Source organism: Amphiprion ocellaris, chromosome 12 (genome assembly GCF_022539595.1).
Source record: "Amphiprion ocellaris isolate individual 3 ecotype Okinawa chromosome 12, ASM2253959v1, whole genome shotgun sequence".
In the NCBI taxonomy this organism is placed as follows: Eukaryota; Metazoa; Chordata; class Actinopteri; family Pomacentridae; genus Amphiprion; species Amphiprion ocellaris.
In genome coordinates, this window is record NC_072777.1 from 2,285,968 (window position 1) to 2,411,435 (window position 125,468).

Consider the following 125,468-nt stretch of genomic DNA (forward strand, 5'->3'; position numbering starts at 1 on the left):
AATGTAAAGGAGGCCGTGAAAAACACTCCAGAAAGGTTTTCTTTGAAAAAAAAATCAACATGAATTTTGGCGCAAAAAAAACACCTTACTATACTATGTCGAAAAAAAAATGCGATTTTTCAACATGTTGTAAAAACGTGCCATATGATAAAATAATGTAAAGGAGGCCGTGAAAAACACTCCAGAAAGGTTTTCTTTGAAAAAAAAATCATCATGAATTTTGGCGCAAAAAAATGCCACAGTATACTATGTCGAAAAAAAATCGAGATTTTTCAACATGTTGTAAAAACGTGCCATATGATGAAATAATGTAAAGGAGGCCGTGAAAAACACTCCAGAAAGGTTTTGTTTGAAAAAAAAAAATCATCATGAATTTTGGCGCAAAAAAAACGCCATAGTATACTATGTTGAAAAATGTCATTTTTCAACACTAAATCTTATTGACAAATATGCTTTACTTAAGTCCACCTGTTTCAGCCATCTCTACCCCTCATTAGGTACCACTCTAAGGTACATTACACAAAAAAAAATCCAGTAGATGTCACTGTGTTTTGAAATAGCATGCAGAGCAAGTTTGTCTGCTCACAAGAAGTGTGCACGAGCAAAATCACTCCTCACATGAGGCCTCTGTTTGCTGTGATTTTCAAAGGTAAAGTAATACTTTTGACATATTATGGTGCCTAAGGAGTTGCTGAACACAAATGTGTCATTTGAAATGTTAAAAAAAAAAAAAAAAATTTAAAAAGGTAAAATAATTTTTCTCAACCATTTGGTAGAGGTCAATGTTTTAAAAATTGCTGGGTCTCTTCATAAAAACACCATTGATTGTTGTTGTTAGTGCCCCAAAGAGATAAAAAAAATAAAGAAATAAATTTTTTCATTGCCTTTTTCTTGGTGAGGATGTTAAAAGGTTAACTTAACATCTATAAACAAAACAAAAATGTATCAACAAAGTTTTCTGTTAGTTTGTGTTCTTCTAAGTTTAACTCAAGATTTTAAACACTTTCATTTACTGCAAATGAATATCTACTCCAAATGTCTCCCTAATAATCATTATCAGCCTTAAAAACCCACAAAACACCCCTCTATACTCCACCACACTTAGTACAGTCCGGTTCCCCCTTCTATAAATCTGCTTGGAATCATCCACTTCCTGTTTGTCAAAGTGGCCTTCTACCTGGACAGGTTTTGTTGGAGCTCATGCAACAAACATTTTGGGTAACTGCACTTTCATATGGATGGATGACACTGAATTAGAGTCTGTTTTAATGAGACTGAGTTAAGATGTGTAGCTCTGTCATTAAATAGGAAATTATTTCTCAGAATTCACAGAGAAAAGTCTGAAATGTTTGCTAGGTTAGCGTCCCACATGTTCTTTGGCTCAGCTAAAGCTAACTCTCTCCAACTTGTGGATGTCTTGAGTTGCTTGTTGTTAAAATATCTTGCTAGAGGTGCTGAAGCTCAGAAAGTCTGAGATGTTTGTTCAAAATAAGAGACTCAGTCTCATTTATGTAGAGATGAAACTTCAGTGTCATTCATTGATGTTAAAGTGCAGTTTTTCAAATGTTTGTTGCACATGCTCCCGACCAAACCAGTCCAGGTGGAAGACGATGTGAAGACAAAGCTCCAGAGGATGAATATCACACATTTACGTTGGAAATAAATGTCCTTTAATTAGACATTGTCATGCAGAAGTTGGATTTCCCTTTAATGATGTTCAAATCTTTGTTGAGTGTTTTGTTGATCCTGGTTTCTAAATGTTTTCTGACACTCAGCCCCAAAGATTAAAACCTTTTACGGCTCACAAGCTGCAACAATTCACACATTATCAACTATATTTCTGACTAAACTAAGATAAAAAGTCAAAAACCACCTGATTCCTGCATCATGAATGTAAATCTTTTTGGTTTTTATGACAGTAAACTGAATATATTTGGGTTTGACATTTTATAAACCAAAACAAGAAATGAATTAGTGGAGAAAACAATTAACAGATTAATGGACAAAGAAAATGTGTTTTCCAACATATATGGCTGAATTACTCCAACTTTACAAGATACATACAATTTTAATAAAATTTTATTTATATAACACCAATTACAGGTTAAATTGTCTCAAGACGCTTTATTTTTTATATTTTTTTGTCATATTTAAAATATGACAAAGTAAGAAATTTAAACCTCTTGACTAATCCAATTTATTATTCTGTTTTTAAGAGACTAATGGACAATTAAAATAAGTTTCTCCACTAAAACTAATAAACATGAGGTCAAATAGAAGGAAGAGTTTTAAATACTGCAGTCCCACGATGACAAGAATAAAGTTTCTCAACAAAAACTAAATCTGCTGGTGGATTCCATTAAAGTCCTAATAAATGATAATAAAGTGTGATACTAAAGGTTTGTGGTGCTAAAAATGTCCAAGTAAAGATATGAAGCTGAACATGTGGATGGAGGGTGATAAAAGTTGACCTCCCTTCATTTCTCTGGAGCGACTCCATGGATTTTATGGACGGTGGTTAAAGACCTGCTCTTCTAGTCGTCTTCCTTCTAGTCGCTGTAAAAAGTCAGTCCATCCTGGCCGACTTCAACACCTCTTCATGACAACTTGTTCTGCCTCCGACCTGGTGGAAACTCCAGAAACTGGGGAAAACCTGTGGAGACTCGAAGAACTCGTGGAGACTCGAAAAACTCGTGGGGCGGGGGAAGGTGTGGTGGGTGGTGAGGGGGAGGTGGGGGAGTAGAGGGGGGAGGCCGCCACCCACCTCCCCGCCTACTCTCCGCCCTGACTCCACCCAGACTCCGCCTTGGTTCCGCCCATGTGGTCACTTGAGAAACTACGATGTCAAAGGGACGACGAAATTATGTCTTTGTATCTGATCTGTAGCTCAGTGAGTTAAGGATTTGCCTATGGAGCTGCAGGTCGCTGGTTCAAGACCAGACACTTCTTAAATTTTCTCAAAATCCTGACAAAGACAAAGAAAGAAAATTGCCAGTGGTGGGTCTTGAACCTGCGACCTTCCACTTGGTAGTCTGTCTTCTTATCCCCTGAGCTATTTGCTCAGATACTAATTCTTCTTTTTTTTGCGCATTTATCATCTATTTTTTGTCGTGTTCGAGTTTTTTTTTTAACTCGAGTCTCGACTCGACCGTTTTTCTCAGGAGGCTGGACTTCAGCCTTTGTGCTGGAGGGTGGAACCCTCAGTTCCAAGACTTTCCAAAGCCTCCACACCTCCCGAGTCCTCAGGACCTGAGCTTTCACACAGTCTGAGGGCTGAAATTTTCTCAGTCCCACAGTAGTTCTCTGTTAGATTGAACTTTCAGACAGTCTGAGGACTGATATCTTCTAAGTTCCTGAGTAGTTCTCTGTTAGTTTGAACCTTCAGACAGTCTGAAGACTGAAGTTTTAAAAGTTTCTCAGTACTTCTCTGTTAGTTTGAACTTTCTGGTTAACAGAAGCCTTAAAACTTGTGACCATGAGTCTTGATTTCACATTTAGACCATCCATCAGAGTTCTTCTCAGACCTTCACCTGTGGGTTTTTAGAAATCCTCAACAAACTTTGATTCTCTTCACTGAACAGTAAAGTTTGTGGAGATCAGAAGGTAACATTAGTTTGATAAATGCCTTCAACTACTAGTAGACTTTATCTGGAAAGCAGTTTTCTGAAATGAGTTCTTAGTAAATCTGTCCACAATCAAACCAAGAACACAGAAAGAGGAAATGTTTGAAGAAACAACTTGATGTTTTCATTTCAGACTAGAAAACGCCTGAAGACCTTTATCTGTTTTTGCTCTTTTTCATCGTTTTATTGTCTCTTCTGTTTAATTTGATCTTCTAAAGTTTAACTTCTATATTTTCAAATGTTTTGTCTTTAGTTTGATTCTTCTTAAATGTTTAGTTTTGCTCTTTTCTCACCTCTTATTCTTTTCTAATGTCTGATTTGATTTCCAAATGTTTTGTCTTTTTAATGTTTGTTTTTTCAAATGTTTAATGGGCTTGTTTGAAAAATTTCCTTTTCTTTCCCAATGTTTAATTTTTTGATTAAATCTTTGTTAAGGTTTTTCTTTTTAAATGTTTTAACGCCTTTGATGTTTAATTTTCTTTTTAATTGTTTCATTGTATTTTCTGCTTAATTCCTATTTAAAGTTTTATTGTCTTTAAGATTAAATTTTCTAATGAAACATTTAATTTTTGAATTAAATGTTTTGTAATTTTTTTAATGTTTAATATTCTTCTTGTTTAATTGTATTTTTTAAATGTTTGATTATCTAAAATATTTCACCTTTAATGTTTTAAAAAAATTGTTTAATATCATAATTACATGTTTTGTAGCTTCTGTTTAATTAGCTAATTAAATATTTTGTCTGTTTAATATAATTTAATTGTATTTAATGTTTAATTTTCTTTTTTAAAGTTTTGTGTATTAAATGTTTTTGTCCTTTGATTTAATTGCTTTTTTAAATGTAGTTTATTTCTTCAATGTTTTTTTTCTGTCAAGATTTTAACCCCAACCTTAAAAATGAAACAAACCCTTAAATCACAATGAAAATACTTCTGTTGTCACAATCATGAGTTAGTCAGTTATTCAGTTTATCAATTCAACTTTATTTGTTTAGCAGCTTTCACACAGATGAAAAAACTAAACAAGCAAAGAGAAAAAAGTATGCTAAGACTATGATTAAAACTCAGAAACAGATTTTAAAAAAGAAAAAGATTTAACATGGTAATAAAATATGTTGTGTTCAGGGGATGGAGGGAGTTTATTGAAGTCTTCTTGGGCTCACATGGGAAAGCATTTAAAATATAAACTTGATATTCAGTCTAAGGAAACTGGAAACTGCAGAGCGACAGAAGAAGCAACAATATCTCCTGTTTCCTCCTTTAATGAGTCGACTCTTCTTGTGCTTTCAGACCAAACAACTACAGACTCTTCACAACCTGCTCAAACTCTTGGTACAGGACCTCACCACACAGGTCAAGAAGGTTTCTGTCTCATTTCTACTCTGAAGCTCACCTTCTCCTGCTCAAACTACTGACAAATGTTTCTGCTGCTCTAAAGTCTGGTCTCCAGAACTTCCTAAAAACTCTCAAAGTCTCTTCTGCTGCAGGTTGCTTTGTAGAACTGTTCCAGAAAACCTCACTAAACCACATGGAGGGGCCTCAAGATAGTCGTCCAAATGAAACCGTACAAAAACCAAACTAGCACAACCTCAGAACCTCTGAGAACAGAGAATCAGGACAGGAACTCTTACCTTCTGGACAACCAACACTGATTCTCAAACAAGAATACAGAATGTGTCTGACCAAAAACCTCTAGAGACTCACTACAGCCAAGATAAAGACACAACTCAGCTGCAGCAAATCCACTAATCACTGCACACATTAACACCATGTGCTAACTGTGGCTAAAGAACCACATTTACCAAGACAACTATCCAGGACAAAGCCCTAAAACACACCAAGAAACACATTAAAGATGATTTTACTGCTGGAAGCTGCAAGCCGACGCCTAAAGAACAAACTAAATCAATGGAGCCAAACCCGGTTCAGTGGTGAAGGAAGCAGAGGAAATGTTTGTCTGCAGCTAAATAAAGCAGGAAGACACTGAGCTGCTCAGGTGTTCCTGATAACACCAAGCAGCCACCTGGACAGCCAATAGGAACACAGCTTACTGGAAGTCCAGAGGGCTGGCTTAGTGAAGGAAATTTAGTTTAAAGTTGAAGCAGAAAGTTAACAAAGAAAGTTGAAAACCACCTTCTGATCCCTGAAATCTCTGAGTTTTCACACAAAGAACACCTGAACATGTCAAACTGGTTCCATAGTAGAACCATCATTGTAAAAACGTCATAGTATGGTGTGTTGCTCAAAAAACATTAGGACCCGCTGTCTAGGGTCGCTGATGAGCAACACAAAAACAGGACAAACGTTGGTTTCCAGGGGGTTAGATGAGTATTTATTTGAAAGAGGAAGTTTACAACAACACAACATGTGAGCAGAAAAATCACAACGTCTGTCGTTAGTTCAGCTGAAAATATTAGTTTTTGTCTTTTTTATTGACCAAACTTTTCAGGAAGTAGATGAAGAATAATTAAAGCTCTCATGTAGAAGTCCAACTTATTTTGGATCCTTGTGGAGAGTTTAATCTTAGAATTTGTAAAGCTGTTGAGTTTTTAGAGTCACATGGATTGTTTTGACATTTAATAACAGAGTCCTGAAATAAAATTACAGTTGTGGATTTCTGTCATTTAGTCTGGACTAAACAAATAACAGCAGCATAAATCTCAAACATCATTATGAGGAGTCTGGATTGAGGTTTCTCACTTGATAATGATCAAAATATGAAATTTAGGTTGGTTTAAAGGAATATTCCACCTTAAATCTTTGAATGTTGACCTAAAAGGTTGGTTTCAGGAATTGTTCTACCTACAAGGTCCTCAAACATCCACCTTAAAGTGACATTCTACCAAAACTCCTTGGACATTCACCTAAAATGTTGCTTTAACCGAGTATTCCATCCAAAATCCTCAAAGAGACCTGAGGGGCTGGTTAAAAGGAATATTCCACCTAAAACCTCAAATATAGACCCCAAAGGGTGGTTTAGAAAAAAATCCTTCAATGTAGACCAAAAAAGTTAGTATGGAGGAATATTCCACCTGAAATGTAGACCTGAGAAGTTGGTTTGGAAGAATATACCATCCTAAACATCCTTAAATGTAGACTAAAAGACGGTTTGGAAGAAAATTCCATTTAAAATCCTCCAATGTAGACCTAAAAGGTGAGTTTAATGGTATATTCCACCTAAAATTCACTACTGTAGACCTTGGAGGTTGGTCTGATGGTATATTTGACCCAACATCCTTGAATATAAACTTAAAACGTTCGTTCAAAGAAATATTCCACCTAAAATCCTTCAATGTAGACCAGAAAATCTTGGTGTAAAGGAGTATTCCACCTTAAATGTAGACCTAAAGGATGGTTTGGAGTAATATTCTACTCTAAAATCTTCCAATGTAGACCTAAAAGGTTGATCTGATGGTATATTCTACCCAACATCCTGGAACATTTACCTAAAAGGTTGGTTTAATGGTATATTCCCAGAAGAACCCTTGAACATTGGGCTTAATGGTATATTCCACCCAAAATACTTGTACATATACCAAGAAGTCAGTGTAAAGGAAATGCAGACCTAATAGGATTGTTTAAAGGAATATTTAAATGATTATTTTCATTATTTAATAATCTGTTATCAGTCAGAATCCTGGTAAACTTATTTTCATCAGTTTCTTTAGTGGAAGTCACAAATAAAGGACCTCTTGGTTTTTCCCGACGTTACTGAGTCCAAAGCTGCTGTTTCAACACAGAACGTTCACATGGATCCACAAACCTCTCAGCACTAAAACACCCACAGACAGGCAGCCGGCTGGACCGAGGCTCGGCGGCGTCCTCAGACCCACGAGTCGGGGAGTCGCTGAACTTGTTGGTCCGGTTTGAAGGCCTCCGTGTGGTCCAGTAGAAGTCCACGTAGTTGGTGTTGGCTTTGAACCGCAGCGACTGGCCGCCATCAGGTGGACCGGCTCGTCCTCGTAGGACTCCTCCTGTAGCCTTGAGGGGACCACAGGAACATTCAGTAGCTGTTGGAGTTCTTCCTGTCAGGCTCGTGGTAGAACGGCTCTGAAGAATCTTGTACTTGTCTTATCTGGAACAATCTAACAGCCTAAACTGTTAACAGCAGTGTAAAGAAGCAAACACACAGGCATAGATTAGGACTCAAACTAGATTTATTTTAGAAAACAAATCAGCTTAGAGGCATTTGTTCACACATGTGGCCGAATAGGAGGCCGTCCAATCAGATTCCAGGTCTTCACTCTGTAGGCTGTTTGTTGGGTGAGACTCTTGGACCTCAATCAGCTGACGTGGATGTTTGATGGTCTTCCTCTCTAGTACCAGATGATTCATCCATGAATTCAGCAGCTACAGACTGAAATGAAGCTCATGCTGCAGTTATTGAATTCCTGTTGCAGATCAAATGTTCAGATCTCACCTTGAATGCAGCCGTCTGCTGTCTGATAGTTTTTCTCATTGTAGTCTTCAATAAAGTCTTTTTCCTCATGTCAGGATGTGGTGAGACTCTTTCTCAGTCTCTGCAGACGTCCCTCATTGTGCATCTCCAGAGAAGAAACAGAAAAACTGATCACTGCTTCAGCATCAAACGCTCTCCAGCATTGAGAGTGTTTTAGGAATTCATTCATTGTGTTGTGAACTTTGAAGGAGCAGAAACTTTACAGCTGCCAAAGATATGAGCTCCAATTCTGGATGTTTTAGGAAATGAAGTTCATCAAATGAACACTTGATTATTGCTGATAACTCTCATTAAATTACTGAAGAAATCTAACATAAAAAGCTGTAAACTCTCAGGCAGCTTTTGTTAAAGTTTGTCTATAATTCTATCATCATGTTCTGGAACCAGGACTCTGCAGAAGTTCCTTCAATCAGATACTTGTGTGTTTCTATTTAAGGCCTCAGGTTTGAACGTACAGCAGAGGATTAGAAAGGAGTGATTTTAATGTTTAAATCAGTCCAGTAAATGTTTGGAGTAAAAATGATTCAAATTTGGATTTAGATAGATTTGTGTCAAATAATATTGTAGAGTCTCACTTAAATATATCCAAATGAGTTCAGTGTATTTACATTTTATAGAATATTTGATTTCTTAATCTCAATACTGTAGAGTCTGACCCTAAATATTATAATAATGATGTCAATTTAAATAATATTTTAGTGCAGAGTCATAATCTTTAATCAGCTAAACTTACATAATAAATATCACTGTATAATCTTAACCTGAACATTCATATTATTGAGGTAAATTTACATAAATCCTGATATTCTAGAGTCTTAACTGGAATATTTGTAACATGAATCTTTTTGTATTGTGCTGATAAACAACAATAACCAGACTTAGATAATATTTATTGTCTGTGATTGTGAGACTAAATTCCTCCACATTCTGGAACTTTCCTGCAGCAGCTGTAGGAATAAATAAAAATAGAATCTGTTCATTTCCACATTATGCACATTTATTTATTCTTAATATCTCAGACTGAATGTAGCTGGCAGTAAAAACAAATTCATCTGCTGGACTGAATTTCCCAAAATGAAACATGGACAGAATTTAACACTCATGTATCCATGGCAACGCTAAAGTTTCTGCTTCTTACCAAAGTTCACAACACAAGTAAAGATTTTAATGTAAAACTTCAGGGATGACTGTTAACCATAAGTATTCTGATCAATACTTCATGCTCAATATCAGGACACATGTTACAAATCCAGCTGTTCCATTAGACTGCAGTTTTTCACAGAGAAATTAAAACATCACATTCCTCATGAAAACTAGATGGGACTTTTATTAAATAAAGTGTTGGTGAATAAACAGTGTAAAAAGTGCAAAGCAGCTCCATTAAATCAGGAGATGTGAGACTTCCACAGCATGGATCACCATCTGCTGTGTTGATTCATAGCTGAATGTCAGAATGAACTGAGATAGAAAAGCTGCTTTGAGCTGCAACATTACAGTCTGACAATCCAACACCATCACAGTTTTTATCTGGTTGTTTTGCTCCAACATGCTGTGAAGTTCAGTTTTTACCTGAATCAATACAGAGATTCTATTTCCAACCAAGACTGGAATAAAAATTAGAATGTTATGAGGTTATTAATGCAACTAAATCCTTTCAGATGGAAGGATTTACTTCTAAGTTCTAATTCAAGTTTCAGTTGGAGCTCATTGCATTCACAAAGAAAAACAGTGAAACCTTCATAGCAACATTTAATAAACCTAAAGCTTCCCTGTTGGCTCATTGGTGGAGTTTGTTACTGAGCATCTGAACCTTAAATCCAGTGAGACGACCATCTTCAGTCCAGGCCAGTCAGAGAACTTCAAGACCTTCCATCAGCTGGACCAGATGTGGCATCATCTCCCTCTGAACATCTGGATGACAGGAGAAAAGACAGAAATCAAACACAGATCACACAAATACTATTTATTCACTTTCATCATTTTATAAAAGTAGCATGAACTTTATTAAAACTTCACAACATCAGTAATGAAAGTAAATGTTTTTATCTCGTGTTGAAGCTAAATTTAAAGTGAATTTTAATGACAGTTTATCCTGAGAGGAGTGAGAATGGAGCTTTTCTTTCCTTTTTAGAATATTCACTCAAAATATTCTGTTTATTATTGGCTTTAGAAGCATTTTTCTTCACTTATTTATTTTTAGATACCTCAGTGTGTGTGAGTGAGTGAGTGAGTGAGTGAGTGAGTGAGTGAGTGAGTGAGTGAGTGAGTGAGTGAGTGAGTGAGTGAGTGAGTGAGTGAGAGTGAGTGAGTGAGTGAGTGAGTGAGTGAGTGAGTGAGTGAGTGAGTGAGTGAGTGAGTGAGTGTGTGAGTGAGTGAGTGAGTGAGTGAGTGAGTGAGTGAGTGAGTGAGTGTGTGTGTGTGTGTGTGAGTGAGTGAGTGAGTGAGTGAGTGAGTGAGTGAGTGAGTGAGTGAGTGTGTGTGTGTGTGTGTGTGTGTGTGTGTGTGTGTGTGTGTGTGTGTGTGTGTGTGTGTGTGTGTGTGTGTGTGTGTGCTGGGGTCTACAGCGGCTCTCTGGAGGACCTCGTTGTCTGGATTCTGTCCTATCAGCAGGCGACCATCTGCCCTCCTTGCAGTCCTCACACTCCTACAGGCGTCTTCTGCATTATTCATATTCCTGCACAAACACACACACACACACACACCCACACACACGCACACATGCAGACACACACACACATGCAGACACACACGGTAATCTCACCGGTTACCCTCTGGTGTGGTGTTTTTGTGCACGACGCTGTAAAAAAGCAGCCAAAGCCGTCACATATCACTCCTTTCTTCTGCTTTTATTCCTCAGAGCTCCAGCAGCAGCACAAAGAAAAGGCAGCAGCTGATCCTGGTCTGGTTGTCGTCTGGTTTAGGAGGGATTAGGAGGAGGAAGACTCACCTCCAGGTCCTCAGGTGGATCAGGTCTACCTGTAGACGTCCCTCTGGAACCTCAATTAAACATCAGACGAGTCAAAAAGACAGAAATCACTTTGGTTCTAGGTAGAACTGCAGAATCTCTAAACTAGCAGTTTGCATTTCCTGCACTGAAAATAAAAGCCCCACAGTGGAAACTCAGTGCTACAATCTTTAATCCTATGGTAGGTCCACCTTTATTTTTGGACCAAGGTATTAGGACCAATAGAAAGTTTGTATTTTGGACAAATCTGAAGTACTTTTGGATACTTTTCAATTCATATTGGACAATTTAGAGTAATTTTAGACAAACTTAGGCCTTTTTTGACAGTCTTTAATTAATTCTGGTGAGCTATTTTTAGTCTCTTCTGACATATTTTGAGTAATTCTCCATCTTGTGTTGGACAGGTTTTGGGTTTGATACATTTATAAGTCATTTTGGGCATTTTCTGGTGTTCACTCTTTTGTATAAACTCTGTGTGAATTTTTTCACTTCCTCTGTTTGGTTCTTTTCCATGAGGAGCCATGATGCAGACATAGATAGATCCAGTCCATAGGTCCACAACTGAGAAGGTTCTGCTGTTCACAGCTCAGTTTAGAACCAAGTTCAAACTGATTTTGAACACATTTTTACTCATTTTGAACCAGTTTTGATTTATTTTGGACAATTTTGAGTAAGTCTGGAGAAATTTTAGTAATCTGGGACAATTTTTCAACCCCATTTGACAAATTTCGAGTTGTTTTGCATCAATTTTGAGAAGTTCTTGGCATTTTTAGCTAGTGATAGACAGGTTTGGAGTCAGCTTTGACCAGTTTTAAGTTATTTTGGACATTCTGGTGTTCACTTTGTTCTTGTGTATAAACTCTCTGTGAGTTTCAACTTCTTCTGTTCACTTCTTTTCCATGGGGCTATGATGCAGACATAGATAGACACAGTTCAAAGGTCCAGAACTGAGAAAGTTCTGCAGTTCACAGCTCATTTTAGAACCATTTTCATGTAGTTAGACTCATCAATACAGCTTAGACATAAGAGAGGTGATGTGTCATTTGAGATTTTAGTGATTTTTCACAGAGGTTTCCTCACTTCTGTTGCACATCTCAACAGTAAACAAAGCAGACAATAACCGAAGCAGAGGAAAATATCACAGCTATATTTAATGAAATATTACCAGTAATCCATTGTCATACAGCCTTTTATTTCTAGTTATGATACATTCAGAAGATTCTTTTTTAAACCATTTTTTCTTTTAGGTCATAATTAATTTATTAACGGCTCTCTTATTTACAGTCCGATGAGTTTCCACAAGTGTTTCATCAAACACGACACCAAGAGACGATGGTTTCTACAGTCTACAAGCTGAAATCATGACGGGAAGGTGGAGACCAGGACCAAGACCTCCAACCTTCAGATGCCGAGGAACACTGAGACAGATGGCGGACGCCGATTGGGAAAAAAAGGACTTTTGCAGTTTTTTTTTTTGTCCTGCAATGTGTGAACTTTAAAGAGAGAAGTGACTCCGACCGTCAGCCGATCGGGTCAGTTTGGTATTTTAGCTTCAACTGAACATGAAGCACTGCAGAGGAATGGTTCCTTCCTCTTTGAGAAGAAGGCAGATTTTGCAGCAAAAAACACGACGATGACGGTATGATTTTCCAACATTTACCCCAAAACGTGGATGCACATGCAGTTACAGCGATGAAAACACGCACAAGTCTGAAGAGAATCTACAGTATTGCACCAATACACAGGTCAATAAATCAGTTCAGCCGTAGAGAACAAAAATGTAAACGTGAAGAAAAGTGCAAAACAATGAACGATATTTTCAGAATTCAAGCACATCAACCATTGAAATCAATAAATAAATGAATATATGTAAAAACAGAAGTCATCTGCTGGCACTGGTTCAAAGTAAACTGTTTCCATAAGGCTAAATCTGACCGTCGATGAGAGAAGGCAGAGAGCATGCAGGCGAGGGAGGTTAAGACACCAAACGTTCAGTTCGAGTTTTCACTTTAAAGGCTCCGTTCAGGCTTTTTTTCTTCCAGTCCAGCATGTTGATGATAATAATGTGTTAAGTAGGAGCCAAACTGACCAAAAAACATCATTAATTTGTCTTAAATTCATTAGCAAAGCCATCATCAAAGGCATCATCATGTCAGATTTTATAAACTTATTCTGCATCCTTTTTCTGCTACATGCTAATGCTACAGGTTTAGGTTCCACACATGTGCAGCGTCTTCACAAACAGAGCCAAACTGATGCATTTCTCAGACAAACGTTGACATTTCAAAGCATAAAATGTCCCAAAAACACCTTAAAGAAACATTTTTGATTTGATAATTTGGTTAAAGGGACATTTTACAATGAGAAAATAGTTGCCAGAGCTTGGGTTAGGTTTTGGGTTCGGCCCAGCACCCCGTAGGAATAGGGCTGGGGTAAGGGTTGGAATTAAGAGTTAGGGGAATGATCAAGAGTTAGGGTTGGGGTTAAGTGTTTGGGTTAGCATCACAAGTGTTGGCAAAGTCTAGATACTTTAGAAGTAATCTCCAACATATTTTTTGCATTTTTCTATGAAAGGTTCTTGTAACTTACTGGATGATATCCATTATATACACAGAACTAATAGTTGTTTAGGGCCTGGTCACACCAGTGTTTAAATGGTAAAACTTTGAGTCACTTTGGACAATTTTAAGTCATGTTGGATGACTTTCAAGTCATTTTAGACAATTATGAGTCAATCTGATCAAGTTTTTGGTCATTGTTAACAAACTTCAAGCCATTTGGATAAATTTAAGTCAATTTAGACTGATTTTATGTAATTTTGTGATTTTTTTTAGGGTATTTGGACCAATTTTAGGAAAATTTCCAGTAATTAGGGTTAGGGTTTTAGATGTGTTTTAGGTTATTTTTGACAGAGAACTAGTCATTTTAAGGAAGTTTTAACTTATTCTGGACAATTTTAGGTCATTTTGGTTGAGTTTTAGGGTTTTACTGACCATCTAAGCGTGAAACTCTCTACATGAGGTGTTTGAATATCTTAATCTGATCTGTAGCTCAGTGAGTTAAGGGCTTATTTTGGAGCTGCAGGTTGCTGGTTCAAGACCAGACCCTTCTTAAATTTAGGGGGCAGTGGTGGTGCAATGGTTAAGTTTCTGGACTACTGATCTGAAGGTCAGTATTTTATTCCTCTTTCTGGAATCATATAAATCTGAGTCAGTTCTTATCATTTCAATATAAACTAACCAGGTTAAAATGATTTAATATGCTTCTAATCTAGCTTTTTAGCTAATAAGACTAGCATGGAGACAATGCATTTAGTTCATCTACAGCTAACATGCAGATTTTTGTTTATGTTTTTAGTCCCTGTAGCTTTAGTTTTGTCATTTTGTCTCCAAACTTTTACGTAAAAACATGAGTGATCAGGCCTTTAAATAAATAATACTTCAGTTTAAATAATCAGTCTGACTCTGTAATATGATTTAACTGCACCACAAACAAGAAGCAGCATCGATAAAACCACCGTTTCCACCTGAACGCTGAAACCTCCGTCGGTATTTATGTGGGCGAAGCCTCGTTTAAACACAGAAACATAAATATTCTACTCATCAGCAGCCTGAACACACAAAACGTTGTCGGTTCGTGCATTTGCTGAGCGACAAACACACAAAGAACCTGCATCCTTCCATCATCAGCTGCTGCAGTGCAGCGTTAAAACCAGACAGAGTTGACCTGCTCTCTTATTGCTTTCACTAAAAAAAAACTAAAATCCTTCGTTAAACATCCACTGGCTACATCTTCCTGTTTGTCCAGAGGCACCGACAAACAAACAGGCAAGCTAAGAAACAACTTTATCTAAAGTGTAAAGGGACTTTTTTTTTTTTTAACGGGCACGTACCAGCCATGCACTAAATATCTGTTCAGTCTGTGATTGTTCGACTCGCTCTCAACGCTCGAATTAACGCAATTTGATCTCAAGCTACAAACACAGGAGCCTCATTACTCTAAGATGTGGGGAGTCTTTTTTAAATTTTTGGCAAAATAATCATCTCAATGAGACAAAAAGATAGTTTTAAAAGTGCTAGTATTTAAATTTCACTACCTAAATATGGGCAGCAGGCATTACTGTAACGTCCCCGTCGTGTAAACGGATGGTGGCGGATCATGGAGACTAATACATGGCAGACTGAATCCAACACCTACAGTATTTACACCGTATGACAAAGGAGATATACTTCCATTCTATCTATACTATTTATACTCGTATATTTATATGTAATCAAATATTCTATCTGCTAAATCTGAGAAATCAGATCGTATATTTACACCGAGTCGCATTCATGGATTGCATGAATCTTGCCAGGGCTTGAAACACACACTGGTGATGCGAGTCGCTACGACAGACAACGGAGGGGCGTGCACAAACGTGGTTGCCATGGCTACAGGTAGCGGGCACGGCAACAGGTAGAAGGTTGTGACTGCAGATGACGACGTGGAGGAGTTTCTCAGCCACGGCGTCATGTACTCCTGGAGTTTTTTCTGCAACTTTCTCGACTTTCCTCCACCGCAGTTTTCGGGTTTAAGCCTCTGAAACGCCACAAACCGGTTGGTTCCTGCTCTGAGAGGTAGGGGGCGCAATGTGCAGAAGGACGAGTCGCCCTCCGATGGTGTGTTTACCGACTACTAAGTGCGAGTGTGTCGTCAACACTTGAGCTGGTCTGAGTCAGAGCACTCCGTGTCCATGTCGGAGTCGTACAGCGAGTGGCCCGTCGGGTCGCTGTCGGGCGACGGCGGGTCTTGGGGCGTCGGCGAAGTGTGTGAGTGGGTGTCGTCATGGAAGGTGTCGGTCCGGGAGTACAGGCCCAGGTCGGGGAGTTTGGACGCCGAGTCGACGCTCTCCGTGGTGTCGGTGTAGCGGAAGTCCTCCAGGTCCACGAACCACTCGGGCCAGAACCGCCGGCGGATGCGCTCGCAGTACATGGCCAGGTTGATGAGCTCACCTGGGAGGGATGGAAACATGAGTATAGTCCCATAGTCCCATAAAAATATTCACTCAGTTTGGTAGTTTACACTTCAACTGTTTTTTTAACATTGAATCATAGCCAATGTAATTTAGATTTCTATCCCCACTGTGAAGCATGGTGGAGGCAGCATCATGATGTGAAGCATGGTGGTGGCAGCATCATGATGTGAAACACGGTGGTGGCAGCATCATGATGTGAAGCACGGTGGTGGCAGCATCATGATGTGAAGCACGGTGGTGGAAGCATCATGATGTGAAGCACGGTGGTGGCAGCATCATGATGTGAAGCACGGTGGAGGCAGCATCATGATGTGAAGCACGGTGGTGGCAGCATCATGATGTGAAGCACGGTGGTGGCAGCATCATGATGTGAAGCACGGTGGTGGCAGCATCATGACTTGAAGCATGGTGGTGGCAGCATCATGATGTGAAGCACGGTGGTGGCAGCATCATGATGTGAAGCACGGTGGTGGAAGCATCATGATGTGAAGCATGGTGGTGGCAGCATCATGATGTGAAGCACGGTGGTGGCAGCATCATGATGTGAAGCATGTTGGTGGCAGCATCATGATGTGAAGCATGGTGGAGGCAGCATCATGATGTGAAGGATGGTGGTGGTAGCATCATGATGTGAAGGATGGTGGTGGTAGCATCATGATGTGAAGGATGGTGGAGGCAGCATCATGATGTGAAGGATGGTGGTGGCAGCATCATGATGTGAAGCATGGTGGAGGCAGCATCATGATGTGAAGGATGGTGGTGGCAGCATCATGATGTGAAGCATGGAGGTGGTAGCATCATGATGTGAAGCATGGTGGAGGCAGCATCATGATGTGAAGGATGGTGGTGGTAGCATCATGATGTGAAGCATGGTGGTGGCAGCATCATGATGTGAAGCATGGTGGAGGCAGCATCATGATGTGAAGGATGGTGGTGGTAGCATCATGATGTGAAGCATGGAGGTGGTAGTATCATGATGTGAAGCATGGTGGTGGCAGCATCATGATGTGAAGCATGGCGGTGGTAGCATCATGATGTGAAGCATGGAGGTGGTAGTATCATGATGCGAAGCATGGTGGTGGCAGCATCATGATGTGAAGCATGGTGGTGGTAGCATCATGATGTGAAGCATGGAGGTGGTAGTATCATGATGTGAAGCACGGTGGTGGCAGCATCATGCAGGGAATCATGGTCAATCTAATTAGTCTTTTTCAGTGTAGACTGTTTCTAGATAACAATTAAAGTGACATAAATACTAAAAAGGGCAGAGAAAGTTCAGTTTCTCTGTGATTTAGGATGTTCAGGATTTTTCTCAGCAAAAATCTGAATCAGTTCTATTGCAAAGGATGATAATAATAATAGTCGTATTTATAAAGACAGTGTACTGATCAGACTATACAATAAAAGTAATGAGTCTGTATTACGTTATTTTGGAGAAATTTCTGCATTTTCCTGTAATTTCAGACCGTTTGACAAACAGAAACATCTGTAATGCTTCAGTAAATTAACCCCCAAATAACAAAACTGGTCAAAAAATGGAAATATTTTACTTTTATGGTATTTTTGGAGCTTTTGTTTTTCCTCTAGCGCTGGTTAAAACCCTCGATAGTGAAGCTTTCAGATGGCGTTTGAGGTAAACTGACCTTTGATGAGCTGCTCTGGTCGTGATCCCGGCAGCGTCCACATGGCTGGAGCCAGATGACTGAACACTGCAGCGTCCACCGTGGAAAGCTTCGAGCCCATCAGGTATTTTTTATCACCTTCAGCAGCAAACACAAGAAACAGAAACGTCAAATAAATCACAGAAAATCTCCTGCAGGACCCAGGTTGACCACTAGAGGTCAGTGTTCTTTTATTATTATTAAAACATGAAAATAACTAATAAACACTTGATTAAAGTATAGACATATAATAAAATGATGAAAAATAGACTAAAAAATTAAAAAGACAAAAAAGGAAAATACAATTGCAAAAACTAGATTAAAAAGATTAAAAATAAAAGAGACACAAGGATAAATGAATAAAAACTAGATAAAATTAAACTAAAAAAAACATAAGATTGAATTTTAAAAAACTACATAAAAAGGATTAATAATAATAAAATAAGAAAAATTAGATTAAAAATGTTTCATGGGGGGCAAATCAGAGAACAATTTTAAAAAATCAATAAAAAAGTAAAATATTAAAATATGAAAACAAAATTGAAAACATTGAATAAAACCATTAAAAAGACAAAACATGAGAATCAGTATAGAAAATTAGATAAAATAATAAAAAACAGAATTAAATCAAACACAGCAAATGAGTAAATTAATAACAACTATGACACGAGAGAATAAAACATAAAAAACTAGATTAATAAAATAATTAAAAAGGTTAGAATAAACCAGTGAGAAAACAGATAAAAAGGATTAAAAAGACTAAACATGAAAAATAAGAAGAGAGCAATTTTTTAAAAATCTATTAAAAAAGTTTTAAAAAAGACAAAATATGAAAACTAAATTAAAAAATTACATTAAAAACATTAAAATGACAAAACATGAAAAAAAATTCTTAAACAAAAAACATAATTAAATCAAAAATACAGCATAAAAATGGACTAGGATAAAAACTTAAAGAAAAAAGTGTAACAACATAAAAACTACAAAATAAATATTCTAAAACCTTCATATTATAATTATTATTACTAATAATCGTCAGATCACGTGATCACCCAGCAGTGTGGCCAGCATTCTCATGTTTATAATATTATTATTATTATTATTATTATTATTATTATTATTATTATTATTATTATTATTATTATTATTATTATTGTTGTTAATATTAATAATAATATAATTATTAATAATAATAATCCTCACCCAGCAGCGTGGCCAGCATTCTCATGTTCATATTATTATTATTATTATTATTATTATTATTATTATTATTATTAATATTATTATTATTATTATTATTAATATTATTATTAATATAATTATTAATAATAATAATCCTCACCCAGCAGCGTGGCCAGCGTTCTCATGTCTTTCTCCATCAGGGCGTAAACCTCGTCCTTAGAGAACCGTCCAATCCCGTGTCCGTACATTTCCCGCTTCACGATCCCGCCGGTCAGGTGACTCAGGATCCACCTGAGCAGGTCGCTCAGCGGTCCGCTCACCGACAGCATCTTCTGGGTTTCCTCCAGGTTGTCCACCCACTGGCAGTATGCCACCGTCCTTGAACACACCACCAGGGATTTACAGAGAAACGAACAGTAACGATGATTAACTAACCACTCAGAAGGAAGCTGCAATGATTAACCATTATTCACCAACTAGTTTTTATCATCAATTCATCAGTTTAGCTCATTTTTCTTTGGAAAAAAAGTCTAACTACTCAGATCTTCTATTTTCTGTCCATCTCTGACAGTAAACTGAATATTTTTATTGTTGTGGCCAAATAAAGACAGTTTATGGATATTTTCACCACACAGTGAAAAAAATGGGGTGATTTTAATGAAATACAATAAATCACAATAAGCCCACATTTTGGTTAATATTGTTCAGCGTGAGTTAAAAAAATCTGTCTGTTTTGACAGTTTCGTGCTGATACACTGTAGAATTTTGTAGATTTGAGTCGTGCTGCATTTATTTTGTGGAAACACTGCCTGCAGTTCAACCTGAAAACTTGTGTTTACTGAATCTGATGCAAACACGGTATTTTTGGAACTTTGTGGTAAAATAAAATGGTTCAAAAATGACAATTTTAAGCTCAGATATGGTTAATTTTCCAAACGTGATGCATTCAAAGACCACCTGAAAGTTGGAAATTTGACTATTCATTCTATTTTTGAAAGTGGAAAGAGTTTACAATTAAACAGAAAATAAAGCAGATATGGTGTAAACTGACTGACAAAACACATATTTAGGCATAAATGCAGCAGCAAACCTCTTTCTGTTTCGTTCTAGCACCGTCTCCATGCCCTCCTCCTACTCCAACATAAACCCAGTAAAACCAGCGCTCCTCACCAGTAGAAGTGCTCCTCCACCATCTTGGTGACGGCTCTGGACACGGCCTTCTCCTGCGGCGTCAGGCTCTTGTTGAGGCTCACGCCCAGACGCTCCTCCAGGAAGTCAATGATGAACTCGGAGCCAAACACCTGCTCCTGGTTGTACTCGATCCACGGCATCTTCCCCTGAGGCGACAGCTTCCCATCAAAGTAGTTCTGGAGGAGGAGGTGTGGAGGAGGAAGAGGAGGAGGAGGAGGAGGAGAGGAGGAAGAGGAGGAGGAGGAGGAGGAGGAGGAGGAGGAGGAGGAGGAGGGGGAGGAGGAGAGGAGGAAGAGGAGGAGGAGTAGAGGAGGAAGAGGAGGAGGAGGAGGAGGAGAGGAGGAAGAGGAGGAGGAGGAGGAGGAGGGGAGGAAGAGGAGGGGGAGGAAGAGGAGGAGGAGGAGGAGGGGGAGGAGGAGAGGAGGAAGAGGAGGAGGAGTAGAGGAGGAAGAGGAGGAGGAGGAGGAGGAGAGGAGGAAGAGGAGGAGGAGTAGAGGAGGAAGAGGAGGAGGAGGAGGAAGAGGAGGAGGAAGAGGAGGAAGAGGAGGAGGAGAGGAGGTATAGAGGAGGAAGAGGAGGAGGAGGAGGAGAGGAGGAAGAGGAGGAGGAGGAGGAAGAGGAGGAAGAGGAGGAGGAGGAGGAGGAAGAGGAGGAATAGGAGGTATAGAGGAGGAGGAGGAGGAGGAGGAGGAAGAGGAGGAGGAGGAGGAGGTGTAGGGGAGGAAGAGGAGGAGGAGGGGGAAGAGGAGGAGGAGGGGGAGGAGGAAGAAGAGGAGGAGGAGGGGGAGGGGGAGGAGGAGGAGAGGAGGAAGAGGAGGAGGAGGAGGAAGAGGAGGAAGAGGAGGAGGAGGAGGAGGAAGAGGAGGAATAGGAGGTATAGAGGAGGAGGAGGAGGAGGAGGAGGAAGAGGAGGAGGAGGAGGAGGTGTAGGGGAGGAAGAGGAGGAGGAGGGGGAAGAGGAGGAGGAGGGGGAGGAGGAAGAAGAGGAGGAGGAGGGGGAGGGGGAGGAGGAGGAGGAGGAGGAAGAGGAGGAGGAAGAGGAAGAACAGGAGGTGGAGGAGGAGGAAGAAGAGGAGGAGGAGGAAGAGGAGGAGGAGGAAGAAGAGGAGGAGGAGGAGGAGGAGGTGGTGTAGGGGAGGAAGAGGAGGTGTAGAGGAGGAGGAGGAGGAGAGGAGGTATAGAGGAGGTATAGAGGAGGAGGTGAAACCAGCAGCAGCTACAGGAGCTGACAAACCACCAGAGGAGGCGTCATCCTACCTGGTAGGGCAGGTCCACCATACGGAGGTAGGTCTCCATCTTAAGGCAGAACGGGGACAACGATGGAGCTCCAGATTTAGGTCTGGAGAACTGGTGGAGGATGATGGCGTCTTTAGAGTCCAGCTCTTCCTCCTTCCTGTGGAGCAAAGAGTCCCAATCAGAGAAATTCATGGAAAACCTACAACAATAAACATTTAGTTTTAGGTTTCTGGTTCAGTTTGGGCATCTCGTTTCCCCTGATTCACCTGCAGCGTGCAAAAATCTGTTAAATGCAAAAAACACAATGCCAGAATTTAAATTACAGCCCTCCTCCTCCTTCAAAATAAGAGTCAGCAAGCATTTGTGGCTTAACGGGATTCAAAGTCGACTTCCACTCAAGTGAAACGTTCCCACTGTTCCACCACATCCTGCCGTTAAAGACGACTTTGTTGCTCTTCACTGTCTTTTATTCAGTGAAACGCCTGTGATTTTCTACATAAAAATGATCAAAAAGACACAATACGAGAATAGAACCCTTAAAAAATATTGAATTTTTGACAAAAATAGAATAAAAAAATACAATCAAGTAATTAAATAGTTGTCTGAAATGATTCAAATGAGGAAACGTGAAAATGTGAGAAGAAAACAATAAAAACTGGATAAAAATAAATAACAAAAAAATACAATAAAATAATAAAACCTTGATAAAAAATATTAAAAGAGATAAACATAGAATAAAATGTAATTACATAAAAACTATAAAATGAACTGGACTTTGTTGTTCTTTAGTCTGTCTCATCTGACCAATAAAAAGTCCTGTGGCTGGCTAAAATCTTCCATCACAGGCTAAAATATGAGAATAAAGTAATAAAAATTAGATTTAAAAGATGATAAAAAGAAAACATGAAAATGAAATAATAAAAATATTATTCTAAAAAATGTATAAAGAGAAAACATGAAAATAAAATAATAAAATATTATTTAAAAAATATTATAGAGAAAACACGAAAATAAAATTCAAATATGATTAAAAGATTCTAAAGAGAAAACATGAGAATAAAGTAATAAAAGAGAAAACATGAGAAAAAGTAATAAAAGGGAAAACAAGAAAAAATAACAAAAATATATGATAAAAAGAAGAATGTAAGGAGAAAACATGAGAATAAAATAATCAAAATAATATTTAAAAAATATTCAAAAGAAAAAATATGAGAATAAAAATGACAAAAATATTATTTTACAAAGACTACAAAGAGAAAACATCAGAATAAAATAAATATATTGTTTAAAAAGACCATAAAGAAAAAGCATGAGAATAAAATAGTAAAAATATTATTTAAAAAGATTATAAAGCAAAAACATGAAAATAAAATAACAAAAATATGTTAAAAAAGATTATAAAGAGAAAATGTGAGAATAAAATAATAAAATATTATCTTAAAAATATGAGAATAAAATAAAAACTAGATTTTAAAATAAAAATATTATTTAAAAAAGATAATAAAGAGAAAATATGACAATAAAATGACAAAAATATTTAAAAATATGAGAATAAAATAAAAAAATAGATTTCAAAATAATAAAATTATTATTTAGAAAAACATTATAAAGAGAAAACATGACAATAAAACAATAATAATAATATTCTAAAAATATGTAGAGAAAACATGAGAATAAAATAATAAAAACATTATTTAACAAAGATTATAAAGAGAAAACATTATTTTAAAGATTTTCGAGGCACTTTTTCCACTATTTTCTGCAGCTTTCTGCACACATTTTGTCACTTCCTCCACTACATTTATGGTTGATTGTTGTTTAAGGAGCTAAAGCACCTTAAAAATCACAGAAATTAGCTTTAAAAGACCCAAAAGGCTCCATCTAAAGCTGACTGCTTCCTGTTTTGCTCTCAGAAGGAGGCCTGACTGCAGGTAACCCGACAGGACAGCAGACTGCTGCGAATCAGTAATCAATAATACTGATGAGTCGCATCTATCCGGCTGCAGGAGTAAATAATGTGCTGTTTTTCTGAGTGTTTGCATCAGCAGCTGTCCCCTCCACCTCCTCCATCCTGCAGCTAAACTCCTCTAAACTCAGCCTGACGTCCTTGAAGCAAAGTGACCTCCAGAGGTGGAGGGCAGCGGAGACGCAACAACCCCCGAGAAAAAGCCTCTGTAGCCGGGGAGACTGCTCATCTGCAGCCGCCCGGGTCACCCCTCCACCGGGATGGAGGTCTACGGAGGAGGGGGTTCCGTTACATCACTGCCACCCCCTCACGACTCCTCCGCCCCGCCCCGCCCCGCATTAAGTAACACCGACACATGCACATCCTCCGCGGCTCGTCCTGCCTCCCTGCCCCGGGGCCCGGAGGCCCGCCAACCGGCCTGGGGCCTCCTCCGGTACCTGATGGCCAGCAGTTCGTGCAGCAGATAGGCGGCGGCGGCCAGCAGAGCCCCCCCGGTCAGATACAGCGTCTTCCTCCACCAGGAGTCCGAGCCCAGGGCGGACATGACGCCGCCGCAGTCCTGCAGCGGACAGGCGACGATGCAGCCGAACAGAAGCCGCTCATCGGAGCCCGGCAGGCCGGAGGAGGAGCTCTGGTTCTGGCCGAGATCAACCGCACAGGACCGCAACCAGGCGAACCCGACGCGCCAGTACATGCTCTCTGTTTGCGGCCGCTGTCCGCCTCTCTCCGGCTGCTCGGGGCTTCATCAGCGGGGGCTTCATGGGTGCGGGACGCGGCGGCGGCAGCGGCGGCGGGGCGACTGGACCAGAACCGGCCGGCTGGACTCGAGCATCCCGCCCGGAGCTCCGTGTCCCCGCAGCGGGGTGGACATCCTCGGAAGCCCGCTGAGGCTCTGGGCTGGATCAGCGGCTTCTCTGTCAGAATGAATCAGTCCAGTTACTGCAGGAAACCAACGGGGCTTCCGCTCTGACCCTTCACAATAAAAGCACAGGTTGCACAACATTCCTGGTAAAAATAAAACTGCAAAGGAAAATACAAAGATAAATACTATAATTTCTTATTGCCTTGATGTCCTATTTATAAGTAGTATTTTTTAGTAAGTATTAATAAGTATTTTATTAATATATAAAAAAATCCAAAGAAACATAAAGAAACATATCCAATTTCTTTTAAACTTTAAAATAATCCAAATATTTAATAAATAAGCCAGCAGCTCAAGATTCCTTATTCATAATTTGTAATACATGTATAAAAAGCCAATTCTATGGAAAAAAAATGTGCAGAAAAAAAATTATTTGGTGGAGCCATTAATAACTCAGATCCATGCTGCTGTTTAGAAAAAATATCAGATTATATTTTAAAAAAGTCAAAAAGATATAGAAAATAGCAAAATAATTTTTTAAAATGCTAAATTATACAAACATTTTTTATTGATATATACAAATTTCAAAGAAACATAAGAGAGTTACCCAATTTCTTTTAAATTATCCAGGAATCCAAATATTTAATAAAGAAGCCAGGAAAAAAGCCAATTCTATGGTGAAAAAAAATGGGGTAAAAATCATTATTGGTGGAGTCATTAATAACTCAAATGTATCAACACACTGCTGTTTGGAGAAAAATTAATTATATATATATCAACAAAAACACTGTTTACAACAAAAAAGACAGAAAAACATCAAAAACATTTTTAAAAGTCATAAAACAATTGTATAAAATTTGTAAAAAAAACTACATAAGAAAATGATCTAATTTCTATTTAACTCTCAAACATCCCAAATATTTGATAAATAAACCACCAGCTGAAAACCGCTGATTTTCTATCAATTTTAAAGCTTCTTATATTTCCATTGTGTCACATCTGCATCCTAAAACCTCTCGTAAACATGTAGTAGGGTGGAAAATACAGTATTTCTTTCTTAAATGTAGTAGAGTGGAATTAAAAAGTAGCATGTAAATATTCCAGTAAATTACTAGTACCTTAATACTGCACTTCAGCCCAGTACTTCAGTAAGTACTGACCTGTATGTGTGCAGTTTTCTAACTGGGTGTTTTATTTTGAAGGAGACATTGAGCGGTGTGTCGTGTTCCTGCCTGTGAACTTCACTCACCTGCAGTGACGTCACTGTTACCGATTGTACCCCGATGCAAGGAACCTGTAAACACATCCTCATGAAGTTCAGTAAATAATTAAACTTTACTGACATCAAAGAGCAGATTTATTTAACAGCTCGTTACGGTAAACGGTGAAAAATTAATTCTGCTTGTTTGTTCCAGGAGGACAGGTGTGATGTAAACTGTCATGTATTCTGTAGAGTCACCACTAGGGGTCGTGCCAGAGCCCGGGGCTGACATTGGAAGTTAAATGTTAGGTGTTGAGTAACAGCCTGGAGACGCCGTGTTGTGCACACCGATCATTTTATTACCAGAACCCACCTTCAAGTAACGCTCAGAGTAAAGCATTAGCTGCAGCTCACCTGGATGGACGACGTGCTCCTAAACCAAGGGTTTCCTAGGCAACCGGCAGCGTTTCTGTTTCCGAGCACCTCTATTTGCACACACAGAATCACAACGTCACAGAAACACGGACACGTCTACGGGTGAACGGAAACAAACGACTCCAGAGAGGAGGCGGATCAAGAAGAAGAACCAAAGAAAAGTGGTGTTTCTCCATGATTTAAAAAAAAAAAAGTTTTAATACATTATTTTACAGGGGTGTCAAACATGCGGCTCGTGGGCCAAAAGCGGCCCTCCAGAGGGTCCAATCCGTCCCTCAAAGTGTAAAAATTCCAGAGAAGACATTAACTGCAGATTGTAAATTAGTAAAACTATAAATTTAAAATCATTTCTAGACCATGACAGTAAAATACTAGACTGCTCATTGTTCTGTCATTTTGTTTCTCATTTTTATCGTTTTGTGTCTTGTTTTTGTCGTGTTTCTTGTTTTTGTCATTTTGTCTCATTTTTGTCATTTTGTCTCCTTTTTTTGTTTGTGTGTCATTTTGTGTCTCGTTTCTGTTTTGTCTCGTTTTTGTCATTTTGTCTCGTTTTTGCTGTCTTGCCTTTTTTGTTGTTTGGCATCTCATTTTTGTCGTCTTGTCTCTTTTTTGTCGTCGTTTTTGTCATTTTGTGTCTCGTTTTTGACGTTTTGTCTCGTTTGTCATTTTGTGTCTCGTTTTTGTCATTTTGTGTCTTGTTTTTGTCATTTTGTCTTGTTTTTGTCATTTTGTATCTCATTTTTGTCTCATCATTTTGTTTCTCGTTTTTGTCGTTTTCTGTCCAACACAAAACTAAAACAAAGGCTGAACCTGGAGTTGTGGTTATTTATCGGCTATTATGCTGTGATTTTACTGGTCACTTAAGATTAAATTGGGCTGAATGTGAACTAAGATGAGTTTGACACCCCCGTTTTATGACTAGAGCAGAGTGAAAAAAGAAATGAAAACGCAGCAGCAGGCACGTGAAGCTAAACCAGCTCATGATTTCTAGTAAAGTTTCCATAATTACGCCAAAAACGAAAAAAAAGAAATAAAAAATAAGGCTATTTACAGTAAAGAAGGAGGAGACGTGAGGGAGGAGCCTCTCATCGCATCACAGCTGCTCATCCAATCAGATTTTGGATCCCTGAGGAATGAAAACCCGCCCGACAACAGACAAACATTCACACATATTCGACGCAAAAATGCACACAGTAACTGCAATCAAGTTTCCTCTGGTAAGTTCAAGGATGTCAGGATCATCGTCCGAAACGTTTCCCCCTCCGATCCCCTCCCCACAAAGTTTCTCAGTTTTTTAGCTTCAAGTCGGAGCCGAACGGAGACAACGCCGCCGGACTTTGTTGCCGCTTGGTCGGTAATCCACACGACACTCAGAGTCTGTCGCAGATGATCGGACGTCTCTGTGAAGCTGCAGAAAGAAGTCGTGTTGTTAAGAAGATCCGACGTCATGGAAATGCAGACGTGGTGCTAAGACTGACTGTAGGAGTTGCTTTGGTTCCCGTTGGAGCTCTGATCACTTTCACTGCAGACAAACAGACAAAATAGTGACGATACAGCAGTATTACGTAAGATTTAACCCTTAAAATGTAAATTACTTGAGAAAAATCACACCAGAAATGACATATTTACATTTGGTATCTTGCTTTCAAAGCACAAATCATATTACATAAGGTTTAGCTAGCAACGGGGCACCATGACAGAGACTACCATAGCCGTTAATGACCTCCAAGTCCGAGTTTTGTAGGAGCCAATATAGTGAAGATAAAGCAGTATTTCATGCAATTTTTAGTAAGATTTAATCCCTAAAATGTAAGTTATTTGAGTAAAATCATACCATAAATGACATATTTATGCCTGTTACGTTGTGTTTGTAGCACAAATCATATTTTTTACTTTTTTTGAAAAAATAAAATAAAAAATAATTTATCTTGCTATATTGCATGCTTAGGATCATATCCATTAGAATTTGCTTATTTTGATGTTTGTAACATTATTTTTGAAAGGTGCTCAGCTAATAAAGCTAATATTTTTAAGAATTATATACATACATGGAGATAAACTGCATTAATGCAGCACAAAATTCTTCATTAATGTGCCAAAATATTGGACTTCGCAAAGGTTTAGCTAGCAAAGGAGCACCATGACAGAGACTAGCGTAGGGGTTAATGACCTCCAGATAGTGTTGTCGTGCAGAAAACAAGTCCAGGTTTTGTGGAACACTTCTGAAGATAAGTGGCTAAAGAAGACAAGCCGATTTAACAGGTAACATCAAGTATCTGTGGTTAAAAATCACACGCAAAAATAACCATCGTACGTCATTCGCTTTAGCAATTAGCCGATCACCGATTGACAACTTTGCCAACTATTGGTCAAGAAAGTAGTTACAAGTTAAAATAATCACAATCTACTAAAAAAAACACCCATGTAGGGTTTACAGCTGGATAAAAGGTTGACGCACCTGTTGGGAGGTGGTTTGGGTTTTGGCATCTTGTTTAGAACAGCAGCGATCTCCTTTCTGTCGTCAAAGTTTTTCCACTGGTCGTAGAGCTTGAGAATGACACGAATAATCTCCAGGATCTTAATGAAACAAACAAAGAAGGACAAGTTAACATAACATGAAGCAGGAAAGTATAAAATAGACAATATAGTTTAAAAAAAGCAAAATAATTCTACTGTGTATATAATGTATTACAATCATAAAATGCATCTTTTTTCATGAGAAAATATTCACGTTTCGTTGTTTCATCGGAACTGGTTATGGGCGGGTCCTCGGCTTACTAACTCGTACATGCATGAAAGTTGTTGGTATTCATGACTTTTCTGAAGAACTGATCGATATTGTGATGCATGTAACGGTTTTGTTTACATTTTGACATCGCCACAGTTCCGATGTAAGTCGAGGACGCCCTTTGTGTGTCTGCCTGTGTGTTAGAGCCCTTAAATCTCAACTTAAATGACTATTTTGTTTATTCTTCATTTCTTTACAACCCCTCTGACAAACACAAATAAGCCAGACTGGTTGCTTCCAACACCCACTCCTTCAGCGTCTGTGGTGATTTTAATAATTATCTCAGCCTTATGCAGGATGATGTTTGAAAATAAATCAATATAACAGGCACTTTATACTAAACAAACATGACTAATATTCCATTTTGCTGCCATTAAAGAGCAAAAAACTGCCAAATGTAGCACAAAATAGGTGTTGTATCACATTAGGAGGACCAAAGAGCTGCTACTTGTTATTAGATATGCATGAATATGGGTGTCAGACTTAATAAATGTAGATTCTATAACAATGAGGTATTAAAAGTGATGTCTAACTTTGTCCATGTCCACGGAGAGCTCAGCAAACCACTGCCGGGCATCTTTCTGCTGCACCACACAGGCGACATGTAGACAAGCTGAGGGAGGAAATGAACTGATCAGGTTATCTGGAGTGGGTAACTCTATTATTGATCTGTAATTAGACATGCATGGGGCCAGTCTTACCCAGGGCGATCATGAAGGGAGGGTAGAGCAGACACAGATCTGTCCTGTATGTGTCGTTCACGATTCGCCTGCAGAAGACACACGACAGCGTTAAACTAATGATACTAAATATGTTTTTAGAGAAGCTAATGCAACAGGCGGCGTGGTACCAGGCCAGAGGCAGCAGCATGTCCTCCTGTCCCATATCCTGGACGTACTGCAGCAGGGGTCTGTAGGGGTGGTACACGATCAGGCAGCAGTCCTGGAACACACAACATCAACCACCAGTAACCAAGAAACTCACTGAAACAGACCAAATATGGTTAAAAAAAAAAAAAAAAGACATGTTTCTACTCACCATCAACTCCAGAAGGTAGAACTCACATTCTAGTATCTGTGACGACACGAAACAGACTCAGAATCAACCATTTGTACTAAAAGAAAACACACAACTGCTTCTTGCACGAGCCCGTATACACAAAACTTATGTGGCTTCATTTGTAGATCTAGGATTCACTTTGGCTAATAAGGCTGCAGGTAGAGAAAAGATAAAAATTGTCTTCAAAAGATTCGAAAATCACCACAAAAATGTATGAAATCACCAGAAAAACACATAAACACACCATGAAAAGTCACAAATCATCATGAAAACATCAAAAAGATATTAAATCACTACAAAAACATACAAACACACCTTAAGCCTTAGTTGCTGCAAAATCATCCAAAAATGTGCAAAATCAGCACGAAAAGACGTGAAATCACAAATATAACATGCAAAATCACCAAAAAAAGATGCACAATCACCACATAAAGGAGTGAAATCACCACAAAAACGTGTAAATACACTATAAAAAGCATAAATAGTTGTAAAATCACCACAAAAAGATACAAAATCACTACGAAAACATGCAAAATCACCATGAAGTCACAAAATCATCATTAAAACGAACAAAGAGATGGGATATCACAAAAAAACATGCAAACACACCATAAAGAGTTGCAAAATCACAAAAAAAGATGTGAAATCACTACAAAAAGATATGGTTTCACTACAAAAAACAGGCAAAATTACCAAAAAAAGACATGAAACCACCATAAAACACCATGAAAAGTCACAAAATTATCATAAAACAAACAAAAATACGTGATATCACAAGCTATTATTAGTAATAATATGACTATGTGCTGCTAATAATGTTAGCTTGTTATATTGATGTATTTAGTTGATCTACTGATAACATGCTTTATTTTATTTCCCCACAATCAATACATCATTAAAGCAACCAAGATTTTCTCTGTTTCATTCCAGCCTCACTTCTATAATGTAAAATTAGCATTACGTTACTTTTGGCCTCACTTTTAGACATTTGTGACCAAACTCATACGTTGTTTCCTCCTGCTAAAATCCCACTAACTGATGTTTCCCTCCATACGTTAAACTCTCTCCTGCTACTCCTGCTAGGCTGACATGAGTAAAGCCGTTTAGTCGTCGCAGCCCTCGCTGAACCCCTCCTGCCCGCTATAAATAATAGTTTTCACAGCTCTGAGGACAGGCGACGTGTCCGAACAGCCCCGCCGACGTCCCGGCAACAGCGGATAAATTAAACGCTGCCACTTCCCACCAGCACGGGAGATGCAGCGCTGCAGCTATCAGCTGAGTTTTACCACCACAGTGAGAACGCTAGCTGAGGAACGCTAACGTAGCGACACGGTGACACGCCGTAATTCAACACGGCCGTCATAAATAACTGCAGAGGAAGCAGGAAAACATTTATGTGTGACGTACGGATCGGCTCATCTGCAGGCAGGTGGGGGATGGATGGAGGGGTGGAAGCTGGACAACTGCAGCTATTCTTATTATTTCTCTTTGCTTTAGTGAATTATGTTTGAGTCTGAATCGTTTTATTGACCTCCAGCTTTCTTCTCAAGCGTAAATATTACTTGATTATGAGTTGGTTTCCTGTACATTTCTTAATAAAAACACACAACTGAACTCTAACCAGGCATATCTAACTTATTAGATTCTTACTGAAGGTTTCTTTATGTCGCTGCATTTACAGTGTGTTGAATGTTACATTTATTGCTAGTTTTTAGATAGTTTTTGGTTGAAATCACACTGGAGAAGAGCAATAAATGCTGTTTTACTCACATGATTCATTCTGTAGGGGAACTCCTTTGGAAAGGCGTAGGAAAATCGTGTTTTCACTGTTTAGGAGAAACAGAAAAACATGATTATTCAGCCTTTGCAGCACAAGAAACACAATTTTAAACAGTTGTAGCAATTTTAAGCTAAGGAAAGATGTCACTGAATTAGTCTACGGTTATTTTTCTTGATTAGTCAATTAGTTGTTTGGTCTATAAGTGTCAGAAAATGTTGGAAAATGGTAAAAGACAAAACAAAACACTCAATTAATGGTTGCAGCTGTACGATAAATGTGGCCACGTACACACAGATGTAGCTGCAGAGATCAGCCTGGTGTTGGACACGACTCCAAATTCCTGAAAGCACATAAATATTTAATCTTATGTCAGACAAACCAACGACAGATGAGGATGAAAAAGATGCTCAAATAAGAGAAAAACTGAGGCAAAGTGTTGATTTCTATTAGATTTCTGCCGTCTCACCTCAACTTTGGAAGCCAGAAAAACACAGGTAGGAGCCATGAGCACCGGATCAATACTTTTCAGAGAATATCTGCAAACAAGAAGAGACGAATATTTAGCAGATACTCAGCTTTACAGGAAGAAGCAGTGGAGATGAAAGCGATGAAACTAGAAACCTAAAAGGCTGGGTGCAATTAGAGAAAAAGAAAAGGTCTAAATTTGTAATGCTGATGATGTCAAATATCATGAAAACACTGCTCCCTAGAGGATATATTTTATTGACTTCTGTCAATGTGCCGGTTTAGCAAACGTCCCAGTTTGTCCCGGTGTTTAGGAGGATTCATTCTTTCCATAAAGGGTTATTCAAGTCATCTTTCATCCAAAGTTCCCGTGTTTTTTTTTTTCACGTCACTGAAGAACAAAATATCACAGATTTATTCCCCGATACCCTGCAGCCTTACTTCTGATATGACTTCACACAGCTCCTTACCTGGCATAGAAGCGTTTAAAGTAAACCGTCGCAGTGGCGATGACCTGCTGCCTCAGCTTCAGATGTTCACCCAAAGCCTGGATCACTGGAAGACAAAAAGACACAAAAAACATGCAAACACACCATGAAAAGCCACAAAATCATTCTAAAAACATCAAAAAGATTTATGAAATCACTATAAAAACATGCAAAGACATCATACATAGTTGAAAAATCATCAATAAAATACAAAAAATCACCACAAAAAGATGTGAAATCAGAGCAATGAATGACTGGTCTGTTTTATGATAAGTCTCTTGTAGTTTTCTTATTGGAATTATGTCATGTTTCATTATTATTGCATTATTTATTTAACGTAGCAAAGTCACAGCTTTTGTGGCACCTATTCTATCTGCATATTTGAAGCTATAGTGCTTAAATTTATTAGAGCATGTCATGACAATGACAAAACACAAAATCTGTCAAAAACACATGAAATCACTACAAAAACATATAAACACAACATAAATAGTTGCAAAACCATCCAACACAGATGTAAAATCACCACAAAAAGATGTGAAATCACTATAAAAACATGCAAAATCACAAAAACGATATAAAATCACCAAAAAAAGATGCAAACACACTATAAATAGCTGCAAAATCATCAAAAAATATGCAAAATAACAACTAAAAGATGCAAAATCACAAAAAAAGATGCAAAATTACCACAAAAAGACGTGGAATCAGAGCAATGAATGACTGGTCTGTTTCCAATAAATCTCCTGCAGTTTTCTTACTGGAATTATTATAATTTTAGGCAAATTTATTTTAAAGTTAGCATTATTATTAGGCAAATGACAAACCGGATGCAGCGGCAAAACACCTTAAACTGGGTGGTGGTCTAATCAACTTGTTAAGCACTGAATTTATACATTTAAGTTCCATTTAGCTGCTCATATCTTGAAGTTTCCATCTAATAAAGTACAAAAACTATGATTATATTGACGGTGTGTCATGTGGTAATCATCATATGATCACATGTTTTAGATCTTCACACAACAAATAATGAACTGAAACTTTAATGAATTTAATGCACAATGCAGTACTAGTTAGAAAAACCACAACTAGATATATTTCCACAAAACTCTCGACCCTAAAACCACTAATATATAAATAATGTGTATTTGTAGCTCTGATTTAATCTAACAAACAAACTGAATAAATACCGTTGGCGAAGAAGATCTGCAGCTTCCAGTACTCCTCCTCTGTGAGGAACTTCAGGTCCTTCTGTCGCTCTTTCATCAGATCCTGTTTGTCCAGAACCCACTGCAGACTTTAGCAGGAAAAATCACATAAAGTTAGTTAAACATCTGTCAAACAGCTGGCAGCAGGTTAGCGGTTAGCATCACAGAAACAACACACGGCTAGCTGCCTTAGCTGTTTATGGTAGACAAATATAAAAATAAAGCTCACACATAACACTTTTAACCTTCATGAGGTTTTCTTTCTGTCTTTTATTAATCAGATATTTTGCATCGCGGCAGTAGTTCAGGAGAAACTGTTAGCATCGATGCTAACAGACTGAGCTAGGCCTCAAAACAAAGACGGAGAATCCTGAAAAAAAGCCGCAACGAGTGGAAATGTTGGAGAAACTCACTAGTGAGAGCTCTGCCAGAAGTTCCCCGCCATGTCGAAGCACCTGAGGTAGAGAAGAACACTTTAAAGCGAGCTATTTTCTCCCACAAACAAGTGAAGACCGCAGGAAAGTAGTTATTCTAAGCTGAAGACGGAGTAACAGCAGAGGCGCTCCGGAGGGATCAGTAGAAAGGTTCCGGTATATTTGTTCCGCCTTCAAAACTTCAAAAAATAAGAGGATTCATCTCAGCAGACCAGAAATTAAATGTGATTAAATGGCCAGTTTGATATGAAATGAAAATAAACTGATCAAATATTATGAATGTTTAATATAAAAGTATAATTTTACTCCAGTAATTGGTAAAATCTGAATGCAGCAAGAAACATCCCAAGTGATCTAAATTAAATTATCTGCCAGTTTTCAGTCAGTTACGGCATTTCTTTTCATGCCTCTTTCTGTTTTTAGACCTTAAATTAATGATGTGCGAAATTAAACTACCCAACAGCTTACACAAGTACAGCTACAACAATATTCATCTTAAATATTTAAATAAAAAACAAATACTAAGTGCAGAAAAATGTAGCCTGTGATTGTTAAACTCTTATATGTAAATGATTAGATTATATTCATATTTTTACTATTTATTTATTTATTTATTTATTTATTTATTTTTCCTAGCTGATTTAAATGTATGAAAACAGTGTAAAGTGTAATTTTTATGTTCGCAAATTGAAAAAGAATTAATTGATATTAATAAAATTCAGACTTTTGATTTGGACATTGTTTTCAATGATTTTACTACACCATAAGTCATTGCAAAATTACCACAAAAAAACATGAAATCACCAGAAAAACATGTAAACACACTATAAATAGATGCAACATCACCACAAAAAAACAAGGAATCACCACAAAAACATGCAAAACCAAAAAAAAGACATGAAACCACTGCAAAAACATGGAAACACACCATAAATAGTTGCTAAATGACCAAAAAAAACATGAAATCACCAAAAAAACATGCAAAATCAACAAAGAACCAGAAACAGCCACAAAAAAATGCATTTGTACCAAAAGTCGTTGCAAATTCACCAAAAAAAAGCAAAATTCACCACAAAAAGACACAAAATCACCCCAAAAACATGCAAAGACACCATAAATAGCTGAAAAATCACCACAAAGATACAAAATCACCACAAAAACATGCAATCAATAAAAAAATGCAAAATCACCACATAAAATATGAAATCATCACAAAAACATGCAAACACACCGTAAGTCATTGCAAAATCAACAAAAAAGACATGAAATCACAAGAAAAATACACAAACACATCATGAAAAGTCACATAATCATCATAAAAACAAACAAAAAGACGTGACATCACAACAAAAATATGCAAAAATCCCCCAATAAGAGTAAATTTAAAACATTTACAGGTATAAAGTAATTATGAAAGTGATTTTTGTGGTATCAGTACTTCATCTAGTCGTGCTGCAGCACTACGAGCTCATAGGAGGTTAAATTAAAGTCTGCAGAGGATTCTGTCATCGCAGTAAAAGTTCCCTCAGCACCCTATAGAACTCATAAATTACTTGTCAGGACCTCGACAGATGTTTGTCTGGACGCTCACCTCTGGGTTGGGAGGTTTGACATTCCTGGAGGGTGTAGAGACCCTGGAGGTATAAAGACCTCCAGAAGGAGCCTCCAGGTCCAGTCTGCAGCAGAACCTTCAGAACCTTCATGATGAGCCGTAGTCCAGAGAGGATGTCTTCGTACCGCCGACACTTTGACGGATCTCTGGCGTTTGTTTCTGGATGTCAGGTCCGAGTGTCCAGCCCGTCTCCGACCCGCAGAGAGAACCGGCACCGGTCGGTCAGCTTCACCCGGGCCGGAGCCGGTACCGGTACCGGGCGTCGGACCTTCAGCTCCAAGTCCCGCATGACCAGGTAGGTTTCCTTTATATTGGTTTTTACAGAGAGATGTATTTTTATTACTTGACTCCCTAAAAATGTTTTTATAAGTAGCATAAATGTCAGTAAAAAATAATTATTAAAAATAATATTTATGTCACAGTTCATAAAGTAAGTTCAACTCAAAATAAAAAAATAAAATAAAATAATAAAAAATACTCGTGATAAAAGACAAGACAGTAAAATAAATACAATAAAATTAAAATCTAAAAATAATAGGGATAAATGAAAAGTTGTCAAAATAAATGAAATAAAATAAACATAAAAATAATTGTGGTAAAAGACAAGGCAGTAAAATTAATAATAAAATAGTAAAATATTAAAAATAATAGTAATAAGACATGAGACGGTAAAGTGAATACAATAAAATCAAAATATTTAAATAATACGGATGAAACACAAGACAGTGAATTTAATTAAATAAAATAACAGTGATAAAACAAGACAATAAAATAAATAAAATAAAATATAAAAATAATAGAGACAAAACACAAGATGTTAAAATAAATCAAATAAAATGAAAATAGAAAAATAATAGCGATTAAACACCAGGCAAAAAAATAAATAAAATAAAAATATAGAAAGTAATAATGATAAAACACTGAACAGTAAAATCAACAGCTCCAAATGCCTCATGACCAGGTAGGTCGCTTTAATTAATATTTTTATAGTTTAATTAAAGAAAAGTGACGGTGGTTCTGGATCTGCTTCTTCCTCCTGCAGCGCCGTCAGTTTGGGAACTCTGTGCTTCGGGATGTCGATGGGACTCGGACCCAAACTGGACCTGGAGGCGGCCGCAGCAGAGAACCAGGCCTTTATGTTGACCCGCAGCAAGGAGAGGCAGGAGATGGTGGCGCTGAATGACCGGCTGGCAGTTTATATCGAAAAGGTAACGCACAAATCCACCTTAAATATATAGAGACAGACACAAATCCACCTTAAATATACAGATACAGACACAAATCCACCTTAAATATATAGATACAGACACAAATCCACCTTAAATATATAGATACAGACACAAATCCACCTTAAATACACACAAAAACACACAAATCCACCTTAAATATATAGATACAGACATAAGTCCACCTTAAATACACACATACAGACATAAATCCACCTTAAATACACACAGACACAGAATTATAGAAAATATAAGAATATAAAAACTGTAATATTCTGGCAGCTTAGGCATCAAAAACTACAGTAAATTAACAGAAAATAGCCTTTTCATAAAAATACAGTAATTTTTCATGATTAAAATGCAGGTTTACATGAGAAAATGTAATTTTCTGGCTTTTTAATGTCTGATTATGAATATTACTATGAAATTACCAAAAATAAACAGATACATCATGATAAAAACTATATTTTAATTGTCATTTTCTATCTCTTTTTGTCTCAATTTTTGTCATTTTCAATCTCCTCTTGTTTTTTTTGTCATTTTCAATCTCTTTTTGTTATTTTTTGTAATTTTTTTTCATTGAGTTGCTGCCATGTGATTGGCTCATTAGCTATTTGTGTTAAGAAGCTATTGAACCAGTGTACCTAATAAAGTGGCCGCTGAGCGTCTATATAAAAGTCTGTTCATTTCTTGACTCCTGAACTTTTGCACCCAAAACTATCTGAACTAAACCTTCTAGCTGTTATTGAACGTGTTTTTTTACTCTCAGCTTGTAATTTTCGAGTCATTCTGTTAATTCTGAGTTTTTTTTTCCTGCAGGTTCGAACTCTGGAGTCCCAGAACAAGCTGCTGGAGTCGGAGATCGAGGCTGTGAAAAGTCGCCACGTCCGACCTTCAGGCCTCCGGCAGCTCTATGAGGCTCAGCTGAAGGAGCTGAGGAGGGAGGCTGAGCAGATGAAGAACCAGAGGGTGAGGAATTAACATTAAAACGTGTTTAGATGACAGAAGTTGGTCGAACCTGGCTTCCTCTGTGCAGGATGTGACTGTAGCAGCGAAGGAGGCGATGCTCGGCCAGCTGGAGCTGCTGAAGACCAAACATGAAGAAGCTGTGGAGGCCAGGAGGAAGACGGAGGAGGACATCGAGGCTCTACGTCCGGTGAGGCTCCGTTTAAACATCTGGAGAAGGTTTTTTCTGGAGCGTTTAGGCTTCATGAGTCTGTTTTCTGTCCCAGGAGGTGGATAAAGCCACGTCGGCCCGCATCGCTCTGGAGAAGCAGCTGGAGAACCTGGAGGCTGAGGTGGTTTTCCTGCAGAGAGTTCACAAGGAGGTGACTCAGTTCAGATGTTCTTCTAACCAGAGGAAGACCTGGAACATGACGGCTGTCCTCACAAGGAGATGAATGAATTTACCCTCCACATTTCAGCACAAACAATGATTTTATTTTTATTACTATATTGTTTATTTGTAAAATAATTTGTATTTTTTGTGAGTACAATGTGAGGCTACATCTGTAAAAAAAACAAACAAACAAAAAAACAACAACAAAAAGAAATGTCTTTGTGCGCCACAGTTTATTAGGTAAATGCAGCTCAAAACAGAATAAATAAAAAATGTATAAAAAATATTAAAATAATAGTAATAAAATGCAAGACAGCAAAATAAATAAAATAAATAAAAAATATTAAAATAATAACGATAACACAAGATGGTAAAATTAATAATAAATAAAAAATATAAAAATAATACCGATAAAACACAAGACAATTAAATAAAAATATTAAAATAGCTATAAAACACGAGACCGTGAAATGAATAAAATGAAATTAAAATATAAAATAACTCAAAATGAATAAAATAAAACAAAAACAAATATTAGTAATAAAACACAAGATAGTAAAATACAGAAAAAACTATGAAAACATAATAAAAGACAAGAGAGTAAAACTAAAAAAATAAAATAAAAATATAAAAAATAATAATTATGAGACGAAAATTAAATAAATAAAATAAAATTAAACTTTAAAAATAATAGTGATGAAACAGAAGAAGGTAAATTAAATAAAATAAAACAAAAAATAAAAAGAATGATGATAAAGACAAGATGGTAAAATAAATAAAATTAAAATATAAAAATAACAGTGATGAAACACAAGACAATACAATAAAGAAAATTAAATTCATATAATAATTAAATTATAATAAAATACAAGGAATTAAAATTAATAAAATTTAATTAAGCTATAAAAATAATAGTGATAAAACAGTAGAAGGTAAAATAATAAATAAAATAAAAATCTAAAAGAACTCAAAAGAGAATAAAACACGAACAAATAATAAAAATAACAGATAAAATACAGAAAGTAAAATTTTAAAATAAGATAAAAATGATAGTGATAAAACATAAGGTGGCAAAATAAACAAAATAAAAAGCTAAAACATAAAAATAATGGTGATAAAACAAGACAGTAAAATAAATAAGATAAAAATATAGAAAATAATAAAGTGAAAATAAAGTGAAGTAAAATGAAAATATAAGACAATAAAATAAATAGCACTTAATGAAAATATATAGATAATCATGATAAAACACAAGAAATCTATATAATATGGAGATATAGTAAAGAGTAAGTATATATAAATATATACATATAGAGAGAAGAGGCATTGTATCTAAATCTAAATTTCAGGTTTAACTATAATTTTGCACCAAAACAGAAGAACTAACATTACAACACACACATAACTAATAGCTGTTTTCCTGCTATATTATTATGTTGAAAAGCAGAACAAACCGTGTTTTATCCCCTGAAGGAAATCGAGGATCTGATGCAGCAGATCTTCTCTTCAGTCTCTAAAGTGGATCAAACCTTCGGCCTCCCAGATCTCTCCTCTGCTCTCAGACAGATCCAGACGCAGTACGACGGCATCGCTGCCAAAAACCTGCAGGTAAACCTCAACAAGGAGTACTTTACAGCATTACTCAAACATGCAAGAAAAATCCACTCTAGGTTTGATTGAACCCGTGTTCGTGTCTGTTCTGGTCCAGGAGATGGATTCCTGGTACAGATCAAAGTTCCAGAACCTGAACGACGCTTCAACCAAACATGTTCAGAGCGTCCGAAGCCTCCGAGAGGAAATCGCTGCTTATAAGAAGGACGTGAGTTTAATCTCTCTTCTTATCTTGACTTCGTAGGCGAAATAAAATGCTCTGAGCTCAGGTACATTTTCTACATTCATCCCCGCTAAATTCAACAAATTAGAGAAGAAAAAATCTTTCAAAACATCACTCATCTATTGTGTGTATAAAAATCTCATTTCCCTGCATCAACACTAGATCAGATAACTGGACCTCAAACTTCCCATTAACCACATTTAAAAGCATGTTATGTTGAATGTGAAATTTTAAAGTCTATTTATTATTTAATCAAGTGTGCAAATGATGAAAAGCATCAAAAACCCAAATATTAACGCACAAAAGTATCAAAAACTTGGATATTATTGTACAAAAGTGTCAAAACCTGGACACTGAGACAGAAAAGTTTCAAAAATTTGGATATTAAGTCATAAAAGAATTTAAAACCTGGATATTAATGCAGAAAAGTTTTAAAAACCTGCATATTATGCAAGAAAAGTATGAATAATCTGATAATTATTTCAGAAAAAAATATCAAAAACCTGGATATTAATGCAGAAAATAATCAAAAACCTGCATAATAATGCAGAAAAGTATAAATAATCTGAATATTAGTGCAGAAAACTATCAAAAATCTGGATATTAATGCAGAAAAGTATAAATAATCTGAATATTAGTGCAGAAAACTATCAAAAACCTGGATATTAATGTAGAAAAGAATCAAAAACTTGGATATTAATGCAGAAAAGTATAAATTATCTGAGTATTAGTGCAGAAAACTATCAACAACCTGGATATTATGCACAAAAGTATCAGCACCTGGGTACTGATGCAGAAAAGTATCAAAAACTTGGATATTAATGTACGAAATTATCAAAAACCTGGATAATAGTGCAGTAAAGTATCAAAAACCTGCAAATAAACATGGATGTTTATTCAAAGTGTGCATAAATACTTTCTTCTACATGTTTAGATCCTCAACAAGGAACGTGAACTTGACAGCTTGAAGACCAGGAACGAGTATCTGGAGGCTCAGATCCACGACGTTGTGCTGAAAAACAAGAAGGAGGAGGAGGACATTCAGGTAGCACTGATATCTTCTGACTATTTAGATGTTTCCTTTTCACATCATGACCCAAACCTGCTCTGAATCAAACCGTCCAAACAGGAGCGAATGGAGGCGATAAAACTGGACCTGAAGGTGACCAAGGAGAAGATCGCTCTGCTGCTGAGAGAATACCAGGACCTGCTGAACGTTAAGATGTCTCTGGAGATCGAGATCATCACCTACAGGTGAGCAGAGCAGCAGCAGGCTTCAGCAGCAAGACTTTAACCCTCCTGTTGTCTTCATTTACAGGCACCAAAAAATATTGTTTCCTTGTCTGGAAAAAAATCCAAAAATTCAGCAAAAAAGTTCCCCAAATTTCTGAAAATTTGCAAAACCTTCAGGAAGAAAAGTCCAATAATTCCTTAAAAGTTTCCCTTAAAAGTTTTATTTTAAAAAACAACCCAAATTTGGCAAGAAAATTCTTGTAAATATTTTCAAAAAATGAGTAAAAATCTTCCAAAAAAATCCTAAAAATATCTAAAGTGATTCCATATATATCAGTAAAACTTTTAATATTTTCTTTAAGAACATTCACAAAAAAATCTACCAAAATCTAGTGAAATTCGCTGGATTTTGGTTGATTTTTTTGTGAATGTTCTTAAGAAACATTTTTAACATTTCTTTTTTTCCACCAAAAAATGTTGAAAATGTGGACATCAGAAGTTTAACTGTGAAAACATTTTTTTTTTTTCCACATTTTCAAACTTTAAAACAGGTCAGTTTGACCTGCAGGACGACACGAGGGTTAAATCCAACAGAGTATTAGTTGTGTTTTGCGTATTCGTCAGGAAGCTGATCGAAGGAGAAGACAGCCGTCTGAGCAGCCTGGTCCATCAGCCTCCTCTGGCTGCAGGTCTGCGTCTGACCTCCAGCGTTACCACGACCTCAGCTCTGCTTTCAGCTTCAGACACCTCAGGTCCTTCAGAAGCTCCAAAGATGGATCCAGCTCCACGTGACCTCCCAAACTGTGTGGAGAAACCTCCTAATCGAGTGTCGACGGCTTCATCAGACACTCAGACTGACTTAGAGATGCAGGCGACGGAGAAAACTGAGAGGAAGACGCTCCTCATCAGGTAGACGGTGATGTTTTCACACAATATACGTACTTATATGACCTGTAATGTTGAAAAAACAAGACAAAAGAAGCTGATCTCCTCTTAATAAGACACAAACTTCCCTGAAAACATGATGTATGACATTTCTGGAGGTCAGTTAGCGCTTTTTTTGCTATGCATTTCTATTTTTATTTTTTCTTTATCATGGGTCATGTGTAAAATCAGTTTGTTGATGTATTATATTAACTTTAATAAACATACCCGTAGATCCAGTTAAATCTCTTTTAAAACAACACAATAATGTTTCGCCTTCGTCTGTTTTTCCTCCACTTTCTCCCAGAACAGTTAAGGCAGACGACGACACGTATGAGAGCGACACCCAGGAACGAACCTTCACCATTTCTGGAGCCGCCGCCGACACCGACGAAGAATAAAACCTTCACCGTACAGCTCTGGATTACTGCTGACTGTCTAACGAGGACATTAAATATTAAGCTAAGCTATGCTAATGCAGCGCTATCACTCACACTAGACGAGGTTTTTATGCATCAGCAGCACAGATATGGGAGAAAGAGCAATTTACATCACATCTAGGTGGGCAAACTGCATGGAAAACTAAAAATATGGATGGATAATGTTCAATATGCCAACAGGATCACATAGGAAATTAAGAATTACTGATATTTTCCAGCATTTTTTATCTGATTGCTGAACCATCTTCACACATCATATCTCTCCTGTGGTGAAATTAACACTAAAACTGCAACGATTAATCAATTATTAAATTAATTGCCAACTATTTATATAATAAATTAATCAGTTTGAGGATTTTTTTTAAAAAAAGAAAACAAGTCAAAATCCTGTGATTTCAGCTTCTTAAATGTGAATATTTTCTGTTTTTTTCCTCCTCTATGTCAGTAAACTGAAGATCTTTGGATTTTGGAAACACTGAGTCACAGTTATCACCATTTTTTGACATTTTGGAGACCAAACAGCTAATTTTGACAATTAATTAATCAGTTTGAGCCATTATTCAAGAAGAAAATGGTTGAAATTCTGAGATTTCAGCTTCTTAAATATGCATATTTTCATTTTTTTCCCCTCCTCTATGACAGTAAACTGAATATCTTTGGATTTTGGAAACACTGATCCACATTTACCATCATTTTCTGATATTTTAGAGATCAAACAACTAAAATAATCAACATATTATTTGATAAATAATTGCAGCCCATTGTTTTGAATGTATACATTCACTGTGCAAAAAATGCCTTCAACTTAGGTGTAAATAATGCCATGTTTCTTTTAACATTTCCATTTTACCTGCCTGCTAATGGACATTTTGGCCCAATACTAATATTAAATTTTAAGGCTTTTAAATTCTACAAGGTGAATTTAGGGGAAACTCAAACATCACGTGTCCATTTTGAGGACTATTGTCCATTGAGACTTGTGTTTCTGCTTGTTTAATCCTCTTGTGTGTCCAGAAAATACGCTTGAATGCAACTAAATAAACAGCAAACATAGTTGTGGTTTTTACTGTTTTTTACTTTTCCATTATTCATTTAGTTTTTTGAACAGACGTGTAAACTTTTGATTTCACCGTTTTGAAAGTAATTTTGTGTCTTGTTTTTGGCATTTCATGTCTTGTGTCATTTTGAGTCTTGTTTGTGTCTCGTTTCTGTCGTCTCATTTTTGTCATTTTGTGTCTTGTTTTTGTCATTTTATGTCTTGTTTTTGTCATTTTATGTCTTGTTTGTGTTGTTTCATGGCTTGTTTGTGTCATTTTGAGTCTCGTTTCTGTCGTTTTGTGTCTCTGTGTCGTTTTAGGTCTCGTTTTTGTCATTGACTGCAAACTTGTACTACAGCGACTACAACATTCTATTGGCATTAAAGGGACAGCACTGGACTGATTTAAATCCTATTTACAGATAGATAGACAGACAGACAGACAGACATGGATGGATGGATGGATGGATGGATGGATGGATGGATGGATGGATGGATGGATGGATGGATGGATGGATGGATGGATGGATGGATGGATGGATGGATGGATGGATGGATGGATGGATAGATAGATAGATAGATAGATAGATAGATAGATAGATAGATAGATAGATAGATAGATAGATAGATAGATAGATAGATAGATAGATAGATAGATAGACAGACAGACAGACAGACAGACAGACAGACAGACAGACAGACAGACAGACAGACAGACAGACAGACAGATAGACAGATAGACAGATAGACAGATAGATAGATAGATAGATGGACCTTTATTGTCCCTGAGGGGATATTCGTTGTCACAGGCAATGTCAGGTACATAAGAAATACACATATCATAAACAGTTAGACACAGGACAGTAGGACAACACACATGCTGGAGAGAGATGGGTGGGAAACATGCTACAGGTGATTAAGAGCAGCAATGGTGGAGGGAACAAAGCTTTTGCTGCACCTGTTTCCACCTCAGAGTCCTGTACCTCCAGCCAGAGGGCAGTAGGGAGAAGTGGGTGTGGAGGGGATGGTCCGAGTCCCTGCTGACTGTCCGAGTCATGCGTGTCACAGCTCTATTGTTGAGGTGGGAGAGGTCCGTGGTGGGCAGATGAATAATTTTGGATGCTATGTGTGTGATCTTAGTGAGTCTATTTCTGTTGGAGATGGAGAGCATGTTGAAGTAGCAGGGAGAGCAGTATAAGGATAAGGATGGGTTGTATGATGCTGGTGTACAATAGTAACAGGAGGTGAGGGGCGACAGAGAACAGGTGGACAGTAATGGTCCTAAGACAGAACCCTGAGGAACTCCATGATTAACCCTAGTATGCTCAGAAGAGTCATTGTTGACATGCACAAACTGGAACCTGTCTGATAATGGTGTGCGATGGTGTGCAAACATCAAAACCCACCGCACAATCTGCACTCCTGATGTAGAGCTGTTGACTGTGTCCCTACGGCCGTATTATCTTCCAAGGGAATTCCCATGTGTGGTGATCAGCTGTGTTTACATTTCCCCCAGTGCTAACACTCGGGCAGCGGTGGAGCTACTAGCCGAGAATGCTAGCTGTATGATGCTACATGCTTCCTTTAGGCAATATTATTAGGAAGCACTGTATTAATTTCCATTGTTACACTGACGACACTCACTTGTATTTATCTATGAAGCCAAATGAAACTAATCAGCTAGCTAGACTGCAAGATTGTCTTAAGGACATAAAGACCTGGATGACCTATAATTTCTTACTACTAAATTCAGACAAGACTGAAGTCATTGTATTTGGCCCCAAACATCTTAGAGAATTGCTTTCAAAGCATATAGTTACTCTGGATGGCATTACATTGGCCTCCAGTACTACTGTGAGGAACCTCGGTGTTATCTTTGACCAGGACATGTCCTTTAACTCGCACATAAAACAAATCTGTAGGACTTCCTTTTTCCACCTGAGAAATATTGTAAAAATCAGGAACATCCTGTCTCAGAGTGATGCAGAAAAACTAGTCCATGCATTTGTTACTTCTAGGCTTGACTACTGTAATTCCTTATTATCAGGTTGTCCCAATAGCTCTCTGAAACATCTACAGCTGATCCAAAATGCTGCAGCCAGAGTACTGACGGGAGTTAGCAAGAGAGATCATATTTCTCCTATGCTGGTTTCTCTTCATTGGCTTCCTGTTAAATCTAGAATAGAATTCAAAATCCTTCTTCTGACATATAAAGCTCTTAACAACCAATCTCCATCATATCTTAAAGACCTGATAGTACCATATTATCCTAGCAGAACTCTTCGCTCTCAGACTGCAGACTTACTTGTTGTTCCTAGAATCTCTAAAAGTAGAATGGGAGGCAGAGCCTTCAGTTATCAGGCACCTCTCCTGTGGAACCAGCTCCCAGTTTGGGTTCTGGAGGTGGACACCCTATTTTTAAGACCAGGCTTAAAACCTTCCTTTTTGACAAATCTTATAGTTAGGACTGACTGGGGGACCCTGAGGGGGTCAGCTGGAGTCTTCCTCTTGGACGTCCCTTAGTTCTGCCCCTAGTTCTGCTGTTACAGGCCTAGACTGCTGGAGGACCTCTCTGGATGCACTGAGTCCTTCTCTATCTACCATTATATTTAATATATATATACCATTATTGCATTACACTCACTCTGTTTCTCCCTGTGTCCTTTCTCCGAGTGTCCCTGGTCCCAGAGCTGGATGCTTCAGATCTGTGGTGGTTCTCCCACCAACTGGCCTAATCTCCATCTGTGGGATGCTGCTGCTGCTGACCTTCCTCCAGCCCACTGCTTCCAGCTGCCCATTTCCATCAATCTACTCTGCATCACCCTCACTATACTTGATATGTTCATCTACTTACTGTTTGAATGTTACTACCAGCTATATATGTAGTATATTTATGCTAGAGCCGCACACCATAGCAGTAAACTATAAATCAGTTTCAGTGTTAGCTTGTACTTTGTATCATCCAGCTTATCATACATGTATCCAACTGTGTTATATGTTTCTTGTTCCCCACCCCTCTATTCTGCCATCCCCCCACCTCTCTACCCCTCTACTTCTTCCCCTCTACCTCTATCTCTACCTTTCTACCTCTTCTGTCCCTCTCAACAGCAGCAGATGGTTCCCCCACATTAGAGCCGGGTTCTGCTCAAGGTTTTTTTCCCTGTTAAAAGGGTGTTTTCCTGCCACTGTCTCCTTAGGGCTGCTCTGGTTGTCAGGCATATGGGTTCTCTAAAGCGTCTCGAGCAAATTTGACTGTAATTGGCGCTATATAAATAAAATTGAATTTAATTGAACTGAATATTGTGTCTCGCTAGTGTCATTTTGTTTCTTACTTGTGTCATTTTCTGTCTGTTTTTGTCATTTTGTGTCTCGTTTTTGTCATTTTTTGTCTCATCTGTGTCATTTTGTGTCTCGTTTGTGTCATTTTGTCTGTCAGGCAAAAGCAATTACTTACAGTAACAGTTGAAAGAGGTTTGATTTAGTAGGAAGTTACAGTAAGACAAAGTGAATTAAATCCCTCATTAGTACCTCGTATCAATCAATACATCAGCTTAGAGTATTTCTACCATATACAAGTACAACAATGTCCCTTCATTGTGTCCCCGTTTGTAATCACAGTCACAGAGAAAAGAACTGGAGTGAATCATCAAGTGCAAATAGCATTATAAAGTATCCTGCTACCTCCCAGCTTGAGAAAATGAGCTGGGATGGTGGAAAAAAAGCACCGATTGTTTTGTTAAAGCAGCTGTTTTGGTTCGCCGCCGACTCCACCGGCGAGTCGATAAACCGCCAGGCTGACTTTATGAGCCAGATCATCTGCACTCTCCTGGAAAACAGAAAAACAACCAATCAGTAGCTGTTTCTGCACAGACATGACAGATGAGAGCAGACAAACAAGGTCTAGTCGGTTCAAAAGATATACTCGGCTCACTGAAGTGTAAAAATCATTCAATTCATTTAATTCATAGGCATTGAATCTCACTTATTACTATGCCTCTGGCTTATAGATTCTTCTTCATGATTGTTGGCACCTAACTCCATAAACCCAAACAAATTATATATCAAAACATGCAGATGACTTTTGCTGGTGATTCATTGTACAGTTTTACATAATTCGTAAGAAACTGTGTTAAAAATCCCCACTGAAATGAATGAAAAGTCCTCCAGACAACTGCCAAACCCCTGCAGCTCTGGCATATTTTACAGTAGGAACTTAATTCAGTGTTTAAACAAGTCACAAGGCTTTAAATCTTATTTGTTTAAACCTTTTGATATCTTTTGTGGTTTTTACGCAGTCACAGTTTAAGTTTTAGGATTTTTTTTTTAAAGTTCAGATTTTCCGTTCAGTTAGAGTGGATGACATCAATTGTTAACCTCGTATTGTTTTCACAATTTCTACTCTACATGAACAATTTGGATATGTAAATGTAGGTATTTTTATCCTCTTCCACCCAGTGTGAGTCTCATTACTGTTGGATGCAGTTTTTTTCATAAATCGCCTCAGAGAACAGTGTGTCGACCAAAACTCTCATTGACTCCCATTATATCGGAGCTCTAAAATGTCGTGTGAAAATCAGAAAAGGTGAGTCTTCTGTAACCTGCTACCAAATCTGTAGAAAATACAGAACGGACATGAAAATACATTAACTTGTTCAAAACAAGATTGTGTTTCAGATGGTGAAAGAATTTTGTCAATAAAACTTACAGTTTTTGAGCTTTGACCGTTTGTTGTTGAGGCTAATCCTTAGTTTGTGCCTCTCTCAACACCTAAACTCTCACTTCAAACATGTTACGAGTTTTCTGTACATATGATCATTTCTTCAGCATATTTTGTTGGACATAAAGGCTTCTTTTACATGAGTTTTAGGTGACATCTTGCTACTGAACAATTCTAATAAATGCAGGTTTGACGTTGATTTCACTCTACATAGCAGGTACCAATGTTGACAAATAAAAACCCTCCAGTTGTGGCCAACATCTGGTCTTATTCTACAGCTTCATTCCAGTTTTTTACTCTACAAAATCTTCCAAAGATTCCTCACCTGCGTCTCTGCCTCGGCGTAAACTCTCACCACATCCTCGGTGCCGGACGGCCTCACGAAAGACCGAGCTTTTCTGTATTTCTTCACCAAAGAGTCGATGGCGTCCTGCAGCCCTGCCGGACTCACCGCTCGTCTCTCTGCATCTGCTGTGTCGATAACCCGGCGGTCCGCCACCTTAAAACACAAAAAGATGAAGCTCGAAAACAGATATCTGCAACTATTTTTGCACAACATACACAAATCAGCCACAACAAAATCAACTGGTACAGGGGGCCCTCGACCAGAGTTCCATTCCTATGGTGCAACACAAGTCGATTTTCACCGTAAGTCAGAGCTACAGCGAAAATGCAAACAAAGCCCTTACGTGCATCATGATATCAATCAGTTCTTTGGAAAAGTCATGAATACCAACGACCAAAGCCGTCTTATAACGGCGCGTGACGACGTATTTGTCCGTTCCGCTTGCCAACTAGCTCCACAGAACCAGTTCCAAAGTAACAACACAACGCCATAAATCGAGGAACTGCCCGTAACCATTTCCAGTGTAACGCCGTACGTTGTAAACCGAGGAACTGCCCATAACCAGTTCTGATGTAACAACGAAACACTGTACGTTGTAAACTCAGGAACCATCGGTAACCAGTTCCGACATAATGACAAAATGCTGCACGTCATAAACCGAGGAAGTACCAGTATCCAGTTCCAACGTAACGCTGTACATCGTAAACCGAGGACCCGCCTGTAACTAGTTTAGACGTAACGCAGTAGGACAAAACCGAGGACCCCCTGTACTATGTTTTTTAATATAATACTGTGTGATGTTAGCAAAAGAACCTTTAAATCCTGTCTTTGTGAGTCTATTTCCTGCTTCCAGTTCACTGCTAGTTCTTCATTGGACTTCATTGGTGATGGTCTTTTGAAAAAGTTCATAGCTTGTGTGTGAAACTTAAAAAACTGTGAGCGACGCTAATGTGCTAGCCTGTCTATGGCATTTTCAATGTTAAGTTAGCATTAAGGTAATCGCAAGTTTTCTGTACTTCACTAATTGATGCTAATTTCAGCACATATTTGTGTGGTGTGTATAATAATTAATGACTCAAGATCTGCTGATGTGAAAGAAACAGTCAAACACTCTGAAACCTTTTATTTTTCTTATTTCTGTATTGCAGTTTCTCAGTGCCTATGACAGTAAACATCATAAATTTACCTGCTGACTCCGGCATGTTTACTGAAGGACCTGTTTAGCTATCTGCCAAGCTAGAAATCAGCTTGGCAGATGTTTGCACCAATCAATATCTGCAAAAAAACCCCTAAAAAGTCTGAGTGTTGAGACAACATATTTTAATGACTGACAAAACAGTCCTAAAATTCCATACAAACAGAGACGGAAAATGCGTACATGCAGTTCAAAATGTGAAACCCTGAACTTAAGATGAAGAGAATGGAACTGAATTATTATAGTGGGTACATTTTAAGCAGCTGTCCCTGGACCCTGAATGAAATCAGGAAATCCATCCATCCATTATCTATACACCACTTAATCCTCACTAGGGTCGCGGGGGGGGGCTGGAGTCTATCCCAGCTGACTCAGGTGAAGGCAGGGGACACCCTAGACAGGTCACCAGTCTGTCACAGGGCTACATACAGAGACAAACAATCACTCTCACATTCACACCTACGGGCAATTTAGAATAATGAATTAACCTCAGCATATTTTTGGACTGTGGGAGGAAGCCGGAGTACCTGGAGAAAACCCACGCATGCACAGGGAGAACATGCAAACTCCATGCAGAAAGATCCCGGGAAAGCCGGGACGCGAACCAGGGACCTTCTTGCTGCAAGGCGAAAGTGCTAACCACTATGCACTGTGCAGCCCCGAAATCAGGAAATATTAGTAAATATTTATTTATTACAAAAACATGTGTACCTTGACTTTGAGCTGCCTGTTGGGCAGGTCGCTGTAGATGGAGTCCCACTGCTGAATGGTCATCCCTTTGATGGCTAATATGGCCTCAATTAGCAGCATGTCAGCGATGGCGTCTCCAACAGTCTTTAAAGGAGTAATAAACATAAACGTTACTGAAGGCAGTTTAAATGTACATCTGTATGTATGTGTTTAATGATATCAGTTCTTTAGGCATGCCAGGACCTACTGAAGAACAGTCATTCAATCCAAGAGTGTCACATTACAGCATGTTCTCCTTTCTAAACAAAGCTCCCAATATATGCAGACAATTACATCTAATGACTCTGGTCTCCAAAGGAAAGTGGCTTTAATCAGTTTGTACATTTGTGCATAGCTGGAGTCTCCAAAACTTGCATTAACATACTTTATATGCCTATCAGTTGCCCTGTCCTTTGTGAATAAATGACCTCCCATCACTGTGTGATGATGACACTATTTTCTACGCTCATGGGAAGCATGCTAAACAGGTTGCTGACAGACCATCAGATGCAATGGCGAAAGTGACAAAATGGCTGAACAAATCATGTCACACAATAAATGTCAGAAAACCTATGTTTTTTCATAATAAACAAAAAAAATAGACTGTCCTAGTATAGCGCTTAATGGAGAAGCCATAAATAATGCCACATGTTAGAAATATCTCGGTGTCATATTAGACAAGAAAAAGCACATTAAACAGATGAGCTGGACACTGAAATATAATCTCTCTCCTATCAGAAGTATCAGAAACTCTCTTATTAACCTTTTTTATGCTGCCATTATGTCACATTTCACATATTGTATCTCATGCTGGTCACAAGCCAACAGAATAACTTTGAAATCTCTCGAATCCTTACATAAACGAGTCATTAAAACCCTGGATAAGAAGACACAACAGTGTCACCACTGTCGTACATTTGATAAGCATGGGATGTTAAATTTGGAAAACATGATTGTGTATGCAAATGAAAGATTGGTTTTCAAGGGTGGTCATAATTATGCACCCTCACCTTTCAAGTTCTATGTTCATTTCACTTTTGGTAATACTATCAGGACAAAAAGGGCTTCCTCTAGGTGACAGTGTCGCATCTCTTTAAGTAAAACTGCCTTTGGACAATCATCTTTTTCCTATGAAGCAACAACGAACTGGAATAAGCTCCCCTCTAAACTAAAGACTGTAACAGATTATCAAGACTTTTCTGTAGATTTATCTAAAAAATGGATCCGGAGAGACCAAGCCTGTCAGCACCGACAGTCCTTGCAATGACTGTTACTGTGTAAATGTGAGATCTTTTTAAATGTGATGTACTGCTGTATCTGCCTTTTCTGGTTTCTCTCTTGCCTACTCCAGGGACTGCAGATGGAAACTAGCGAGTATGCTGTAATCTGGTACAGAGCATCTCCACCTTGTGTTTAATGTTCTTCTGTACAAGATCCCTGTCAAATAAACTAATTTAAAAAAATAAAACAAACCATTTAGAAAGTGGTGTCCTTGGAAGTGGGGTGTTGAAATATGCATCCCTAGAAATGACTTAAGCGAGTATGTGTGTGTGACTCAGTGCACATATGTATCTGCGTGTGTGTATAGGTGTGTTTGTGTGTGTATTAATGGGTTTATGTGTGCGTGTACCTGGTTGATAACGTTTATGGTGTTCTGCAGCATTCGAGCTGCTCTTTTCCTCTCGTCGTTGATGTTGGCGTCCTCAGCGAGATGCTGGATTATCTCCTCAGCTGCTTTACTGAACAACACCTGAACACAACAAAAACACACAAATTACACCACTTTTACTATTAATTCACAACACCACAACATGGACATGAAAAGGAAAGCTTGATGTTACTGTAGTGCATGTCTACTCACAGTTCCGTGTCCGTTAGCCTCGAAGTAAACGCCGATATCAAACTCCTGAGCTGCGTGATGAAGATGCTTCACTCCAGTCTTCGTGCACCTCACTATAACCTGAGCCACATCAAAATCTGTGAGATCTACCTCCTCCACATGATTATAGAAACAACAGGAATGCTTTTTCTGTGTTTTCTCACCTGCATCGTGTCCTCCAGGTAGCGTGTCGAGCTTCCGTTAGCATAAGCAGTTTGCACTGCTCCCATCTTCAAGTCTACACCAGCCTGTGTGTGCAAAAAGAAATATTAAGTGTCCTGTATTTGTTGTTGACATGATTGTATTTTAGAGTACTAGAGAAGTCCCAGTCATGCAAACATTCAAGCAAAAAGTTCCAAAATGCAAGACAAAAAAACTTAACTGCAGGTAGGAAAAAATTCTGTGCACTTTCAGGCTCCAAATAAGGTTGAAAGGCATCTTGTTTTTTTTTCTAAATCATGCTAAAATTACACCATTTGTCAGAGTTAGAAATGATAAAAACAGAAAGAAACATGGGACCCTTAAACTAACCAAGCATAAGGAGCAGTTCAGTCAGGAAATTTAGCCAAAACTAAGCTTAAAATCGCAAAATTTTATTTAAAAAAACATGTTGTTCCGTGTGCCATATTTGAAAAATTCACCAAAAATAAAGTGTTTGGACAAATGTGATTCTGTAAAAAAATAAAATAAAATAAAATAAAAAATTCTGCGCAACTGGCAAGTCATGACCGATTCAGATGTGACCTAAAGTTGTTTTTTTTTTTATTGCTAAAATTACAGCATTGTCGGAGCCAGAAATTATAACCACAAAAGGAATCAGGGGATCTTTGAACTAAACATGTGTAAGAGGCAGTTTAATGAGAGAAATTAACTAACAAGGTACAAAATGAGGCACAAAATGACAAAAAGCAACAAAAACGAGTCACAAAACAGCAATGATAAGAGTGAATGTGAGGAAAATCAAAGCTACTGGTCAATAAATAAATGCAGCTCGGCTCAGACACGGTGAACAGAGGAGCAAGTTGGAGATCCATTCAGCATGGTGAAACATCTTTCTACAGCCGAGTAGTGAGAAAAAGTCTGGAGAGGCTGGAAACATGAAGATAGAATGACAATAAACAGACAAAACTGTCACAGAAAGACACAAAACAACAAAAACTAGGCACAAAATCACAAAAACAAGACAAAAAAATGGTAAAAAAGAAACACAAAACGTCAAAGTGAGACAAAATGACAAACAAGACAAAACACGGATGACGAGAGAGACTGGGAGGAAAATCAAAGCTACTGGATCAATAAAATAAATGCAGCATGGCTCAGAAACAGTGAACAGAGGAGCAAGTTGATGGAGATACATTCAGCATGGTGAAACATCTTTCCACAGATGATGAGCAGAGAGAAAAAGTTGGTAGAGGCTGGAAACATGGAGATAGTTAAATATCTACAGTATCTGGAGACAAAATGACCAGAAAGAGACACAAAATAGCAAAAATGATACACAAATTGACACCAACAAGACATAACACGATGAAAAAAAAGACATGAAATGGCATGAAGGAGATTGAAAATGACAAAAACGAGACACGAATGACACAAAATGCCACAAACGAGACTCAAAATGACAAAATTAGACTCAAACGAGACACAAAATAACAAAAACGACACACAAAATGACACAAATGAGACACAAAATGACACAAATGAGACTCAGTGAAGAAAAAAAGAAAGAAAATGAGACAAGACAAAATGACAAACGAGACACAAAATGACACAAAAAAGACTCGAAATGATAAAAACGACACAATATGAAGAAAAAAGACATACAATGAGACGAAATAGACACAAAATGGCAAAAACAAGACACAAAATGATGAAAAAAGACATGAAATGACACAAAGGAAAATCAAAATGACAAAAATGAGATACAAAATGACACAAACATCTACAGTATGTGGTGCCTCCGTTTTTTTACCAGGTGCTGTGTCTTTATTTGAGTGTACCTGTGTGAGCAGCTCTTTGAGGAAAGTGCTGATGAGCGTCGCTATCTTGTCTCCGTCCAGCAGGTGAAACTGTCCCTCGGAGTCGATGAAGTAATAAACTATCCGGTCAGCATCGCCGTCGAAGGAGCAGCAGCGTTCTCCTGGGTTCATCTCAACGCCTTCAGACAGGAAGACGGAGACGCAGGACGGAAATTAAACACAACATCTAATTTTCTCTCGCTCATATGGGACACGCTTCCTGTATAGACAACAATTCCAGCAACACTGAGGTCGCCTGGCTGCACCCCACGGTGGCTTCATCAGTCCAGATGCAAACTTCAGCAAAAGGCGTCGAATCCTGCCACTCAAAATATTACTCTTAATAAAAGCAGTTTGCTGATCAACACTCTCTGTCCTTGCTGTCAAACTTTTAAGGAAACAGTTTTTCTTTCAGCCAGCATTGCTGAATCTTTGCTCCACACCTCTGAGGAAGATCACAACCTTAACTTTTGCTATATATTATAACAACAAAGAAAGCTACCAAGTGCTTCACATAGCAAAAAAATGTGTGAAATATAACATCAAAACACATTAAAAGTAACAAACTGCTACACAAGCTACATTAAAATCAGAAACAGTAAAGCCCAAAGCATGCAAAAACACTATAACTGATATTTGATAAATTATTTTAATTCTACGTGTCATATTTAAAAATTCCCCAAATATAAAGCATTTACACTAACGCAACCGAAAAGTCGAGACTGACTCAGCTGTGACCAACAGACTTGTAGCATAAATTCAAAAAGTATATTCAAAATATAGACGTATTTGTACAGTACTTGTTAAAAGACAGCTAACAAATGCTTTACATGGCAAAGATCGTGTGAAATATAAGATCAAAACATACTAAAAGAGAACAAAGTGCTACACAAGCTACATTAAAATTAGAATTAGCAAAGCCAAAAGCATGAAAAAAAAACATAAAAACACAATAAAACCAAAACAAAGTACCAAACATGCCACAGTGAAACTAGAAATGATTCCCTGTGACTTCCTGTTCTTCCCCAAAATCAAATTCTAGTTGAGCCGTTGCTGTTTTCACGCAGTTTCAGTTAATCACTGATGGCGTTTACAGAACAGGACTTGCAGGGAGTGGTACAGGTGTTGCAGGAGCACTGGGAGCAGAGCATCACTGCACAAGGAAACTATTATTAAGGAAAATGGCAGGTAAATTCACTTATGTATAGCTTTTAACTGGCACCATGTCAAAGAAGTCGTCGTTTTGGCTGCGTTTTGTTCAAACTGATGGCTGCAGGAGCTCTGGGAGCAGAGCATCACTGCACAGGGAGACTACTTTGACTGGGATGGCAACCAAATTGGAATCTGTTTTTGTTCCCTATAGACAAATCTGAGACGTTTTCGATTGCAAATCATGTACTGCTTGGTAAGTAATCACAAGAACTTTAAAATCCATCTACACTGCTGGGGGTCAGAGGAAATGTGGTGTAAAGTGTTGAAACCTGTTTAATGCCTGAAAGCTAGCATGTCTAGAGAGCAGTCGCACCTGTTGGAGGTTTCTGCTGCACTTTGACGAAGTCAGCTCCACACTGGTGGTTCAGCTTTCCTTTGCTGCCGTCGTTGAAGAGGGAAATCTGCAGCTCCTTTTTCAGGTGAGCCTCCATCTCCCGAACCTTCAGGGCCCCGATGCCGTTAGCGCCGTCCACGCTCAGGTGCTTCTGGTCGTCAGTGCGGTTCAACACCTAAACACAGGAAAAGACGGAGGGTGAACGGATGTGTTCTCGTTGGCGTCATTTTGAGTCTCATTTTTGTCATTTTGTGCCTCTTTTTCGTCATTTTATGTCTAGTTTTTGTCATTTTGTGTCTCGTTCTTGCCATTCTGAGTCTCGTTTGTATCATTTTGAGTTTCCTTTTTTTCATTTATGTCTCGTTTTTGTCATTTTGTGTCTCATCTGTGTCATTTTGAGACTCGTTTGTCATATTGGGTCTCGTTAGTGTCATTTTGTCTCGTTCTTGTCATTTTGTGTCTCGTTTATGTCATTTCAAGTCTCATTTTCGTCATTTTGAGTCTCATTTTTGTCATTTTGTGTCTCTTTGTTGTCATTTTCTGTAATGTTTTTGCCATTTTGTGTCTCATTAGTGTCATTTTATGTCTAGTTTTTGTCCCTTTATGTCTTGTTTGTGTCATTTTATATCTACTTTTTGTCATATTGTGTCTCATTAGTGTCGTTTTAATGTGCTGCATGTAGAAACAACACAACACAGCACGCATTGTGTTTCCTTACACTCTTGGTGAGCTGAATGAAAGCTTGGTACAGTTTGCTGTAGTATCCCTCCACTGTGGCGTCTCCGTATTTACCCTTTGTGTTCTGACAGCAGACCATGTAGTGCAGCTGAGGGGTGGTAACCAAACCATAGTCTGGTGGAGAAAATAAAGGAAATTAAAAAACAATAAATGCTTTAAAACAAGGATGTAGTTTTTAATTAAACCTACCTTTGCTGTGACCACCGAGAGCAGAAACTCCATCCATCACTGCTTGTGAAAGACTGGCGCTGCTGCTCCTGCAGGCAGAGAACAGAATGACAACGAATGTGATCAAACAGCTTGTTGCTCATTTTTTACTGCAATATAAACTCCTGCACCTGTATGGAAACAACACAACCATTACTGGAAATATAGAGGACTCAGAAATGTCTTTTGTGTAGTATACCACGGTTATATCATAAATCAGAAAAAAGTAGAAAGATGAGTACAAAAACTGAAAAAAATGGAATCAAGATGTCCAACACTTTTCCAAACGTCTGCAGGTGTCACCAATACAGCAAAAAAAACAAAGAGGCTCCTTTGTGTCATTTGTGTCTCTTTTTCATCATTTTGTGTCAAATTTTTACCATTTTGTGTCTTGCTTTGTCATATTGTGTCTTGTTTGTGTCGTTTTGTATCTCATTTTCGTCATTTTGAGCCTCATTTGTGTCATTTTGAGTCTCCTTTGTGTCACTTTGAGTCTCCTTTGTGTCACTTTATGTCTTTTTTTCAGTCATATTATGTCTCATTAGTGTCATTTTGCCTTGTTTTTGCCATTTTGTGTCTCTTTTGTGTCAATTTTTGTCTAATTTTTTACAATTTTGTGTCTTGGATTGTCAACTTGTGTCTCATTTTTGGCATTTTGTGTCTCTTTCTGCTCATTTTGTGTCCACATACTGTAGATATGTTTCTATCTCCGTGTTTCATCATCAGTAGAAAGATGTTTCTCCATGCTGGATGTATCTCCAACAACTTGCTGCTCTGTTCACTGTTTCTGAGCCATGCTATTTATTTTATTTTCCTCCCAGTCTCTCTGTAGAAACACTGCCTGCAGTTCAACCTGAAAAACTCTGAATTTTTGTCACATGACTGTTGGTCACAGCAGGAGAATCAATTGTGTCTTAGAGCTCAGAATTTTTATTTTTTTACAGAATCAGATTAATGCAATCACTTTTTTTTCCCGGGGGAACTTCATGAATATGACATGTAGACTGAGTGATTTTCATAAAATAACACAATTTTACGCTTAGATGCGGTTAGTTTCCCTGATTTAACAGCCCCTCAAGCATGTTTAGTTCAAGGATCCCATGATTTAGACATGTAAAGTGTTTTTGACTAAATATCCAGATTGTTAGCTTAGATTTGTTCTTTTTTTCTGATATAGTCGCCCAGCACATATAACAAGGACGGGTAGAAAGTTGAAAATCCAACAATTGTGTGCAATGAATGGTGTCATTTTGCAGATTTTTAAAATATAACATGCCTTTCAATGGTGAGCGTTAAGATTCAGACCGTTCATTTAGTTCTGTATTAGTGTAAGTATCAGTTAGGACTACATACCTGGTGTCTTTACCCACAAACACGTCTGCCTCCTGGCTCATGTCTATGGCCTCCTTCTCTATGACGTCCTTCAGAGCTGTGAGCAAATCTTCCTGCTCAGCGTTGGCCAGCTGGGTGGCGTATCCCTCCCACGTCGGCGTCACCATCTCCCCCATCGGGTCGATCAGCTTCACGCCGTTGTCCTCCTACATGAGTAGAGACAGAAGAGACGAACAGGGGATGAATGAAGCACAGTCGTGTCGTCATATTGTGTCTCATTTGTGTCGTTTTGTGTCTCGTTTCTGTCATTTTGTATCTCTTTTGTGTAATTTTCTGTCTTTGTTAGTGTAGTTTTATGTCTCGTTTGTGTCATTTTATGTGTTGTTTCCGTCATTTTGAGTCTCTTGTCATTTTCTGTCTTTTTTGTCATATTGTGTCTCGTTTGTGTCATTTTGAGTCTCATTTGTGTCATTTTATGTCTTGTTTTTGTCATTCTATGTCTCGTTTGTGCCGTTTTATGCCTGTCATGTCATTTTCTGTCTTTTTTTGTCATTTTGTGTCTCGTTAGTGTCATTTTGTTTCTCATTTGTGTCGTTATGTGTCTCGTTTGTGTCGTTTTTTGCCTCGTTTGTGCCATTTTATGTCTTGTGTCATTTTCTGTCTTTCTTCCATCATATTGTGGCTCCTTAGTGTCATTTTGTTTCTGGTTTTTGTCATTTTGAATCTTGTGTCATTTTGTGTCTTGTTTGTGTCATTTTCCATCTTTTTTTGTCATTTGAGTCTTGTTTGTGTCATTTTATGTCTTGCATTTGCCATTTTGTGTCTCATTTGTCTCATTTTCAGTCTTTTTTTGTCATATTGTCTCAATAGTGCCATTTTGTTTATCATTTGTGTCGTTTTCTGTCTCATTTCTGCCATTTTGAGTCTCGTTTGTGTCATTTTGAGTCTTTTTTTGTCATTCTGTCTCTTGTTTTTGTCGCATTTGTGTCATTTTATATCTTGTTTGCGTTGTTTTATTTATTGATTATGCCATTTTGTGTCTCTTATGTGTCATTTTCTGTCTTTTTTCGCCATTTTCTGTCTTGTTAGTGTCATTTTGTTTCTTATTTGTGTCATTTTGACTCTTGTTTCTGTCATTTTGAGTCTTGTTTGTGTCAATTTTTGTGTTTTTTTGCCACTTCGTATCTCGTTTTTGTCATTTTTTGTGTCTCATTTTTGCAGTTTGGCGTCTCTTTCTGGTGTTATTTTCAAACAGACTGTTAAAGCCGAACCTCTGCCTCACCTCGGGGTTGTGCGACGCCGTCACCATGACTCCGATGGTCGCTTTGGTCTTTCTGGAGCGGAGCGTTGCCAGCAGACCCATCCTGAACATGATGTGGTCCAGCTTTTTGGCGTTGGTCCTGAAGCCAGCCGTGCCGTACTGTAAAACCAGACCTGCTGGTTTAGGATGCAGACCGGACTGCTTTAGCACCTCCTGGAACTGAGACATCACTGAAACACAGAATAAAATAAAAAAAAAACAGTCAGTGCTGGAGGAGGCAACATGTCTTCTACTCAAAAAAAATACAGAAACGCACAAAAGTGTAGAACAAAGTAAAATGACTATGAGACTATAAGGGCTGCAAACCTAAAATATCAGAAGTAAAAATTGATAATGCAGAGAAATGACCCCTGCCAACTGCATTATTTTCTATATTTATATATATAAAAAATACACATAATAATTGTTTTGAACTAAGCATTTGGAGTTTTGCAGAAATTTATGAAATAATCATGCTTTTTTTGTGCAAAATCTGCATCTGTAAAGTGACTAGTTCATGCAGCTGTATGCAGCAAAACGAGTAGCCATGACATACTGACATAAAATGTTTAGAAAAATACAGAAGTGCAGTGAAGTAGAGGATCTAAACATCCAGCACCATAACCATGAACACGGCTTATTCCAGCCCTCTTCACCATGGACTCTGCTCCCACCCACTCCTCCAACACCCTGATAAAGTTTGCCGTTGATGCCACGGTGGTAGACCTTATCAGGGACAACGAGACCTGGTCCAGGCAGGAGCTCCAACATCTGGTAGGGTGGTGTGCAGACAACGACCTGGTCCTCAACACCACAAAAACAAAGGAGGTCATCATAGACTTCAGGAGGACCAGGACCACTCCATATCAGCGGAGAAGAGGTGGAGAGGATGGACTCAGCCAGATTCCTTGGCATGACATGGACACTGAACACCTCCAAACTGGTGAAGAAAGCCCAGCAGAGGATGTTCTTCCTGAGGAAGCTGAAGCAGGCTGGTCAGAAACTTCTACAGAAGTATTTTAGTTTTAGCCCCACTGGCTTCCTGTCTACCTCAGGGTTGTTTTTAAGATTTTATTGCTTGTTTTTAAGGTGTTAAAAGCTCCAATAAATAAGAATGTGTCAACCCATTTAACTGTTCATGCTCCAGTTTCATCGTCGAAGTCGGCCAATCAGATGGTCCTTAAAGTTCCCAGATCCAGACTCAGAAACAGGCGACTGAGCCTTTTCTGTAGCTGCACTGGAATTACTTACCTGTTCAAATTAGAACCACTCGGTCTCTTGATACCTTCAAACGCCTACTGAAGACACACATGTTCTCTGTGGCTTTCAATTGCAGCTGAGTGCTGACACCTTGATATACGTCTTTGTTTATCTTGCTCCGTAGATTTCCTCACAGAATATGTTTTGTTTTCTATTTTGAACTGTAAAGCACATTCGTCAACCTTGGCTGTTTTTCAGATGTGCTAAATAAATGAAGTTGACTTGACTACCATTGAGAGCATCCTGTGCCGGGGCTGCCCAGCAAAAGACAGAAGATTTGTCCCGGGTGGTGAAGGTGGACGAGAATCGGGGACTCTGTGTTCGTTAAGCAGCCACTCAGGACGCTCCCTGGAGGTGCTACACCATCAAGACACAGACTAGCAGAGGAACAGCTTCTTCACCAGAGCTGTCGCCTCCATTACGCCACCTCCCTCCCTGCCCCCTGTCCACAAAGCTGGAACTCTTACCCCCACCTCCCCTACCCCTCCTACCCCCAAACAAAGACTCGCTGATGCACCATAAACATATTAATATGCAACAACCATCTCAACCTAAGCATTTTTTTACTCAGATACTTTAAAGCAGATGTTACACCTCATTGCACTGTTACACTTTTTCAAATGCTTGTTTTTATTTTTCAATACTTGCTTTTATACAGAGTTTCTGCAGAAATCAACCAGTCAAATTTACTGCTTTTTAATTCCATTTTAATGCTATACTGTAAAAATGTTAATGCCGTGACCATGAACTCAACAAACTACACAGGTTTGTTTTTCGTAAAAGATGATTTTTATATGAAAACTGTCCCTACATTTCACTATTTCTGAATCCAGAAACCACTCCTGACCACCCACGGGCTGCAGAATTCTCTGAATTCAACATTTTCTAGCCATTTTTGCTGGAATTTGCATTTCCCCATTTCCCAGCTCTCCTCCACTTTCCAAACATGCAGTTTTTGGCAATTGTACCCGACCGGCCGGAGCAATTATCACAATGCTTGGGCATGTTTATGCAGATGCACATATCTGACGAATCGCAAGAAAGAATTTTTAACGCCACTGAGAATCAAATTTAATGATTTTTATGCCATTTAAGGCTTTATTTTTCACAAAATCAATTTAACGACTATTAATGCTTTTTAATGCCCTGCAGAAACCCTGTTATAAAGCTGTTTGTTGTTGTTTGTTACACCGTGTTGTTTTTTTTCAGTGCCAACAAAGCTTCATTGTAGAAATGCAATGACATTAAATATCTTTGATCCTCTTCTTTCTTATTAAAAAAAATCTCTAAAGACACATTTTCTGTGGTTTTTCTGTTACTTGTCACTCAATATTTTATTACTTTACATGCATCTTACACTAGAAATTGATCTTACAAGTTGTAATCAAGTTCTGTTTAGTTCATTGGTGTCTACACCTGGATATACATCAAATTACTAGATACTAATTCTTTAAAATACATGTAGTGGAGCATAAAGTACAATATTTTACAATATTTGTCTCAAAAATGTAGTGAAGTGGAAGTAGAAAGAAGCACAACACGGAAATACTCCAATAAATGCATCACCTGTGGAGTTAAGTAGAGTAACTGAGCAAATGTACTCAATTATTTTCCTGTATTGGTGTTAAAAACGTGAAAAACAATCAACAAACAGCCGCTGAAAGCAGCACAATGACTGAACATGTTCGACAAATGTATAGGAGGGCAAAGTTTGCAGCTAACTGCAGCAGAAACGTGTCGACAACCGGTAAGATCAGATCACCAAAGTGAATCACAAACAAAGTGACAGAAGAACTTATTCAGAGCTTCTAATTGCGTTAAAACAGATTAAAATTCCAGCTTTAAACTAACGGTCGTTGCGTTCAAACCCAACTAAAAGCTGCTGCAGCATTAAATAGTCTTTATTCCACTTACTGTAGTGTTTCTTCTGCTCTGCTCAGGACTCATTCAGATGCTTCCTGCTTCTTACTGACGACGTGGCGACACTTCAGCCTACGTCACGTGACGCAAACACGAGGAGCACGTGGTTTATTCCTTCCCCTTCCGGATGATGCAGAGCTGCGCAAAAACACACTGAATCACCACGGGTTTGTTTTTTAAACATTTATCTTATTTAATATTTTTATATGCTTCAGGACTCGTTTTTAGACAAAAATATATCAAATAGAAAAATATTAAAAGGCATTTTTAGGCGCAAACATGAAGCATGTAATATTTTATTTTTATATATATATATATATATATATATATATATATAAAAAATTATTAATTAAATTAAAAATTAAATTTTATAATTATAATTATAATTATATATTATATAATTATAATTAATAATTAAAAATATCAAACTGCATTTTTAGGCACAAATATGAAGCATGTAATATATATATATATATATATATATATATATATATATATATATATATATATATATATATATATATATATATAAAAAATTTTAATTTTATTTTAAATTATATATTATCTTAATTGTTATTTAATCTATATACATAATTTTATTTTGTAAATTAGGTTATATACACCGTAAGAGTTGTCATTCATATTCTATTCTATTCTATTCTAATAAAATGCTGCAGCAGGTTACTGAGGGTTAATATATTAGAGTCCAGGATATGAGTTGTGCATGAGTGCATTTCAGAGACGCATGTTGTGCACAAATAAATAAATGTTTCACCTTCATCGTGAGCTGCGCAAAAAGCCACTGTCGCGCTCTTCCATTAACCCTTCTGGAGCATCTACCAGCCCGGTTAAGAGGTCCAGCAGCCCGCCGGGGGGAGGACGAATAAATAGCCAGCGACAGGAGGGGGGAGGAGGAAGAGGAGGAGGAAGAGAGGAAATTCCCTCCTGCTTGTTCCTGCTCCAGCATCGTACGCTGCGCAGTGTTGGCGACACCACCGGGGAGCGGTGCGCATTTTCCTGTCGGAGCGGAGGATCTGAAGCCGAAAAACGCGCAGAGGGGGGAGACAGAAACGCCGCAGTCTGACAGGACACTGCGGCTCCTCGCCTCGTCTTTTTTTGGACACATTTTTTATTTTCCGCACGGTGCCGATGCGCGCTCCGAGCGACCTCTGGAGGGTTTGCTGTGCGGCTTCTTCTGCATCCGTCGGCCTGTTCCTGTGACAGAACCGCGTCCAGCTGAGTGTTACATAACCGGGTGGCTTTAGCTGTCCGAGGTGCTGAACGGAGCGGAGCCTATAACGGGACGAGCTGTGGGGAATCCGCCACCTTGCGTAAGTCCACGCACATTATCAACGTGACCGCACGATTCGAGGCGCAAAACATATTTTATGTTATTTTTTTCTTCCGCCCACACAGAAGGTCACAGGAACCAGAACCAGGACCAAGATCAGGAGGTTTTTTTTTCTCCTCCCACACCGTCCCGTGCTGAGGTAAATTCCTGAAGAGTAGCTACAGGGTCGGATCCCAGCGAGAGAAAATGTCGGGGCAGACGCTCACGGACCGCATCGCCGCTGCGCAGTACCAGCTGACGGGCTCCGACATGGCCCGGGCGGTCTGCAAGGCCACGACGCACGAAGTGATGGCGCCCAAGAAGAAGCACCTGGACTGTGAGTGGGCATCAGCAGGCCGCAGCAGGCCTCACACACAACACACACACCTACACACACGCAGACACATATGTGCACATGGACACACGCATTCTCGCTTAAGTCATTTCTGGGAGCGCACATTGCAACACCCCGCTTTCTGCATGGTTTCAGAGGACATTCATGTCATTTTAGCCTTAGCTGGTTAGTTCCTTTAAATGGGTGTGGTGCCATATTGGATTGATGTTGCCATGGTGATGACCCCTCTGGTGACCCCCTCCAGTCACATTTTAGGGCCCCAAGTGCTGCATTTTCAGGTTGCAAAGTGGAAACTGTGCACAGAATTATAATTGAAATCACAATAAACAACCTGCTGGAGCCAAAGGAGAGCCCAGGTGGCTGATTTGCATGGTTTTATTCTTCTGTTTTACTATCATTTGGAGGCAAATCATGAACTAATACTGTAAAAAGACAGCAGAAACCTGGGAGCAAAGGTGGCAGAAAAAACATGTTAAAAAAGGTGGAATTCTGTAAGGTTGGAAAAGCACAAAATCGGTCCAAATGCCAGGAAATATCTGTAAAATAATGATAGTTTTTAACTGATGTAACCGTTTAATTTCACATTTAAATGTTGTAAAATACCATATTACCATTTTCCAGCCCTTAATATAGATCATTTTTCTTTCAAATGACAAATTATCCGTAAAGGAATGATGCTTGTGGTGTTTATGCTAAGCTATTTGTCAATTTTATTACCCTTTTCCTGTAATTTTGGTAGATGTTATCTGTAATTTAACAAAACAAGAAATGTATTTCTTACCTTTTAACCCTTAATATACATGATTTTTCTTTCAAATAATGGCAAATATCCACATTGAACTACAGCAAAAAAGTACAATTTTACATGCTGTAAAAGACCACATTACCATTTTCAGTCCTTTATATACATAATTTTTCTTTCAAATGACAAAATAACCATAAAATAAGTATGTTTGTGGTGTTTATGCTAAGCTAGTTTTGATCATTTTGCCTGTTTTATTACTATTTTACTGTAATTTTTTCTAGATATCTGTAATTTAACAAAAAAGGAAAATGTATAGTTTAAAAACGCATTTAGTACCTTTTAATCCTTAATATACATGATTTTTCTTTCAAATAATGGCAAATATCCACAAAATAATGATACTTGTAGTGTTTATGCGGAGCTTTTTTTGATAGTTTTGCCTGTTTCATTATTTTTCCCCCGGTAATTTTATTAGATCTTATCTTTAATTTAACAAAGCAAGGAAAGTTTGTCATTTAGAAACTTATTTATTACCTTTTCTTCCAAATAATGGCAAATATCCACAAAATAATGCCATTTTAAGTGATTTAATGTGAAACAGTATGCAGTCAAATGTCATAAAAGACATTTTCATTTTTTCAGTCCTTATTACAGATAATTTTCCTTCAAAATAACCACATTTCTATAAAATAATACCATTTATGCTGTTTATGCTTTAGCTATTTAGTTATCTGTATTTCAACAAAACAAGAAGAAAAGCAATTAAAATCTTGTTATTTTTCAACTCTTGATTTACATGATTCTTCTTTCAAATACTGGCAAATATCCATAAAATAACAATATTTATGCAGGTTATACTATGATACTTGTGATAGTCGGCCTGTTTTTCTAACTGGCAATATGTAAATAAATGATTTTTTTCTGGTAATTTTACTTGTTTTTCTATAATTTAACAAAGCAAGGAAAAGGTGTAGTTAAAAAACTTATTTATAACATTTTAACCCTAATATACAAAGTTTTTCTTTCAAATATTCATAAAATAATGATATTTATACTGTTTATACTAAAATATTTATTACATTTTTGTCCTGTTATTTTTATTTTTACAGTTAACGTATACATTAATATTTTTCTTGTGACGCCATTAGATTTTATCCATTTTCAACCCTTCATGTACATAATTAGTTTTTTTTTAAATAAGGCAAACACATGTTTGAAAATGGCTTTTTCTGATTTAAACACAGTAAAAACTGTATTTTATAGTCAGCATGTAAATAAACTCATTATCATTTATAAAATACAGATGTGAACAGTAAAACAAACAAAAAAAATCAACTTATTAATAAATTTGGCCAAATTTTTGGGTATTTTTCCATTTTTTAAAAATACAATAACATATTTTACCCTTGCTGCCAGATTTTTTCATTGTTTTGGTCAGACCTTTGTGCTTTTATAGTGTAGGGATGAGTATTTGTTCAAACTGATTTAAAACGACGCAATTAGCAAATTGCAAATGCTGCAATTTAGCATATATGTTATAAAGAGTTTTGATGATATCTCATGAGATAATGCACCATTACATGTGACACGATGAATATGGAACTGAGTTTGTCAAATCAAATCACAATATCTGTCAGAAAGAATACAGTTAAATGTTTTAGTAATGCACTTCTGATTAACTGGAAGGTTCACGCTGATTTTGCAGACGAGATCAAATAAACCGTCCAAAATGACTTGAATTGTGTTCAAAATGTGGTAAAAAAAGACTAAAATTACACAAAACTTGCCAAGAATTAAACTTTCTTCAAAATGGCTTAGAAACCTGTCCAAAAGGACTCAAAATCATCCAAAAGGACTCAAAATCTGTCCATAGTAAGCTATAACTATCCAGATTTCTACTAAAATACAGTCTTTGGTCGACATTTCACCAACTTTTGAGGCTCTAACATCAGTAGAATTTGCTCAAAAACTGCCAAAAATGCCTCAAAGTTGTCCACAAATCCATCAAATTTGTGTAAGATGACTTGAAAGTGTCTCATGTTGTGCAAAAGCAAATAAGAGTTAGCAACCAACAAAAAGATAAGTTGCTCTACGGGTAAAAGTAATTTTTACTGATAAATTAATAAAAATATCCATCTTTTCTACTGACATCCACACTCTTAGCTGTTAAATGCAATTACATGTTATCATGATTTTTACTAATATTCGGATTTTCTTCATTTATATGTTTTAAAAGGTGTAATAATCACTGCAAAGCTGTAAAATTCACCTGATCGATTATTTATTGCAACTTTATTTCCAATTACAGTGTGATTCAGCATCATTTAACTAGTGCTAAATATTTCTTACATGCAGTTTTCACACTTAATTTTGAGGAAATGTTGCATCTAAACAACATATTTATGTATTTTAAGATGAACAAATGAATTTTATTGACCTTTTAGGACATTTTCCTCATGAAAAAAGTCACTTTTTCTGATAGATTAACAAAAAAATCCATCTTTTCTACTGATATCCACACTCTTAATGGTTAAATGCAAGTAAATATTAGTGCTATTCTTTCTTATATTTTTAATTTCTTCATTTATGTGGCTGTAAAGCTGTGAAATGCAGGAATTCTTGTCAGTTTGGTTGATGAAAAACAAAACACAGAAGCAACTACTTGGATTTTTCTGGCTGATATTGAGATTTGAGGTTAATTTTTAAAGGTTTTGCATCAGTTTAGGTACTAACTGAGGCTAAATTTTCAACATTATGGAGCATAATTATGACTGTAATGAATTTACAGTTCAAACTCCTGCAGTTTTTTGCGGTTTGCATCCACAGACACCTAAACAGGATGATGAATTCACTGCTGAATGTAATTATCGGAGCTCACAGCTTCTCTGACAGCTTCTGAAACCACAAACAGTGAGTCGGAACGTCGGAGGCTCTGATTGGCTAAGAAGTCCTGCGTCTTCTGCTCGGACCTTCTATCTGGTGATCTGCTCGCCTCCTGAATAATTTAATAATCAGCCGACAACCGCTCTGCATTATTTACGCAGCCAAAGGTGAGGACGCTGAAGCCAGAAAGCAGCAGAGAGCTTCACTGTCTGTCTCTGGATTTAACTTTATCTGCAACTTAGGATTAGTTTCTGCTTTAATCGATCAGCTGCTTTGTCTCTGAAAGGAGAGAAAATGGTGAACAATGAAGATCAGTGTTTCCAAAATCCAAAGATATTCAGTTTACTGTCACAGAGGAGAAAAGAAACAAGATTTTCAAATTTAAGAAGCTGAAATCACAGAATTCAGACTATTTTCTTCTTGAAAAATGACTCAAACTAATTAATTAATCATCAAAATTAGTTGCTTTGTCTTTAAAATGTCAGAAAGTGGTGAAAATGTGGATCAGAGTTTCTTCAAATGTCTTCTTTTGTCCACAGATATTCAGTTTACTGTAACAGAGGTAGAGAGATACCAGGAAATATTCACATTTAAGAGGCAGAAATGACAGAATTTAGACTTTTTCTGTTAAAAAATGACTGAAACTGATTAATTAATCATTAAAATAGATGCAGATTAATCCAACTAATCGATCAATCGTTGCAGCTTTAATCTCCAACTACATGAAATTCCAATTACAATGTGATTTAGCAACATGCAACTAGTTCTAAATGTCGTAAATGTAGTTATTGCACTTAATTTTGAGGAAATATTGCATCTAAACAACATATTTATGAATTTTAAGATGAACAGATGAATGTTATTGACCTTTTTAGGACATTTTCTTCATGAAAACAGTAATTTTTGCTGATAAGTTAACAAAAAACACATCTATTCCACTGATATCTACACTCTTAACGGTTACATGCAATTCAATATTAGTGTTATTCTCCCTTATTTTTCAATTTTCTTCACTTAAATCAATCATATAAAGTGATATTATCTTGTAAAGCTGTAAAATGCAGGAAATCTAGTGAGTTTGGTTGATGTTTCTTGCAGATATCGTGATTTGTGTTTTCATTTTTAGCTTTCAGTTCAATATTTACAGCATAAAGAGGCCAAATTTTTAAACATGATTGAGCATTACTAGGGCTGCACAGTGGTGTAGTGGTTAGCACTTTCCCCTTGCAGCAAGAAGATCCCTGGTTCACGTCCCGGCTTTCCCGGGATCTTTCTGCATGGAGTTTGCATGTTCTCCCTGTGCATGCGTGGGTTCTCTCCGGGTACTCCGGCTTCCTCCCACAGTCCAAAAATATGCTGAGGTTAATTGATCATTCTAAATTGCCCGTAGGTGTGAATGTGAGAGTGATTGTTTGTCTCTGTATGTAGCCCTGTGACAGACTAGTGACCTGTCCAGGGTGTCCCCTGCCTTCACCTGAGTCAGCTGGGATAGACTCCAGCCCCCCCATGACCCTAGTGAGGATTAAGCGGTGTATAGATAATGGATGGATGGATGAGCATTACTACATGAAATAAAATCAAAATTGTGAATTTATGAAACCAGTGACAGTTTAAACTCTTGCAGCTCTTTATGATTTGCTAATTGCATCGTTTTGAGTAGTAATTTTGTTGTTAGAATCCCAGATTACCGGTTGATTCCTGCTCTCCTCCGCTGGGTTTTCCATCAATGAGGTTGTGTCGAGTCTATTTCTGGGGTGTCTGGTATGTAGGCCACTGTGCTGAAGGAAACTCCTCCAAACATTTCCACAAACCTCTGAAAAAAACAAAAAACTGAAAATTAAACAATTAAAGGCAGAAGATTAAAAAAAATAAGCAGCTAGGAGGATTTTTAATCATACATGCAGTTATCCACCTTTCTGCGCGTTTTAGTTGAAACATGTCAAAGCAGATGGCTGTTGTTGCTCGGTGACAGTTGCACGGTGACCCGATGGGATGGATGCTGGGTTTCCGTGGCAACAGACTGTCAGGCGCTGTAATGGCAGAGAGTCGACCGTGAGGAGGAAGAGGGCAAATGATGGTCCGGACATCTCTGGAGAGTAGAGGAGGTTCAGTTCTTCAACCAAAATGCTAAAAAAATTAAAAAAAAAACATCTGCTGGGTTAAGATGGAAAAAGCAGCTGATTCAACATTCAACTAGCTTCCTGTGATTTAACTCAGATGTCTGCGTTTAATGTAGTGTAAAACAAGGCCTCAGTACATGATTATCGTGTCCAAAACTGGTCCCGATGACAACTTTATTTTTAAATTAATGCAAAATTTGAAAAAGAGAAAGAAAAATAATGTTTTTAAGGGATTTTGTGCAGCAGTTGATCCACACATTGTGCTAATAGCTAATTAGCGATTGGTGAATGCATCTGGAGTTAAACTGCAATACTACTACCTACAATGTTCATCCTGATAGTTATCAGATCACGTATCATGTGTAAATATGAATGATTTAACTGTAAAATAAAAGCAGAAAATGTAGCATAAGCGTGCAGGACTTTCCTCTACAAGCAGCAGAACATTTCTCACATTGTAACTTCAACATCTGCATTTATTTTACTGAAAAATGAGGCCTTCAGTGCAAACATGAAGCACATTTATTAAAGATCAGACGGTCACTGAGATTGTTGTGTCCAAAAGACTCTCTGATAACAAATTTAATGCAATATCGGTGCAAATTTTGCAAAGAACAATAAAAAATGGCTTTTTTGGGTCCCTCTCTCACATATTTTCTCCTCTAGCATGGTTTTGTGCAGCAGTAGAGCCATGCTTTGTGCTAGTAGCTTGCTAGCTAACTGGAACTCACGTGATTTTTACTGCACAATTATTGTCTCCAATAACAACTTTATCATGATATTGATGCAGAATTTAAAAAGAAAAGGAAAAATTCTGCTTTTTGGGTCTCGCTCTCATCTGTCTTCTTTTCTGGTGTGATTTTGTGCAACAGTAGATCCACACTTTGTGCTAGTAGCTAACTAGCTAGTGAGTACATCCACTGTTAAGGTGCATCACTGCTACCTGATAGTTATCATATATTGTGTGTAAAGTTTAATCATTCAACTATAGTATAAAAGCAGCAAATGTTACATAAGTGTGCAGGACTTTCCTCTACATGCAGCTAAAATCTTCTTGTGTTTTAACTTTGCATTTAATTTAGTGTAAAACCAGGCCTTCAGTGCACGATTGTTGAGTCCAAAACAGTTCATGATAACAACTTTATCTTAATATTGATGCAAAATTTGAAAAAGAGAAAGAAAAATAACATTTTTATAGGATTTATGCAGCAGTAGATCCATATACTATGCTAATAGATAGCTAGCTAGTTGGTGAGAGGGTTTGCAATACTGCTACCTCCAATTTTCAACCAGATAGTTACTTATCATATCACATATTGTGTGTAAATGTTAATTATTTAACTATAAAATAAAAGTAGCAAAGGTTACAAAGTGTGCAAGTTTCCTCTTCATGAAGCAAAAATTTTCTCACATTTTAACTTAAATATCTCCATGTAATTTAGTGTAAAATGAGGCCTTCACTGCACAATTGTTGCTTCCAAAAACGCTCTTGATAACTTTATCATGACATTGATGCAAAATTTGAAAAGAAAAACAAAAATAATGTTTTGTTGGCATCACTTTCATCTGTCTTCTTCTCTGACATGATTTTTGCAGCAAAAATTTAGCATTTTAACTTATATGTCTGCATGTAATTTGGTGTAAAACGAGGCCAGCGGTGCAGGAATCGACTGTCACTGCATGATTTTAGTGTCCAAAAGAAAACCTGATAAAGAAATGATCACAATACTGATGCAAAATCTGAAAAGAGGAAGAAAAAAATGCTAGTTTAAGATGTTTTTGTCTTCTTCTCTGTCATGATTTTGAACTAGCTGGCTAGAAAATTCATGCAGTCTTAAGGTGCATCACAACCTAAAATAATAGTTTCTTATCATGCATGCATTAATAGCATGAAACCAGTATGTTGTTTTTAGAAATATCACCGTCATACTGGTGTATCACAACAGCCCTGTTATAGGCTGTAGGAGACACTGCATTGAATTTAATATTTCGGTTTATTTAGCCAGGCTTTAACTCAGAAGATGAAGTGAAACCGACTCTGCAGGGCTGATGTTAGAGATTCCTGCTGCTTCTGTTCACACAAGGTCAAGTGACAGATTGACTTTCAGCCTTCATACTGAAGGCAGAAAGTCTGAATTCATCTGAGGTCATGTTGAAAATATCTATACTGGGAGTTAAAATGAAGCTGATAACCGCTTCTACTATGAATGAATATGTTGTGGTTAATATTTATTTTACCATATGAAGCCTCTTTCTTCTGTCTGCACCACTAAATCTTATAAATATCCAGTTAGGTGAAGGATTATCAGGATATTTCTTGGTTGGATGGCGTCTTGTTGTCACCATGAGGTATAATTACTGAGCTTTAATGGCACTGTTTGGCGAATGAGCCATTTTTAAGATTAAAGGCGGTTTTAGTGCAACATGAACCTTTGACTGCAAGAACCGTCACTTTCAGGGCCGTTTTCAGGTAGAAAAAAGCACCAACTTCAAGTTTAATACCTCAAAAACCAACTCCGCTGCCACAAAATTACAGCTAAACTGCATTTCCAATAATGGCTTGAAGAAATCTGTTTTCAAATAAATGTAAATATACATACACATATATAATAATATGTATAGAATTGAGATTTTCTTTCAATAAAAAATGACTCAACCCAATTATTTGATTAGTTTTTTGGTGTCTAGCATCAGAAAATACTGAAGATCTTTGGACAAAACAAGACATTTGAAGAAACTCTGATCCACATATTTCATAATTTTATGACATTTTAGAGATCAAATGCAGTAATTAATATTTTTAACCATTTTTACATATTAGACACCAAGAAACGCTAAATTCACCTTGTGAAATACAAATATTTTCATTTTTTCCCATCCTCTATGATAGCAAACTGACATTTTTCACCATTTTCTGAGAAATTAAAGACAAAACAACTAATTTTGACAATTTTGTCTTTTTTCAAGAAGAAAACCATCTAAATTCTGTGATTTTAGCTTCTTAAATATCAATATTTTCTTCCTCTATGACAGTAAACTGAATATATTTACCACTAATTGACATTTTTCACCATTTTCGGACATTTTAGAGACAAAACAACCAATTTTGACAATTAATTAGTCAGTTTGTGTCATGTTTTAATTGGAGAAAGTGTCTATTCTGTGATTTTAGCTTCTTAAATGTGAATATTTTCATTTTATTTCCTCCTCTGTGACCGTAAACTGGATCTCTTTACCACTAATTGACATTTGCCACCGTTTTGCGACCTTTCCGAGCCCGGGCCTGTAATTGATTAATGGGTGATGGGTGATCTGGTGCAGCTTTGTCCTCAGGTGTGAGGTGTTTACGGCCTCCTGGACTCTCCTGGCCGCTAAGGGAGCGACTTGTTGTGTAAAAGTAAACACAATCAGAGCAGCTTCATTCTTAGAGCGCTCCTCTGGGCTGCGCTGGGATTACCGTAAGAGTCTTTATTTAGCTCGGCCAATCCGCATTACCCACACACACCGCTTTAAGAGCGTGGAAATGTGTGTGTCGGGTTATGATACTACAACAGGAAGCAGGATTACAGCCCATGATAGGACCCATATGGGAACACAATTAACACAACAACAACACACAGGAGATAATATATGAGTAAATATGAACCATGATCATGTTCTATAATCTCTCTGTGGCCAAACAAGACTTTTCAGGAAACAATGATACACATTTTTCAATATTTTCTGAGATTTTAAAGACAAAACAACTCATTTTAATCATTAATTAGTCAATTTGAGTCATTTGTCAAGAGAAAACAGTTTGAATTCTGTATTTGAAGCTTTTAAATGTGAATATTTTCTGATTTCTTTCTTTCTTTATGACAGTAAACTGAAGATCTTTGGGGCAAAACAAGACATTTGAGAAAACTCTGATCCACATTTTCACCATTCCACCAGTTTCAATCATTTTTCATGAAGAAAAAGTCTAAATTCTGTGATTTCAGCTTCGTAAATGTGAATATTTTCTGGTTTCTTTCCTGCTCTATGACAGTAAACTGAAGATCTTTACCACTAATTTACATTTTTTCAACAATTTTCTGACGTTAGGCACCAAAACTCTAATCAAATAACCGGTTTGAGTCATTTTTTGATTAAAGTCTAAATTCTGTGATTTTAACTTCTTAAAATTATACATTCTGTGTTTTTTTCCTGCAGAGGATTGTAGAGTTTGATCATTCTACGTGAGTCAGAAAAATGCTGTAAAATGAAATTTAGAATGGAAATACTGGAACTGCAGAGAGAAGAAGTGAATAAATTAAAGATGGAAACATCAACAGAGTTTCTGTCACCATCTGGTTCGATTAATTAGTTCCACAAAGATCACAAGAAGATCCCAGATTATTAAACACATTCACACAGATTGAACCGTTTTAATGCAATAAAGTGACACTGATCCCAAATACAACCTCAGTTCACTTCTCATTTACACATCCTGTCATTTTTGTGTATTCTGTAAATTTTTTTCTGTATCATACTTTCTGTATTTTCTAAAATCTTATTTCACTTTAATTTATTGTAATTTAATATATTTTTAAAATCTTATTTCACCTTGTTTTATTTTTTATTTGATTTAAATGTATTTTATTTTATTTTTACTTTTATTGTATTTCCTGAAATAAGATCTAATTTAATCTAGTTTAATTGAAAAAAAGAAATTAAAATTTTTTGAAAAAATGTTTAAAAAAAATATAAAAATAGAAAATAGAAAAAATATTAAAACTTTTATTCCTGTCTATATTGTGGAGGTTCTTACAGAGGAGTTTGTTCATATTTTCTTTATTTATTTTATTTATTTCATAAAAACATTGTAAAATCTCTGATTAATAAAGTAATAAAAAATACATTCAGCACGTCATCGGTACAAATCTTTAAGTCTAATTTATCAATAAAGTGAAAGAAGAATTTTAAAGCTGCATTTATTTAGTGTTCATGTTTCTTATTTTTTTATAGACAATACTTGATTTGCATATTTTAAACATAAAATTCTAATATAAAGATCAACTGGGGAAGTTTTATGGTGATATTTGTAAGTTAAAAATAGTTTTTACCAGATTTATTTGTAGTTTTTTGCTTTGTAAGTGCATTTGAGTGCCCAGTTCAGATGTTTTTGTTTTTTTTCTTTGCTTAAAATGACTTGAAAACTTTGAAAAATCTTATTTAAATCTCATTTGAGGCTCCTGAAATCACTTTAAACTAAAGTCTTGCTCATTTTTCTTCATATTTTATGCATGAAAAGATCAAATTCCTGTGCTGTTGATGTTCTGGAGTCCGTTTTGTGCTGATTATTACCGTTTGGTTAAATGTTTTCTGGTTTGTGGAGCAGCTTGTGTTTACGTGCAGAAACCAGAGCGGTGATTAGCAATAATCTGATTAAACCCCCAAACCTGAGACCCTCCGAGCCTCCGTCCGTCCAGCTCCTTCTGACCTTCAGCTGCTTCCTTTCTTCTCCTGATCTTCTCTCTGCTTTATTTCTGGTGTCTTTTCCATACGAGACCTTCTCCTGCTTCCATTAGCGGAGACGTTCTGTCGATATCTGCAGGATAAAATCATCTCAATGTCAGCAGGAAGGAGTGAAAAATACACTTACAGTAAACGTCACACTTCAGAGTTCAGATTTCTGTCAGGATTCTACTGCAAAATACATCCTTTATCATGTAAATCAGCAATTCTGTCTGTCAAAAATTAGTCAAAGTTAGTCCAAAACAACTCCAGAATGGTTAAAAATGAGATTAAATGTGTGAAAAATTACCCAAAGGCTGTTTTAAATCTAACGAAACAGTCCAAAATGATGCAAAATTGTCAAAAAGTAACTCTAAAGTAGTCCAAAATAACTTAAAACTTGCCCAAAAAGACAAAAAAATTGTTTAAAATGAATTAAAGTTTGTAATTCATAACATTAAAATGTGATTGTATCTATTTAGGCTTTTATTCTGTACATTTACAGGTCTGTAATTGTGGTTTTTGGCTCTACTAGAATATATTTTCATGCTTTAATGTTCAAAAACACTGTTTCTGATTCAGCTAATTTCAAATGCATGTATCTGAACATTCATTAAGGTAAAAATCAGCTTCTTCCGCTGTTAAATTTCAATATAAATTCAACATAAAAGCAGCTTGTAGCTTCATAGAGCCCTATACACATCAGTTTTAGTCTGCTACCAGCTTTTTTGAGGAGCAAATGTTAAACATTCATCAATATTTGGGTCGCTGGGTGTCCAAAATGACTAAATATGTCTAAAACAACTCCAAAATAGCTCAAAATGCATCCAAAACGACAAAAAATGTGCTAAAAAACAACTATACTTGAAATTAGTGGTTCAAAATTCTTCAAAGATTGTTAAAAAGGAATCAAAACAGTCCCAAATGAGTCAGAAATATAAAAAAATTATGCAAGTTCTGTCCAAAAACAACTTTAAAATGGTTTAAAATAACGTGAAACCCATCTAAAGTAACAAAAAATTGTTTAAAATGATTCAAATTAAGTCAAAAATTACTCTGAAAACGGTATTTTTATAGATGACCATAAATTACACCATTTTTGACTGTATACTAATCAGCTAAAAATATTATTTTACAGATATCTGAAAGAAAACCTATCTATATTAAGGACTGAAAATGGTTAATAATTTACAGATCTTCTCTGTTTTGATGGATAATAGTGTTTTAATTCTATTTGTTTTTGATCGTTACAGCATGTAACATAATTTCTGGCACTTTTGCTGTCAGATTTTTGCAGTTTTTCAAATGATTTTTTATTTTCCGGTGTGTATTTTTGGACGCTCCATCACCTGTTCACCTGCTTTTCTGTTTCTGTTGTGATGCTGCTGCAGCCTGAACTCTACTGGAGACGTTTGTCTGAACGGAGATGACAAAGCAGTATTCTGTGTGTGTTCCTGCCTATAAATGTGTGTTCCTGTCTCTAAATGTGTGTTTCTGTCTCTAAATGTGTGTTTCTGTCTCTAAATGTGTGTTTGTGCAGCAGCTCGTCCTGCAGCTTTAATATTCTCTTGGGCATCTGCAGCCGACAATCAAAGTTGACTATTTTTAAATGGGACGTAGAATAAAGGGATTTTGCTGAAATATTAAGATTTTAAACTTAAACTTTGGTTAAAGATGAGTAGTTCAAGGACCGTTGGAATGTTGAAAATCTAAATATTTAGATTTTTTTTCAGCTTCTGGTGAATAACTGGTGTAATTTTAGTAATTTTTAAAATGATAACATGCCTTTTTAAATGTTATTTTTACATTTTACTGTTACTTGTCTCCTCTGCTCAGTCTACACACTGCCTGCAGTTCACCTGAAAACTGAATTTTTATCACCTCACTCTTGGTCACAGTTATATCAATTGTAGCTTCTTGGTTAGGTGAAGGGGTGCAGAATTTTTTAATTTTACAGATTCCTGTTAATATGACTGGTTTATTTTTGGCAAATTTTCAAACAAGTTGTTGAATAAAAGTCATAGAATGAATGATTTTATGCTGAGTTAATGATGAGTAGTTCAAAGACCCCCGAAACATCAAAGATCTGATGATTCCTATAGTTCTTCCCATTTCTGGCTGATAAATTGTGTAATTTCAGTGTTTTTTTCCAACAATAACATGCCTTTTTAAGCCTCTGGCAGGTTTTTGGGGGTTCAGAGGATTAAACTCTTTTATTCCTTGTTCTGAGATGAATTTAAAGCGATGAGCGCTGAGCTGGAGGATTAATAACCGACTGACGCCGTGTTTTGCAGATTTGGTGTCGGCCACCAACACCACCAACGTGAACATCCCTCAGATGGCCGACACGCTGTTCGAGCGAGCCACCAACGCCAGCTGGGTGGTCGTCTTCAAGGCCCTCGTCACCACCCATCACATGTGTGTCCACGGCAACGAGGTGAGGCAGCGCTGCTCACGTCTGCAGCAGATTCTGGGGTGTTTTTACCCACAGTGGGCTCGTTTTCCACTGCAACACCACCTCTATGTTATCGTGGAAGTGACGAGAACTCTGCAGCATCAATAAAAGTCAAGGAACTCTACAGGAAAACTGACATTTCTGATCATTTTCTGACTTTAAATTAAAAAAAAACTTTGAATTTTTCTCACAATGGTTAGTCACAGCTGAGTCATTCATGGCTTCACGGTTGTGTCAAGAGCTGCAGAATTATCTGTTTTATTCACAAAATCTGGTTGTTAAAAAGTATTTATTTTTTGCAAATTTTACAAGTAGGGATAGAGGCTTTTATACATTTTTAATTATATGCAAGATTTTTAAATATTTTAAGTATGTATATAAATTAGATCTATGAAGAAATTATTGTATATGTTAAATAATATATTCATTTTACATATAACAATATATTGTAAATACGTACTATCTTTAGTGTTATTATACATTTTATTATTTTTTAATTCTTAAATGAGAATTTATAGAATCCAGTCAGTACAAAATATATATATATTTTTTGCAAATTTTAGAGGTAGAGATCGAGGCTTTTATAGTTTTTAAATTGTATTTAACATTTTAAAACATTTTAAATAATATTTATAGAATTTATATGCATTTATATATTCATGATAGATTACATAATATAATAAATAATTTAGATATTTAATTTATATATCTATTAATATATTTGAAATATTTAAAAAATTTAATATGAAAAATTTGATTAATTTTAAATTTTTAAATGAGACATTGATGACATCTTGATTTGAAGGTCAGATTTTGTTACCGATGAGATGTACAAAATATTTATTTTTTTGCTAATTTTAGAGGTAAAGAGGCTTTTATACATATTTAATATTATTTAATATATTTAAAATTTTAAATCAGATTTATAGAATTTATAGATATCTAGATATTTATTTTATATGTTATATAATATCTATATTATTTATATATATGTATATATGTATATATATATATATATATAGATAGATAGATAGATAGATAGATAGATAGATAGATAGATAGATAGATAGATAGATAGATAGATAGATAGATATAGACATATATATGTCAAATAAATGTATTTTCAGTATAAAAGTAATTTGGATTAAATGTCCAGATTCTAAGGTCAGATTTGGTTCAAGGACCGTTGCAATGTTGAAAACCCAATAATATATGCCTCGGCTCTGTGGAAACACTGCCTGAAGTTCAGTCGAAACTCTCAGAATTTTTGTCACCTGACTGCTGGTCACAGCTGAATCATTCATGGCTTCATGGTTGTAGTAAGATCTGCAGAATTTTTTGTTTTTTACAGAATCTGGTTTGCAGGAATGGTTAAGTTTTTGCAATGTCTTAAACGAGACGTATCATAAAGTGATTTTAATGAAATATCCTGATTTTAAGTTCAGATTTGGTTCATGATGAATAGTTCAAGGACAGCTGGAATATTTAAAATGTACTAATTCTTTCTTTTTTTCAGTTTCTGGCTGATTTCTTTTTAAGATAACATGCTTTTCAAAGCTACAGGCAGGTTTTGGGGTTCAAAAGATTAAACTCTAGTCGTCTTTTTAATCAATAATTATTGATCTTTGCGGTGAGTTTGAGGTCTCACACTTTGAAGTGAAGATAATTAAAGACTTAATCCCTCAAATAAATCAAATGAATCCTGGTAGTCCAGTGTGTGTCAGATCTATAAAACCTGCTGTATGATAGAATAAAGGTTTTACTGGTTGTATTGTTCGTTTTTCACGTCTAAATGATTTTTTTGTTGTGTTTTCTGTCTTTTTCTCAGAGGTTCATTCAGTATTTGGCTTCCAGGACTTCCTTATTCAACCTTAGCAACTTTATTGACAAAACCGGCTCCCATGGTGAGATTAATTTTTATTATTACACTGGTGATAGTAATAGAAAAGAAATGTAATTTTATGGGGCTGCACAGTGGCGTAGTGGTTAGCACTTTCGCCTTGCAGCTAGAAGATCCCTGGTTCACGTCCCGGCTTTCCCGGGATCTTTCTGCATGGAGTTTGCATGTTCTCCCTGTGCATGCGTGGGTTTTCTCCGGGTACTCCGGCTTCCTCCCACAGTCCAAAAATATGCTGAGGTTAATTGATCATTCTAAATTGCCCGTAGGTGTGAATGTGAGAGTGATTGTTTGTCTCTGTATGTAGCCCTGTGACAGACTGGTGACCTGTCTAGGGTGTCCCCTGCCTTCACCTGAGTCAGCTGGGATAGACTCCAGCCCCCCCATGACCCTAGTGAGGATTAAGTGGTGTATAGATAATGGATGGATGGATGTAATTTTATGTTGATAAAATGTCTAAAAGATGTCTAAATGTTGCAGTCTTTGCCATTAAGCAGTTATATATATTTATGTTTAATTTAAAAGAAAATTGCAAAAAGGGCCTGAACAGGAATCAATTCTACAATATTTAGTATAATTGATATATATTTTCAGATTTTTATTTTGTGCATCTCTGAACATTTATAGTTAATTTGGTGAAACAAATGTATAAAACCATATTGGCTAAATTTGGGCTTAAACCTGCACTTAAAAAAAATGTAATTGTACAACATTTTTACATTTTATTTTGAAAATTTCTTATTGCGTTTTTGAAATACACAAAAATATCAATACAATCGTGAAAATAGATTAGATTTAGGGATAGATTACAAATAGATTTACATGTTTAAAGTAAAATAATACATTATTATGATTACAAAATATTCAAGATTTTATGTAAAGTTATATGTAAACACTTGATATTATCCAAAATTAACTGTTTATTATTGTATTTATGATTATAAATAATTGTTTAATTACTGTTTTGCATTTTTCAAAGATAAATCTATTAATTTTATGGGTGAATATATATATATATATATATATATATATATATATATATATATAAACATCAAAGTCAAATATACAAGATTTTTATTTTTATTTTGACTTTGTACATCATATTTTTAATAATAAATCCATGAGTTTGCTGATCTCCACTGCTAATTTTTATTTTTGACTATATTTTCTCACTAATCTGAAAGTAGCTGTACAGTATTTACTGCTGCGCGACTTCAACACATCTTAGATAAAATGAGGAAACCTCAGGATGTCCGTCACATGAGAGGAAATGAATGAGATTGTTGTAAATTGTCTTTTTGTTTCCTAAAACATCGCTTTCCTTTGCATTCAGGCTACGACATGTCTACGTTCATCAGGCGGTATGGACGGTACCTGAACGAGAAAGCCTTCGCTTACCGCCAGATGGCTTTCGACTTCACCAGAGTGAAGAAAGGGTTCGTTGGAAACACCATCAGGTCATAAATCGTTTATCTTCCACCTCTTCTCATAACATTCTCTCTGTTTTGTCTCCTCAGCGCCGAGGGAGTGATGAGAACTATGACCACCGAGAAGCTGCTGAAGGGGATGCCGGTTCTGCAGACTCAGATCGACACACTGCTGGAGTTCGATGTGCGTCTCAAGATCTTTTTCTTGGGTTTTGATTCTAATAATCCGAACGTCAGACCTCAGTTCTTATCTCTGCACCGCCTCCTCTCAGGTTCATCCCAAGGAGCTGAACAACGGCATCATCAATGCTGCGTTCCTGCTCCTCTTCAAGGACCTGGTCAAACTGTTTGCGTCCTACAACGACGGAATCATCAACCTATTAGGTGAGTCGTCCAGAAACCGTCGGTCTCGTGAAGGTTTTTCTTCCTCACAAGCGAAAAGTGTAAATCGATTTGTGTTTATGCGCAGAGAAATTCTTCAAGATGAAGAAAAGCGACTGTAAGGAGGCGCTGGAGATCTACAAGAGGTTCCTGACCAGGGTGACGAAGATCGGAGAGTTCATGAAGCTGGCCGAGGTAGGAGTCCACTGGTGTCGTCTTTAGCAGAAACATCGTAATGTGTGTATGAGGTGCGATCGAAAAATTCAGAGACTGTGCTAAATTGGGCTGCCATCCTTTCAAATAGTCTTACACATCTACATCTACCTCCAGAGCACTTCCTTTAAAAATCACCAGTCTTCTTAGGCGAAGTTCTTGTAAGATTGCAACTTGTGTTTAAATAAATGGTATCTAGGGTCTTTGTTCAGACATGAATCCGACACGTTCAGATGCTGTCAGATTAACAGAAAGGAGTCGTAAAGGGGCTTTAAATTCTCCTCCAGACGTGACTCGGATGTGCAACACGAACAGTCCTGGAACTTTTTGATCACACTCGTATGAACAGTTTTGAGTCTGTGCAGTGTGGTAATGTTGGTTTTATTGTTTCTTCCCCTTAACAGACAGTTGGAGTTGACAAAAACGACATTCCTGACATCAACTACGTAAGTTACACATCATCGCTCTCATGTTTTTATTGTTTTTTGGTTCCTTGGACGGATCAGGAACTCCATCCATTCACCTCACCCACTCAGACACCCTCATATTTCACCCACCGTCTCCCCACCCAGTGTCTCCACCCGGGGGTGGTGGTGGATCTAGTGGACTCCGACGATGAAGACTGTCCCTTTAAACCCCTCGAGGACCCGGTAAACAAAGGGTGTCCTGGCCGAGTGCCTGTTTGCAGGATGAAGTGTCGGCGTGTTGACCCTAATTTAATCTGACAAACATGTCAGAAAAATCTCGTGTTTGAGCGTGTTTGTACTCGCATGTGGGTGCTGCAGTGATGTTTTCCAAAGCTCTGAGGCCAGTTTCAACCAGAGAAACCCATGCAGGAGTTATGTTGAAGGGATTATTTGTCGATGACTCGTGTTTGGATTTGTTGTCAGGCTCCCAGCAGTATCCTGGAGTCTCTGGAAACACACATGAACGGCCTGGAGGACGTAAAAGGCGGAAAGAAGGGGTAAGGCGGAATTTAATTCCATTTATCTCAACTCCTGCTTTCTCCTTTTTTTATTTTCACAAGTTGCCACTCTTAAAAGCTACAGAAATGTTGGTGGAAACAGCTCTGCAGAGGTGTTTTTATCTATAATTTCATTTAACCCGTCCTCTCTTTTATTCTCCCTTATGTTGATTTGGAAACACCAGTGAAGGGTGAGCATATGTCGTATGTCTATTTAGAGTTTCACTAACTTCTTAGAAAACTCTGTATCTAGTGTCACCTCCACCCCACCGTCAGGTAAATGTACACATTGTTCACATGTGAAACTATTCACGTGTGGAAATGTGTGTGTTGCTGTGATTACATGTGTGAGAAACACATGTTTTGATCCAACAGTAAGTCTGTGTTCTGTCACATCCTGATGTGGATCACTGTATGAAGGGTTTAGTTCCATGTGAAATCAATTATCTGGACTAAAATTGGACTATTTTAAGAAATCAGATGCTTCAGATTTGTTCTTTTTTGCCATCTAACATTTGGAAATGAACTCTTCATATGATCACATATGATGCGTATTTGTTCAAACTTACGAAACTCATCGAACTTTGTGTCAAGCAGAACTACCATTTTCAAACCAATCGCTTACAATTCTTCCTGTTCTTCCTCTTCCAGGTCTCCAACAAAGGTGAGACGCACATTTAAACTAATCGTTAATGTCCTCTGAGCTCATTCAGTCTGATGTATCACTAAAAATAAGTTTTTCTACCTGTCTTCCAGGGGTCTCCAACAAACAACGTGTCTCCGACATCAACTCCGGCCAAATCTTCAAACGCCGTCCCGACGCTGCAGCCTCCTCCTGGGGAGAGCGCCGGAGCCGCCGCCTCAGCTGCTCCTGAACCAGCCGAAGAGTGGGTTACATTTATATTTTATATCTTAGAATCCTTTTTTTTTAAAGGTTGTTCTTGGCAGGAAGGTAAACGTCACGCAAAGTGGTGCGTGATGTTTACTTTCTTGTGCATCTAAAATTAGTCAGAGGGAACTAGTTTGGACACCAAAAAGTGACCACTGTCTACCAAAACACCAAAAAAAGAAGCAAGTACACACAACTATCTAGGTTTGCCTTTTTCTGGTAGCCGAATAATCAAAGACAAATAAGCTAAGCTAAGATAAAATAAGATGCCCAAATGATGAAGCATTTGCAGATGTTCATGGTGTGTCGAATATCTTTGTTAAAATTATACCTTAAAATCTTGTTTTTATACGTTTTTAGCAGGAAGTTAAAACTCACGCACCAGGTGGTTTGTTACCAGGTACAAATCCAGAACAAAAATGGCTTCTTGTGCATCTAAAATTAGTCTGGGTAAACTAGTTTGGACACCAAAAACTGATCATTGTCCTGATCATAGCACCAAAAAACACACAAATCTATGTCCATCGGGTGTAAAAGTAAAGGTTGGTCTTTTTCTTGTAGAGGAATAATCAAAGACAAATAAGCTAAGTTATGCTAAGCTAAGATAAAATAAGATGAGGTGAAACTACCGAAGCATATCCTTTTGCCACATTTTGCTGAGAAAACAAAATGATGTAACATGCAGCGTCTAGTAGAAAAACAATAAGATATAAGAAAAATATGTTACTGAAAATAAACGTAAACAAGCTTAAGTCTGACTAAAATGGAAGAAGTGAGATTAAATACTGGTAATGATACCGAGGGAGCAAAGTAAAACACACAAAACACAACGAAATATTGCATATCAAATTAAGCATTTATAATTGTTTATGTGTTTAGTGTGTCGAATATGTTGGTTTAATTGGAAACTAGTCCATAATTAATGTAATTTACAGATTGGTTATATATTAAAATAACAAAAAATAGTATATTACGCACTAAAATGGGATTTCCAGTTACAGGTAAAAACAAACCAAAATCTAGCGTAGTTTCTGCAGCAATATTCTGTTTTTAAACCATAAGCTCCTAATAAACACCTTTCCTTGTGGAATAGATGAGTTTTTTATGTGTTTAGATGCACATGCACTGGTCTTCTTTACTGGCAGTTGTTTATGTGGGACGAAGGGCGATTATTAAATGATTAAAGAAAGAATTCCAACCTGAATGTGATCTTCCTGCAGTTCTTTGTTGGACCTGGATCCTCTGAGCTCCTCTGGTCCCTCAGCACCATCAGCTGCCCCCACATCCTGGGGAGGTAAGCGGTCCAGAAAAGATTCAACTATTCAAGTCTATGAAAACATTCACATGTTGAAATGAATTTATACCTGCATCAACCACATCTTCTCCATGCTCCTTTGGTTTCTGCTTCCGTAGATCTTCTTGGATCAGGTGAGTATCATTCCTATCTTCACTTCCCATCCAGATTCTGCTCCAGACTAGTTGAAGCCCCTTTTAGACACGAAATGTCCATCTGTTAAAGTGACGGCATTCTGTCATTCAGTAAAGTACATGCAGGGATGAATAAAACAGAATAATGCGCTAAAAAAACTAAAGATTCAATCTGTTGAAAACTCTGTCTTTATTGCAGTAAAGTTGCAGTTTTGTAGACATTTTGCGCTTTTTGTATGAAGTCCACAGACTGACTTCTTGTTAGATCCTGATCCATCCCGTCTCCATGTCAGGGATTATTTACAATTAGTAATTACTAATAAAATTATGTGTAAATATATGTAGCTCTCTGTCATATGGATCCTGCTGCAGGTATTTAATAAACTTAGGGGAAATAATACAAAACTAGAAGCAACAAACTAAACTTCACCTTCTGTTATTCAAAACTTGAATTATATTAATTACGACCGAGTCTCGTTATTCTGACCTGTTAAAAACTCTTTGTCGCAGTAAAGTTGGATTTTTTGAGACATTTTGTGCTCTCTGTGAAAAGTCTAGAGTGCATTCATAATTATAAACAATTAACAAGGTTGCTGGTGCTTGATGCTGCAGGTATTTAATAAACTCAGAGGAAATAGTCCTAAACAACTGGAAGAAACAAACTAAACTTCATCTCCTGTTAGTCAAAACCTGGAATACAGTCATCATTGGTGTTTTCCATCAATCTGAACTGTTTTAAACTCTTTTTCTTCAAAGTAAGGTTGAATTTTTATAGACATTTTGCACTCTGACAGATGTTTTTAGACCAATTTTGGTGCTGAAATTTGGAAAAATCCTTGCTTAAACTCAACTCCAAATGCGTCATACTGACATATCGGTTAAGACGATTGTATGCTGTTAAGATTTCAGATGTCTTGAAACTAAACTTGTAAGATTGCGACTTTTACAAAAAAGAAAGCTAGGGTGTTCATTCAGACATGAATCTGACATGTTGTGATGCCGTCAGATTAACAGAAAGGAGTCTTAAAGAGGCTTTAGATCCTCTTCCATGCCATCTTGATGCTTCCTTCTTGACAATCTCTAAACTTGAGGCACCCTGGAGATGATATCAGTATCAGCTGGAAGCAGCAAACGAAACTTCAACTCCTGTTAGTCAAAACTTGAAATACAGGGGGTCCTCGACTTAAATCAGAGTTCCATTGTTACGGCCCGACGTGAGTCGATTTTTGTCGTAAGTCGGAACTCCAGCGAAAATGTAAAGAAAGCCGTTACGTGCATCAAGATATTGATCAGTTCTTCGAAAAAGTCTTAAATACCAATGACTTTCATCCATGTTTGAGTCATTTTACAAGAAGATTACAGAATATGTTGCCCTGTTTTTACAACTTGATCTACTTGATCACGCTTGTGAGCCATAACGAAAGGCAAAAAGATAGTGAATGTAGCACAATCCAAGGTGAATGTAACTGGCGCGAATGTAAACAAAGCCATTTTATAGCACCGTGTGACAACGTATTCGTTTGATCTGCTCGCCAACCGGTTCCGACGTAACCAGTGCAGCGTACGTTGTAAACCGAGGTCCCACCCGTAACCAGTTCAGACGTAACAACGAAACGTCCTAGGTCAAGGACATCTTAAACCTAGGACCCCCTGTACAGTCATCATTGGTGATTTTCAGCAATCTGAACTGTTGTAAACTCTTTTTCTTCAAAGTAAAGTTCAGTTTAATAGCTATTTTGCACTGGAATGTTTTTAGACCAGTTTTGGTGCTGAAATCTGGAGAAATCCTTCCTCAAACTCTAACTCCAAGTGCGTCATACTTACATATCAGTTAAGTTCAGATTTTAGCAATCTTTAAAGTGAAATTACACGAAGCTGGATCTTGGAAGATTGCGACTTTTATAGAAAAACAAGTGAACTAGGGTGAACCAACAAGTTCAGATGCCATCAGATTAACAGACAGGAGTCTTAAAGGGGCTTTAGATCCTCCTCCAGGTCACCTTGATGTTTCCTTCTCAACTAACTCTGACATCGAGGCAACCTGGAGACATTTTAATTGCGTTTTAACATGAATTCTTGTACCGATGTGCTGTGGTTGCCTCCCTGTTTGTGTCCTCTCTTTAGTCTGAGTGCTCTCTTTGTCTCTCTCTACCTTCTCCCTCCCTCCCTCCTCATCCTCCATTGTCTGGTTTTGGTTCGTAACTAACGGGGGCTATTTTTGGTTGTTTTTTTGTTTTTGTTCGGCTGGTGTCGAATCCCTTTGATTTGTTTAAAATATGGATTTTGTTTCTGTCGCTCAACCCTAAACTGGTTTTGATTTGAATTGGGCTTTTTCTTTTGGCTCCTCTGGTTGTTTTTGGTTGCTCTCTCCTGTTTTATTTTGGCGGTGTTTCCAAACACCCGTCAGAAATGGGTGACTCTTTGCTATCCGAACCCACCCTCACAGCAGAGCCCGCCCCTTCCCCTGCAGCGGCCACGCCCACTCCGGCAGCGGCAGAACCCGGAGGCTCTCTAGCTCCTCCCACTAGCACCGCAGCTGCCGCCTCCCCTGGCGCCGCCGCCACCGCCGGTAATATGGATCTGTTGGGAGGTCAGTGGGCTTCCAGAAAATTCTCTGCAGCAGAATGACTCTGGGAAGCTCCACCTCAAAACCCATCACACGATCTGACAGCCGACTGCATGCTCACACACAGAAGGCAGAACTTTGCTGACCTGAATGCCAGCGGGCAAAGTTGCACCATCAGAAACTCTCACTTTGTTACTGCACTGACGCATCATTCCAGCTGTCAAATTCATGGAGCCCCAAATGATTTAAAAACTCACATTACAAAATAACTTTTAAAAGAAACCTACACTTGATTCATTTTTATTTCATTAGAGAAGATTTTTGCACATTTTCTCCATTAAAACACTGGGTTTATTCACGTGAGTTTGATTTCATAATGACACATTTCATGACAGTGAAGCTGCACACCGGATTTTTTATCATTGTCAGTGAGATTTTACTTTAGAAGGCGACATTAACCAAATTTTTTCAGTATTTTTCTTTTAGAAATACAAGAAAATATCAATAAAATTACAGAAGTAAACATGTACATTGTAAAATAATGCTAAAAATGGATAATCATAGCGAAAAAAGTATTTTTTTTAAACATCAAAAATGTTTTCACGCAATTTTTACAGATATTGTAGCACTCTTTTTTAAAAAACAGAATTTTCCGGCATTTTTACTTTTCTATTTTACAGATTTTTTTCTTGTATTTCTAAAACAAAGTACAATAAAAAAAACCCTGCAAGATATTAATAAAATAAAGTGTTAAACTTAAAAAATTAAAAATGATTATTATTTTGTTTAAGTCAAACATGTTTTCATGTAATTTTTACATGAAAACATATTGTCACTATTTTTAAAAAAGTAACTGTACAGCATTTTCCTTTTTTCATTTTATAGATTTTTTTCCTGTATTTCTAAAAGAAATTCCAGTGAAAAACCTGTAAAATATCACTAAAATAAAATAAAAAAAATAGACATGCATATAATATTAACACCTGGATAATCTGAAGAGTTAAATTTAAAAAAAGAAAAAAATATGATTATTGTTTTTTTTTACCTTAAACATGTTTTCGCATAATCTTTACAGATATATAGCAATATTTTTAAAAAAAGTAATTTTACAGCATTTTTCCTTTTTTATTTTACAGATTTTCTCCTGTATTGTTTTTAGAAATACAAGAAAATATCAATGAAAATAAAAAAATAGACATGCACATGAACATCAAACATGTTTTATAACAATAAGAAAAATGTGACATATCTTTAAAATAATGACATATTTTGCTGTTTTAGATACAGTAATTTGTCACATTATTTGCAATTTTTTCCTGTTTTCTTACAGTTGACATGTAAATTAGTAATAAAAAAAATTACTTTACTGTGATGTCATGAAAAGTGACGCTATAAAATCAAAACCAATGCTACAAAAAGACTTAAAAATAGTTGAATTTTAGTCAAATTGCACAAAATATTGATTCCTTTATGTGAATATTTGTTTTGCATTAACTTCTTAACGATGAATTTGTGGCTCCATACCACGTAGATACTGCAGAAGTCTACCAAACAAACACCGACACAGTTTTCCTCCTGCACCACTTGGCTTGAACGCACCGCTGCATATCATGGTTTGATAGGCCCACATGCTTTTCCTCGACCTCGCCGAAAAGCAGTTCTATCAAACGCTGCCACGTGGCTCCAGCCGTGACATTGGCTGCTCTCCGGCTTCTACCTGTGCAGTAGATGGACCCTCCTCTAGTGCCTCCTGTCTGTCCTCCCATTGGTCCATTCACCTGTCAGTCATTGGTGTCACATGGTGTCAGCTCAGGTGTTTCTGATCTTACTTTTCTTTTTTCCTGACCTTCCTGACTCCTTCTTCTCTCTCCTCATCTGGATTTCTTTCTGTGGCGTTTGGTCTGAACTCCAGATGCCTTCGCCACGCCTGCTCCCGCCGCCGAGGCCTCAGCGGCTGCAGCCGAAGGCGGAGCTGCAGCTACGACCGCCCCGGCCGCCAACGCTGGAGCCGGTGGGTGATAAAAGTCCATCTGGGAGTGTGTTTGCATGTGGAGGCGAATGTGTGATGTGGAAGTTGAGTTTGTTGGAGACTCACATGACTTAGATAGTGAGTACCATTTACTGATATCAGGAGAAGTGACACCGACGGAGCAGCAGTACATGCCAGCATCAGTTCTGAGGATTCCATCTGATCTTTGGGTTTATTTTGTAGTTGGGAGAAGGTCAGATTTAGATTGATGCTTTCTGGATTGTTTTTGTCAGTTTTTGTGGTTTTGTGTCTCATTTTGGTCATTGTGTGTCTCATTTGTGTGGTTCTGTGTCTCAATCTGACGAAGAACGCTGCGTGTGGCGGTTCAGCTCGGCTTTGTTCTACAGGTTTATGTTCTGTGAAGGCGTTCAATATTCGCTCCAGTTGTTTGCCTTTTTTTTCTATTGGAGGAGCTATTTTTTGGCTCCGACTGACAGCAGCAGAGTGTCGGAGCTCGTCTGCACGTTTCCTCCTTCATCCCTCTCCACTCCTCTCATATATTACTGCTGCATTTTCATCTCCATCATCATGAAACGTACAGAACTGAGCACGAGTGACGACCATTTCACAAATAACGGTGTATGACTGAAGAATTAACATTTGTCAAAAATATAGACCTTTAATGTGGATATTATTTACAGTTTCTGGCCTGTTTCTTTACAGTCAACGTGTAAATTAACTTTTTTCCTATGATTTTACTAATTATCTGAATTTCAACATAACAGGAAAAATTTGTAAAATAATAGTTAATTTTTAAATTATTATTATTTATTTTTCTGCAATTTTTCAATCTCAAATATACACATTATTTCAATCAAACAACGGCAAATACATGCAAAACAAAAGTAGTTTTTACTGATTTAAGTAGAGTAAAAAACTGTAATTGTACAGTTAAATATCGTAAAACAATGAATTACTAATTTTTTTTAGTTATTTTTTATTTTTGTCTCAATCTAAATAACATTTCGTCTGATTTTACTAGAAGTTTTCTGTCACTCCTGAAAACAGCAAAAAAATGACATTTTAAGGAAAAATTACCACCTTTCAATCCTTAATTTATGTAATTTCTCTTTCAAATAATGGCAATAACGGCTGTAAAATAATATTTTTTTGCATTACTGTAAATTTAAATATGTTGTAAAAAATGTGTAATTTTACTGTACAGTCTAATCCTATAAAAGATAACATTTATTAAAGTAAACAGATGTGGATTTTCTGTGATTTACAGGTTTTTATCTGTAATTTAAAATAACAGGGAAAAATATATTAGATATAAATTTTTTAGTTCTTAAAATACACATTTTTCTTTCAATTAACAATAACATAATATCTGTAAGATATAGAATACAGTAAAAAAAATTACATTTTTTACCATTGTAAAAGAATAAAATATCATTTGGGAAAATACAGATTTTTTTCATGTTTAGCTTTTTTACAGTTTTAGCCTTTTTCTTTACAATTAAACTAAATGAATGTGTATTTTTCTGTGGTTTTACTGGTTTTTACCTGTAATTTAACATGACAAAATGTTTTTTAGTTCCTAGAATGCAATTTTTTCCTTTCAAATGACAGCAAATATTTATAATTTTTAATTTTTTTGTAATTTAAATACTAAAAACATATTTTTTTTCTTTTTACCATTGTTAAAGAATGAAATACCATTCATGAAAATACAGATTTTTTTTAAATTAAATTATTGATATTTAGTTTATTTTTAGTTTTGCACTTTTTCATTACAGTTGAAGTAAATAAATGTGTAATTTTCTGTGATTTCACAGGTTTCTCTCTGTAAACATAACAGGTCAAAATTTTTTTCGATATATTTTTTAGTTCTTAAAATATAAATCTTTTCTTTCGATTAAAACAGTAAAAATATTTTACATTTTTTAGCATTGTAAAGGAACAAAATACCATTGGAGAAAATACCGATTTATTTTAATGTTTACTTTATTTACAGTTTTGGCCTGTTTTGTTTAGTTTTTTTCAGTTAATGCATAAATTACTCTTTAATTTCTGTGATTTTTACCAGATATTATCAGTCACTTACCAAAACGTGGATCCAATAAGAACCTCAGCGTCTAAACTTTCCTACAACTTGTGCTCAGTTCCGTCTGTCCTCTTGTTTTGTATTTGTTGTCTAACATCCTCCATCATCTCCACCCTCATTTCTCCAACCAAAGACCCCTTTGCTCCGTCCGACTGTAGCTCCACGGTGGCGTCCTCGGGTCTCGACCTCTTTGGCCTGATGTCGGCAGAGACCCCGGCGAGCTCCCTGGATGCCTGCTTTAGCTCCCCTTCCCCCTCGCCGCTGTTCGCCTCCTCCAGCACCATCGTCACCACCACCGCCACCATCTCCGCCCCGCTAACGACCAGCCCTGCTAACGACCTTTTCAGCGGTAAACATTAGCCGAGTGTGTGGTCTGCTTTCCATCTGCATCCATCCCTCTTCTTTTTATCGTTTGCTGTTTTTGAGCATCTTCACCGTTTAAATTCTCCTGCGTTTAACATCCAACGCTTCTGCAAAACCTGAAACTTTCAGTGACAATACTCCAGCGCTGTGTAGAATGGTCTGACTCCACCTCAATATAATTCTATTATAGGGCCACTTTTCAGACCTGGAAGCCACTAAAAATTGAGACCATAAACTTATCGTCCTATCATCTGCTGTGTTTGACCATCTTCCCCGTTTGATATTCTCTATGTTTGGGTTTGCATGTTGCTCTGTAGACATCTTTGACTCGATGCCGGACGTCTCCGGATCGGATCCCGGTGCTGACTTATTCTCAGGAGGTACCTTTTTTGGCCTGGCGTTTGCTCTGGAGTGTGTGTTCTGCAGCTTCCTCTCTCCTTGAGGAGAGGAAAATAAATGCTTCTTAATGGTTTGCTGAGAGCTTTTTCCAGCATGTTTCCACCTGGACTGAGTGGCTTGTGCTGCGTTGAATGACGGTGCTTAAGCAGATTGTTGTGTCTTTGTGTGAGTTGAAAAGTAAATTTGGTCTCCACGTTTGCCTCCTCCTCCAGTGGATGTGTTCAGCTCCCCCGTCCTCTCCTCAGCACCCCCACCCAAAATAGACACTGGAGGCATCATGAACCTGTTTGGTGGTGGGTAACTCACTCAAAACACCAGCGAAGAAGAAGTGAAGGGACGCCGAAACTGAAAGATTGCTGCTTTGTGGACAGAGCTGCTGGGTTTTGTTGCTGCATGTCGAGCTCTTTCGTTAGATCGAGGAAGTTTTGCAAAGAGATGCCTGAGATGAAGCTGCAAGTTACGGCTCTGGTCTGAGAGTTTCAGTTAGTTTCAACACCTGTCCACATAAAAAACAGGCACGTGCATGTAAAACCATGAGTTAAAACAAAGTATTTCTGCTTTGGGAGTGCACAAAACAGTGACGGCAAACAGAAAATCCTGCAAGCAGTGGACTGTTTGACCCAACTGCTCAAAATGAAATATATATTTTAGCTCTTAAGATGCACATTTTTTTCTTTCAAATAACAGAAAATATTTATTTTTTTTAATTTTATTTTTGTATGATTAGAAAAGATTGAAATACTTTCATGAAAATACAGATTTTTTTTATGTTTACTTTATTTACAGTTTTGGCCAGTTTCACTATATTTAAACTAAATAAATGTGCATTTTTCTGTGATTTTACAAGTTTTCTGTGATTTAGCATTACAGTAGAAAATCTTCATAACAACATTTACATTTTAAAAAACTTGTTTTTGAAATGCATGTGTTTTTTTTCCACTTTTCATTAACAGCAATTATCTGTAAAATATTTTTGGGAGTAATTTAAATACAGTAATTTTTATTTATTTATTTATTTATTACTATTATAAAAGAAAATAATGAAATAATGCTGTTTTAAAATTAATTAGTCAAAACTGTAACTGTAAAAGATGAAATTACCATTAAGAAAAATCTGATAAAGCTAACCCCAGGAAGCAGGGATGGTGCCCCTTCACAATAGTGAGTAGGGAATTGTTTTGGTGAAACATTTGCAAATAGGGAGGCGAAATCTGCCATTAAAATGGAAAATAACTATCCAAAACTTCTGCAAAACCTGAAACTTTCCATGTAACAGGTTGCTGCTTGGTGGTTGTTGTTGAAAACATTAATATAAAGATAGAGGAAGACAAGAAAAAAGCTGCTCCAAATGAAAAATTAAGAGTTTAACTGCAAAAATGTAGTTTTTCAGCACTGATAAACCACACAGATAAAACAAAGCCTAAACAAGGTATAATAAATGTCAATACCAACTTTCCTGTATCATTCAAGACCCCAAAATATATATTTAAAGTCCATAAACACATAACCATAGTCTGTATTTAAAGATCTATATAACCACGGCACACATTTGTGTTTTGAATCCTCGAGGTTGAAATTTGGCCTTTGCAAATCATCTATATTCTCCTAAATGGCACCATAATTTCAAAAATGAGCACCATTATGTATCAAAAGACACTTACAACTAGCAAGAGAGACCATAAATTTATTAGAAAAATGTTCACTGAGGTAAAAAAAAAGGTAAATCAAGTGAGAAGTAAGTCATTTTCTCACTTCTTTTTGCAGCCAGAGGAGTTGCCCACTGCTGACTGGTAGACAGAATGCAGGTTTAAGTCATTTTTTGTGTTAGTTTCACTTTTCAGACGTGGAGACTATGTTTAGCTTTAATATACAGTCTATGAATACAATTTAGAGCTGCTTTCACTCCACTTTTTGGAGCTTTATAGTTCTACATTTTGGTATTTATACAGTATTGTATTGGTACTTTTACTTAAGTACAAGTTCTGAGTGCTTCTTCCAGCTTAGTCGGAGGCTTTAAAAGCTCAAATCAGACATTTTCCTGCATCTAAAGTCTTAAAAGTAAACTTGACGACTTATTTCTAAGCTGGCTTTTGTGTGCTCAGGCTGTGAAACTAACAAAATGGCATATTTACTTTTTTTATTAGCATTATTTTTGTAAGTCTAAGAGTCTAGAATTAAAGCTGCACTAATATAAGTGGCACAGTTTGGCTTCCTGACACAGATTTGACATGTTTGTGGGTTTGAAAATGCACATGGATGGTTTATTGTGGCTGTGGGGAGAAAATGTGTGAATGCTGAATGCTAAAATCCAATGTTTGCTGAAAAGATGATGGTGTTTTTCAACTTTAAGCCTCCCTCTCTAACTCTGAACATCTCGTCTGGCATCACCAGCATGGCGTGAAGCCGCGGCCTCATTCTTACCTTCTTTGCCCTCATGCTGCGATGGATTGGGACCCGGTTCGGTTGTTTTCTGACAGAGTCCACAGGAGGCGATGCCCCGGCTGCTGCTGCTGCTGCTGCTGCCCCCGGAGCCGAGCTCATGTCAGGTAAACCCTGCACTTACACAGAATGGTGGATCGTTTGTGAGTTTTTTTATAGCATCCCTCAACCAAATTCAACCCAAAATTTCTGCATTTTTTTTCTGCATGTTAGAGCTGCACAGACTTAAATCATCTCAGGCCTTCTGTTGTAATATTTTTGCTATTAATTCTCATGATAAATGTTATAAATATTATAATTTTTGCCGTATCTGTGCAGTTCCAGTGTGATAAATTTGCAGTAATGCAATAGTGTCGGTGTTTGTCTGCTGTTGTGGGTTTTTTTCATCTCAGCTGCAGTTTTCAGCCTCACAATTTATTATTTACCATAAATCTCACCATTAACTGCATGAAGCCTCGTCATTGTCCTGCTCACACTTTGTCTTGTATTTATCTGATTCAATTAACTGTGAAATAATCTGCTGCTCCACATTTCATTGTATTAGAATTTTTTTTACACTAAACGCTAATAAAACTGCACCTCACGCTCACTTTTATTGAATTTTTGAGTGCTATTGTTGCATGTTTTCATCTTCGGGGGGATTTCCCACCTTTCGAACTGTGGCGCCGGTAACCGTAGTAACCGTTACCGTGGCAGCATGTCTCTACCCCATCCTCTGCTCACCTGGTGGTGGTGTTATATAATGGTACTACTGCTGCTTCACAGCCTCCTGTTCATGCATTAACCGGCCTCCTTTAAACCCTCGATGCTTTTTTCTTTTCTTTCTCTCTCTTTGGCTGTTTTTTTTTCTACTCTCCTCTCGCTGCTGCCGCTCTCTTTCTCCATCTGGCTCTTGGGCTGGCTTCATTTCTCGCTTCCCGCCATTTGATTGGGTGAGTTTTTTTCCACTCTCACGCTGAATTTTTTCCCACAGTGCACCACTGCATTGCAGCGGTGCTCTGCTGCCTCGGCCACATGATGCATCTCACTAGAAATAGCACAATTATTACTATTATTATCCTGATTTAGAGCTTTGATTTGCAGTTTACCGGCTTCACTGTAGCTGCAGTGATTCTTCTATTTTTTAGTCCTCATCACACAATAATCAAAACTAAAATTAAAACACTGTGTTTCTCACATGTACATATTTAAAGAGCCACAGTTTTGTAAAATGATCACCATAGATGTCTCCAGTTTGCACCAAAAAAAATCACTAAAATTGCCCATTTTTCTATTAATCACTGAAATAAATAAATATTGGCAAATAAAATAAAATTTAAAAAAATAACCTAAATAAAATAAAAAGATTAATAATTTAAATAAATACATATATTTAGCAAATTTAAATACAATAAAACTATTCCATTTTATGGTTTGTAAAAGACCAAATTATTCTAATTTGCAAAAATACTGATTTTTAAAAAAAATAATTTACAGGTGAATTAAAATAAATGAAAAATGAATTTAAAAAATTGCCATTTTACATATATATATATATATATATATATATATATATATATATATATATATATATATATATATATATATATATATATATATAAATAAAATTAAAAACTATTAATTAATTACATTTAAAAATTAAATTAAAATTAAAAAAACTATTAACTAATTAAAAACTAAAATAAATATCTGCAAATTAATATGTTTTTTCTGGGATTTTGAAATCCGTGAAATAACGACAAAATATTTACCATTTATTATATATAATTTTAACTTTAAAAAAACTATCATTTCTTTTGTAAAATAATTAATTTATTTTATGTATTAATTATTTATTTAAAATTAAGTCAATATTTTTTCTGTGGTTTTGCCAGATATTATCTGTAATTTAATAGTTTTTTTTTTTTTTTTACCATTTTTAATCTTTAAGATACAGAATTTGAATTTTGAAAAACAGTAAACATCTGTAAAATGTTTTCAAAATTAATTTAAATACAGTAAATAAAACGAGTAATATTTATAACAATTAAAATTCAACTTAAAACACAGTGTTTGAACAGTTTTTTGACATTTACGGTTTTATAACACTAACATGTTTAAAAGATGAACACTTTTGTAAAATGATGACGACAGACGTCTCCAGTTTGAACAAAAAAAACAGCTAAAACTGCCCATTTCTGATCTCTTATCGGCTCCGGTTCACATTCCAACACTGTTCCTCCTCTCCCCCGTTGTCATGGAGACATCTGTGGGTTGCCATGGTGATCCCCTAGCTGGCGCTGAAGGATGTTAACACCTCCCTCCTCTTCCTCCCTGTCCTTCCTCCCCCCTGCTGTAGTATTTGATGGATTAGGGGATGTAATGAAGCCCACTGTGACCCCGCAGGCGGCCGACGTTGACGCTTCCATGGCCAACATGGCGGCCAGTAAGTAGACGTTTAGATCCGCAGGTCCACTTTGACGCTCTGAGAAACGGGTTGGTTTGCTTCGGGTGTGAAATGAGAAGATTTGTGCAACTATTTTAAAAACTCAAGCACCTTTTAGGCTCACCGATGGACAGAAATGTGCAAAACAATCAAGAAAAACAAGAACTGCAGTTAAATAGTAAATTTTCATTATTAGGCTGCTGGTTTATCTGTGCTAAGCTAAGCTAACTGTAGCTTCATTTTTAATAAAAACCAAAATCATTATTTGAAAAAGAAAAACAAAAAAACCCAACTTTAAATAAAAAATAATTTACATTTAAGTTAATATATTATCTGTGATTTTACCAGAAATTATCTGTAATTTATTAAAGAAGGGAAAAAATCTGTAAAATATTGAAAATGAATTATTTGTCATTTTAATTTTAAATATACATAATTTTAGTTAAAAATATATGGAATACTGGAGCATTAAACAACTGTAAAAAATGGAGAAAATAACAGTAAATAATTTTTTATAATTAATTAAAATAAGAAAGATTAATAAAAAAGTATATATATTTTAACAGATTTAAATGCAATAAAACAGTTCCACATTATGATTTGTAAAGGACAAAGTTATTATAATTTGCAAAAATACAGATTTAAAAAAAAGACTTACACGTATGTTAATACTTTTTCTGTGATTTTGCCAGATATTATTTGTTATTTAATAAAATGAGAAATCTGCAAAATAATGTAATAAAATATTCACCATTTTAATCTCTAAGATTAATTTTAAAAAACAGTAAATATCTGCAAAATAATGTTTTTTTAAGTTTAAATATAGTAAAAAAAATAAGCTAATTGTAGAGTCAAATATATAAAAATAGATTTAAAAAAAAAAGATTTACATCTAAGTTGATATTTTTTGTGATTTTGCCAAATATTATCTGTAATTTAATAAAACACAGAAAAATCTCTAAAATAATGCAAAAATTTACTATTTTAATCTTTAATATATACAATTTTAATTTAAAAAAGTAAATATCTGTAAAATTTTTTTGCTGGTTTTAAACAGTAAAAAAATGTGCAAATTTACAATCAAACATAATTTTTATTTCTGTGATTATAGATTTAGATTTTATCTATAATGAAATACATATAAATAAATGAAAACTGTAAAAATTATGAAAATAACTCAATAAAATTTTAAAATTCATTACATAAAATAAAACAGATTAGTAAAAAACTATTTTCATGGATTTAAATACAGTAAAACAGTTCCAAATTATGATTTGTAAAAGACCAAGTTCTTATTATTTGTAAAAAAAAATACCGATTAAAAAAAAAAAAAAGATTTACATGTAAGTTGATAGTTTTTAATGATTTTTTGCAAAATCAAATAGATCTGTAATTTAATAAAACGGGGAAAAATCTGTAAAATAATGCAAAAAATATCATTTACCATTTTAGTCTTAAATATCTATGATTTTAACTGCAGTTGTTGTCTCTGTAACTTTTACTCTTTGCAAAATCAAATGTTTGACATCGCTGTGCTAAGCTAAGCTAAGCTAAGCTAATCACCTTCCAGCTCTGTGAATAAAAGCAAAGAATTTCTCAAAGTGTCAAACAGCTGCTTTACCCGCTCCTACGTTGTTTTAGATTCTCCTGCTTGTGCTTTTGTGATAAATGTACGTATTTCTGAGTACTTCTCCGTGTGTTTCCCTCTCAGATCTGACGATGGGACCCCCAGCGGCCCCTCAGGTAGCTCCCCCCTGTTGGGGTGCTCCCATGGTAAATGTTGTCTGTGTTTTCTAGCATGGAGTTGGAGCCGCATGGCAGCGACTGACGGCTTAAAGCACAGCAGCCCTTCATCCTCCTCTCCAGGGTCTAGAGACGAGACGGAAACTATACCGTAAAAAATAAAATACTAAAGAGGAAACAATCTGCAGCAAAGAGCAACAAAAATATGTTTAAAATGTATGGAATATTGTAACATTCAACAGCTGTAAAACCGGTGAAAATAACAGTAAATATCGACAAAATAATCATATTTTAGTTGATTAACTGAGTGTAATTTTACACTTTGTAAAAGAATGAATTCGCATTTGTAAAAATGCCTATTTGTGATCTTATTTACAATTCTGGCCTGTTAATTTATCTGAAAAGTGTTTTAAAATTGTAAATAACAGCAACTATCTGTAAAAGAAGACTGGTTTTGTTTTTGCTTCTGTAGATGCAGTGAATAATAGTCTAATATTACTGTCCTTTATTAGATCTTATCTGTTTTTAATTAAACAGGTTAAAAAAATTATGTAACATTTTTCAATGTGCAAATATCTGTAAAATAATATTCATTTATTTTTTGCTAATTTTAAACAGTAAAAAATTACAATGAAACATTTTTTTCTGTGATTTTAGTAATGTATCATTTAAAATAAAATAGTAAAACAGAAAATCTGGAGATTAACATAAAAAAAACTAACATTTTTAAACTCCTTAAAATACTTTTTAAAAAAATTTGTAGATACCAGAGAATGTCTGTAAACTCATAACATTTTTGCAAATTTAAATACAGTAAAACATGTATTTTACTACTATTAATTTAATGGTTTAAAGGTGTAAAAATTCAGTTTTTTTAACTGTAAATTAATACTTTTTTCAAAACTATTATTTATATTTAAAAAAATACTTTTGATATTGACAATATTTATAGGTTTGGCTTTTTTTACAGTCAGCAAGTAAATTAATACTTTAGATTTTTACAAGATTTTTCCTGTGATTTTACGACTAATTATGTGTAATTTAACAAAACAGTGAAAATCCATAAAATCACAGTTTAATTTTTTTAATCAATTTTCAATCCTTAATAAACATGCTTTTTCTGTCAAATAATTCAAAATATCCCTGAGGTAATTATTTATTGTGACTATTTAAGTACAATAAATAATGTTTTATAACTTTATTAAATGTTGTAAAAGAATAAAATATAATTTTCATGTTTAAAAAATACTTTTAATGTCGGCAATTTTTATAGTTTTTTTTACAGTCAACATGTACATTAATAGTTTAGATTTTTTCTATGATTTTACTACTAATTATGTGTAATTTAATTAACTCAAAAATTACAGTTAAAATGAGGGGTTTTTTTTTACAGATGCTCAACAATTCAGGAAGTTTATTCCTGTAGTTTCTCCTGGAGAGAGATGAAGTGGAGAATGATGAGTTCAGAAGCTGCTGCTTGGATTCTTCTTCTTCTCCTCCTTCTTCTTTTTCTCCTTCTTGGAAACCTCAGTTGTGTTTTTGGCAGATCTAACCTCCATCTGAAGTCCACCATCTTCCTCTCCTGCATGTTTTCACTGAATTATCTAGCGTTGGGGTTTGTCGTGTCCTCGTGTGTCGCCTGTTTGAGTGCGTCTCGTTGTGTGTTTTGTGTTTTTGTCGTATGTGTAGCGTAGTAACATTCCACCTCCTCCTCTCCATCCCCTCCCATGTAGACCTCACCCATGGGTCCCAGCTTCTTCATGGTAAGACCACCAGTCCCATACCCAGTAAGCTCTCTCTGGGCCTTACTAGGTATCTGATGGACGACGCTGCCTTTAGGTGGCGCTCTCACTCCCCTCACATGCCAGATATCTGCTCTCACTGTGTGTTTCCATGTTTTAGGCCGGGGCACCAGGCGCCGGAGCTCCCATGATGCCGATGGCGAGGCCGGGCTTCCCAGCAGCCGGAGCAGCTCCCGGAGCCCCGGTAACGCCCCGCAGGATGAGAACTTTAAATCATGTCAGTCATAAAACAGCTCTGAAAGGAGTTCTGATTGAGTCTGTGCCTACAGATGTCTCCTGGAGTGGCCCAGAGCCCTAGAAAGCCTCCACCACCCAGGAACGCTCTGGACGACCTCAACATTAAGGATTTCATGTAGACTGATGGACCCAGAAACCCCCAAAGGTACAAACACACCTTACCTGAATATTCACAATTTGTTCTACTAAACACACCTCTGCTTTACTGGAATATTCACATTGTCTCCTTAGGAATTAAATATTCTACTAAACACACCTGTACTGTACTGGAATATTTCATAGTTGAGTGAAATATTCTACTCCCGACATTTATCTAATGGCTTTTTCCAAGATGCAGATTTAACACAGTTTATAATATAACAAGCTTTTAAAATACAACACAGATTGACAATTTAGATGTTCCAACCTTTATGTCTTCTTCGTTGGGCTCAATTTTTTTAGATAATTTTTTAAAAATTCTAATATTATTATATCTGTTGTTTTTGATCAAATTTCTTTATTTTTTAAACTTTGTATTTTTTTATTTAAAAAATCATTTTGTTATTGACATTTGTTATAGTCAAATGTTTAAATATACATATTTACATATTATATATATGTAACAAATATCAATAAAAAATGATTTTATGAATAAAAAATAAAAAAATAGTAAAGATTTTAGATCTTAAGTTTTTTAAAGTTTTTAAGATAAATTTATTTATTTCCACCATCTGCTAGGTTCTTTTGTATTTTTCATTAAAATATTTTGTTATTTATTGTAATGCTTTTATTTAATTTTGAATTATGTTTTTGGATTATTATTTTATTCATTTTTTATTTAAATATTTTTCACCTGCTTTCTTCCAAAGGCAGCATGTAGTTGGGTTCACATTTAAGACAATATATTTTTTAATAAAAATACATGTTTTTATTTTGTTTTCTTTATGAAGAGATTTAGACATTTGTTGATTTTTTAGATCTTTTGACACTTTCTGACAATTTATTTTTTAGAATTATTTTTTATGTTTTTTGTTATTTTTTAAAATGTATATTTTAAATTGTTTTTGATCATTAGAATTATTTTTTTCATTTCCTACCTGCTTTTATTTGCAGCATTTAGACAGGATCACATTTCAGGTGACTTTTTGTATTATTTTAATGATGACATTTCTTTAAATGTTGTCATTTTTACATTATGGTGTTGATATTTTGTGAAATTTTTATGTTTCGAGAAGCATTTTGTTACTTTATATATATATATATATATTTTTTTTTAGCATTTTACAGCATGTTATTTACAAGCATTTCTCAGCTCTGATCAGCTCCTGGTTCAGAATTTTACTTCCTGCAGGACTTTTAGATGTAATCGAGTACTTTTACTGATGTGAATATTTGCTGTGCTGCTCTGCAGGTTTGTCATTTGTGTCTGGAGCTCTGTGGATGTGGATGTCTGCACTTCCTGCCCTCCTTCCCCTTCAGCCAACCAGCCGTCATCTCTTCGCCCTCCGACCTTCCAGCCGTAAAATAAAAAAACAAAACCAAAAAAAAACCACCCTTCCTTATCTAATGTTGTAGCACAACTGTGAATGTGAACCCTAGATACAGAAAAACAGAATTTGTGTGTGTGGGTGTGCGTGTACTTCAGTGTTAACCTTTACTTAATATACTTACTTGGGGGGAAAAACAAAACAAAAAATAAATAAATAAATAAATAAATGTGTATTTAGATTCATTCTGGAGTTCAGCTGAATGGAATGGTGGATTTGTGTCGGTTTTCTTTCTCCCAGACGAGGACTGTGTTGTTAAATGTGGATGTGTTCGGTGTAACTTCACTGGCCAACCCTCCTACTCCTACTCCCAGCCTCACTCCCAGCCCCAGTCCCACCACTCCCAGTCCCACCACTCCCCCTGACTGTGTTTAACGTCCTTAAAGACTCGGTTGTTCCTGTATCTGCCCGGCCGTCCATCCTCCCGCCTGGATCCAAATGCAAATCTGGACTTATTATCATCCTTGTGTGTTCATTTTTACTTTGTTTTTGTTTGTTTTTTTTAGCATATGTTATTCCACGAAACATGCAAAAAAAAAAATATCTGTGAACGGAGTCGACATATGCATTTTAGACTATTTTCGATGATAGATTAAACATATTTTCTTTATTTTGAGTGAATAAAATGTATCATATATTTTTAGTTACATTAAATTATACGGTTGAAAACAAACAAAAAACGGCAAGTAGAGCGAAAAACCCTCCCCGGCTCTTTGTACATACCTCTAAATCTGTGGAAAGAGGCGGTGTGGAGTGGAAGCTGCTGCCCCCTGCTGGCATGGAGTGGAACTGCATTGGATTTATTCTCTCAAAGAGCTCCTTCCTGAGTGGAAAACGGAAGAGAAAAACCAGGCAGCGTTAGTGATTCTGGGCTGGATGTTCTGTGTGTCGTTTATTTCCAAGCAGTGACTGTATCTTAATCCATTGTGGCAAGTGTTGAACGAAAAATAAAGGCGACTGTGACACATGAAAACAAAAAGAACGTGGAGGAATAATGTTTGTTCATAGCAAGGCTGTGGTTTTTTTGGGTTCTCTTTTTTTTTGTTCTTTTGGAATTTCTTTTTTGGGTTTTTATGGATGGCATCGTCCTCCCTCCCTCGACCCCACCTGCATGTGAGTCCAAATGAGATGCAATAAAAGACAAATACACCGATCCTCGTATCTCTGCTCTGCTTTTGTTTGAGACAGTCAGCTTTTCTCTTTTTTTTATCAGCAAAAATGACAGTTTTTGGTCAAGAAAACACCAAAAAAAAGGCCAATAATTGGTGTGCTTACAGCACAAAAGGTGCTATTTTCTTTTTAAACATTACAAAATACATTCTCCAACTTTGGAATGAATTTTGACCAGAGAGACTAAATCAATAAATAGAAATAATCAAAGAAAATAAAACAAAAATGTAGAAATAATCAATTAAATATTAGTGGTGGGACGCAATTTTAAAAAATTAATCTAATTAATTACAGGTTTTGAAATTAATCACAAATAATCGCATTTTTGTCAAACAGCAATATTTGACACAATAAGTAATTGTTTTCAATTCAAATAAATTTTGGTTGACAGATGAATCAATGAATAGACATATACGTGTTTAGAATTTAAAATTTATAAAATTAAAGCAAATGGGACATATAGAAAAAAAGTGATTTGGATGATTTAAAGCCTGATTTTGTTTGTTTTTTTCCACTGTATGGCACATAACAAAACTAGTTCAAGATCCTTCAGAAAGGAGAAAATCCAAAGGTTCATTCTGTTTTCAATCAATTCTGGGTCTGATCAATGGTGTCATTTTGATGGTTCCTTTTTTAGGAATATAAATTTTTATTTTTAAACAAAAATATTTTTTCATAAACTAAAACTTAAAAAAAAATAAATAAATAACTATCAAAAAATTTAAAAAGTAGATGATTAAAAAGTAATTTAAAAAAATAATAAAATAAAATATTGAAAACATTATTTTAGTTGTGTCAAATAAACACAAAAAATATAAAATTTTTTTTTAAAGATCAGGATTACTGGCTTGATAACTGTGAAGCTGCTTGGAGCTTTTTTTCTTAAATATGTTGTATTTTTTTCAAAGAGGCCAAACTTTGCTCTAAGTTTTAATTTTAATAAAGAATATGTGTGTTTATTTATTGATTTAAACACTTTAAAACTCATCTCTGTGCATTAAAAGTAAATTTTTTAGAAGATTTTCCATGAAAATAATGATAAATAGTTCACCTGTAACCCTCCACTGTTGCCTCTTCTTGAATTGACAGATCTACTGCTGCAGCTCGAGCACTCCAGCTCACCTTTAGCTCTGCTTAAACTGATTCTGTAGAAGAATAAAGATGCAAAAAGCTCAAACCTGCAAACCTAAAGAACAGGATTGGTTCTTTAGATTTTTTACATCTGAAATTCTGGAAGTCTGAATCTGTGTTTTTCAGAACATCATCTGCAGTTTTAAGGTGGAAATTCAAATATGGTGATTATGTCACTCATAAACCTTCATTTAACATGTAAAAGAACATATCGACGTTTAAACATGGTAAAACACTGGATTCTTTCTTCATTTTTAGCAAAGAAACATAACAATATTAAGTCAGTCAAAAATATTTCTGCTGAGCTTTAACTCTCCGGTTACCTTCATTTCTCAGGTACAGAAATGATGTTTAATTATCCAAAAAATATCAGAAAGCAAAAAAAAAAATCCCAATAAAATTTGTTTCTATCTCATTGTCAACTCTGTTTCTAACCGTTTCAATCAATAGTTAGAGCACCGGTGTTCTTTACCTCTCATAGATCAATGGCTCAATGAGGATAATTCACTTGTTTTTCATGAAAAATGCAACTTTTTTAATGTACATCGGAAAGACTTACATCTAAAATACAACAGTTATACATGACAGGGAATTTTAAAAAAAAGTTATTTTTACAGTTTGAATATTTTAATTTCATAAGTTGATTACCAATCAGAAGAAGTTCTTAGATTTTGTAAACTTTAAAATGACCCGCAACATAACGGGAGAGTAAAATGCAGGAATTCTGGTGAATTTTCAAGACAATAACGAAACACCTGAATTACAAATGATAATATCCAACATTAAAATCACCAGGAGCAGCAAAAAAGCAAAAGGCAACCAGAAAAACTGCTCAGGATCAACTCGAGGAACACGACCAAGAGCTCCAGGTATCGACTCGACCTCTAAACTCCCTAAATCTCAGTCTGGTTGAACATCTTCAGGGTCTATAGAGCTGTTTTGGTAGATTTTATTGAATAATAATGCTGGGCAGGTGGTTTTAATGTTGTGTATAAAGAAAATAGGTAAAATCTTTTATCTTTATTTTATCTTCAAGTGTAGCTGCTGAAAAGTACAGGTTTGACAATGGAAAGGGTGTTAGAAAGAGTCTAAACCAAACCCTTCTGATTCTCCAACCAAACCAGTGCCAGTCCAGTTGCATTGTGGGTAATAAATCGGTGGAATAATTTTTTCAGGACGTGATTTATTGTAATAACATACAGATATTTTACAGAACATCCACAGTTAGAATCACATCACGTGACATCTTTCATGATCTCACTCAGATTTATGTGAATTTTTTATATATATATATATATATATATATATATATAAATAAAACACACATACTGATAGACTCAGAGGGGGAAAAAAGGTGGTAACTGGAACCAAAAATGGTTCTTTTTAAGTGATGCCACAGAGGCACCATTTTTAGATCCACAAATAATGCTTTAGCAAGAGTTTTCTTTTCAAGAACTCCCAAAGGTGCATCAAAGAATAAAAAATGGCTCCTTTTGTCACCAGAATGGTGAAAATAAGCACAAATAGGTTCTTTAAGGAACCACTTTCAAGATAGTCTTCAAGAATTTTTTCAAAATAAAGGGTTCTTTGAGTTCTTCTAGACCTAATTATTCTGTGCAGGTTGAAAAACAGTTATTGGTTGATTATTGATGTTCCTAGAACTTCAATTACAGACAAGTTTCTAATCAAAATGTTGAACTTCAGAGAGTTTTAGGAGAATTTGGAAGATCCAGATAAACATACACAGTCTTTACAAGGGTATTGAAACTTTTGTTCACACCAGTATACAATACTGAATAGCAAGACACTATTGGCTGATTCAGTGTTTGAAGAGTGATTGCAGTGCTTATTTTTACTTCACTTAGGAAGTACACTTGTTATAAAGCTTCTAAGTCCTATTATTGAATGAAGGGTTTTTTAACCGTTCCTCAGACATCTCCTTGGTTTTTGAGTCTCCATGAACAGATCTTTTTTCTTTTGTGGATCTTTTGTTCGGTCGGTTCAAACCTCTTTGCACAGACTCAGATCTCCTTGGATCCAGTGGCAGATCTGGGCGTATTTAGCCGGCGTGATCCTCACCGCCACGTTAAAGTCCCTCAGCTCGCCTCCTTCCACCTCCACCCACCGATGCCCCGAAAACACCCCGATCACCCTCCGCTGCCACTTCCCCTTCCCGCCTCCACCATCCTGTTTCAGGCGGACGTAAACCCCGGCACCGGTCGCTCCTTGCTGGGCATCACAGTGCTGGTACATCAGGTCGTCTGACTCCTTCACCACCGAGCAGAAACGATAAACCACCTTCTCATTTCCACTGCCGTCCTGCAGGCTTTTGTCGCCGTCGAAGCCCGAGAAGTGGATTCGGGCCAGAGGGGTCGCCAATGGAGCCACGCCGAGCTCCATGTGCTTTTGCTTGATGGGCCTTCTCAGCTCCAGCAGGGCGTAGTCGTAGTCCGGGGAGACATTGGAGCTCTTATCGTGCATCCATCCCTGAGGGATCTGCAGCTTTCTAACTCGAGTCCATCGAAACACCGGCAGCTTCTTGGGTTCGGCGCTGCGTCGGATCCGATTGGGGCTTTTCCCTCCATCTCTCTTCTCAGATTTCCTTCCTCGCCGTCTTCCGCCTCCCTTCCTCGCCACATCTCCATCGATGCTGTTCTTCTCATCGCCTTCATTCATTGGCTGCTCCTCTCCGTCCTCCTTCTTTTTCTTCCTCCTCCCGGCCCTTCGTCTTCCTCCCCTCCACCCGCCCAGCCTCCGTCTCTTCGTCTTCAGCTGCAACACTCCAACTCTCAGCCTCTGGGCGCCGTCCAGGTAGTCCCTGCCATCGTGGATGCAGCGTGCGGATGTCAAAACGTGTTTCGGAGACACGAGGACTCCAGAGCATCCGGTGGAGAGTCGGACGGTGGCGGAAAACGGGTAGTTGGTGACGAAGTGGGAGTCCGAGATCACGAAGCGTCCATCGGCTCCGTAAACCTGCCGCTTCCTTCGGGTTCGACCCGCGGGCAAATGCGTCTTGTTGAATCCCTGCAGGCTGATGTCTGAGTGCATTCGAGTGCCATTTTCGTGCATCGTCTCGTATCCCAGAATCCTCTCCTGCTCGGCGAGGTCCACCGGCGGCAGGCTGCTTTGGCACTCTATTCCACAAAGCGTCTCCCTCCCTTCGCTGTCCTCATCCTGCTGCTGTCCTCTGAACTGAGGAGGGTTTAAAAGTGATGTATGTTTGACCTGCAGCTCTGGAAGTTCCTGTCTGCTCCACCTGTTCGCTTCACAAACTGCAGAAACTGCGAGAGCAGCTGCACAAAACAGCACTCCAATGAAGCGTCCGAGGCCCATTTCACTGCAAACAGAAGAGAAAATGATTAACATTAAGGTCTCTGAGATTGCTACGATCAAACTTCTGGATATACCTGAGTTAAATTCCTACTGGCTTTACCTCACACCTCTCATTTCACATCCTAAAGTTTAGAACAACGACAAAACACAATAAAAAAAACAAGTTTCTCCACATGGAACCTTAAAAACCAAAGTGAAAATGAAGCTTCACTTTGAAAATCTTCAGACTCCTTAAAACTGTCTAACTGTACATTTATTAAGTGTGAAGAGTTCCTTTGTCTTAAACCTTTGAAAATTAAATCTTAAATTACTTAAAATTAATCAAGTACTTAAAAATTGTCAAATTGGCCTAGCATGTGTCCAAAATGATTTAGAAATGGTCCAAAATGACACCAAATTTGTCCAAAATTACTCAAAACTGTTCTAAAGTGACCTTGACAAGTATTCTAACCATCTTGAATCCAATAGAACACATTTGTCTTTTAATAACAAATGTAAATGATGCAAATTAGTCCAAAATGTCTTCAATATAATTACAATGACTTAAAATGTGTCAAAAAAGGTGCTAGAAAGGGTCCAAATGAGCCACATTTGTCCACTTTAGTCCAAATTAGAGAAAAGTAGAGCAAGTAGAAGTGTTAAGTGTTTCTTTGTCTGAAATCTTTGAAAATGAAATCTTAAATGACTCAACATTTGTCCAAAATGACTTAAAAATAATGAAAATGACTTAAAATGTGTTCAAAATTAATTAGAAATGGTCCAAAATGAATCAAAATGATCAAAAATAGTACACCTTTGGGGTATTTTGAAGGGAAAAGTAGAAGTGCGAAGAGTTCCTTTGTCTTAACTTTTTAAGAATTAAATCTTAAATTACACAGAAGTTTTCAAAAATCACCTAAAACTGTAAAATTGACTTAAAATGTGTCCAAAATAAATTACTTAGAATTTGTCCAAAATGACCTAAAATCTTACCAATTTACTCAAAATTCGTCCAAAATTACTCAAATATTGTCCTAAATTGATGTGGACAAATATGTGAACTATCTTGAATCTAGTAGTACACCTTTGGGGTATTTTGAAGTGAAAAGCAGAAGTGTGAAGAGTTCCTTTGTCTTACGTCTTTGGAAATTAGATCTTAAATGACTAATAAGTTGTAAAAAATTACTTAAAAATGGTCAAATTGAATTAGCATGTGTCCAAAATTAATTAGACGTGGTCCAGAATGAATCAAAATGGTCAAAAATAGTACACCTTTGGGGTATTATTAAGGGAAAAGTAGAGTAAGTAGAAGTGCAAAGAGTTCTTTGGCCTTACAGCTTTGAAAATTAAATCTTAAATTGCACAAGTTTTCAAAAATAACCTTAAATTGTCAAATTCAATTAAAATGTGTCCAAAATCAATTAGAAATGGTCCAAAATTAACCAAATTTGTCCCAAATGACTCAAAATTGTCATGAAATGACTTTCACAAGTTTGTGAACTGGCTTAAATCCAATAGAAGATAAGAGTTCTTTTTCACAGACTTAAAAATTGGAAAACTGGAAATAAAAATGAGATTTTTACTCTAATAACACATAGATAAATTAGCACTTAAATAAAATCCCTGACAAGCTTCTAAGAGGATAATCTTTCAGTTCAGGCTTAGCACCAAACAGCCAGCAGATGGCACTAAATCTTTATTTATGAACATAAAATAAGTGAGCAGTAAAGCCATGTTTGCAATATTTTACTGTAAAGTGTCTGCAACTGCAAAAATGATCATTATTAAAACATGCAACTCTTCACTTTAAATGTGACTGAACAACACTAAAAGCATTTTTTTAGCCTTACTCTGTCCTGATTTTAATAGAAGTCTGATATTGTGAAGTTGTCTGACACCTAAGAGAGATGCATTATTAGGAAAAGGAAAATATAGAAGATTGTTACGAGAAAGTGCTTCTATATTTCTGTTTTCATTTGCCTCTCCATGTGTAATTTGCCCAAATTTGGCACGAAGATGCAAGAAAATCCAAAACGTTCCTACCTGCAAACATTCAAACACCTGCAGACGGTCCAGTAGATGTTCTCCTGGTTAATTAAAAACTCTTTCTATCCAAACGACTTCCAGACTGGTTCCATCGTTCCTGAGGGCGAAAAAAAAGGAAGAGTCTGGTGCGCATGGAGTGGCTGAGCACAGAAACCTTCATCTGATGGAGAGAAAAAAAAACGTGACAGGAGGGGGGAGTCAGAGCAGCAGCATGAATGAACGTTTAGATCATGTGATCAGATTCCAGGTCCAAAGCAGAGCCATGTGGAGCCCAGTTCAGGTGTTCTTCAGCAAATATGTGAATTACGCGCAGAACAGCGACGTTTTCAAGGCGAAAGGCACAGAGACGCGACGCTTCTGCAGTTAAAAAGTCAGCATTCATGACATTTGAAGCATGTCCAGAGTGTTTTTAACCCCTGCTATTGTATTTTCAGTGCCGCTGTGCAACAAGAGTTCATTCAGAGCAGAAACTCCTTCTTCTGGCCAATCAGACGCTGCTCAAACAGCAGTTTCCTCTCAGGCAGCAGGTTTAGGATGCTAGATGTGTTTGCAGAAATCACCTTAAACGCACCGGAAGTTGATTCACATCATACTTGTCATAAATAGACACATTTTAAGTCATTCTGGACAATTTATCCACATATTTTGCCAATTTTCTGATCAGTTTGGACAAGTTTCAAGTGCTAGGATATGTTTAGATTTTGGACAATTTCAATCTAGTTTTGGAAACATTTAGAGTCACTTTGACCATTTTTGATATCAATCAATCAAGTGCCGTGCCATTCAGCGTAGATGATCATTTCTCTCCATCTAATCTGATCTTTTGCTTTCTGAATTGTGACTGTTGATCATTCCATGTCGAGCCACGATGTCAGTCTATCATTTTCATTGGAAAATATTAAGATTTATGTCATTTTAGTCATTTTGAGAACACTGTACTTATTAAGGACACAATTGACTTTATTTTGGAAACATTTGAGTCCTTTTAGACTTTTTTTTTTCTGTCATTTTGGATCAATTTTGGATAAATTCAAGCCGTATCAAAGACCATTACTGTTCAGAGGACTTTTTTTTAACAAACTGTTAATCTGCAGCCGTCTTCCCAGGAATAGATGAAGTTCAATGCATAGAGTCTTTTTATGGAATGTGCAACACTCTCATTAGTCAAAAACTGATGGAGAGGAACTGTGTTTAACTCAGCCCTCTTGTTGGTGCACAGGCATGTCCTGAGCCTCTTGGCACACGATCCGTCCAATCAGAAGATCCCGGATACTGTAAATTAGACCCTCCCATTGTGATTCTTATGTATCTTTCTGTACTGTTCCTATGTCCATTAACTGCCGACTTCTGTCTCAGTCATGTATTTTCACAGCTTCTAGTTGACGCACCAGCTCTAGTCGTCAGTATTTTAGCAGTTCTTAAACACAGCAGCTTTTGTTCTAACAAGAAGTCTTCAGGACATGGAGTGGCCTTCAGTACTAAACGGGTGTGTGAGAGCGTGCAGTGTATGTGCATGTATGTGTGAGCAATGAGTGTTGGTGTGTAGTGAGTGTAAGCTGCTGCAGTTTGCTCTCCATTGACCTGGTTCTTTTCATCTTTGTTTCATCCCAGTACAGATAGTGTGAGATAATGTTCGAGACCCTCCCGTCTTACACAGGTTAACACAACTCTTTTTATTAGCACTTATGCAATGTATAAATCAGTATTAAGCCAGCAGTATGTTTAATAGATATAACAAAAATAATAAATTCTGACAATGGCCTTCAGTAAACTTTCATCTGGAAGTTTAGTTAGCAGCAAGGTTTTGTTCTTGCTTTCCGTCCATAGAGGTTTCATGCAGTGTTGAAATGGAAATACATGACACATTGTCATGCAGCAATGCTGAAATGTGTCAGTATCACTGTTTATCATCTGTTCCTCCCCTTCCTCCTCACTGATCACATACATTCATCAGCATTACTTCCTCACTGCACAACATTAGCAGTTACCCTGCAGCATGGAGCAGCTCAATTTCACCATGGTGGAATCGAACACGTCCTCCTCTCCTGAATACCAACCTGATGTGGTCCCTGCAGTGCTGCTGTCCATCTGCTTCCTGCTGGGAGTTCCTGGAAACATTGCCGTGGTTCTTCTCAGACCCAACTGGCAGCACCTGTCCAGTCTGAGCCAGAGTTTGATGCTGAATCTGGCTTTTTCAGACCTGCTCTGCCTGCTGACCCTCCCGGTGTGGATTTACATGTTGCTCTACAGCTGGACCTTGGGCCTGGAAGCCTGCAAGGTGGTAATTTACCTTGTATATTGCAGTGTTTATGGCAGCCAGCTGGCTGTGACAATGCTGGGCATCCAGCGCTACCTGGTGGTTGTACGCCTGAAGAAGTTCCTACATCTTGGAAGGAAGAGGCTGCTGGTTCTGCTCTGGCTGGTTGCAGCTCTGCTGTCCATCCCTGCTTTAGTGTTTCAAGAGCTGTACAGATACCAGAACTGGTCAGAATGTGTGCGTATCTACTCCGCTGACCCTCCCAGGATGGCTGCACTACTGACAGAATCCGTAGCGGGATTCATTTCACTTTTTGTCGTGGCGTTTGCTTACATCCAGGTCCGCAGAAAGGTGAACCAGGCAGCATTTTTCAACAACCCCCAGACAAACAGACTGGTTACCAGCATCATTGTGACCTCTTTTGTTCTGTGGGTGCCGTATCACACCGTGAATGTGCTGAGTGTCGTGGCCATTTCTCTCAACATAAGGAGTTTGTGGAATTTTTTCCACAAGACCTGGGGAATTGTTGTCGCTGTAACATTTGTGAACAGCTGCCTGAATCCACTCCTGTACGCATTTGCTTCTTACAAAATGCGCCAAACCACAACAAATAATGCAGCCGCAGTTACCACAGATGAAGAGTTACAAGAATAATATCGCCAAGATCAAACCAAAAGTTTCTGTTCGACTACCTCTGCTCTGCCTGATTTTCTGCTTGAATAATGTGTAAATATTTTCATAGATGTTTGTGAAATTTAAGCTTGATATATCAAATACTCTCTGAGGTGACATTTCCACAGAGTGTTGCATAATTTCAGTGTATATTTGAACAGCAACATCTCAGAAACTATTAAAGATAAAAGCCTGAAAGGCTTCCACTGTTATTTGTCATCATGTCATTGATTCAGAATCTGCAATATTGGACAAGAAGATCAATGCTCTCTGATTATGGGTGAATTGAAATGTAAAAAAGTGAAATCACGAAAGTCATGAAGAGTTCCATCTTTGGGTTCAAAATACCAAAAAACTAATGATAATGCAGAAGCTGACTGGTGATATTTTCTGAACCATATATAGATTCAATTCACAATAATGCAAACCAAACGTCATATGAAATACTTGGTCACAGAAATGACAATAAAGCTATTTTTGTTGAATTTTGACAACTGATTGAACAGATTTGACAGGTTGTAACTCTGAAACTAAAATATTGCTCGATAGTCTGATCCAAGTAGAACAGAGTTCTGTAGTTTCAAAATGGTTCTTCAAATATAAATATATTATAAATAAGAAAATTATCTTCAGCTTCTTCAGACTTGGATGAAGATGAAACGTTTTAATTAATAGACATTACTTGTAGAAAACTGTCGTCACTGACATGAGTCTTTTTTTTGGTAAATTCTTGTCCAATAATACAAATTAAATTGCCCATGATTCAGTATGCTAAGCTAACTGGTTGAATGTAGCATTTTACTGTAAAGATATAATAAAAATAATATATTTTTCATATCTTAAGTTCTGATTCATATTACTTTAATGAAATGCTTTAATTGTAAAGCATTTAGTACCTCTGTTTTGTAAAGGTTATTATTATTAGAAGTATTAGAGTTAGTAGTATTATATTTACTTTATGTTGAAAGCAAATATTTTACAGAAATATTATCTGAAAGGTGAAATGCAGAAAAATGTGTCCTGTGATTTATATAACTGATTTATAAATAAGTGAATAATAAATGAATAAGTTTTCTGTTGCAAATTATCATGGTCGAGCTGAAAAATTGACCATTTTATATGCAGATGGATTGCTTGATCTTAAACAGTGCATCAAATTTTATAATTCTGTCAATTTTTGTAAGTAAAATCTTGTTCTACGGTAGCTAACGTTGTCACGTAACACCTCAGCTCTGTGCATCAGTCATTTACATGGTTTCCTAATGGTGTACTTCTCAACCACACAACCAGCGATGATGCAAAGACAACTTCCTCTAAACTTCTTTGGTATTTTTGAAAGGTTTTACTTCATTTCGTCTGCAGACGCATTAATTGACTGTACAAAGAATTCTCAGTAAAGCTTGTATCATTCTTCCACCGTAGTGTCTTCTGATATTTGCTTCATCCACGCCAGCATCTTTTCTTTGTGCTCTGTCCAGCTTCAATGGATTCATGAACTTACAGAGCCGACACGATACGTTCAGTCAACCAGGATAGGCAGGAGGTCTTCCTCTGAGTGTGGGGGCATATTCCTGGGGTAGTTCTGCAGGAGATGCCCTCAGAGGCAGAGGAAATGTAGTCTGGGTCTAATAATCTTTCTTGTAACTCCTTCAGAGGAGTCATAGATGTCTTGGTGGCCTCCGTCACTAGACTTCTAGCACTAACTGGCTGCACTTGTGTTGAATCAGGCAAAAAGGAGGTAAACACTAATGCTAGTACTTGTTTTACATTTTAATTAACAGACATTACTTGTAGAAAACTGTTGTGACTCTGACATGGAAGAGTCTTTTTTTTTTTTTTGGAGTTTCTTGACGTGTCCTGCACATTTGTGAGTTTATATGTATGTGCTTGACAACATTCATATAGGTGTGTTGAGCTAAACAGCTTCTCATAGCAACTACATGGCATCTACATGTACAGTCATTGCCCATGCTTTATGCATGTTTAGTTTTGACTTCCATGTCATTGTGATGACTGTATTTTTGCTGTGTATGAAACAGAATTACATGGCACAGTGTGATGCAGCAATGATGAAAACGTATGACGTTCAAGTAACATCATCATTTGTTCTTCCCCTTTTCTGTAACTGGTCACATATTTGTACCAACATCACTTCCTCAGTGCACAACATTACCATCTACCCTGCAGCATGGAGCAGCTCAATTTCACTGTGGTGGAATCTAACGTGTCCATCTCCGATTTTTCTGGAGATCAACCTGATGTGTTCTCCGTGGTCATGGTGTCCATCTGCTTCCTGCTGGGAGTTCCTGGAAACATTGCCGTGGTTCTTCTCAGACCCAATTTTCAGCATCTGTCCAGCCTGAGCCAGAGTTTGATGCTGAATCTGGCTTTTTCAGACCTGTTCTGTCTGTTGACCCTCCCACTGTGGATTTACAGTTTTCTCAACAGCTGGACCTTGGGCCTGGAAGCCTGCAAGCTGGTATCATACCTCGTATACTGCAGCATTTATGGCAGCCAGCTGACTGTGACGATGCTGGCCGTCCAGCGCTACCTGCTGGTTGTGCGCCTGAAGAAGTTCCTACATCTTGGAAGGAAGAGGCTGCTGGCTCTGCTCTGGCTGGTTGCAGCTCTGCTGTCCATCCCTGCTTTAGATTTTCATCAGCTGACCACAGATCAGAACTGGCCACAATGTTGGCGTTTCTACTCCTCCGATGCCCAGAGTGTGGCTGCACTGCTGACCGAATCCGTGGTAGGATTCATTTTACTTTCTGTCGTGGCGTTTGCTTACATCCAGGTCCGCAAAAAGGTGAACCAGGCATCATTTTTCAACAACCCCCAGACAAACAGACTGGTTACCAGCATCATTGTGACCTCTTTAGTCCTGTGGGTGCCTTATCACATCGTGAATGTGAGTGTTGTTGCCATTTCTCTCAAAAGAAGGAGTGAGATGTTTGCCGACAAGACCTGGGGAATTGTTGCAGCTGTAACATTTGTGAACAGCTGCCTGAATCCACTCCTGTATGCATTTGCTTCTTACAAAATGTGCCAAACAACCACAACAAATAATGCAGCCGCAGTCACCACAGATGAAGAGCTACAAGAATAATATCACCAAGATCAAACAAACAGATTCTGTTTGACTAAATCTGCTCTGCCTGATTTTCTGCTTGAATAATGTGTAAATATTTTCATAGATGTTCGTGAAATTTAAGCTTGATATATCAAATACTCTCTGAGGTGACATTTCCACAGATTGTTGCATAATGACCCCACACACCCATCCCACAACCTGTTCAGCCTGCTGCCATCAGGGAGGAGACTGAAGAGTCTGAGGACCAGGACCAGCCGACTGAGCAACAGCTTCATCCACCAGGCTGTCAGGAAGCTGAACTCTCTCCCCTCTCTGCCCTCTCTACCACCCCCTTCCCCCACATACACAAACTCTGGTCAATAACCTCTGATCTGCACTGTAATAGCACATTCAACCATCAAGCATATTTGCACTTCTTGGACTGTTACTTATTTGCACTATTCTGAGTATTCTGCACTAAATCCGTCACTTTATCTCATGGTCATGTTTACATTTCACTCAGTTCTGCTTTTCTTAGTTCTTAGTTGTTGCTCGGCTCTAATTTTGCTTCCTTTGTTCTTTTTTTTTGCCCTTTAATATCTTATTTTCTAAATCTTTATTTAATGTCTACTGTTGCACGAAGAGAGAGTAACAAAATTTCGATTCTTGGTATGTCATGTACATATTGAAGAATTGACAATAAAGCTGACTTTGACTTTGATAATTTCAGTGTATGTTTGAACAGCAACATCTCAGAAACTATTAAAGACAAAAGCCTGAAAGGCTTCCACTGTTATTTGTCATCATGTCATTGATTCAGAATCTGCAATACTGGACAAGAAGATCAATGATCTCTGATTATGGTTGAGCTGAAATGTGAAAAAAGTGAAGTGATGAAAGTCATGAAGAGTTCCATCTTTGAGCTCAAAATACCAAAAAACTAATGATGATGCAGAAGTTTACTAGTGATATTTTCTGAACCATATGTAGATTCAATTCACAATAATACAAAACAGAATGTCAAAAAAAATGTTGTAATATGAAATGCTTGGTCACAGAAATGAAAAAGTAATTTTTGTTGAACTTGGACAACTGATTGAGCAGTCTGACAGTTTATAACTCTGAAACTAAAATACTGATCAGTAGTCTGATCCAAGTAGAACAGAGTCCTGCAGTTTCAAAATGGTTCAGTCTTTCACATGGTTCCCTTTGGAGTAGTTTTCAACCACACAACCAGCGATTATGCAAAGATAGCTTCCTCTAAACTTCTTTGGTATTTTTAAAAGGTTTTACTTCATTTTGTCTGCAGACGCATTTATTGACTGTACAAAGAATTCTCAGTAAAACTTGTATTGTTCTTCCACTGAAGCGTCTCCTGACATTTGCTTCATCCAGATCAGTGTCTTTTCTTTGTGTTCTGTTCAGCTTCAATGGATTCATGAACTTCATGAACCAGGAGACAAAATAGGTCGTCCTCTGAGTGTGGGGGCGTTTTCCTGGGGTAGTTCTACTGGAGTTGCCCTTGTAGGCAGAAGAAATGTAGTCTGGGTCAAATCATCTTTCTTGTAACTCCTTCAGAAGAGTCACAAGTGTCTTGGTGGCCTCCCTCACTAGTTTGTTTCTGGGAACTCCTTCAGAGGAGTCTTAGGTGTCCTGGTGGCCTCCCTCACTAGACTTCCAGCACTAACTGGCTGCACCTGTGTTGAATCAGGTGAGTCTCTTTAAAGACAATAAACACTAATGCCACCACTTGTTTTACATTTGAATGAACAGACATTCCTTGTAGAAAACTGTCACATGGAAGAGTCTTTTTGTGTGTGTAAATTCTTGTCCAAAAATCCAATTTTTCTAAGTAAAGTCTGACTCTACAGTAGCTAATGCTGTCAGGTAACACCTCAGCTTTGTGCATCACTCATTTAGATGGTTTTCGTAACGGTGTACTGCTCAACTACACAAGCAGTGATGGTGCAAAGACAACTTCCTCTGAACTTCTTTGGTATTTTTGTAAGGTTTTACTTCATTTCCTCTGCAGATGCATTTATTGACTGTGAAAGAGTTCTCAGTAAAGCCTGTATCGTTCTTCCACCGAAGCGTCTCCTGCTATTTGCTTCATCCACGTCGGCGTCTTTTCTTTGTGCTCCATCCAGCTTCAATGGATTCATGAACTTACAGAGCCGACAGCACTGATACGTTGGGTGACCCGGGAGGTCTTCGTCTGAATGAGGGGGCTTTTTCCTGGAGTAGCTCTGCTGGGGTTGCCCTCAAAGGGAAAGGAAATGCAGTCTGGGTCAAATCGGGGCTTTTTCTCGTGCTGAACATTGTCTAGACAGAGCTGTTAATAAAACCAGCAACCCAACAGGTCAGAACTGCTGCAGAGAGTGTGTATGTTTGTGACTCAGTCTTTCCTCCAGCTGTTCCTTTGGGCCCAGGCAGCGTTTTTTCTGGCCTCGCCTCAACAAAGGAAGAATCCCGTTCCCATGCAGCCACGACTTCTCCTCCACATTCTCCGTATGTTGTCCTGCCAAGACGACAGAATACACACTTTTCGTCATCAAAAAGGGGGTTTTCTTGTCTCTTTGCAGACCAAAGAAGAAAGCATCTAAAGCTAAATGTGTGCTTAAAGTCTTGTGCTTGAGAACACACAGTTTTCTAATTCCTCTGTCGACGCACCAGATGAGGCTTGGAGAAAAGACGCAGTGTGAAGTTATGAAGACATAAATCACGGAATAATTATGGCTGCGATGCCTATAAATCACAAGTAGCGCTGTCTGCTAATCATTAAGGGATTGCACGAAAATTGCACGAGAAAGAATTCCATCTCGCTGAGAAATTTGTATAATCAGGGAGAACTTACGAAACGTATTCGTGTTTGTGCTGGATGGTAAATGATATTTCAGGCTTATCGGCTTTCTTGACAAATCAGAGCTGCAGTGAGAAGACGGGTATCAGCAGCTGGTTAGTTTAGCTTAGCAAGAAGAATGGAAATATGGGGAAACAAACAGCAAAGATCCTTCTGAAATCAGCCAGAAAAGTCAATCTGTGCTCCACCTTCTTAGATTTTGGTCATAGTTTACTCATTTATAATTTGGATTCTCAAAAGTTTTGAGAATTTTAGATGTTTTCAGACTTGGAATTTCATCTACTTTCACCCTTAAAAAATGTCTTACCCAGGAGGCCATCTTAAGGCTTCACAATTGCTGAAATTTGTCCAAAATGAATTAAAGATTCCAATGTTTTCCTATTTTGGCTTAAAATCTGTCTCAGACAAGTCAAAATTATTTGAAACTTCTCGAAAAGGGTCTAAATTGTATATATATATATCTGTGTGTGTGTGTGTGTGTGTGTGTGTGTGTGTGTGTGTGTGTGTGTGAATGGATCCATATTTCCACTGTACAGTCTTTGGTTGACACATCAACTTTTGAGACTAACATCAGCAGTATTTCATGTAATGCAAGTATGGCTACAGACGGTGAGGTATGCCTTGACAAATGTATAACTTCATAGCACAAAACAACCACCTGACTGAAATTTTACCCCACATACCTTGATATTGGCTGTTTTGTAATTTATATAATTCCGTGTACATGTATGGAAGCAATTTAAATTGGAGGAAATTCATATAATTTGCGGACATTCTGTAGCAATCTCAAACTACGCACCAACAATTTTAAGTTTAATGAATATTTTTTGTGCAGTAAGGCAGCTCTGCTTGGATCTTTCAGTTAAAACTATATATTCAATGACTGTGTTTGCTTCACTGTGTGCAAATGTTGCACCAACCCAATTCCATTATTTTGCAGGGGCACCGTCACTGCATCCCAGGCTAAGCTCCAGTTAATAAGATTCAAACAATCTAGAATGTTTGTTTTTCAAGTTTTTTCCTACAAAGGAATGACAATGAGGAGCAGTCAGACTATTCTCCATCACTGTAGAGATTGATCTACATGTTGCACCAAAACAATTCTACTACATTGCAGGGGCACCATCACTGTATCCCGGACTAAAACCCGCCTAAAAAAAGATTGGAATTGGTTCGACAAAATCAAACAATCTAGAATGTTTCTCAATTTTTTCCAGACCATTCTTCATCGCTGTAGAGATAGATCTGCATATTGGCAACTAGTCTCTGCACCAAGCTAAGATAGCTAGCTGCTAGCTATAGCACGAGAACATTATCGATCTTCACTCAGGGAGAAACTACAGTCAAATTGAATGTAAAAGTTTTTTTGGTTTTTTTTTAACTTGCTAATTTAATTATTTGTAGTGTGAGATGCCCGAAGTGGAAATAAAGTCGACTTACTTAAATAGAACTTTTTAAAACATGTTAAAAATTGATCAAATTGACTCAAGACACATCTAAAATTTCTCAAGAGTTGTCAAAAATTTGGTAAAAATTGTCAAATTGACTCAAAATGTGTACAAACTGATTTGGAATTCATCAAAAGTGATTTGTAATTGTCCTAAAGGACTCTAAACTAAACAAAAAGGTATTTTAAAAAAGCTGCCTATAAGAGAACACAAAACTTTTCCAAAATGACCGATAATTTACAGAAAATTTGTTCAAAATTGACCAAATTTTCCCAGAATGAAGCAAAAAATGACTTGAATGAATTGAGATAGTCAAAAATGACAACTTGTTTTTTTTTCCTGTAACAGAGTGATAATGAGGAGCAGTCAGACCATCCTCCATCACTATAGGTGCACTATTACTGCAGCCTGGGCTAATCTCCACCTAAAATAGACTGGGATTGGTTCGACAAATTCAAATAATCTAGAATGTTTGTTTCTCAATTTTTTTCAGATCATTCTTCATCGCTGTAGAGATAGATCTGCATATCGGTGACTAGTCTCGGCACCAAGCTAAGCCAGCTAGCTGCTAGCTGTAGCACGAGAATGTTATCAATCTTCACCAAGGGAGAAACTACAGTCAAACTGAATTTTTTTTTCTTGCTAATTGAATTTTTGGAAGTGTGGGAATCCTGCAGTGGAAATAAGGTCAGTGCTGGGAATGTTTCAGTGAGTCCACGGAGAACCAGATATAACATAACATCGCTGCCCTGGGATGGTAGATGACTCATAATGCTTTGCTCACTCCTCACTTCTCACGCATCTAGGATTTTCTGTCCTTCCCCCCCTCTCCACATCCTTCGGTTATTAATCTTTCCCGTGCTGACTTGCCCTTTATTTAACTCTTTTCTTAACTCCCGCCTTCACATTTACTGTCTCCAAACTCAACAAAACAACAACAGCCTCCTCGCCCAGCAGCAGACTGGTCAGATCAGCCAGGTGTAAACAGACACGAGTGAAGAGAAACAGGACTTTTCACCATCCCTGCATCTTTTCTGATTCACATCCAGCCACAATTCCCAGCTGCACGTACGACTCACTGTGTAAATAAAGTGTACAGTGTTTAGACCATGACCGACATGAATCTCTCCTTATCTGAAGTTTGTTTGAGGGTTCGTGGGATGAAACAATCAGAAAAATATCTGGAGCTAAGTGTTTGGGTGTGTGTCTCTGGTCGATTCCTTCAAGTGCATACATGTTTCTGGGTGAGTCGATTTTTACAGACAGGACATTCCAAGTGGTTTGCCTGAGATAAGTATTAACATGCAAAATGTAATTATGCCAACCAGAATACACCTCAGAACTGGCACGGTACAGGAATATAACACAAATTCCGCTCTGACAGCTTCTGGACGGAGTGATGCTGGATGTCGTTTTCTTCAGGGCGTGAAGTTATGCGACCAACAAACGTTTAAACTCGCCGAAATGTCGAGCAAAGCGCATTCAGACATGACGAACGCATGTGTTGAAACAGGTGTTGGGATCAAGCAGGTGCCAAAGCAAGCGACTGATGTAATGACACATATGCAGCGACAAAATACTGCACACAGAATTAAGGGTATCACAGTGCATGGCTCAAGTGAATACATGCCTGCATCATGCCTCCACACCAACATCTATAATAACTCAATTTGCCCCAAATTCCTTAAACTTGAAAGCTGTCCAAACATGACTCAAAAGTTGTACAGAACTAACTAAAAATTGCCCAAAATAACTCGACTCATCCAAAATTCATCCAAATATCTCCCAGACCAGCTGAAATTGGTTAAAACTGTCTAAAATGTGTCCAAATATGGGTAAAAATTGCCCAAAATGACTCCAAATTTGTCCAAACGTGACTTACTTACTAAATTTACTTAACTTGTACTTTTTAAAACAGGTTGAAAAATCATCAAATTGACTCAAAATGTGTCCAAACTGATTTTGAATCTGTCATAAACTACTTGAAACTTGTCCATAGTGACTCAGAACTGTTTCAAAACTTGGCATTAGAGAAACATAAAACTCCAAAATGACCCATAATTTGCCAATGACTCAAGATCTGTTAAAAAAAAAAAAAAAATCACATAAGAATTGCCTGAACAGACTCGAAACCTGTCGAAAATGGCTCAAAACACATCCAGAATGGCACAACAAATGTCTATGACAACTGAAACATTTGCTCAAAATGACTGAAATTTGTCCATAACGTCTTGAAATGAAATCTCCTCACATATGAATCAAAACGTGTACAAAACTAACTAAAAATGCCCACAATGACTTAAAACTCATTTTTTAAAAATCGCTCCAAATGTGTACCAAACCAGTCGGAAATTGTCAAAAAATAACTCAAAACATGTCCAAAATGAATTATAAACTGTCTACGATTTGTCCAAACATGGGTACAAATGGTCCAAAATGACCCAAAATTGTAAGATGGTCCAAAATGACCCATAATTTCCAAATAATCTGTATATGTGTGTGTATATGATGTATAAGTTACTTTAACCCGTGTAAATGCAATTCATCCTGCTTCACTCCAACACAGACCAGCGTCTTCACTCAGACTTTGTCAGAAAATTAAAACTTGAGGCTTAATCTTCAAATTATTACCGCCATTGTGTGCAAGTTGTGTTTATTTATAAAGCATATTCAAACCCTGCTTAAGCTTAAAGTGAAATAGAAAGTATCACACACACACACACACACACACACACACACACACACACACACACACACACACACACACACACACACACACACACACACCCTATCACTGTCATTAATCAGCTAACAAACAAACGCTAGCATCACGAGAGCTACCAGAGAGACTAACGTTACGTTTCCTCACTGTAAAACAGAACAAACGTAGGATACTGTAGTGACTTACCTGCTGTTGAGCTCCTTCATCCTCATCAGAGACTCCAACGTGTTTCTGTTTCAGGTGCTGCATCATCATCGTGGTGCTCCTGTTCCATCTCATATCACTTTTGTAAAGCTTGCATGTTACGCATGTTTTTTGTTTTGTGAAGCATGAAATGCTCCCACATTTTGGAGGACTTCAGTCAAACTGTTTTCTCCATGTCAGTCATGTTTCATTTGTTGAATTAACTTTTCCTTTGAAAATACCGCCTCCACCTCACTCTGCAGGTGGAGTTTTTTTATTTTGAAAAACTTTATTTCAGTCAGCCAGCATTAACAAAGCTCTGCAGGTGAAGTGAATGGCTCCGCGACATGTCGAGAAACGCATGAATTGCACGACAACGAATTGATAACAAAATTCATTGCCAACACTGTTAATAATTGATTTTATCAATTCGTTGTTGCAGCCCTAGAAATAACATAAAACCAAAACCCAGTAAATTTAAATGCAAAAAAGTAGATTTTTAGCAAAAAAGGAAATAATTTACAAAAATAAATAGTGGTAATTAGGGTTTTTTTGGCTTTTACATTCAATTACAATCATCCTCTTATGATCCAGTGCAATCTGTAACCTTTTCCTTTAGTTACCCAGTTATTCTCAGTTCAGTTTTATGTCGTTGCAGGCACAAACAACACAGCATGGCTGCTTCACAATGCAAGCAAAAATAAAATCTGCCCATGCACCTGTTGGTAGAATGGTACCACAGACTACATACGAATGGTACTCACGAATCCTCAGTTCAACCGTAGATGGTGACGTCAGGGCTAGCCGGCAGGAGACGTGACCGTGTCCATGAGCTTGATGGCGGCAGGCGACAGCGGCTACAGCAGGCTTCACAGGAGCAGCTGGACCGAAGGACAGACCAGCCGATGAAAACGACTTCTCAACCACAGCAGGGTCCAAACAGAGTGTCCTGGGTCTGCTGTACATTTAAAAGTCCCTCTTTAATTTTAAAATCTAGTTTATACCTCCGTACTTTGCATACCGGAGGAAAACACACGGCTAGCCTTAGCGTTAGCATGCTACGTCGCTAATCGCGGTTAGCATTTTGCATTTCCATACAAAACAGTCCAGATGAGCACAGAATATTAAATACATCCACTACTCACTTTACATCAGGTTAGAACCATCCGAAACGAACCAGTAGACTCCGCATCCGCTTGTTTTAGAGGCTATTTTTACCAGACTAAACTGTTGCCATCAGCTTCCCTCACTGTTTAGAGCCCACAGGCTTCTCGCGGGTTCAACTTAGGCCACGCCCATCGACCTCTGATTGGATATTAAAGGTACATCATTCAATGAAATTACAGAAAATGAAAGATTGGCATGAACAAGTTAGGTAGTGAACAGAAAACTAGTGCATCTCCAACAAACTTGCTTCAAATGAACTTTCATCACAAATAGGACAAAAATTGTGTGTTGGCTTAAAACATTTTTAACTATTTATATGAATGAAATAGCAAATAGATTCATGTAGATTTTATGACATTTTTAATCATACCGCTTATTTATTATTTACACATTTATTCAATTGATTTTATTTGTATTTTAACCAGTCATTTTTAGACAT

General features: G+C 37.1%; 8 protein-coding genes and 1 long non-coding RNA gene across 31 annotated transcripts; 4 read left to right on the plus strand and 5 right to left on the minus strand.

Annotated features, from left to right (window-relative positions):
- Window positions 1–7,761: 7,761 nt before the first annotated feature.
- Window positions 7,762–10,833, minus strand: LOC129350178 (uncharacterized). Its single transcript, XR_008603491.1, has 2 exons — window positions 10,662–10,833; window positions 7,762–9,992 (listed from the first exon to the last, which is right to left on the minus strand). It is a non-coding gene; the product is annotated as an uncharacterized LOC129350178 (long non-coding RNA).
- A 1,339-nt stretch (window positions 10,834–12,172) lies between these two features.
- Window positions 12,173–24,228, minus strand: faxca (failed axon connections homolog, metaxin like GST domain containing a). The gene is made up of 6 exons (XM_055015850.1): window positions 23,737–24,228; window positions 21,355–21,490; window positions 20,077–20,273; window positions 19,067–19,284; window positions 17,707–17,823; window positions 12,173–16,040 (listed from the first exon to the last, which is right to left on the minus strand). The coding sequence occupies exons 1-6, from the start codon at window positions 23,991–23,993 to the stop codon at window positions 15,742–15,744; spliced, it is 1,224 nt and encodes a 407-aa protein (XP_054871825.1). The 5' UTR covers window positions 23,994–24,228; the 3' UTR covers window positions 12,173–15,741.
- Window positions 24,229–25,698: 1,470 nt separating this feature from the next.
- ccnc (cyclin C) lies at window positions 25,699–34,142 on the minus strand. The gene is made up of 12 exons (XM_023295603.3): window positions 33,999–34,142; window positions 33,568–33,674; window positions 32,360–32,444; window positions 31,891–31,960; window positions 31,713–31,764; window positions 31,415–31,470; window positions 29,624–29,659; window positions 29,436–29,527; window positions 29,287–29,354; window positions 29,119–29,198; window positions 28,256–28,374; window positions 25,699–27,319 (listed from the first exon to the last, which is right to left on the minus strand). The coding sequence occupies exons 1-12, from the start codon at window positions 34,028–34,030 to the stop codon at window positions 27,265–27,267; spliced, it is 852 nt and encodes a 283-aa protein (XP_023151371.1). The 5' UTR covers window positions 34,031–34,142; the 3' UTR covers window positions 25,699–27,264.
- Window positions 34,143–35,684: 1,542 nt separating this feature from the next.
- Window positions 35,685–43,680, plus strand: ngs (notochord granular surface). Of its 2 annotated transcripts, none has more exons than XM_035941680.2 (11): window positions 35,685–35,926; window positions 36,674–36,839; window positions 37,677–37,826; window positions 37,894–38,013; window positions 38,090–38,185; window positions 39,670–39,804; window positions 39,905–40,015; window positions 40,965–41,075; window positions 41,160–41,284; window positions 41,888–42,172; window positions 42,495–43,680. In XM_035941680.2, exons 1-11 carry the CDS (start codon window positions 35,721–35,723, stop codon window positions 42,586–42,588), a joined length of 1,599 nt encoding a protein of 532 aa, XP_035797573.1. In that variant the 5' UTR covers window positions 35,685–35,720; the 3' UTR covers window positions 42,589–43,680. The 2 variants fall into 2 exon arrangements, with proteins under 2 accessions (XP_035797573.1, XP_035797574.1); XM_035941681.2 differs by having other exon boundaries at window positions 42,500–43,680.
- A 3,439-nt stretch (window positions 43,681–47,119) lies between these two features.
- On the minus strand, window positions 47,120–62,977 carry pgm3 (phosphoglucomutase 3). Its single transcript, XM_023295602.3, has 13 exons — window positions 62,845–62,977; window positions 59,653–59,861; window positions 58,392–58,576; window positions 57,021–57,088; window positions 56,812–56,945; window positions 56,073–56,268; window positions 54,530–54,687; window positions 52,694–52,777; window positions 52,512–52,610; window positions 52,281–52,400; window positions 50,633–50,755; window positions 48,706–48,879; window positions 47,120–47,489 (listed from the first exon to the last, which is right to left on the minus strand). Coding segments are annotated over exons 1-13 (1,641 nt in total). The 5' UTR covers window positions 62,846–62,977; the 3' UTR covers window positions 47,120–47,399.
- Window positions 62,978–64,382: 1,405 nt separating this feature from the next.
- Window positions 64,383–104,144, plus strand: LOC111585940 (clathrin coat assembly protein AP180-like). 22 transcript variants are annotated; one of them, XM_035941683.2, is made up of 25 exons: window positions 64,383–64,517; window positions 78,056–78,198; window positions 80,045–80,120; window positions 81,447–81,549; window positions 81,631–81,724; window positions 81,813–81,924; window positions 82,010–82,116; window positions 82,539–82,580; window positions 83,025–83,098; window positions 83,750–83,762; window positions 83,855–83,985; window positions 85,208–85,281; window positions 85,401–85,415; window positions 87,823–88,005; window positions 89,894–89,992; window positions 92,191–92,406; window positions 92,738–92,800; window positions 93,032–93,112; window positions 95,297–95,365; window positions 97,597–97,683; window positions 99,395–99,456; window positions 101,160–101,189; window positions 101,329–101,412; window positions 101,498–101,610; window positions 102,856–104,144. In XM_035941683.2, the coding sequence occupies exons 1-24, from the start codon at window positions 64,388–64,390 to the stop codon at window positions 101,582–101,584; spliced, it is 2,175 nt and encodes a 724-aa protein (XP_035797576.2). In that variant the 5' UTR covers window positions 64,383–64,387; the 3' UTR covers window positions 101,585–101,610; window positions 102,856–104,144. The 22 variants fall into 22 exon arrangements, with proteins under 22 accessions (XP_035797576.2, XP_054872180.1, XP_054872181.1 ...); XM_055016205.1 differs by having other exon boundaries at window positions 97,612–97,683; XM_055016206.1 differs by having other exon boundaries at window positions 87,823–87,984.
- A 2,447-nt stretch (window positions 104,145–106,591) lies between these two features.
- LOC111571141 (inactive serine protease 35-like) lies at window positions 106,592–111,525 on the minus strand. Its single transcript, XM_035949972.2, has 2 exons — window positions 110,648–111,525; window positions 106,592–108,629 (listed from the first exon to the last, which is right to left on the minus strand). The coding sequence occupies exon 2, from the start codon at window positions 108,623–108,625 to the stop codon at window positions 107,294–107,296; it is 1,332 nt and encodes a 443-aa protein (XP_035805865.1). The 5' UTR covers window positions 108,626–108,629; window positions 110,648–111,525; the 3' UTR covers window positions 106,592–107,293.
- A 1,090-nt stretch (window positions 111,526–112,615) lies between these two features.
- Window positions 112,616–114,967, plus strand: LOC111571142 (C-C chemokine receptor type 7-like). The gene has a single exon (XM_023274217.3). The coding sequence runs from the start codon at window positions 112,647–112,649 to the stop codon at window positions 113,559–113,561; it is 915 nt and encodes a 304-aa protein (XP_023129985.2). The 5' UTR covers window positions 112,616–112,646; the 3' UTR covers window positions 113,562–114,967.
- Window positions 114,968–115,755: 788 nt separating this feature from the next.
- LOC111571143 (C-C chemokine receptor type 8-like) lies at window positions 115,756–118,017 on the plus strand. Its single transcript, XM_023274218.3, has one exon. It carries the CDS (start codon window positions 115,768–115,770, stop codon window positions 116,683–116,685), a length of 918 nt encoding a protein of 305 aa, XP_023129986.2. The 5' UTR covers window positions 115,756–115,767; the 3' UTR covers window positions 116,686–118,017.
- Window positions 118,018–125,468: the final 7,451 nt, after the last annotated feature.

What these genes read in the sequence shown, in the direction of transcription:
- faxca (XM_055015850.1), bottom strand. Translation starts at nt 23,993, where the DNA reads ATGTACTGGCGCGTCGGGTTCGCCTGGTTGCGGTCCTGTGCGGTTGAT. An exon ending in TGGTGGACCTGCCCTACCAG is followed by an intron (nt 20,274 to 21,354) that starts GTAGGATGACGC and finishes CTCCTCCTCCAG; the next exon opens with AACTACTTTGATGGGAAGCT. An exon ending in ACCAGAGCAGCTCATCAAAG is followed by an intron (nt 16,041 to 17,706) that starts GTCAGTTTACCT and finishes CATCCCTCCCAG; the next exon opens with GTGAGCTCATCAACCTGGCC.
- ccnc (XM_023295603.3), bottom strand. Translation starts at nt 34,030, where the DNA reads ATGGCGGGGAACTTCTGGCAGAGCTCTCACTA. An exon ending in ATGCTGCTGCCTCTGGCCTG is followed by an intron (nt 29,355 to 29,435) that starts GTACCACGCCGC and finishes TGTCTTCTGCAG; the next exon opens with GCGAATCGTGAACGACACAT. An exon ending in TCTCCGTGGACATGGACAAA is followed by an intron (nt 28,375 to 29,118) that starts GTTAGACATCAC and finishes TGTTTCATTAAG; the next exon opens with ATCCTGGAGATTATTCGTGT.
- ngs (XM_035941680.2), top strand. Translation starts at nt 35,721, where the DNA reads ATGATGAGCCGTAGTCCAGAGAGGATGTCTTCGTACCGCCGACACTTT. An exon ending in ACATCGAGGCTCTACGTCCG is followed by an intron (nt 38,014 to 38,089) that starts GTGAGGCTCCGT and finishes TTTCTGTCCCAG; the next exon opens with GAGGTGGATAAAGCCACGTC. An exon ending in AGGAGGAGGAGGACATTCAG is followed by an intron (nt 41,076 to 41,159) that starts GTAGCACTGATA and finishes CCGTCCAAACAG; the next exon opens with GAGCGAATGGAGGCGATAAA.
- pgm3 (XM_023295602.3), bottom strand. An exon ending in TCAAAGAGCTGCTCACACAG is followed by an intron (nt 52,778 to 54,529) that starts GTACACTCAAAT and finishes TTGCACACACAG; the next exon opens with GCTGGTGTAGACTTGAAGAT. An exon ending in AGGCTAACGGACACGGAACT is followed by an intron (nt 52,401 to 52,511) that starts GTGAGTAGACAT and finishes TGTTGTGTTCAG; the next exon opens with GTGTTGTTCAGTAAAGCAGC.
- LOC111585940 (XM_035941683.2), top strand. Translation starts at nt 64,388, where the DNA reads ATGTCGGGGCAGACGCTCACGGACCGCATCGCCGCTGCGCAGTACCAG. An exon ending in TGCTAACGACCTTTTCAGCG is followed by an intron (nt 92,407 to 92,737) that starts GTAAACATTAGC and finishes GTTGCTCTGTAG; the next exon opens with ACATCTTTGACTCGATGCCG. An exon ending in TGGGTCCCAGCTTCTTCATG is followed by an intron (nt 101,190 to 101,328) that starts GTAAGACCACCA and finishes TCCATGTTTTAG; the next exon opens with GCCGGGGCACCAGGCGCCGG.
- LOC111571141 (XM_035949972.2), bottom strand. Translation starts at nt 108,625, where the DNA reads ATGGGCCTCGGACGCTTCATTGGAGTGCTGTTTTGTGCAGCTGCTCTC.
- LOC111571142 (XM_023274217.3), top strand. Translation starts at nt 112,647, where the DNA reads ATGGAGCAGCTCAATTTCACCATGGTGGAATCGAACACGTCCTCCTCT.
- LOC111571143 (XM_023274218.3), top strand. Translation starts at nt 115,768, where the DNA reads ATGGAGCAGCTCAATTTCACTGTGGTGGAATCTAACGTGTCCATCTCC.